We start from the raw sequence: 144179 nt of genomic DNA on the forward strand, positions 1-144179 counted from the left end.
ATTACTTCAGATATAGGTGTGAGATCCCTATCACTGCAGATTTAGGTATGAGATCACCATCACTGCAGATATAGGTGTGAGATCACCATCACTGCAGATATTAATTCAGAGATAGGTGTGAGATCACTATCACTGCAGATATAGGTGTGAGATCACTATCACTGCAGATATAGGTGTGAGATCACTATTGCTGCAGGTATAGGTGTGAGATCACTATCACTGCAGATATAGGTGTGAGATCACCACCAATGCAGATATTGGTGTGAGATCACTATCACTGCAGATATAGGTGTAAGATCACCATCACTGCAGATAAAGGTGTGAGATCTCTATCACTGCAGATAGTGGTGTGAGATCACCATCACTACAGATATTGGTGAGAAATCACTATCACTGCAGATATTGGTGTGAGATCACTGTCACTGCAGATATAGGTGTGAGATCACTATCACTGCAGATATAGGTGTGAGATCACTATCACTGCAGATATAGGTGTGAGATCACTATTGCTGCAGGTATAGGTGTGAGATCACTATCACTGCAGATATAGGTGTGAGATCACCACCAATGCAGATATTGGTGTGAGATCACTATCACTGCAGATATAGGTGTGAGATCACCATCACTGCAGATAAAGGTGTGAGATCTCTATCACTGCAGATAGTGGTGTGAGATCACCATCACTACAGATATTGGTGAGAAATCACTATCACTGCAGATATGGGTGTGAGATCACTATCACTGCAGAGATAGGTGTGAGATCACAATCACTGCAGATATAGGTGTGAGATCTCTATCACTGTAGATATTGGTGTTAGATCACTATCACTGCAGATATAGGTTTGAGATCACTATCACTGCAGATATTACTTCAGATATAGGTATGATATCCCTATCACTGCAGATATAGGTGTGAGATCACCATTACTTCAGATATAGGTGTGAGATCACTGTCACTGCAGATTTAGGTGTGAGATCACCATCACTGCAGATATAGGTGTGAGAGCACTATTACTGCAGATATAGGTGCAAGATCACTATCACTGCAGATATATGTGTGAGATTGCCATCACTGCAGATATTGGTGTGAGATGACTATCACTGCAGATATAAGAGTGAGATCACTCTCACTGCAGATGAATATGTGAGATCTCTATCACTGTATATCACTTTCACTGCAGATATAGATGTGATATCACTATCACTGCAGATATAGGTGTGAGATTACCATTACTTCAGATACAGGTGTGAGATCACCATTACTTCAGAAATAGGCGTGAGATCACTATCACTGCAGATATGTGTGAGATCACAATCACTGCAGATATTGCTTCAGATACAGGTGTGACATCACAATCACTGCAGATATAGGTGAGATCAACATCACTGCAGATATAGGTGTGAGATCACTATTGCTGCAGATATAGGTGTGAGATCTCTATCACTGTAGATATTGGTGTGAGATGACTATCACTGCAGATATAGGTTTGAGATCACTATCACTGCAGATATTAATTCAGAGATAGGTGTGAGATCACTATCACTGCAGATATAGGTGTGAGATCACTATCACTGCATGTATAGGTGTAAGATCACCATCACTGCAGAGATAGGTGAGAGATCACTATCACTGCAGATATAGGTGTAAGATCACCATCGCTGCAGATATACGTGTGAGATCACTATCACTGCTGAGATAGGTGTGAGATCACTATCACAGCAGATATAGGTGTAAGATCACCATCACCGCAGGTATAGGTGTGAGATCTCTATCACTGTAGATATTGGTGTTAGATCACTATCACTGCAGCTATAGGTTTGAGATCACTATCACTGCAGATATTACTTCAGATATAGGTGTGAGATCCCTATCACTGCAGATTTAGGTATGAGATCACCATCACTGCAGATATAGGTGTGAGATCACCATCACTGCAGATATAGGTGTGAGATCATTATCACTGCAAATATAGGTGTGAGATCATCATTACTTGAGCTATAGGTGTGAGATCACTATCACTGCAGATACAGGTGTGAGATCACCATCACTGCAGATATAGGTGTGAGATCACCATCACTTCAGACATTGTTGTGAGATCACAATCACTGCTGATATGGGTGTGAGATCACTATCACGGCAGATATAGGTGTGAGATCTCTATCACTGTAGATATTGGTGTGAGATGACTATCACTGCAGATATAGGTTTGAGATCACTATCACTGCAGATATTAATTCAGAGATAGGTGTGAGATCACTATCACTGCAGATATAGGTGTGAGATCACTATCACTGCATGTATAGGTGTAAGATCACCATCACTGCAGAGATAGGTGAGAGATCACTATCACTGCAGATATAGGTGTAAGATCACCATCGCTGCAGATATACGTGTGAGATCACTATCACTGCGGAGATAGGTGTGAGATCCCTATCACAGGAGATATAGGTGTAAGATCACCATCACTGCAGATATAGGTGTGAGATCTCTATCACTGTACATATTGGTGTTAGATCACTATCACTGCATCTATAGGTTTGAGATCACTATCACTGCAGACATTACTTCAGATATAGGTGTGAGATCCCTATCACTGCAGATTTAGGTATGAGATCACCATCACTGCAGATATAGGTGTGAGATCACCATCACTGCAGAAATTGGTGTGAGATCATTATCACTGCAAATATAGGTGTGAGATCATCATTACTTGAGATATATGTGTGAGATCACTATCACTGCAGATACAGGTGTGAGATCACCATCACTGCAGATATAGGTGTGAGATCACCATCACTGCAGATATAGGTGTGAGATCACTATCACTGCAGATATTGGTGTTAGATCACTATCACTGCAGATATAGGTGTGAGAACACTATCACTGCAGCTATAGGTGTGAGATCTCTTTCACTTCAAATATAGGTGTGAGATCATCATTACTTGAGATATAGGCGTGAGATCACTATCACTGCAGATACAGGTGTGAGATCACCATCACTGCAGATATAGGTGTGAGATCACCATCACTGCAGATATTGTTGTGAGATCACAATCACTGCTGATATAGGTGTGAGATCACTATCATTGCAGATATAGGTGTGAGATCCCTATCACTGCAGATATAGGTGTGAGATCACCATTACTTCAGATATAGGTGTGAGATCACTGTCACTGCAGATTTAGGTGTGAGATCACCATCACTGCAGATATAGGTGTGAGAGCACTATTACTGCAGATATAGGTGCAAGATCACTATCACTGCAGATATATGTGTGAGATTGCCATCACTGCAGATATTGGTGTGAGATGACTATCACTGCAGATATAAGAGTGAGATCACTCTCACTGCAGATAAATATGTGAGATCTCTATCACTGTATATCACTTTCACTGCAGATATAGATGTGATATCACTATCACTGCAGATATAGGTGTGAGATTACCATTACTTCAGATACAGGTGTGAGATCACCATTACTTCAGAAATAGGCGTGAGATCACTATCACTGCAGATATGTGTGAGATCACAATCACTGCAGATATTGCTTCAGATACAGGTGTGACATCACAATCACTGCAGATATAGGTGAGATCAACATCACTGCAGATATAGGTGTGAGATCACTATTGCTGCAGATATAGGTGTGAGATCTCTATCACTGTAGATATTGGTGTTAGATCACTATCACTGCAGATATAGGTTTGAGATCACTATCACTGCAGATATTACTTCAGATATAGGTATGAGATCCCTATAACTGCAGATATAGGTGTGAGATCACCATTACTTCAGATATAGGTGTGAGATCACTGTCACTGCAGATTTAGGTGTGAGATCACCATCACTGCAGATATAGGTGTGAGAGCACTATTACTGCAGATATAGGTGCAAGATCACCATCACTGCAGATATAGGTGTGAGATCACCATCACTGCAGACATAGGTGTGAGATCATTATCACTGCAAATATAGGTGTGAGATCATCATTACTTGAGATATAGGTGTGAGATCACTATCACTGCAGATACAGGTGTGAGATCACCATCACTGCAGATATAGGTGTGAGATCACCATCAGTGCAGATATTGTTGTGAGATCACAATCACTGCTGATATAGGTGTGAGATCACTATCATGGCAGATATAAGTGTGAGATCTCTATCACTGTATATATTGGTGTGAGATGACTATCACTGCAGATATAGGTTTGAGATCACTATCACTGCAGATATTAATTCAGAGATAGGTGTGAAATCACTATCACTGCAGATATAGGTGTGAGATCACTCTCACTGCAGATATAGGTGTGAGATCACTATTGCTGCAGGTATAGGTGTGAGATCACTATCACTGCAGATATAGGTGTGAGATCACCACCAATGCAGATATAGGTGTGAGATCACTATCACTGCAGATATAGGTGTGAGATGACCATCACTGCAGATATAGGTGTGAGATCAGCATCACTGTAGATGTAGGTGTGAGATCACTATCACTGCAGATATAGGCGTGAGATCACCATCACTGCAGATATAGGTATGAGATTATTATTACTGTAGATATAGGTGTGAGATCACCATTACTTCAGATATAGGTGTGAGATCACTATCACTTCATATATAGGTGAGATCACCATCACTGCAGATATGGGTGAGAGATCACTATCACTGCAGAGATAGGTGTGAGCTCACTATCACTGCAGATATAGGTATAAGATCACCATCACTGCAGATATAGGTGTGAGATCACTATCACTGCACGTATAGGTGTAAGATCACCATCACTGCAGAGATAGGTGTGAGATCACTATCACTGCAGATATAGGTGTAAGATCACCATCGCTGCAGATATAAGTGTGATATCACTATCACTGCAGAGATAGGTGTGAGATCACTATCACAGCAGATATAGGAGTAAGATCACCATCACTGCAGATATAGGTGTGAGATCTCTATCACTGTAGATATTGGTGTTAGATCACTATCACTGCAGCTATAGGTTTGAGATCACTATCACTGCAGATATTACTTCAGATATAGGTGTGAGATCCCTATCACTGCAGATTTAGGTATGAGATCACCATCACTGCAGATATAGGTGTGAGATCACCATCACTGCAGATATTAATTCAGAGATAGGTGTGAGATCACTATCACTGCAGATATAGGTGTGAGATCACTATCACTGCAGATATAGGTGTGAGATCACTATTGCTGCAGGTATAGGTGTGAGATCACTATCACTGCAGATATAGGTGTGAGATCACCACCAATGCAGATATTGGTGTGAGATCACTATCACTGCAGATATAGGTGTAAGATCACCATCACTGCAGATAAAGGTGTGAGATCTCTATCACTGCAGATAGTGGTGTGAGATCACCATCACTACAGATATTGGTGAGAAATCACTATCACTGCAGATATTGGTGTGAGATCACTGTCACTGCAGATATAGGTGTGAGATCACTATCACTGCAGATATAGGTGTGAGATCACTATTGCTGCAGGTATAGGTGTGAGATCACTATCACTGCAGATATAGGTGTGAGATCACCACCAATGCAGATATTGGTGTGAGATCACTATCACTGCAGATATAGGTGTGAGATCACCATCACTGCAGATAAAGGTGTGAGATCTCTATCACTGCAGATAGTGGTGTGAGATCACCATCACTACAGATATTGGTGAGAAATCACTATCACTGCAGATATGGGTGTGAGATCACTATCACTGCAGAGATAGGCGTGAGATCACTATCACAGCAGATATAGGTGTGAGATCACTATCACTGCAGATATAGGTTTGAGATCACTATCACTGCAGATATTACTTCAGATATAGGTATGATATCCCTATCACTGCAGATATAGGTGTGAGATCACCATTACTTCAGATATAGGTGTGAGATCACTGTCACTGCAGATTTAGGTGTGAGATCACCATCACTGCAGATATAGGTGTGAGAGCACTATTACTGCAGATATAGGTGCAAGATCACTATCACTGCAGATATATGTGTGAGATTGCCATCACTGCAGATATTGGTGTGAGATGACTATCACTGCAGATATAAGAGTGAGATCACTCTCACTGCAGATGAATATGTGAGATCTCTATCACTGTATATCACTTTCACTGCAGATATAGATGTGATATCACTATCACTGCAGATATAGGTGTGAGATTACCATTACTTCAGATACAGGTGTGAGATCACCATTACTTCAGAAATAGGCGTGAGATCACTATCACTGCAGATATGTGTGAGATCACAATCACTGCAGATATTGCTTCAGATACAGGTGTGACATCACAATCACTGCAGATATAGGTGAGATCAACATCACTGCAGATATAGGTGTGAGATCACTATTGCTGCAGATATAGGTGTGAGATCTCTATCACTGTAGATATTGGTGTTAGATCACTATCACTGCAGATATAGGTTTGAGATCACTATCACTGCAGATATTACATCAGATATAGGTATGAGATCCCTATAACTGCAGATATAGGTGTGAGATCACCATTACTTCAGATATAGGTGTGAGATCACTGTCACTGCAGATTTAGGTGTGAGATCACCATCACTGCAGATATAGGTGTGAGAGCACTATTACTGCAGATATAGGTGCAAGATCACCATCACTGCAGATATAGGTGTGAGATCACCATCACTGCAGACATAGGTGTGAGATCATTATCACTGCAAATATAGGTGTGAGATCATCATTACTTGAGATATAGGTGTGAGATCACTATCACTGTAGATACAGGTGTGAGATCACCATCACTGCAGATATAGGTGTGAGATCACCATCACTGCAGATATTGTTGTGAGATCACAATCACTGCTGATATAGGTGTGAGATCATTATCATGGCAGATATAAGTGTGAGACCTCTATCACTGTATATATTGGTGTGAGATGACTATCACTGCAGATATAGGTTTGAGATCACTATCACTGCAGATATTAATTCAGAGATAGGTGTGAAATCACTATCACTGCAGATATAGGTGTGAGATCACTCTCACTGCAGATATAGGTGTGAGATCACTATTGCTGCAGGTATAGGTGTGAGATCACTATCACTGCAGATATAGGTGTGAGATCACCACCAATGCAGATATAGGTGTGAGATCACTATCACTGCAGATATAGGTGTGAGATGACCATCACTGCAGATATAGGTGTGAGATCAGCATCACTGTAGATGTAGGTGTGAGATCACTATCACTGCAGATATAGGCGTGAGATCACCATCACTGCAGATATAGGTATGAGATTAATATTTTTGTAGATATAGGTGTGAGATCACCATTACTTCAGATATAGGTGTGAGATCACTATCACTTCATATATAGGTGAGATCACCATCACTGCAGATATGGGTGAGAGATCACTATCACTGCAGAGATAGGTGTGAGCTCACTATCACTGCAGATATAGGTATAAGATCACCATCACTGCAGATATAGGTGTGAGATCACTATCACTGCACGTATAGGTGTAAGATCACCATCACTGCAGAGATAGGTGTGAGATCACTATCACTGCAGATATAGGTGTAAGATCACCATCGTTGCAGATATAAGTGTGAGATCACTATCACTGCAGAGATAGGTGTGAGATCACTATCACAGCAGATATAGGAGTAAGATCACCATCACTGCAGATATAGGTGTGATATCTCTATCACTGTAGATATTGGTGTTAGATCACTATCACTGCAGCTATAGGTTTGAGATCACTATCACTGCAGATATTACTTCAGATATAGGTGTGAGATCCCTATAACTGCAGATTTAGGTATGAGATCACCATCACTGCAGATATAGGTGTGAGATCACCATCACTGCAGATATAGGTGTGAGATCATTATCACTGCAAATATAGGTGTGAGATCATCATTACTTGAGATATAGGTGTGAGATCACTATCACTGCAGATACAGGTGTGAGATCACCATCACTGCAGATATAAGTGTGAGATCACCATCACTGCAGATATTGTTGTGAGATCACAATCACTGCTGATATAGGTGTGAGATCACTATCATGGCAGATATAAGTGTGAGATCTCTATCACTGTAGATATTGGTGTGAGATGACTATCACTGCAGATATAGGTTTGAGATCACTATCACTGCAGATATTAATTCAGAGATAGGTGTGAAATCACTATCACTGCAGATATAGGTGTGAGATCACTATCACTGCAGATATAGGTGTGAGATCACTATTGCTGCAGGTATAGGTGTGAGATCACTATCACTGCAGATATAGGTGTGAGATCACCACCAATGCAGATATTGGTGTGAGATCACTATCACTGCAGATATAGGTGTGAGATCACCATCACTGCGGATAAAGGTGTGAGATCTCTATCACTGCAGATATTGGTGTGAGATCACCATGACTACAGATATTGTTGTGAGATCACAATCACTGCAGATATAGGTGTCAGAGCATCATCACTTCAGATATAGGTGTGAGATCACTATCACTGCACATATAGGTGTAAGATCACCATCACTGCAGAGATAGGTGTGAGATCACTATCACTGCAATTATAGGTGTAAGATCACCATCACTGCAGATATAAGTGTGAGATCACCATCACTGCAGATATAGGTGTGAGATCACCATCACTGCAGATATAGGTGTGAGATCATTATCACTGCAAATATAGGTGTGAGATCATCATTACTTGAGCTATGGGTGTGAGATCACTATCACTGCAGATACAGGTGTGAGATCACCATCACTGCAGATATAGGTGTGAGATCACCATCACTGCAGACATTGTTGTGAGATCACAATCACTGCTGATATGGGTGTGAGATCACTATCACGGCAGATATAGGTGTGAGATCTCTATCACTGTAGATATTGGTGTGAGATGACTATCACTGCAGATATAGGTTTGAGATCACTATCACTGCAGATATTAATTCAGAGATAGGTGTGAGATCACTATCACTGCAGATATAGGTGTGAGATCACTATCACTGCATGTATAGGTGTAAGATCACCATCACTGCAGAGATAGGTGAGAGATCACTATCACTGCAGATATAGGTGTAAGATCACCATCGCTGCAGATATACGTGTGAGATCACTATCACTGCTGACATAGGTGTGAGATCACTATCACAGCAGATATAGGTGTAAGATCACCTTCACCGCAGGTATAGGTGTGAGATCTCTATCACTGTAGATATTGGTGTTAGATCACTATCACTGCAGCTATAGGTTTGAGATCACTCTTACTGCAGATATTACTTCAGATATAGGTGTGAGATCCCTATCACTGCAGATTTAGGTATGAGATCACCATCACTGCAGATATAGGTGTGAGATCACCATCACTGCAGATATAGGTGTGAGATCATTATCACTGCAAATATAGGTGTGAGATCATCATTACTTGAGCTATAGGTGTGAGATCACTATCACTGCAGATACAGGTGTGAGATCACCATCACTGCAGATATAGGTGTGAGATCACCATCACTGCAGACATTGTTGAGAGATCACAATCACTGCTAATATGGGTGTGAGATCACTATCACGGCAGATATAGGTGTGAGATCTCTATCACTGTAGATATTGGTGTGAGATGACTATCACTGCAGATATAGGTTTGAGATCACTATCACTGCAGATATTAATTCAGAGATAGGTGTGAGATCACTATCACTGCAGATATAGGTGTGAGATCACTATCACTGCATGTATAGGTGTAAGATCACCATCACTGCAGAGATAGGTGAGAGATCACTATCACTGCAGATATAGGTGTAAGATCACCATCGCTGCAGATATACGTGTGAGATCACTATCACTGCAGAGATAGGTGTGAGATCCCTATCACAGGAGATATAGGTGTAAGATCACCATCACTGCAGATATAGGTGTGAGATCTCTATCACTGTACATATTGGTGTTAGATCACTATCACTGCATCTATAGGTTTGAGATCACTATCACTGCAGACATTACTTCAGATATAGGTGTGAGATCCCTATCACTGCAGATTTAGGTATGAGATCACCATCACTGCAGATATAGGTGTGAGATCACCATCACTGCAGAAATTGGTGTGAGATCATTATCACTGCAAATATAGGTGTGAGATCATCATTACTTGAGATATATGTGTGAGATCACTATCACTGCAGATACAGGTGTGAGATCACCATCACTGCAGATATAGGTGTGAGATCACCATCACTGCAGATATAGGTGTGAGATCACTATCACTGCAGATATTGGTGTTAGATCACTATCACTGTTGATATTGGTGTGAGATCACTGTCACTGCAGATATAGGTTTGAGATCACTATCACTGCAGATATTAATTCAGAGATAGGTTTGAGATCACTATCACTGCAGATATTAATTCAGAGATAGGTGTGAGATCACTATCACTGCAGATATAGGTGTGAGATCACTATCACTGCAGATATAGGTGTGAGATCACTATTGCTGCAGGTATAGGTGTGAGATCACTATCACTGCAGATAAAGGTGTGAGATCACCACCAATGCAGATATTGGTGTGAGATCACTATCACTGCAGATATAGGTGTGAGATCACCATCACTGCAGATAAAGGTGTGAGATCTCTATCACTGCAGATAGTGGTGTGAGATCACCATCACTACAGATATTGGTGAGAAATCACTATCACTGCAGATATGGGTGTGAGATCACTATCACTGCAGAGATAGGCGTGAGATCACTATCACAGCAGATATAGGTTTGAGATCAAAATCACTGCAGATATAGGTGTGAGATCTCTATCACTGCAATTATAGGTGTAAGATCACCATCACTGCAGATATAAGTGTGAGATCACCATCACTACAGATATTGGTGTGAGATCACTATCACTGCAGATATAGGTGTCAGAGCATCATCACTTCAGATATAGGTGTGAGATCACCATCACATCACATATAGGTGTAAGATCACCATCACTGCAGAGATAGGTGTGAGGTAACTATCACTGCAATTATAGGTGTAAGATCACCATCACTGCAGATATAAGTGTGAGATCACTATCACTGCAATTATAGGTGTAAGATCACCATCACTGCAGATATAAGTGTGAGATCACTATCACTGCTGAGATAGGTGTGAGATCACTATCACAGCAGATATAGGTGTAAGATCACCATCACCGCAGATATAGGTGTGAGATCTCTATCACTGTAGATATTGGTGTTAGATCACTATCACTGCAGCTATAGGTTTGAGATCACTATCACTGCAGATATTACTTCAGATATAGGTGTGAGATCCCTATCACTGCAGATTTAGGTATGAGATCACCATCACTGCAGATATAGGTGTGAGATCACCATCACTGCAGATATAGGTGTGAGATCATTATCACTGCAAATATAGGTGTGAGATCATTACTTGAGCTATAGGTGTGAGATCACTATCACTGCAGATACAGGTGTGAGATCACCATCACTGCAGATATAGGTGTGAGATCACCATCACTGCAGACATTGTTGTGAGATCACAATCACTGCTGATATGGGTGTGAGATCACTATCACGGCAGATATAGGTGTGAGATCTCTATCACTGTAGATATTGGTGTGAGATGACTATCACTGCAGATATAGGTTTGAGATCACTATCACTGCAGATATTAATTCAGAGATAGGTGTGAGATCACTATCACTGCAGATATAGGTGTGAGATCACTATCACTGCAGATATAGGTTTAAGATCACCATCACTGCAGAGATAGGTGAGCGATCACTATCACTGCAGATATAGGTTTAAGATCACCATCGCTGCAGATATACGTGTGAGATCACTATCACTGCAGAGATAGGTGTGAGATCCCTATCACAGGAGATATAGGTGTGAGATCACCATCACTGCAGATATAGGTGTGAGATCTCTATCACTGTAGATATTGGTGTTAGATCACTATCACTGCAGCTATAGGTTTGAGATCACTATCACTGCAGACATTACTTCAGATATAGGTGTGAGATCCCTATCACTGCAGATTTAGGTATGAGATCACCATCACTGCAGATATAGGTGTGAGATCACCATCACTTCAGATATTGGTGTGAGATCATTATCACTGCAAATATAGGTGTGAGATCATCATTACTTGAGATATATGTGTGAGATCACTATCACTGCAGATACAGGTGTGAGATCACCATCACTGCAGATATAGGTGTGAGATCACCATCACTGCAGATATAGGTGTGAGATCACTATCACTGCAGATATGTGTAAGATCACAATCACTGCAGATATTGCTTCAGATACAGATGTGACATCACAATCACTGCAGATATAGGAGAGATCAACATCACTGCAGATATAGGTATGAGATCACTATTGCTGCAGATATAGGTGTGAGATCACTATCTCTGCATATATAGGTGTGAGCTCACTATCCCTGCAGATATTAGTGTTAGATCACTATCACTGCAGATATAGGTGTGAGAACACTATCACTGCAGCTATAGGTGTGAGATCTCTTTCACTGCACATATAGGTGTGAGATCATCATTACTTGAGATATAGGCGTGAGATCACTATCACTGCAGATACAGGTGTGAGATCACCATCACTGCAGATATAGGTGTGAGATCACCATCACTGCAGATATTGTTGTGAGATCACAATCACTGCTGATATAGGTGTGAGATCACTATCACAGCAGATATAGGTGTGAGATCTCTATCACTGTTGATATTGGTGTGAGATCACTGTCACTGCAGATATAGGTTTGAGATCACTATCACTGCAGATATTAATTCAGAGATAGGTGTGAGATCACTATCACTGCAGATATAGGTGTGAGATCACTATCACTGCAGATATAGGTGTGAGATCACTATTGCTGCAGGTATAGGTGTGAGATCACTATCACTGCAGATATAGGTGTGAGATCACCACCAATGCAGATATTGGTGTGAGATCACTATCACTGCAGATATAGGTGTGAGATCACCATCACTGCAGATGAAGGTGTGAGATCTCTATCACTGCAGATAGTGGTGTGAGATCACCATCACTACAGATATTGGTGAGAAATCACTATCACTGCAGATATGGGTGTATGATCACTATCACTGCAGAGATAGGCGTGAGATCACTATCACAGCAGATATAGGTGTGAGATCACAATCACTGCAGATATAGGTGTGAGATCTCTATCACTGTAGATATTGGTGTTAGATCACTATCAGTGCAGATATAGGTTTGAGATCACTATCACTGCAGATATTACTTCAGATATAGGTATGATATCCCTATCACTGCAGATATAGGTGTGAGATCACCATTACTTCAGATATAGGTGTGAGATCACTGTCACTGCAGATTTAGGTGTGAGATCACCATCACTGCAGATATAGGTGTGAGAGCACTATTACTGCAGATATAGGTGCAAGATCACTATCACTGCAGATATATGTGTGAGATTGCCATCACTGCAGATATTGGTGTGAGATGACTATCACTGCAGATATAAGAGTGAGATCACTCTCACTGCAGATAAATATGTGAGATCTCTATCACTGTATATCACTTTCACTGCAGATATAGATGTGATATCACTATCACTGCAGATATAGGTGTGAGATTACCATTACTTCAGATACAGGTGTGAGATCACCATTACTTCAGAAATAGGCGTGAGATCACTATCACTGCAGATATGTGTGAGATCACAATCACTGCAGATATTGCTTCAGATACAGGTGTGACATCACAATCACTGCAGATATAGGTGTGAGATCACCATCACTGCAGATATTGTTGTGAGATCACAATCACTGCTGATATAGGTGTGAGATCACTATCACGGCAGATATAGGTGTGAGATCTCTATCACTGTTGATATTGGTGTGAGATCACTGTCACTGCAGATATAGGTTTGAGATCACTATCACTGCAGATATTAATTCAGAGATAGGTGTGAGATCACTATCACTGCAGATATAGGTGTGAGATCACTATCAATGCAGATATAGGTGTGAGATCACTATTGCTGCAGGTATAGGTGTGAGATCACTATCACTGCAGATAAAGGTGTGAGATCACCACCAATGCAGATATTGGTGTGAGATCACTATCACTGCAGATATAGGTGTGAGATCACCATCACTGCAGATAAAGGTGTGAGATCTCTATCACTGCAGATAGTGGTGTGAGATCACCATCACTACAGATATTGGTGAGAAATCACTATCACTGCAGATATGGGTGTGAGATCACTATCACTGCAGAGATAGGCGTGAGATCACTATCACAGCAGATATAGGTTTGAGATCAAAATCACTGCAGATATAGGTGTGAGATCTCTATCACTGCAATTATAGGTGTAAGATCACCATCACTGCAGATATAAGTGTGAGATTACCATCACTACAGATATTGGTGTGAGATCACTATCACTGCAGATATAGGTGTCAGAGCATCATCACTTCAGATATAGGTGTGAGATCACCATCACTGCACATATAGGTGTAAGATCACCATCACTGCAGAGATAGGTGTGAGGTAACTATCACTGCAATTATAGGTGTAAGATCACCATCACTGCAGATATAAGTGTGAGATCACTATCACTGCAATTATAGGTGTAAGATCACCATCACTGCAGATATAAGTGTGAGATCACTATCACTGCTGAGATAGGTGTGAGATCACTATCACAGCAGATATAGGTGTAAGATCACCAACACCGCAGATATAGGTGTGAGATCTCTATCACTGTAGATATTGGTGTTAGATCACTATCACTGCAGCTATAGGTTTGAGATCACTATCACTGCAGATATTACTTCAGATATAGGTGTGAGATCCCTATCACTGCAGATTTAGGTATGAGATCACCATCACTGCAGATATAGGTGTGAGATCACCATCACTGCAGATATAGGTGTGAGATCATTATCACTGCAAATATAGGTGTGAGATCATTACTTGAGCTATAGGTGTGAGATCACTATCACTGCAGATACAGGTGTGAGATCACCATCACTGCAGATATAGGTGTGAGATCACCATCACTGCAGACATTGTTGTGAGATCACAATCACTGCTGATATGGGTGTGAGATCACTATCACGGCAGATATAGGTGTGAGATCTCTATCACTGTAGATATTGGTGTGAGATGACTATCACTGCAGATATAGGTTTGAGATCACTATCACTGCAGATATTAATTCAGAGATAGGTGTGAGATCACTATCACTGCAGATATAGGTGTGAGATCACTATCACTGCATGTATAGGTATAAGATCACCATCACTGCAGAGATAGGTGAGCGATCACTATCACTGCAGATATAGGTGTAAGATCACCATCGCTGCAGATATACGTGTGAGATCACTATCACTGCAGAGATAGGTGTGAGATCCCTATCACAGGAGATATAGGTGTAAGATCACCATCACTGCAGATATAGGTGTGAGATCTCTATCACTGTAGATATTGGTGTTAGATCACTATCACTGCAGCTATAGGTTTGAGATCACTATCACTGCAGACATTACTTCAGATATAGGTGTGAGATCCCTATCACTGCAGATTTAGGTATGAGATCACCATCACTGCAGATATAGGTGTGAGATCACCATCACTGCAGATATTGGTGTGAGATCATTATCACTGCAAATATAGGTGTGAGATCATCATTACTTGAGATATATGTGTGAGATCACTATCACTGCAGATACAGGTGTGAGATCACCATCACTGCAGATATAGGTGTGAGATCACCATCACTGCAGATATAGGTGTGAGATCACTATCACTGCAGATATGTGTAAGATCACAATCACTGCAGATATTGCTTCAGATACAGATGTGACATCACAATCACTGCAGATATAGGAGAGATCAACATCACTGCAGATATAGGTATGAGATCACTATTGCTGCAGATATAGGTGTGAGATCACTATCTCTGCATATATAGGTGTGAGCTCACTATCCCTGCAGATATTAGTGTTAGATCACTATCACTGCAGATATAGGTGTGAGAACACTATCACTGCAGCTATAGGTGTGAGATCTCTTTCACTGCACATATAGGTGTGAGATCATCATTACTTGAGATATAGGCGTGAGATCACTATCACTGCAGATACAGGTGTGAGATCACCATCACTGCAGATATAGGTGTGAGATCACCATCACTGCAGATATTGTTGTGAGATCACAATCACTGCTGATATAGGTGTGAGATCACTATCACAGCAGATATAGGTGTGAGATCTCTATCACTGTTGATATTGGTGTGAGATCACTGTCACTGCAGATATAGGTTTGAGATCACTATCACTGCAGATATTAATTCAGAGATAGGTGTGAGATCACTATCACTGCAGATATAGGTGTGAGATCACTATCACTGCAGATATAGGTGTGAGATCACTATTGCTGCAGGTATAGGTGTGAGATCACTATCACTGCAGATATAGGTGTGAGATCACCACCAATGCAGATATTGGTGTGAGATCACTATCACTGCAGATATAGGTGTGAGATCACCATCACTGCAGATGAAGGTGTGAGATCTCTATCACTGCAGATAGTGGTGTGAGATCACCATCACTACAGATATTGGTGAGAAATCACTATCACTGCAGATATGGGTGTGAGATCACTATCACTGCAGAGATAGGCGTGAGATCACTATCACAGCAGATATAGGTGTGAGATCACAATCACTGCAGATATAGGTGTGAGATCTCTATCACTGTAGATATTGGTGTTAGATCACTATCACTGCAGATATAGGTTTGAGATCACTATCACTGCAGATATTACTTCAGATATAGGTATGATATCCCTATCACTGCAGATATAGGTGTGAGATCACCATTACTTCAGATATAGGTGTGAGATCACTGTCACTGCAGATTTAGGTGTGAGATCACCATCACTGCAGATATAGGTGTGAGAGCACTATTACTGCAGATATAGGTGCAAGATCACTATCACTGCAGATATATGTGTGAGATTGCCATCGCTGCAGATATTGGTGTGAGATGACTATCACTGCAGATATAAGAGTGAGATCACTCTCACTGCAGATAAATATGTGAGATCTCTATCACTGTATATCACTTTCACTGCAGATATAGATGTGATATCACTATCACTGCAGATATAGGTGTGAGATTACCATTACTTCAGATACAGGTGTGAGATCACCATTACTTCAGAAATAGGCGTGAGATCACTATCACTGCAGATATGTGTGAGATCACAATCACTGCAGATATTGCTTCAGATACAGGTGTGACATCACAATCACTGCAGATATAGGTGAGATCAACATCACTGCAGATATAGGTGTGAGATCACTATTGCTGCAGATATAGGTGTGAGATCTCTATCACTGTAGATATTGGTGTTAGATCACTATCACTGCAGATATAGGTTTGAGATCACTATCACTGCAGATATTACTTCAGATATAGGTATGAGATCCCTATAACTGCAGATATAGGTGTGAGATCACCATTACTTCAGATATAGGTGTGAGATCACTGTCACTGCAGATTTAGGTGTGAGATCACCATCACTGCAGATATAGGTGTGAGAGCACTATTACTGCAGATATAGGTGCAAGATCACCATCACTGCAGATATAGGTGTGAGATCACCATCACTGCAGACATAGGTGTGAGATCATTATCACTGCAAATATAGGTGTGAGATCATCATTACTTGAGATATAGGTGTGAGATCACTATCACTGCAGATACAGGTGTGAGATCACCATCACTGCAGATGAAGGTGTGAGATCTCTATCACTGCAGATAGTGGTGTGAGATCACCATCACTACAGATATTGGTGAGAAATCACTATCACTGCAGATATGGGTGTGAGATCACTATCACTGCAGAGATAGGCGTGAGATCACTATCACAGCAGATATAGGTGTGAGATCACAATCACTGCAGATATAGGTGTGAGATCTCTATCACTGTAGATATTGGTGTTAGATCACTATCACTGCAGATATAGGTTTGAGATCACTATCACTGCAGATATTACTTCAGATATAGGTATGATATCCCTATCACTGCAGATATAGGTGTGAGATCACCATTACTTCAGATATAGGTGTGAGATCACTGTCACTGCAGATTTAGGTGTGAGATCACCATCACTGCAGATATAGGTGTGAGAGCACTATTACTGCAGATATAGGTGCAAGATCACTATCACTGCAGATATATGTGTGAGATTGCCATCGCTGCAGATATTGGTGTGAGATGACTATCACTGCAGATATAAGAGTGAGATCACTCTCACTGCAGATAAATATGTGAGATCTCTATCACTGTATATCACTTTCACTGCAGATATAGATGTGATATCACTATCACTGCAGATATAGGTGTGAGATTACCATTACTTCAGATACAGGTGTGAGATCACCATTACTTCAGAAATAGGCGTGAGATCACTATCACTGCAGATATGTGTGAGATCACAATCACTGCAGATATTGCTTCAGATACAGGTGTGACATCACAATCACTGCAGATATAGGTGAGATCAACATCACTGCAGATATAGGTGTGAGATCACTATTGCTGCAGATATAGGTGTGAGATCTCTATCACTGTAGATATTGGTGTTAGATCACTATCACTGCAGATATAGGTTTGAGATCACTATCACTGCAGATATTACTTCAGATATAGGTATGAGATCCCTATAACTGCAGATATAGGTGTGAGATCACCATTACTTCAGATATAGGTGTGAGATCACTGTCACTGCAGATTTAGGTGTGAGATCACCATCACTGCAGATATAGGTGTGAGAGCACTATTACTGCAGATATAGGTGCAAGATCACCATCACTGCAGATATAGGTGTGAGATCACCATCACTGCAGACATAGGTGTGAGATCATTATCACTGCAAATATAGGTGTGAGATCATCATTACTTGAGATATAGGTGTGAGATAACTATCACTGCAGATACAGGTGTGAGATCACCATCACTGCAGATATAGGTGTGAGATCACCATCAGTGCAGATATTGTTGTGAGATCACAATCACTGCTGATATAGGTGTGAGATCACTATCATGGCAGATATAAGTGTGAGATCTCTATCACTGTATATATTGGTGTGAGATGACTATCACTGCAGATATAGGTTTGAGATCACTATCACTGCAGATATTAATTCAGAGATAGGTGTGAAATCACTATCACTGCAGATATAGGTGTGAGATCACTCTCACTGCAGATATAGGTGTGAGATCACTATTGCTGCAGGTATAGGTGTGAGATCACTATCACTGCAGATATAGGTGTGAGATCACCACCAATGCAGATATAGGTGTGAGATCACTATCACTGCAGATATAGGTGTGAGATGACCATCACTGCAGATATAGGTGTGAGATCAGCATCACTGTAGATGTAGGTGTGAGATCACTATCACTGCAGATATAGGCGTGAGATCACCATCACTGCAGATATAGGTATGAGATTATTATTACTGTAGATATAGGTGTGAGATCACCATTACTTCAGATATAGGTGTGAGATCACTATCACTTCATATATAGGTGAGATCACCATCACTGCAGATATGGGTGAGAGATCACTATCACTGCAGAGATAGGTGTGAGCTCACTATCACTGCAGATATAGGTATAAGATCACCATCACTGCAGATATAGGTGTGAGATCACTATCACTGCACGTATAGGTGTAAGATCACCATCACTGCAGAGATAGGTGTGAGATCACTATCACTGCAGATATAGGTGTAAGATCACCATCGCTGCAGATATAAGTGTGAGATCACTATCACTGCAGAGATAGGTGTGAGATCACTATCACAGCAGATATAGGAGTAAGATCACCATCACTGCAGATATAGGTGTGAGATCTCTATCACTGTAGATATTGGTGTTAGATCACTATCACTGCAGCTATAGGTTTGATATCACTATCACTGCATGTATAGGTATAAGATCACCATCACTGCAGAGATAGGTGAGCGATCACTATCACTGCAGATATAGGTGTAAGATCACCATCTCTGCAGATATACGTGTGAGATCACTATCACTGCCGAGATAGGTGTGAGATCCCTATCACAGGAGATATAGGTGTAAGATCACCATCACTGCAGATATAGGTGTGAGATCTCTATCACTGTAGATATTGGTGTTAGATCACTATCACTGCAGCTATAGGTTTGAGATCACTATCACTGCAGACATTACTTCAGATATAGGTGTGAGATCCCTATCACTGCAGATTTAGGTATGAGATCACCATCACTGCAGATATAGGTGTGAGATCACCATCACTGCAGATATTGGTGTGAGATAATTATCACTGCAAATATAGGTGTCAGATCATCATTACTTGAGATATATGTGTGAGATCACTATCACTGCAGATACAGGTGTGAGATCACCATCACTGCAGATATAGGTGTGAGATCACCATCACTGCAGATATAGGTGTGAGATCACTATCACTGCAGATATGTGTGAGATCACAATCACTGCAGATATTGCTTCAGATACAGATGTGACATCACAATCACTGCAGATATAGGTGAGATCAACATCACTGCAGATATAGGTATGAGATCACTATTGCTGCAGATATAGGTGTGAGATCACTATCTCTGCATATATAGGTGTGAGCTCACTATCCCTGCAGATATTGGTGTTAGATTACTATCACTGCAGATATAGGTGTGATAACACTATCACTGCAGCTATAGGTGTGAGATCTCTTTCACTGCACATATAGGTGTGAGATCATCATTACTTGAGATATAGGCGTGAGATCACTATCACTGCAGATACAGGTGTGAGATCACCATCACTGCAGATATAGGTGTGAGATCACCATCACTGCAGATATTGTTGTAAGATCACAATCACTGCTGATATAGGTGTGAGATCACTATCACAGCAGATATAGGTGTGAGATCTCTATCACTGTTGATATTGGTGTGAGATCACTGTCACTGCAGATATAGGTTTGAGATCACTATCACTGCAGATATTAATTCAGAGATAGGTGTGAGATCACTATCACTGCAGATATAGGTGTGAGATCACTATCACTGCAGATATAGGTGTGAGATCACTATTGCTGCAGGTATAGGTGTGAGATCACTATCACTGCAGATATAGGTGTGAGATCACCACCAATGCAGATATTGGTGTGAGATCACTATCACTGCAGATATAGGTGTGAGATCACCATCACTGCAGATGAAGGTGTGAGATCTCTATCACTGCAGATAGTGGTGTGAGATCACCATCACTACAGATATTGGTGAGAAATCACTATCACTGCAGATATGGGTGTGAGATCACTATCACTGCAGAGATAGGCGTGAGATCACTATCACAGCAGATATAGGTGTGAGATCACAATCACTGCAGATATAGGTTTGAGATCACTATCACTGCAGATATTACTTCAGATATAGGTATGATATCCCTATCACTGCAGATATAGGTGTGAGATCACCATTACTTCAGATATAGGTGTGAGATCACTGTCACTGCAGATTTAGGTGTGAGATCACCATCACTGCAGATATAGGTGTGAGAGCACTATTACTGCAGATATAGGTGCAAGATCACTATCACTGCAGATATATGTGTGAGATTGCCATCACTGCAGATATTGGTGTGAGATGACTATCACTGCAGATATAAGAGTGAGATCACTCTCACTGCAGATAAATATGTGAGATCTCTATCACTGTATATCACTTTCACTGCAGATATAGATGTGATATCACTATCACTGCAGATATAGGTGTGAGATTACCATTACTTCAGATACAGGTGTGAGATCACCATTACTTCAGAAATAGGCGTGAGATCACTATCACTGCAGATATGTGTGAGATCACAATCACTGCAGATATTGCTTCAGATACAGGTGTGACATCACAATCACTGCAGATATAGGTGAGATCAACATCACTGCAGATATAGGTGTGAGATCACTATTGCTGCAGATATAGGTGTGAGATCTCTATCACTGTAGATATTGGTGTTAGATCACTATCACTGCAGATATAGGTTTGAGATCACTATCACTGCAGATATTACTTCAGATATAGGTATGAGATCCCTATAACTGCAGATATAGGTGTGAGATCACCATTACTTCAGATATAGGTGTGAGATCACTGTCACTGCAGATTTAGGTGTGAGATCACCATCACTGCAGATATAGGTGTGAGAGCACTATTACTGCAGATATAGGTGCAAGATCACCATCACTGCAGATATAGGTGTGAGATCACCATCACTGCAGACATAGGTGTGAGATCATTATCACTGCAAATATAGGTGTGAGATCATCATTACTTGAGATATAGGTGTGAGATCACTATCACTGCAGATACAGGTGTGAGATCACCATCACTGCAGATATAGGTGTGAGATCACCATCAGTGCAGATATTGTTGTGAGATCACAATCACTGCTGATATAGGTGTGAGATCACTATCATGGCAGATATAAGTGTGAGATCTCTATCACTGTATATATTGGTGTGAGATGACTATCACTGCAGATATAGGTTTGAGATCACTATCACTGCAGATATTAATTCAGAGATAGGTGTGAAATCACTATCACTGCAGATATAGGTGTGAAATCACTCTCACTGCAGATATAGGTGTGAGATCACTATTGCTGCAGGTATAGGTGTGAGATCACTATCACTGCAGATATAGGTGTGAGATCACCACCAATGCAGATATAGGTGTGAGATCACTATCACTGCAGATATAGGTGTGAGATGACCATCACTGCAGATATAGGTGTGAGATCAGCATCACTGTAGATGTAGGTGTGAGATCACTATCACTGCAGATATAGGCGTGAGATCCCCATCACTGCAGATATAGGTATGAGATTATTATTACTGTAGATATAGGTGTGAGATCACCATTACTTCAGATATAGGTGTGAGATCACTATCACTTCATATATAGGTGAGATCACCATCACTGCAGATATGGGTGAGAGATCACTATCACTGCAGAGATAGGTGTGAGCTCACTATCACTGCAGATATAGGTATAAGATCACCATCACTGCAGATATAGGTGTGAGATCACTATCACTGCACGTATAGGTGTAAGATCACCATCACTGCAGAGATAGGTGTGAGATCACTATCACTGCAGATATAGGTGTAAGATCACCATCGCTGCAGATATAAGTGTGAGATCACTATCACTGCAGAGATAGGTGTGAGATCACTATCACAGCAGATATAGGAGTAAGATCACCATCACTGCAGATATAGGTGTGAGATCTCTATCACTGTAGATATTGGTGTTAGATCACTATCACTGCAGCTATAGGTTTGAGATCACTATCACTGCAGATATTACTTCAGATATAGGTGTGAGATCCCTATCACTGCAGATTTAGGTATGAGATCACCATCACTGCAGATATAGGTGTGAGATCACCATCACTGCAGATAATAATTCAGAGATAGGTGTGAGATCACTATCACTGCAGATATAGGTGTGAGATCACTATCACTGCAGATATAGGTGTGAGATCACTATTGCTGCAGGTATAGGTGTGAGATCACTATCACTGCAGATATAGGTGTGAGATCACCACCAATGCAGATATTGGTGTGAGATCACTATCACTGCAGATATAGGTGTAAGATCACCATCACTGCAGATAAAGGTGTGAGATCTCTATCACTGCAGATAGTGGTGTGAGATCACCATCACTACAGATATTGGTGAGAAATCACTATCACTGCAGATATTGGTGTGAGATCACTGTCACTGCAGATATAGGTGTGAGATCACTATCACTGCAGATATAGGTGTGAGATCACTATCACTGCAGATATAGGTGTGAGATCACTATTGCTGCAGGTATAGGTGTGAGATCACTATCACTGCAGATATAGGTGTGAGATCACCACCAATGCAGATATTGGTGTGAGATCACTATCACTGCAGATATAGGTGTGAGATCACCATCACTGCAGATAAAGGTGTGAGATCTCTATCACTGCAGATAGTGGTGTGAGATCACCATCACTACAGATATTGGTGAGAAATCACTATCACTGCAGATATGGGTGTGATATCACTATCACTGCAGAGATAGGTGTGAGATCACAATCACTGCAAATATAGGTGTGAGATCTCTATCACTGTAGATATTGGTGTTAGATCACTATCACTGCAGATATAGGTTTGAGATCACTATCACTGCAGATATTACTTCAGATATAGGTATGATATCCCTATCACTGCAGATATAGGTGTGAGATCACCATTACTTCAGATATAGGTGTGAGATCACTGTCACTGCAGATTTAGGTGTGAGATCACCATCACTGCAGATATAGGTGTGAGAGCACTATTACTGCAGATATAGGTGCAAGATCACTATCACTGCAGATATATGTGTGAGATTGCCATCACTGCAGATATTGGTGTGAGATGACTATCACTGCAGATATAAGAGTGAGATCACTCTCACTGCAGATGAATATGTGAGATCTCTATCACTGTATATCACTTTCACTGCAGATATAGATGTGATATCACTATCACTGCAGATATAGGTGTGAGATTACCATTACTTCAGATACAGGTGTGAGATCACCATTACTTCAGAAATAGGCGTGAGATCACTATCACTGCAGATATGTGTGAGATCACAATCACTGCAGATATTGCTTCAGATACAGGTGTGACATCACAATCACTGCAGATATAGGTGAGATCAACATCACTGCAGATATAGGTGTGAGATCACTATTGCTGCAGATATAGGTGTGAGATCTCTATCACTGTAGATATTTGTGTGAGATGACTATCACTGCAGATATAGGTTTGAGATCACTATCACTGCAGATATTAATTCAGAGATAGGTGTGAGATCACTATCACTGCAGATATAGGTGTGAGATCACTATCACTGCATGTATAGGTGTAAGATCACCATCACTGCAGAGATAGGTGAGAGATCACTATCACTGCAGATATAGGTGTAAGATCACCATCGCTGCAGATATACGTGTGAGATCACTATCACTGCTGAGATAGGTGTGAGATCACTATCACAGCAGATATAGGTGTAAGATCACCATCACCGCAGGTATAGGTGTGAGATCTCTATCACTGTAGATATTGGTGTTAGATCACTATCACTGCAGCTATAGGTTTGAGATCACTATCACTGCAGATATTACTTCAGATATAGGTGTGAGATCCCTATCACTGCAGATTTAGGTATGAGATCACCATCACTGCAGATATAGGTGTGAGATCACCATCACTGCAGATATAGGTGTGAGATCATTATCACTGCAAATATAGGTGTGAGATCATCATTACTTGAGCTATAGGTGTGAGATCACTATCACTGCAGATACAGGTGTGAGATCACCATCACTGCAGATATAGGTGTGAGATCACCATCACTTCAGACATTGTTGTGAGATCACAATCACTGCTGATATGGGTGTGAGATCACTATCACGGCAGATATAGGTGTGAGATCTCTATCACTGTAGATATTGGTGTGAGATGACTATCACTGCAGATATAGGTTTGAGATCACTATCACTGCAGATATTAATTCAGAGATAGGTGTGAGATCACTATCACTGCAGATATAGGTGTGAGATCACTATCACTGCATGTATAGGTGTAAGATCACCATCACTGCAGAGATAGGTGAGAGATCACTATCACTGCAGATATAGGTGTAAGATCACCATCGCTGCAGATATACGTGTGAGATCACTATCACTGCGGAGATAGGTGTGAGATCCCTATCACAGGAGATATAGGTGTAAGATCACCATCACTGCAGATATAGGTGTGAGATCTCTATCACTGTACATATTGGTGTTAGATCACTATCACTGCATCTATAGGTTTGAGATCACTATCACTGCAGACATTACTTCAGATATAGGTGTGAGATCCCTATCACTGCAGATTTAGGTATGAGATCACCATCACTGCAGATATAGGTGTGAGATCACCATCACTGCAGAAATTGGTGTGAGATCATTATCACTGCAAATATAGGTGTGAGATCATCATTACTTGAGATATATGTGTGAGATCACTATCACTGCAGATACAGGTGTGAGATCACCATCACTGCAGATATAGGTGTGAGATCACCATCACTGCAGATATAGGTGTGAGATCACTATCACTGCAGATATTGGTGTTAGATCACTATCACTGCAGATATAGGTGTGAGAACACTATCACTGCAGCTATAGGTGTGAGATCTCTTTCACTTCAAATATAGGTGTGAGATCATCATTACTTGAGATATAGGCGTGAGATCACTATCACTGCAGATACAGGTGTGAGATCACCATCACTGCAGATATAGGTGTGAGATCACCATCACTGCAGATATTGTTGTGAGATCACAATCACTGCTGATATAGGTGTGAGATCACTATCATTGCAGATATAGGTGTGAGATCCCTATCACTGCAGATATAGGTGTGAGATCACCATTACTTCAGATATAGGTGTGAGATCACTGTCACTGCAGATTTAGGTGTGAGATCACCATCACTGCAGATATAGGTGTGAGAGCACTATTACTGCAGATATAGGTGCAAGATCACTATCACTGCAGATATATGTGTGAGATTGCCATCACTGCAGATATTGGTGTGAGATGACTATCACTGCAGATATAAGAGTGAGATCACTCTCACTGCAGATAAATATGTGAGATCTCTATCACTGTATATCACTTTCACTGCAGATATAGATGTGATATCACTATCACTGCAGATATAGGTGTGAGATTACCATTACTTCAGATACAGGTGTGAGATCACCATTACTTCAGAAATAGGCGTGAGATCACTATCACTGCAGATATGTGTGAGATCACAATCACTGCAGATATTGCTTCAGATACAGGTGTGACATCACAATCACTGCAGATATAGGTGAGATCAACATCACTGCAGATATAGGTGTGAGATCACTATTGCTGCAGATATAGGTGTGAGATCTCTATCACTGTAGATATTGGTGTTAGATCACTATCACTGCAGATATAGGTTTGAGATCACTATCACTGCAGATATTACTTCAGATATAGGTATGAGATCCCTATAACTGCAGATATAGGTGTGAGATCACCATTACTTCAGATATAGGTGTGAGATCACTGTCACTGCAGATTTAGGTGTGAGATCACCATCACTGCAGATATAGGTGTGAGAGCACTATTACTGCAGATATAGGTGCAAGATCACCATCACTGCAGATATAGGTGTGAGATCACCATCACTGCAGACATAGGTGTGAGATCATTATCACTGCAAATATAGGTGTGAGATCATCATTACTTGAGATATAGGTGTGAGATCACTATCACTGCAGATACAGGTGTGAGATCACCATCACTGCAGATATAGGTGTGAGATCACCATCAGTGCAGATATTGTTGTGAGATCACAATCACTGCTGATATAGGTGTGAGATCACTATCATGGCAGATATAAGTGTGAGATCTCTATCACTGTATATATTGGTGTGAGATGACTATCACTGCAGATATAGGTTTGAGATCACTATCACTGCAGATATTAATTCAGAGATAGGTGTGAAATCACTATCACTGCAGATATAGGTGTGAGATCACTCTCACTGCAGATATAGGTGTGAGATCACTATTGCTGCAGGTATAGGTGTGAGATCACTATCACTGCAGATATAGGTGTGAGATCACCACCAATGCAGATATAGGTGTGAGATCACTATCACTGCAGATATAGGTGTGAGATGACCATCACTGCAGATATAGGTGTGAGATCAGCATCACTGTAGATGTAGGTGTGAGATCACTATCACTGCAGATATAGGCGTGAGATCACCATCACTGCAGATATAGGTATGAGATTATTATTACTGTAGATATAGGTGTGAGATCACCATTACTTCAGATATAGGTGTGAGATCACTATCACTTCATATATAGGTGAGATCACCATCACTGCAGATATGGGTGAGAGATCACTATCACTGCAGAGATAGGTGTGAGCTCACTATCACTGCAGATATAGGTATAAGATCACCATCACTGCAGATATAGGTGTGAGATCACTATCACTGCACGTATAGGTGTAAGATCACCATCACTGCAGAGATAGGTGTGAGATCACTATCACTGCAGATATAGGTGTAAGATCACCATCGCTGCAGATATAAGTGTGAGATCACTATCACTGCAGAGATAGGTGTGAGATCACTATCACAGCAGATATAGGAGTAAGATCACCATCACTGCAGATATAGGTGTGAGATCTCTATCACTGTAGATATTGGTGTTAGATCACTATCACTGCAGCTATAGGTTTGAGATCACTATCACTGCAGATATTACTTCAGATATAGGTGTGAGATCCCTATCACTGCAGATTTAGGTATGAGATCACCATCACTGCAGATATAGGTGTGAGATCACCATCACTGCAGATATTAATTCAGAGATAGGTGTGAGATCACTATCACTGCAGATATAGGTGTGAGATCACTATCACTGCAGATATAGGTGTGAGATCACTATTGCTGCAGGTATAGGTGTGAGATCACTATCACTGCAGATATAGGTGTGAGATCACCACCAATGCAGATATTGGTGTGAGATCACTATCACTGCAGATATAGGTGTAAGATCACCATCACTGCAGATAAAGGTGTGAGATCTCTATCACTGCAGATAGTGGTGTGAGATCACCATCACTACAGATATTGGTGAGAAATCACTATCACTGCAGATATTGGTGTGAGATCACTGTCACTGCAGATATAGGTGTGAGATCACTATCACTGCAGATATAGGTGTGAGATCACTATTGCTGCAGGTATAGGTGTGAGATCACTATCACTGCAGATATAGGTGTGAGATCACCACCAATGCAGATATTGGTGTGAGATCACTATCACTGCAGATATAGGTGTGAGATCACCATCACTGCAGATAAAGGTATGAGATCTCTATCACTGCAGATAGTGGTGTGAGATCACCATCACTACAGATATTGGTGAGAAATCACTATCACTGCAGATATGGGTGTGAGATCACTATCACTGCAGAGATAGGCGTGAGATCACTATCACAGCAGATATAGGTGTGAGATCACAATCACTGCAGATATAGGTGTGAGATCTCTATCACTGTAGATATTGGTGTTAGATCACTATCACTGCAGATATAGGTTTGAGATCACTATCACTGCAGATATTACTTCAGATATAGGTATGATATCCCTATCACTGCAGATATAGGTGTGAGATCACCATTACTTCAGATATAGGTGTGAGATCACTGTCACTGCAGATTTAGGTGTGAGATCACCATCACTGCAGATATAGGTGTGAGAGCACTATTACTGCAGATATAGGTGCAAGATCACTATCACTGCAGATATATGTGTGAGATTGCCATCACTGCAGATATTGGTGTGAGATGACTATCACTGCAGATATAAGAGTGAGATCACTCTCACTGCAGATGAATATGTGAGATCTCTATCACTGTATATCACTTTCACTGCAGATATAGATGTGATATCACTATCAATGCAGATATAGGTGTGAGATTACCATTACTTCAGATACAGGTGTGAGATCACCATTACTTCAGAAATAGGCGTGAGATCACTATCACTGCAGATATGTGTGAGATCACAATCACTGCAGATATTGCTTCAGATACAGGTGTGACATCACAATCACTGCAGATATAGGTGAGATCAACATCACTGCAGATATAGGTGTGAGATCACTATTGCTGCAGATATAGGTGTGAGATCTCTATCACTGTAGATATTGGTGTTAGATCACTATCACTGCAGATATAGGTTTGAGATCACTATCACTGCAGATATTACATCAGATATAGGTATGAGATCCCTATAACTGCAGATATAGGTGTGAGATCACCATTACTTCAGATATAGGTGTGAGATCACTGTCACTGCAGATTTAGGTGTGAGATCACCATCACTGCAGATATAGGTGTGAGAGCACTATTACTGCAGATATAGGTGCAAGATCACCATCACTGCAGATATAGGTGTGAGATCACCATCACTGCAGACATAGGTGTGAGATCATTATCACTGCAAATATAGGTGTGAGATCATCATTACTTGAGATATAGGTGTGAGATCACTATCACTGTAGATACAGGTGTGAGATCACCATCACTGCAGATATAGGTGTGAGATCACCATCACTGCAGATATTGTTGTGAGATCACAATCACTGCTGATATAGGTGTGAGATCATTATCATGGCAGATATAAGTGTGAGACCTCTATCACTGTATATATTGGTGTGAGATGACTATCACTGCAGATATAGGTTTGAGATCACTATCACTGCAGATATTAATTCAGAGATAGGTGTGAAATCACTATCACTGCAGATATAGGTGTGAGATCACTCTCACTGCAGATATAGGTGTGAGATCACTATTGCTGCAGGTATAGGTGTGAGATCACTATCACTGCAGATATAGGTGTGAGATCACCACCAATGCAGATATAGGTGTGAGATCACTATCACTGCAGATATAGGTGTGAGATGACCATCACTGCAGATATAGGTGTGAGATCAGCATCACTGTAGATGTAGGTGTGAGATCACTATCACTGCAGATATAGGCGTGAGATCACCATCACTGCAGATATAGGTATGAGATTAATATTTTTGTAGATATAGGTGTGAGATCACCATTACTTCAGATATAGGTGTGAGATCACTATCACTTCATATATAGGTGAGATCACCATCACTGCAGATATGGGTGAGAGATCACTATCACTGCAGAGATAGGTGTGAGCTCACTATCACTGCAGATATAGGTATAAGATCACCATCACTGCAGATATAGGTGTGAGATCACTATCACTGCACGTATAGGTGTAAGATCACCATCACTGCAGAGATAGGTGTGAGATCACTATCACTGCAGATATAGGTGTAAGATCACCATCGTTGCAGATATAAGTGTGAGATCACTATCACTGCAGAGATAGGTGTGAGATCACTATCACAGCAGATATAGGAGTAAGATCACCATCACTGCAGATATAGGTGTGATATCTCTATCACTGTAGATATTGGTGTTAGATCACTATCACTGCAGCTATAGGTTTGAGATCACTATCACTGCAGATATTACTTCAGATATAGGTGTGAGATCCCTATAACTGCAGATTTAGGTATGAGATCACCATCACTGCAGATATAGGTGTGAGATCACCATCACTGCAGATATAGGTGTGAGATCATTATCACTGCAAATATAGGTGTGAGATCATCATTACTTGAGATATAGGTGTGAGATCACTATCACTGCAGATACAGGTGTGAGATCACCATCACTGCAGATATAAGTGTGAGATCACCATCACTGCAGATATTGTTGTGAGATCACAATCACTGCTGATATAGGTGTGAGATCACTATCATGGCAGATATAAGTGTGAGATCTCTATCACTGTAGATATTGGTGTGAGATGACTATCACTGCAGATATAGGTTTGAGATCACTATCACTGCAGATATTAATTCAGAGATAGGTGTGAAATCACTATCACTGCAGATATAGGTGTGAGATCACTATCACTGCAGATATAGGTGTGAGATCACTATTGCTGCAGGTATAGGTGTGAGATCACTATCACTGCAGATATAGGTGTGAGATCACCACCAATGCAGATATTGGTGTGAGATCACTATCACTGCAGATATAGGTGTGAGATCACCATCACTGCGGATAAAGGTGTGAGATCTCTATCACTGCAGATATTGGTGTGAGATCACCATGACTACAGATATTGTTGTGAGATCACAATCACTGCAGATATAGGTGTCAGAGCATCATCACTTCAGATATAGGTGTGAGATCACTATCACTGCACATATAGGTGTAAGATCACCATCACTGCAGAGATAGGTGTGAGATCACTATCACTGCAATTATAGGTGTAAGATCACCATCACTGCAGATATAAGTGTGAGATCACCATCACTGCAGATATAGGTGTGAGATCACCATCACTGCAGATATAGGTGTGAGATCATTATCACTGCAAATATAGGTGTGAGATCATCATTACTTGAGCTATGGGTGTGAGATCACTATCACTGCAGATACAGGTGTGAGATCACCATCACTGCAGATATAGGTGTGAGATCACCATCACTGCAGACATTGTTGTGAGATCACAATCACTGCTGATATGGGTGTGAGATCACTATCACGGCAGATATAGGTGTGAGATCTCTATCACTGTAGATATTGGTGTGAGATGACTATCACTGCAGATATAGGTTTGAGATCACTATCACTGCAGATATTAATTCAGAGATAGGTGTGAGATCACTATCACTGCAGATATAGGTGTGAGATCACTATCACTGCATGTATAGGTGTAAGATCACCATCACTGCAGAGATAGGTGAGAGATCACTATCACTGCAGATATAGGTGTAAGATCACCATCGCTGCAGATATACGTGTGAGATCACTATCACTGCTGACATAGGTGTGAGATCACTATCACAGCAGATATAGGTGTAAGATCACCATCACCGCAGGTATAGGTGTGAGATCTCTATCACTGTAGATATTGGTGTTAGATCACTATCACTGCAGCTATAGGTTTGAGATCACTCTTACTGCAGATATTACTTCAGATATAGGTGTGAGATCCCTATCACTGCAGATTTAGGTATGAGATCACCATCACTGCAGATATAGGTGTGAGATCACCATCACTGCAGATATAGGTGTGAGATCATTATCACTGCAAATATAGGTGTGAGATCATCATTACTTGAGCTATAGGTGTGAGATCACTATCACTGCAGATACAGGTGTGAGATCACCATCACTGCAGATATAGGTGTGAGATCACCATCACTGCAGACATTGTTGTGAGATCACAATCACTGCTGATATGGGTGTGAGATCACTATCACGGCAGATATAGGTGTGAGATCTCTATCACTGTAGATATTGGTGTGAGATGACTATCACTGCAGATATAGGTTTGAGATCACTATCACTGCAGATATTAATTCAGAGATAGGTGTGAGATCACTATCACTGCAGATATAGGTGTGAGATCACTATCACTGCATGTATAGGTGTAAGATCACCATCACTGCAGAGATAGGTGAGAGATCACTATCACTGCAGATATAGGTGTAAGATCACCATCGCTGCAGATATACGTGTGAGATCACTATCACTGCAGAGATAGGTGTGAGATCCCTATCACAGGAGATATAGGTGTAAGATCACCATCACTGCAGATATAGGTGTGAGATCTCTATCACTGTACATATTGGTGTTAGATCACTATCACTGCATCTATAGGTTTGAGATCACTATCACTGCAGACATTACTTCAGATATAGGTGTGAGATCCCTATCACTGCAGATTTAGGTATGAGATCACCATCACTGCAGATATAGGTGTGAGATCACCATCACTGCAGAAATTGGTGTGAGATCATTATCACTGCAAATATAGGTGTGAGATCATCATTACTTGAGATATATGTGTAAGATCACTATCACTGCAGATACAGGTGTGAGATCACCATCACTGCAGATATAGGTGTGAGATCACCATCACTGCAGATATAGGTGTGAGATCACTATCACTGCAGATATTGGTGTTAGATCACTATCACTGTTGATATTGGTGTGAGATCACTGTCACTGCAGATATAGGTTTGAGATCACTATCACTGCAGATATTAATTCAGAGATAGGTGTGAGATCACTATCACTGCAGATATAGGTGTGAGGTCACTATCACTGCAGATATAGGTGTGAGATCACTATTGCTGCAGGTATAGGTGTGAGATCACTATCATTGCAGATATAGGTGTGAGATCACCACCAATGCAGATATTGGTGTGAGATCACTATCACTGCAGATATAGGTGTGAGATCACCATCACTGCAGATAAAGGTGTGAGATCTCTATCACTGCAGATAGTGGTGTGAGATCACCATCACTACAGATATTGGTGAGAAATCACTATCACTGCAGATATGGGTGTGAGATCACTATCACTGCAGAGATAGGCGTGAGATCACTATCACAGCAGATATAGGTGTGAGATCACAATCACTGCAGATATAGGTGTGAGATCTCTATCACTGTAGATATTGGTGTTAGATCACTATCACTGCAGATATAGGTTTGAGATCACTATCACTGCAGATATTACTTCAGATATAGGTATGATATCCCTATCACTGCAGATATAGGTGTGAGATCACCATTACTTCAGATATAGGTGTGAGATCACTGTCACTGCAGATTTAGGTGTGAGATCACCATCACTGCAGATATAGGTGTGAGAGCACTATTGCTGCAGATATAGGTGCAAGATCACTATCACTGCAGATATATGTGTGAGATTGCCATCACTGCAGATATTGGTGTGAGATGACTATCACTGCAGATATAAGAGTGAGATCACTCTCACTGCAGATAAATATGTGAGATCTCTATCACTGTATATCACTTTCACTGCAGATATAGATGTGATATCACTATCACTGCAGATATAGGTGTGAGATTACCATTACTTCAGATACAGGTGTGAGATCACCATTACTTCAGAAATAGGCGTGAGATCACTATCACTGCAGATATGTGTGAGATCACAATCACTGCAGATATTGCTTCAGATACAGGTGTGACATCACAATCACTGCAGATATAGGTGTGAGATCACCATCACTGCAGATATTGTTGTGCGATCACAATCACTGCTGATATAGGTGTGAGATCACTATCACGGCAGATATAGGTGTGAGATCTCTATCACTGTTGATATTGGTGTGAGATCACTGTCACTGCAGATATAGGTTTGAGATCACTATCACTGCAGATATTAATTCAGAGATAGGTGTGAGATCACTATCACTGCAGATATAGGTGTGAGATCACTATCACTGCAGATATAGGTGTGAGATCACTATTGCTGCAGGTATAGGTGTGAGATCACTATCACTGCAGATATAGGTGTGAGATCACCACCAATGCAGATATTGGTGTGAGATCACTATCACTGCAGATATAGGTGTGAGATCACCATCACTGCAGATAAAGGTGTGAGATCTCTATCACTGCAGATAGTGGTGTGAGATCACCATCACTACAGATATTAGTGAGAAATCACTATCACTGCAGATATGGGTGTGAGATCACTATCACTGCAGAGATAGGCGTGAGATCACTATCACAGCAGATATAGGTGTGAGATCACAATCACTGCAGATATAGGTGTGAGATCTCTATCACTGTAGATATTGGTGTTAGATCACTATCACTGCAGATATAGGTTTGAGATCACTATCACTGCAGATATTACTTCAGATATAGGTATGATATCCCTATCACTGCAGATATAGGTGTGAGATCACCATTACTTCAGATATAGGTGTGAGATCACTGTCACTGCAGATTTAGGTGTGAGATCACCATCACTGCAGATATAGGTGTGAGAGCACTATTACTGCAGATATAGGTGCAAGATCACTATCACTGCAGATATATGTGTGAGATTGCCATCACTGCAGATATTGGTGTGAGATGACTATCACTGCAGATATAAGAGTGAGATCACTCTCACTGCAGATAAATATGTGAGATCTCTATCACTGTATATCACTTTCACTGCAGATATAGATGTGATATCACTATCACTGCAGATATAGGTGTGAGATTACCATTACTTCAGATACAGGTGTGAGATCACCATTACTTCAGAAATAGGCATGAGATCACTATCACTGCAGATATGTGTGAGATCACAATCACTGCAGATATTGCTTCAGATACAGGTGTGACATCACAATCACTGCAGATATAGGTGAGATCAACATCACTGCAGATATAGGTGTGAGATCACTATTGCTGCAGATATAGGTGTGAGATCTCTATCACTGTAGATATTGGTGTTAGATCACTATCACTGCAGATATAGGTTTGAGATCACTATCACTGCAGATATTACTTCAGATATAGGTATGAGATCCCTATAACTGCAGATATAGGTGTGAGATCACCATTACTTCAGATATAGGTGTGAGATCACTGTCACTGCAGATTTAGGTGTGAGATCACCATCACTGCAGATATAGGTGTGAGAGCACTATTACTGCAGATATAGGTGCAAGATCACCATCACTGCAGATATAGGTGTGAGATCACCATCACTGCAGACATAGGTGTGAGATCATTATCACTGCAAATATAGGTGTGAGATCATCATTACTTGAGATATAGGTGTGAGATCACTATCACTGCAGATACAGGTGTGAGATCACCATCACTGCAGATATAGGTGTGAGATCACCATCACTGCAGATATTGTTGTGAGATCACAATCACTGCTGATATAGGTGTGAGATCATTATCATGGCAGATATAAGTGTGAGATCTCTATCACTGTATATATTGGTGTGAGATGACTATCACTGCAGATATAGGTTTGAGATCACTATCACTGCAGATATTAATTCAGAGATAGGTGTGAGATCACTATCACTGCAGATATAGGTGTGAGATCACTATTGCTGCAGGTATAGGTGTGAGATCACTATCACTGCAGATATAGGTGTGAGATCACCACCAATGCAGATATTGGTGTGAGATCACTATCACTGAAGATATAGGTGTGAGATCACCATCACTGCAGATAAAGGTGTGAGATCTCCATCACTGCAGATAGTGGTGTGAGATCACCATCACTACAGATATTGGTGAGAAATCACTATCACTGCAGATATGGGTGTGAGATCACTATCACTGCAGAGATAGGCGTGAGATCACTATCACAGCAGATATAGGTGTGAGATCACAATCACTGCAGATATAGGTGTGAGATCTCTATCACTGTAGATATTGGTGTTAGATCACTATCACTGCAGATATAGGTTTGAGATCACTATCACTGCAGATATTACTTCAGATATAGGTATGATATCCCTATCACTGCAGATATAGGTGTGAGATCACCATTACTTCAGATATAGGTGTGAGATCACTGTCACTGCAGATTTAGGTGTGAGATCACCATCACTGCAGATATAGGTGTGAGAGCACTATTACTGCAGATATAGGTGCAAGATCACTATCACTGCAGATATATGTGTGAGATTGCCATCACTGCAGATATTGGTGTGAGATGACTATCACTGCAGATATAAGAGTGTGATCACTCTCACTGCAGATAAATATGTGAGATCTCTATCACTGTATATCACTTTCACTGCAGATATAGATGTGATATCACTATCACTGCAGATATAGGTGTGAGATTACCATTACTTCAGATACAGGTGTGAGATCACCATTACTTCAGAAATAGGCGTGAGATCACTATCACTGCAGATATGTGTGAGATCACAATCACTGCAGATATTGCTTCAGATACAGGTGTGACATCACAATCACTGCAGATATAGGAGTGAGATCACCATCACTGCAGATATTGTTGTGAGATCACAATCACTGCTGATATAGGTGTGAGATCACTATCACAGCAGATATAGGTGTGAGATCTCTATCACTGTTGATATTGGTGTGAGATCACTGTCACTGCAGATATAGGTTTGAGATCACTATCACTGCAGATATTAATTCAGAGATAGGTGTGAGATCACTATCACTGCAGATATAGGTGTGAGATCACTATCACTGCAGATATAGGTGTGAGATCACTATTGCTGCAGGTATAGGTGTGAGATCACTATCACTGCAGATATAGGTGTGAGATCACCACCAATGCAGATATTGGTGTGAGATCACTATCACTGCAGATATAGGTGTGAGATCACCATCACTGCAGATAAAGGTGTAAGATCTCTATCACTGCAGATAGTGGTGTGAGATCACCATCACTACAGATATTGGTGAGAAATCACTATCACTGCAGATATGGGTGTGAGATCACTATCACTGCAGAGATAGGCGTGAGATCACTATCACAGCAGATATAGGCGTGAGATCAAAATCACTGCAGATATAGGTGTGAGATCTCTATCACTGCAATTATAGGTGTAAGATCTCCATCACTGCAGATATAAGTGTGAGATCACCATCACTACAGATATTGGTGTGAGATCACTATCACTGCAGATATATGTGTCAGAGCATCATCACTTCAGATATAGGTGTGAGATCACCATCACTGCACATATAGGTGTAAGATCACCATCACTGCAGAGATAGGTGTGAGGTCACTATCACTGCAATTATAGGTGTAAGATCACCATCACTGCAGATATAAGTGTGAGATCACTATCACTGCAATTATAGGTGTAAGATCACCATCACTGCAGATATAAGTGTGAGATCACTATCACTGCTGAGATAGGTGTGAGATCACTATCACAGCAGATATAGGTGTAAGATCACCATCACCGCAGATATAGGTGTGAGATCTCTATCACTGTAGATATTGGTGTTAGATCACTATCACTGCAGCTATAGGTTTGAGATCACTATCACTGCAGATATTACTTCAGATATAGGTGTGAGATCCCTATCACTGCAGATTTAGGTATGAGATCACCATCACTGCAGATATAGGTGTGAGATCACCATCACTGCAGATATAGGTGTGAGATCATTATCACTGCAAATATAGGTGTGAGATCATCATTACTTGAGCTATAGGTGTGAGATCACTATCACTGCAGATACAGGTGTGAGATCACCATCACTGCAGATATAGGTGTGAGATCACCATCACTGCAGACATTGTTGTGAGATCACAATCACTGCTGATATGGGTGTGAGATCACTATCACGGCAGATATAGGTGTGAGATCTCTATCACTGTAGATATTGGTGTGAGATGACTATCACTGCAGATATAGGTTTGAGATCACTATCACTGCAGATATTAATTCAGAGATAGGTGTGAGATCACTATCACTGCAGATATAGGTGTGAGATCACTATCACTGCATGTATAGGTGTAAGATCACCATAACTGCAGAGATAGGTGAGCGATCACTATCACTGCAGATATAGGTGTAAGATCACCATCGCTGCAGATATACGTGTGAGATCACTATCACTGCAGAGATAGGTGTGAGATCCCTATCACAGGAGATATAGGTGTGAGATCCCTATCACAGGAGATATAGGTGTAAGATCACCATCACTGCAGATATAGGTGTGAGATCTCTATCACTGTAGATATTGGTGTTAGATCACTATCACTGCAGCTATAGGTTTGAGATCACTGCAGACATTACTTCAGATATAGGTGTGAGATCCCTATCACTGCAGATTTAGGTATGAGATCACCATCACTGCAGATATAGGTGTGAGATCACCATCACTGCAGATATTGGTGTGAGATCATTATCACTGCAAATATAGGTGTGAGATCATCATTACTTGAGATATATGTGTGAGATCACTATCACTGCAGATACAGGTGTGAGATCACCATCACTGCAGATATAGGTGTGAGATCACCATCACTGAAGATATAGGTGTGAGATCACTATCACTGCAGATATGTGTGAGATCACAATCACTGCAGATATTGCTTCAGATACAGATTTGACATCACAATCACTGCAGATATAGGTGAGATCAACATCACTGCAGATATAGGTATGAGATCACTATTGCTGCAGATATAGGTGTGAGATCACTATCTCTGCATATATAGGTGTGAGCTCACTATCCCTGCAGATATTGGTGTTAGATCACTATCACTGCAGATATAGGTGTGAGAACACTATCACTGCAGCTATAGGTGTGAGATCTCTTTCACTGCAAATATAGGTGTGAGATCATCATTACTTGAGATATAGGCGTGAGATCACTATCACTGCAGATACAGGTGTGAGATCACCATCACTGCAGATATAGGTGTGAGATCACCATCACTGCAGATATTGTTGTGAGATCACAATCACTGCTGATATTGGTGTGAGATCACTATCACAACAGATATAGGTGTGAGATCTCTATCACTGTTGATATTGGTGTGAGATCACTGTCACTGCAGATATAGGTTTGAGATCACTATCACTGCAGATATTAATTCAGAGATAGGTGTGAGATCACTATCACTGCAGATATAGGTGTGAGATCACTATCACTGCAGATATAGGTGTGAGATCACTATTGCTGCAGGTATAGGTGTGAGATCACTATCACTGCAGATATAGGTGTGAGATCACCACCAATGCAGATATTGGTGTGAGATCACTATCACTGCAGATATAGATGTGAGATCACCATCACTGCAGATAAAGGTGTGAGATCTCTATCACTGCAGATAGTGGTGTGAGATCACCATCACTACAGATATTGTTGAGAAATCACTATCACTGCAGATATGGGTGTGAGATCACTATCACTGCAGAGATAGGCGTGAGATCACTATCACAGCAGATATAGGTGTGAGATCACAATCACTGCAGATATAGGTGTGAGATCTCTATCACTGTAGATATTGGTGTTAGATCACTATCACTGCAGATATAGGTTTGAGATCACTATCACTGCAGATATTACTTCAGATATAGGTATGATATCCCTATCACTGCAGATATAGGTGTGAGATCACCATTACTTCAGATATAGGTGTGAGATCACTGTCACTGCAGATTTAGGTGTGAGATCACCATCACTGCAGATATAGGTGTGAGAGCACTATTACTGCAGATATAGGTGCAAGATCACTATCACTGCAGATATATGTGTGAGATTGCCATCACTGCAGATATTGGTGTGAGATGACTATCACTGCAGATATAAGAGTGAGATCACTCTCACTGCAGATAAATATGTGAGATCTCTATCACTGTATATCACTTTCACTGCAGATATAGATGTGATATCACTATCACTGCAGATATAGGTGTGAGATTACCATTACTTCAGATACAGGTGTGAGATCACCATTACTTCAGAAATAGGCGTGAGATCACTATCACTGCAGATATGTGTGAGATCACAATCACTGCAGATATTGCTTCAGATACAGGTGTGACATCACAATCACTGCAGATATAGGTGAGATCAACATCACTGCAGATATAGGTGTGAGATCACTATTGCTGCAGATATAGGTGTGAGATCTCTATCACTGTAGATATTGGTGTTAGATCACTATCACTGCAGATATAGGTTTGAGATCACTATCACTGCAGATATTACTTCAGATATAGGTATGAGATCCCTATAACTGCAGATATAGGTGTGAGATCACCATTACTTCAGATATAGGTGTGAGATCACTGTCACTGCAGATTTAGGTGTGAGATCACCATCACTGCAGATATAGGTGTGAGAGCACTATTACTGCAGATATAGGTGCAAGATCACCATCACTGCAGATATAGGTGTGAGATCACCATCACTGCAGACATAGGTGTGAGATCATTATCACTGCAAATATAGGTGTGAGATCATCATTACTTGAGATATAGGTGTGAGATCACTATCACTGCAGATACAGGTGTGAGATCACCATCAGTGCAGATATTGTTGTGGGATCACAATCACTGCTGATATAGGTGTGAGATCACTATCATGGCAGATATAAGTGTGAGATCTCTATCACTGTATATATTGGTGTGAGATGACTATCACTGCAGATATAGTTTTGAGATCACTATCACTGCAGATATGAATTCAGAGATAGGTGTGAAATCACTATCACTGCAGATATAGGTGTGAGATCACTCTCACTGCAGATATAGGTGTGAGATCACTATTGCTGCAGGTATAGGTGTGAGATCACTATCACTGCAGATATAGGTGTGAGATCACCACCAATGCAGATATAGGTGTGAGATCACTATCACTGCAGATATAGGTGTGAGATGACCATCACTGCAGATATAGGTGTGAGGTCAGCATCACTGTAGATGTAGGTGTGAGATCACTATCACTGCAGATATAGGCGTGAGATCACCATCACTGCAGATATAGGTATGAGATTATTATTACTGTAGATATAGGTGTGAGATCACCATTACTTCAGATATAGGTGTGAGATCACTATCACTTCATATATAGGTGAGATCACCATCACTGCAGATATGGGTGAGAGATCACTATCACTGCAGAGATAGGTGTGAGCTCACTATCACTGCAGATATAGGTATAAGATCACCATCACTGCAGATATAGGTGTGAGATCACTATCACTGCACGTATAGGTGTAAGATCACCATCACTGCAGAGATAGGTGTGAGATCACTATCACTGCAGATATAGGTGTAAGATCACCATCGCTGCAGATATAAGTGTGAGATCACTATCACTGCAGAGATAGGTGTGAGATCACTATCACAGCAGATATAGGAGTAAGATCACCATCACTGCAGATATAGGTGTGAGATCTCTATCACTGTAGATATTGGTGTTAGATCACTATCACTGCAGCTATAGGTTTGAGATCACTATCACTGCAGATATTACTTCAGATATAGGTGTGAGATCCCTATCACTGCAGATTTAGGTATGAGATCACCATCACTGCAGATATAGGTGTGAGATCACCATCACTGCAGATATTAATTCAGAGATAGGTGTGAGATCACTATCACTGCAGATATAGGTGTGAGATCACTATCACTGCAGATATAGGTGTGAGATCACTATTGCTGCAGGTATAGGTGTGAGATCACTATCACTGCAGATATAGGTGTGAGATCACCACCAATGCAGATATTGGTGTGAGATCACTATCACTGCAGATATAGGTGTAAGATCACCATCACTGCAGATAAAGGTGTGAGATCTCTATCACTGCAGATAGTGGTGTGAGATCACCATCACTACAGATATTGGTGAGAAATCACTATCACTGCAGATATTGGTGTGAGATCACTGTCACTGCAGATATAGGTTTGAGATCACAATCATTGCAGATATTAATTCAGAGATAGGTGTGAGATCACTATCACTGCAGATATAGGTGTGAGATCACTATCACTGCATATATAGGTGTGAGATCACTATTGCTGCAGGTATAGGTGTGAGATCACTATCACTGCAGATATAAGTGTGAGATCACCACCAATGCAGATATTGGTGTGAGATCACTATCACTGCAGATATAGGTGTGAGATCACCATCACTGCAGATAAAGGTGTGAGATCTCTATCACTGCAGATAGTGGTGTGAGATCACCATCACTACGGATATTGGTGAGAAATCACTATCACTGCAGATATGGGTGTGAGATCACTATCACTGCAGAGATAGGCTTGAGATCACTATCACAGCAGATATAGGTGTGAGATCACAATCACTGCAGATATAGGTGTGAGATCTCTATCACTGTAGATATTGGTGTTAGATCACTATCACTGCAGATATAGGTTTGAGATCACTATTACTGCAGATATTACTTCAGATATAGGTATGATATCCCTATCACTGCAGATATAGGTGTGAGATCACCATTACTTCAGATATAGGTGTGAGATCACTGTCACTGCAGATTTAGGTGTGAGATCACCATCACTGCAGATATAGGTGTGAGAGCACTATTACTGCAGATATAGGTGCAAGATCACTATCACTGCAGATATATGTGTGAGATTGCCATCACTGCAGATATTGGTGTGAGATGACTATCACTGCAGATATAAGAGTGAGATCACTCTCACTGCAGATAAATATGTGAGATCTCTATCACTGTATATCACTTTCACTGCAGATATAGATGTGATATCACTATCACTGCAGATATAGGTGTGAGATTACCATTACTTCAGATACAGGTGTGAGATCACCATTACTTCAGAAATAGGCGTGAGATCACTATCACTGCAGATATGTGTGAGATCACAATCACTGCAGATATTGCTTCAGATACAGGTGTGACATCACAATCACTGCAGATATAGGTGAGATCAACATCACTGCAGATATAGGTGTGAGATCACTATTGCTGCAGATATAGGTGTGAGATCTCTATCACTGTAGATATTGGTGTTAGATCACTATCACTGCAGATATAAGTGTGAGATCACTATCACTGCAGATATTACTTCAGATATAGGTATGAGATCCCTATAACTGCAGATATAGGTGTGAGATCACCATTACTTCAGATATAGGTGTGAGATCACTGTCACTGCAGATTTAGGTGTGAGATCACCATCACTGCAGATATAGGTGTGAGAGCACTATTACTGCAGATATAGGTGCAAGATCACCATCACTGCAGATATAGGTGTGAGATCACCATCACTGCAGACATAGGTGTGAGATCATTATCACTGCAAATATAGGTGTGAGATCATCATTACTTGAGATATAGGTGTGAGATCACTATCACTGCAGATACAGGTGTGAGATCACCATCACTGCAGATATAGGTGTGAGATCACCATCACTGCAGATATTGTTGTGAGATCACAATCACTGCTGATATAGGTGTGAGATCATTATCATGGCAGATATAAGTGTGAGATCTCTATCACTGTATATATTGGTGTGAGATGACTATCACTGCAGATATAGGTTTGAGATCACTATCACTGCAGATATTAATTCAGAGATAGGTGTGAAATCACTATCACTGCAGATATAGGTGTGAGATCACTCTCACTGCAGATATAGGTGTGAGATCACTATTGCTGCAGGTATAGGTGTGAGATCACTATCACTGCAGATATAGGTGTGAGATCACCACCAATGCAGATATAGGTTTGAGATCACTATCACTGCAGATATAGGTGTGAGATGACCATCACTGCAGATATAGGTGTGAGATCAGCATCACTGTAGATGTAGGTGTGAGATCACTATCACTGCAGATATAGGCGTGAGATCACCATCACTACAGATATAGGTATGAGATTATTATTACTGTAGATATAGGTGTGAGTTCACCATTACTTCAGATATAGGTGTGAGATCACTATCACTTCATATATAGGTGAGATCACCATCACTGCAGATATGGGTGAGAGATCACTATCACTGCAGAGATAGGTGTGAGCTCACTATCACTGCAGATATAGGTATAAGATCACCATCACTGCACATATAGGTGTGAGATCACTATCACTGCACGTATAGGTGTAAGATCACCATCACTGCAGAGATAGGTGTGAGATCACTATCACTGCAGATATAGGTGTAAGATCACCATCGTTGCAGATATAAGTGTGAGATCACTATCACTGCAGAGATAGGTGTAAGATCACTATCACAGCAGATATAGGAGTAAGATCACCATCACTGCAGATATAGGTGTGAGATCTCTATCACTGTAGATATTGGTGTTAGATCACTATCACTGCAGCTATAGGTTTGAGATCACTATCACTGCAGATATTACTTCAGATATAGGTGTGAGATCCCTATAACTGCAGATTTAGGTATGAGATCACCATCACTGCAGATATAGGTGTGAGATCACCATCACTGCAGATATAGGTTTGAGATCATTATCACTGCAAATATAGGTGTGAGATCATCTTTACTTGAGATATAGGTGTGAGATCACTATCACTGCAGATACAGGTGTGAGATCACCATCACTGCAGATATAGGTGTGAGATCACCATCACTGCAGATATTGTTGTGAGATCACAATCACTGCTGATATAGGTGTGAGATCACTATCATGGCAGATATAATTGTGAGATCTCTATCACTGTAGATATTGGTGTGAGATGACTATCACTGCAGATATAGGTTTGAGATCACTATCACTGCAGATAATAATTCAGAGATAGGTGTGAAATCACTATCACTGCAGATATAGGTGTGAGATCACTATCACTGCAGATATAGGTGTGAGATCACTATTGCTGCAGGTATAGGTGTGAGATCACTATCACTGCAGATATAGGTGTGAGATCACCAACAATGCAGATATTGGTGTGAGATCACTATCACTGCAGATATAGGTGTGAGATCACCATCACTGCAGATAAAGGTGTGAGATCTCTATCACTGCAGATATTGGTGTGAGATCACCATGACTACAGATATTGGTGTGACATCACTATCACTGCAGATATAGGTGTCAGAGCATCATCACTTCAGATATAGGTGTGAGATCACTATCACTGCAGATATAGGTGTGAGATTACCATCACTGCAGATATAGGTGTGAGATCAGCATCACTGCAGATGTAGGTGCGAGATCACTATCACTGCAGATATAGGCGTGAGATCACCATCACTGCAGATATAGGTATGAGATTATTATTACTGTAGATATAGGTGTGAGATCACCATTACTTCAGATATAGGTGTGAGATCACTATCACTGCATATATAGGTGAGATCACCATTACTGCAGATATGGGTGAGAGATCACTATCACTGCAGAGATGGGTGTGAGCTCACTATCACTGCAGATATAGGCGTGAGATCACCATCACTGCAGATATAGGTATGAGATTATTATTACTGTAGATATAGGTGTGAGATCACCATTACTTCAGATATAGGTGTGAGATCACTATCACTGCATATATAGGTGAGATCACCATCACTGCAGATATGGATGAGAGATCACTATCACTGCAGAGATGGGTGTGAGCTCAGTATCACTGCAGATATAGGTGTAAGATCACCATCACTGCAGATATAGTTGTGAGATCACTATCACTGCACGTATAGGTGTAAGATCACCATCACTGCAGAGATAGGTGTGAGATCACTATCACTGCAGATATAGGTGTAAGATCACCATCGCTGCAGATATAAGTGTGAGATCACTATCACTGCAGAGATAGGTGTGAGATCACTATCACAGCAGATATAGGAGTAAGATCACCATCACTGCAGATATAGGTGTGAGATCTCTATCACTGTAGATATTGGTGTTAGATCACTATCACTGCAGCTATAGGTTTGAGATCACGATCACTGCAGATATTACTTCAGTTACAGGTGTGAGATCCCTATCACTGCAGATTTAGGTATGAGATCACCATCACTGCAGATATAGGTGTGAGGTCACCATCACTGCAGATATAGGTGTGAGATCATTATCACTGCAAATATAGGTGTGAGATCATCATTACTTGAGATATAGGTGTGAGATCACTATCACTGCAGATACAGGTGTGAGATCACCATCACTGCAGATATAGGTGTGAGATCACCATCACTGCAGATATTGTTGTGAGATCACAATCACTGCTGATATAGGTGTGAGATCACTATCACTGCACGTATAGGTGTAAGATCACCATCACTGCAGATATAGGTGTGAGATCACTATCACTGCAGATATAGGTGTAAGATCACCATCGCTGCAGATATAAGTGTGAGATCACTATCACTGCAGTGATAGGTGTGAGATCACTATCACTGCATGTATAGGTGTAAGATCACCATCACTGCAGAGATAGGTGTGAGATCACTATCACTGCAGATATAGGTGTAAGATCACCATCGCTGCAGATATAAGTGTGAGATCACTATCACTGCAGTGATAGGTGTGAGATCACTATCACAGCAGATATAGGAGTAAGATCACCATCACTGCAGATATAGGTGTGAGATCTCTATCACTGTAGATATTGGTGTTAGATCACTATCACTGCAACTATAGGTTTGAGATCACTATCACTGCAGATAGTACTTCAGTTATAGGTGTAAGATCCCTATCACTGCAGATTTAGGTATGAGATCACCATCACTGCAGATATAGGTGTGAGGTCACCATCACTGCAGATATAGGTGTGAGATCATTATCACTGCAAATATAGGTGTGAGATCATCATTACTTGAGATATAGGTGTGAGATCACTATCACTGCAGATACAGGTGTGAGATCACCATCACTGCAGATATAGGTGTGAGATCACCATCACTGCAGATATAGGTGTGAGATCACTATCACTGCAGATATGTGTGAGATCACAATCACTGCAGATATTGCTTCAGATACAGATGTGACATCACAATCACTGCAGATATAGGTGAGATCAACATCACTGCAGATATAGGTATGAGATCACTATTGCTGCAGATATAGGTGTGAGATCACTATCTCTGCATATATAGGTGTGAGCTCACTATCCCTGCAGATATTGGTGTTAGATCACTATCACTGCAGATATAGGTGTGAGAACACTATCACTGCAGCTATAGGTGTGAGATCTCTTTCACTGCAAATATAGGTGTGAGATCATCATTACTTGAGATATAGGCGTGAGATCACTATCACTGCAGATACAGGTGTGAGATCACCATCACTGCAGATATAGGTGTGAGATCACCATCACTGCAGATATTGTTGTGAGATCACAATCACTGCTGATATTGGTGTGAGATCACTATCACAGCAGATATAGGTGTGAGATCTCTATCACTGTTGATATTGGTGTGAGATCACTGTCACTGCAGATATAGGTTTGAGATCACTATCACTGCAGATATTAATTCAGAGATAGGTGTGAGATCACTATCACTGCAGATATAGGTGTGAGATCACTATCACTGCAGATATAGGTGTGAGATCACTATTGCTGCAGGTATAGGTGTGAGATCACTATCACTGCAGATATAGGTGTGAGATCACCACCAATGCAGATATTGGTGTGAGATCACTATCACTGCAGATATAGGTGTGAGATCACCATCACTGCAGATAAAGGTGTGAGATCTCTATCACTGCAGATAGTGGTGTGAGATCACCATCACTACAGATATTAGTGAGAAATCACTATCACTGCAGATATGGGTGTGAGATCACTATCACTGCAGAGATAGGCGTGAGATCACTATCACAGCAGATATAGGTGTGAGATCACAATCACTGCAGATATAGGTGTGAGATCTCTATCACTGTAGATATTGGTGTTAGATCACTATCACTGCAGATATAGGTTTGAGATCACTATCACTGCAGATATTACTTCAGATATAGGTATGATATCCCTATCACTGCAGATATAGGTGTGAGATCACCATTACTTCAGATATAGGTGTGAGATCACTGTCACTGCAGATTTAGGTGTGAGATCACCATCACTGCAGATATAGGTGTGAGAGCACTATTACTGCAGATATAGGTGCAAGATCACTATCACTGCAGATATATGTGTGAGATTGCCATCACTGCAGATATTGGTGTGAGATGACTATCACTGCAGATATAAGAGTGAGATCACTCTCACTGCAGATAAATATGTGAGATCTCTATCACTGTATATCACTTTCACTGCAGATATAGATGTGATATCACTATCACTGCAGATATAGGTGTGAGATTACCATTACTTCAGATACAGGTGTGAGATCACCATTACTTCAGAAATAGGCGTGAGATCACTATCACTGCAGATATGTGTGAGATCACAATCACTGCAGATATTGCTTCAGATACAGGTGTGACATCACAATCACTGCAGATATAGGTGAGATCAACATCACTGCAGATATAGGTGTGAGATCACTATTGCTGCAGATATAGGTGTGAGATCTCTATCACTGTAGATATTGGTGTTAGATCACTATCACTGCAGATATAGGTTTGAGATCACTATCACTGCAGATATTACTTCAGATATAGGTATGAGATCCCTATAACTGCAGATATAGGTGTGAGATCACCATTACTTCAGATATAGGTGTGAGATCACTGTCACTGCAGATTTAGGTGTGAGATCACCATCACTGCAGATATAGGTGTGAGAGCACTATTACTGCAGATATAGGTGCAAGATCACCATCACTGCAGATATAGGTGTGAGATCACCATCACTGCAGACATAGGTGTGAGATCATTATCACTGCAAATATAGGTGTGAGATCATCATTACTTGAGATATAGGTGTGAGATCACTATCACTGCAGATACAGGTGTGAGATCACCATCAGTGCAGATATTGTTGTGAGATCACAATCACTGCTGATATAGGTGTGAGATCACTATCATGGCAGATATAAGTGTGAGATCTATATCACTGTATATATTGGTGTGAGATGACTATCACTGCAGATATAGTTTTGAGATCACTATCACTGCAGATATGAATTCAGAGATAGGTGTGAAATCACTATCACTGCAGATATAGGTGTGAGATCACTCTCACTGCAGATATGGGTGAGAGATCACTATCACTGCAGAGATAGGTGTGAGCTCACTATCACTGCAGATATAGGTATAAGATCACCATCACTGCAGATATAGGTGTGAGATCACTATCACTGCACGTATAGGTGTAAGATCACCATCACTGCAGAGATAGGTGTGAGATCACTATCACTGCAGATATAGGTGTAAGATCACCATCGCTGCAGATATAAGTGTGAGATCACTATCACTGCAGAGATAGGTGTGAGATCACTATCACAGCAGATATAGGAGTAAGATCACCATCACTGCAGATATAGGTGTGAGATCTCTATCACTGTAGATATTGGTGTTAGATCACTATCACTGCAGCTATAGGTTTGAGATCACCACCAATGCAGATATTGGTGTGAGATCACTATCACTGCAGATAAAGGTGTGAGATCTCTATCACTGCAGATATTGGTGTGAGATCAGCATCACTGCAGATGTAGGTGCGAGATCACTATCACTGCAGATATAGGCATGAGATCACCATCACTGCAGATATAGGTATGAGATTATTATTACTGTAGATATAGGTGTGAGATCACCATTACTTCAGATATAGGTGTGAGATCACTATCACTGCATATATAGGCGAGATCACCATTACTGCAGATATGGGTGAGAGATCACTATCACTGCAGAGATGGGTGTGAGCTCACTATCACTGCAGATATAGGCGTGAGATCACCATCACTGCAGATATAGGTATGAGATTATTATTACTGTAGATATAGGTGTGAGATCACCATTACTTCAGATATAGGTGTGAGATCACTATCACTGCATATATAGGTGAGATCACCATTACTGGAGATATTGGTGAGAGATCACTATCACTGCAGAGATGGGTGTGAGCTCACTATCACTGCAGATATAGGCGTGAGATCACCATCACTGCAGATATAGGTATGAGATTATTATTACTGTAGATATAGGTGTGAGATCACCATTACTTCAGATATAGGTGTGAGATCACTATCACTGCATATATAGGTGAGATCACCATCACTGCAGATATGGATGAGAGATCACTATCACTGCAGAGATGGGTGTGAGCTCAGTATCACTGCAGATATAGGTGTAAGATCACCATCACTGCAGATATAGGTGTGAGATCACTATCACTGCACGTATAGGTGTAAGATCACCATCACTGCAGAGATAGGTGTGAGATCACTATCACTGCAGATATAGGTGTAAGATCACCATCGCTGCAGATATAAGTGTGAGATCACTATCACTGCAGAGATAGGTGTGAGATCACTATCACAGCAGATATAGGAGTAAGATCACCATCACTGCAGATATAGGTGTGAGATCTCTATCACTGTAGATATTGGTGTTAGATCACTATCACTGCAGCTATAGGTTTGAGATCACGATCACTGCAGATATTACTTCAGTTACAGGTGTGAGATCCCTATCACTGCAGATTTAGGTATGAGATCACCATCACTGCAGATATAGGTGTGAGGTCACCATCACTGCAGATATAGGTGTGAGATCATTATCACTGCAAATATAGGTGTGAGATCATCATTACTTGAGATATAGGTGTGAGATCACTATCACTGCAGATACAGGTGTGAGATCACCATCACTGCAGATATAGGTGTGAGATCACCATCACTGCAGATATTGTTGTGAGATCACAATCACTGCTGATATAGGTGTGAGATCACTATCACTGCACGTATAGGTGTAAGATCACCATCACTGCAGAGATAGGTGTGAGATCACTATCACTGCAGATATAGGTGTAAGATCACCATCGCTGCAGATATAAGTGTGAGATCACTATCACTGCAGTGATAGGTGTGAGATCACTATCACTGCATGTATAGGTGTAAGATCACCATCACTGCAGAGATAGGTGTGAGATCACTATCACTGCAGATATAGGTGTAAGATCACCATCGCTGCAGATATAAGTGTGAGATCACTATCACTGCAGTGATAGGTGTGAGATCACTATCACAGCAGATATAGGAGTAAGATCACCATCACTGCAGATATAGGTGTGAGATCTCTATCACTGTAGATATTGGTGTTAGATCACTATCACTGCAACTATAGGTTTGAGATCACTATCACTGCAGATAGTACTTCAGTTATAGGTGTAAGATCCCTATCACTGCAGATTTAGGTATGAGATCACCATCACTGCAGATATAGGTGTGAGGTCACCATCACTGCAGATATAGGTGTGAGATCATTATCACTGCAAATATAGGTGTGAGATCATCATTACTTGAGATATAGGTGTGAGATCACTATCACTGCAGATATAGGTGTGAGATCACCATCACTGCAGATATTGTTGTGAGATCACAATCACTGCTGATATAGGTGTGAGATCATTATCATGGCAGATATAAGTGTGAGACCTCTATCACTGTATATATTGGTGTGAGATGACTATCACTGCAGATATAGGTTTGAGATCACTATCACTGCAGATATTAATTCAGAGATAGGTGTGAAATCACTATCACTGCAGATATAGGTGTGAGATCACTCTCACTGCAGATATAGGTGTGAGATCACTATTGCTGCAGGTATAGGTGTGAGATCACTATCACTGCAGATATAGGTGTGAGATCACCACCAATGCAGATATAGGTGTGAGATCACTATCACTGCAGATATAGGTGTGAGATGACCATCACTGCAGATATAGGTGTGAGATCAGCATCACTGTAGATGTAGGTGTGAGATCACTATCACTGCATATATAGGTGTGAGATCACCATCACTGCAGATATAGGTATGAGATTAATATTTTTGTAGATATAGGTGTGAGATCACCATTACTTCAGATATAGGTGTGAGATCACTATCACTTCATATATAGGTGAGATCACCATCACTGCAGATATGGGTGAGAGATCACTATCACTGCAGAGATAGGTGTGAGCTCACTATCACTGCAGATATAGGTATAAGATCACCATCACTGCAGATATAGGTGTGAGATCACTATCACTGCACGTATAGGTGTAAGATCACCATCACTGCAGAGATAGGTGTGAGATCACTATCACTGCAGATATAGGTGTAAGATCACCATCGTTGCAGATATAAGTGTGAGATCACTATCACTGCAGAGATAGGTGTGAGATCACTATCACAGCAGATATAGGAGTAAGATCACCATCACTGCAGATATAGGTGTGATATCTCTATCACTGTAGATATTGGTGTTAGATCACTATCACTGCAGCTATAGGTTTGAGATCACTATCACTGCAGATATTACTTCAGATATAGGTGTGAGATCCCTATAACTGCAGATTTAGGTATGAGATCACCATCACTGCAGATATAGGTGTGAGATCACCATCACTGCAGATATAGGTGTGAGATCATTATCACTGCAAATATAGGTGTGAGATCATCATTACTTGAGATATAGGTGTGAGATCACTATCACTGCAGATACAGGTGTGAGATCACCATCACTGCAGATATAAGTGTGAGATCACCATCACTGCAGATATTGTTGTGAGATCACAATCACTGCTGATATAGGTGTGAGATCACTATCATGGCAGATATAAGTGTGAGATCTCTATCACTGTAGATATTGGTGTGAGATGACTATCACTGCAGATATAGGTTTGAGATCACTATCACTGCAGATATTAATTCAGAGATAGGTGTGAAATCACTATCACTGCAGATATAGGTGTGAGATCACTATCACTGCAGATATAGGTGTGAGATCACTATTGCTGCAGGTATAGGTGTGAGATCACTATCACTGCAGATATAGGTGTGAGATCACCACCAATGCAGATATTGGTGTGAGATCACTATCACTGCAGATATAGGTGTGAGATCACCATCACTGCGGATAAAGGTGTGAGATCTCTATCACTGCAGATATTGGTGTGAGATCACCATGACTACAGATATTGTTGTGAGATCACAATCACTGCAGATATAGGTGTCAGAGCATCATCACTTCAGATATAGGTGTGAGATCACTATCACTGCACATATAGGTGTAAGATCACCATCACTGCAGAGATAGGTGTGAGATCACTATCACTGCAATTATAGGTGTAAGATCACCATCACTGCAGATATAAGTGTGAGATCACCATCACTGCAGATATAGGTGTGAGATCACCATCACTGCAGATATAGGTGTGAGATCATTATCACTGCAAATATAGGTGTGAGATCATCATTACTTGAGCTATGGGTGTGAGATCACTATCACTGCAGATACAGGTGTGAGATCACCATCACTGCAGATATAGGTGTGAGATCACCATCACTGCAGACATTGTTGTGAGATCACAATCACTGCTGATATGGGTGTGAGATCACTATCACGGCAGATATAGGTGTGAGATCTCTATCACTGTAGATATTGGTGTGAGATGACTATCACTGCAGATATAGGTTTGAGATCACTATCACTGCAGATATTAATTCAGAGATAGGTGTGAGATCACTATCACTGCAGATATAGGTGTGAGATCACTATCACTGCATGTATAGGTGTAAGATCACCATCACTGCAGAGATAGGTGAGAGATCACTATCACTGCAGATATAGGTGTAAGATCACCATCGCTGCAGATATACGTGTGAGATCACTATCACTGCTGACATAGGTGTGAGATCACTATCACAGCAGATATAGGTGTAAGATCACCATCACCGCAGGTATAGGTGTGAGATCTCTATCACTGTAGATATTGGTGTTAGATCACTATCACTGCAGCTATAGGTTTGAGATCACTCTTACTGCAGATATTACTTCAGATATAGGTGTGAGATCCCTATCACTGCAGATTTAGGTATGAGATCACCATCACTGCAGATATAGGTGTGAGATCACCATCACTGCAGATATAGGTGTGAGATCATTATCACTGCAAATATAGGTGTGAGATCATCATTACTTGAGCTATAGGTGTGAGATCACTATCACTGCAGATACAGGTGTGAGATCACCATCACTGCAGATATAGGTGTGAGATCACCATCACTGCAGACATTGTTGTGAGATCACAATCACTGCTAATATGGGTGTGAGATCACTATCACGGCAGATATAGGTGTGAGATCTCTATCACTGTAGATATTGGTGTGAGATGACTATCACTGCAGATATAGGTTTGAGATCACTATCACTGCAGATATTAATTCAGAGATAGGTGTGAGATCACTATCACTGCAGATATAGGTGTGAGATCACTATCACTGCATGTATAGGTGTAAGATCACCATCACTGCAGAGATAGGTGAGAGATCACTATCACTGCAGATATAGGTGTAAGATCACCATCGCTGCAGATATACGTGTGAGATCACTATCACTGCAGAGATAGGTGTGAGATCCCTATCACAGGAGATATAGGTGTAAGATCACCATCACTGCAGATATAGGTGTGAGATCTCTATCACTGTACATATTGGTGTTAGATCACTATCACTGCATCTATAGGTTTGAGATCACTATCACTGCAGACATTACTTCAGATATAGGTGTGAGATCCCTATCACTGCAGATTTAGGTATGAGATCACCATCACTGCAGATATAGGTGTGAGATCACCATCACTGCAGAAATTGGTGTGAGATCATTATCACTGCAAATATAGGTGTGAGATCATCATTACTTGAGATATATGTGTGAGATCACTATCACTGCAGATACAGGTGTGAGATCACCATCACTGCAGATATAGGTGTGAGATCACCATCACTGCAGATATAGGTGTGAGATCACTATCACTGCAGATATTGGTGTTAGATCACTATCACTGTTGATATTGGTGTGAGATCACTGTCACTGCAGATATAGGTTTGAGATCACTATCACTGCAGATATTAATTCAGAGATAGGTTTGAGATCACTATCACTGCAGATATTAATTCAGAGATAGGTGTGAGATCACTATCACTGCAGATATAGGTGTGAGATCACTATCACTGCAGATATAGGTGTGAGATCACTATTGCTGCAGGTATAGGTGTGAGATCACTATCACTGCAGATAAAGGTGTGAGATCACCACCAATGCAGATATTGGTGTGAGATCACTATCACTGCAGATATAGGTGTGAGATCACCATCACTGCAGATAAAGGTGTGAGATCTCTATCACTGCAGATAGTGGTGTGAGATCACCATCACTACAGATATTGGTGAGAAATCACTATCACTGCAGATATGGGTGTGAGATCACTATCACTGCAGAGATAGGCGTGAGATCACTATCACAGCAGATATAGGTTTGAGATCAAAATCACTGCAGATATAGGTGTGAGATCTCTATCACTGCAATTATAGGTGTAAGATCACCATCACTGCAGATATAAGTGTGAGATCACCATCACTACAGATATTGGTGTGAGATCACTATCACTGCAGATATAGGTGTCAGAGCATCATCACTTCAGATATAGGTGTGAGATCACCATCACATCACATATAGGTGTAAGATCACCATCACTGCAGAGATAGGTGTGAGGTAACTATCACTGCAATTATAGGTGTAAGATCACCATCACTGCAGATATAAGTGTGAGATCACTATCACTGCAATTATAGGTGTAAGATCACCATCACTGCAGATATAAGTGTGAGATCACTATCACTGCTGAGATAGGTGTGAGATCACTATCACAGCAGATATAGGTGTAAGATCACCATCACCGCAGATATAGGTGTGAGATCTCTATCACTGTAGATATTGGTGTTAGATCACTATCACTGCAGCTATAGGTTTGAGATCACTATTACTGCAGATATTACTTCAGATATAGGTGTGAGATCCCTATCACTGCAGATTTAGGTATGAGATCACCATCACTGCAGATATAGGTGTGAGATCACCATCACTGCAGATATAGGTGTGAGATCATTATCACTGCAAATATAGGTGTGAGATCATTACTTGAGCTATAGGTGTGAGATCACTATCACTGCAGATACAGGTGTGAGATCACCATCACTGCAGATATAGGTGTGAGATCACCATCACTGCAGACATTGTTGTGAGATCACAATCACTGCTGATATGGGTGTGAGATCACTATCACGGCAGATATAGGTGTGAGATCTCTATCACTGTAGATATTGGTGTGAGATGACTATCACTGCAGATATAGGTTTGAGATCACTATCACTGCAGATATTAATTCAGAGATAGGTGTGAGATCACTATCACTGCAGATATAGGTGTGAGATCACTATCACTGCATGTATAGGTATAAGATCACCATCACTGCAGAGATAGGTGAGCGATCACTATCACTGCAGATATAGGTTTAAGATCACCATCGCTGCAGATATACGTGTGAGATCACTATCACTGCAGAGATAGGTGTGAGATCCCTATCACAGGAGATATAGGTGTGAGATCACCATCACTGCAGATATAGGTGTGAGATCTCTATCACTGTAGATATTGGTGTTAGATCACTATCACTGCAGCTATAGGTTTGAGATCACTATCACTGCAGACATTACTTCAGATATAGGTGTGAGATCCCTATCACTGCAGATTTAGGTATGAGATCACCATCACTGCAGATATAGGTGTGAGATCACCATCACTTCAGATATTGGTGTGAGATCATTATCACTGCAAATATAGGTGTGAGATCATCATTACTTGAGATATATGTGTGAGATCACTATCACTGCAGATACAGGTGTGAGATCACCATCACTGCAGATATAGGTGTGAGATCACCATCACTGCAGATATAGGTGTGAGATCACTATCACTGCAGATATGTGTAAGATCCCAATCACTGCAGATATTGATTCAGATACAGATGTGACATCACAATCACTGCAGATATAGGAGAGATCAACATCACTGCAGATATAGGTATGAGATCACTATTGCTGCAGATATAGGTGTGAGATCACTATCTCTGCATATATAGGTGTGAGCTCACTATCCCTGCAGATATTAGTGTTAGATCACTATCACTGCAGATATAGGTGTGAGAACACTATCACTGCAGCTATAGGTGTGAGATCTCTTTCACTGCACATATAGGTGTGAGATCATCATTACTTGAGATATAGGCGTGAGATCACTATCACTGCAGATACAGGTGTGAGATCACCATCACTGCAGATATAGGTGTGAGATCACCATCACTGCAGATATTGTTGTGAGATCACAATCACTGCTGATATAGGTGTGAGATCACTATCACAGCAGATATAGGTGTGAGATCTCTATCACTGTTGATATTGGTGTGAGATCACTGTCACTGCAGATATAGGTTTGAGATCACTATCACTGCAGATATTAATTCAGAGATAGGTGTGAGATCACTATCACTGCAGATATAGGTGTGAGATCACTATCACTGCAGATATAGGTGTGAGATCACTATTGCTGCAGGTATAGGTGTGAGATCACTATCACTGCAGATATAGGTGTGAGATCACCACCAATGCAGATATTGGTGTGAGATCACTATCACTGCAGATATAGGTGTGAGATCACCATCACTGCAGATGAAGGTGTGAGATCTCTATCACTGCAGATAGTGGTGTGAGATCACCATCACTACAGATATTGGTGAGAAATCACTATCACTGCAGATATGGGTGTATGATCACTATCACTGCAGAGATAGGCGTGAGATCACTATCACAGCAGATATAGGTGTGAGATCACAATCACTGCAGATATAGGTGTGAGATCTCTATCACTGTAGATATTGGTGTTAGATCACTATCAGTGCAGATATAGGTTTGAGATCACTATCACTGCAGATATTACTTCAGATATAGGTATGATATCCCTATCACTGCAGATATAGGTGTGAGATCACCATTACTTCAGATATAGGTGTGAGATCACTGTCACTGCAGATTTAGGTGTGAGATCACCATCACTGCAGATATAGGTGTGAGAGCACTATTACTGCAGATATAGGTGCAAGATCACTATCACTGCAGATATATGTGTGAGATTGCCATCACTGCAGATATTGGTGTGAGATGACTATCACTGCAGATATAAGAGTGAGATCACTCTCACTGCAGATAAATATGTGAGATCTCTATCACTGTATATCACTTTCACTGCAGATATAGATGTGATATCACTATCACTGCAGATATAGGTGTGAGATTACCATTACTTCAGATACAGGTGTGAGATCACCATTACTTCAGAAATAGGCGTGAGATCACTATCACTGCAGATATGTGTGAGATCACAATCACTGCAGATATTGCTTCAGATACAGGTGTGACATCACAATCACTGCAGATATAGGTGTGAGATCACCATCACTGCAGATATTGTTGTGAGATCACAATCACTGCTGATATAGGTGTGAGATCACTATCACGGCAGATATAGGTGTGAGATCTCTATCACTGTTGATATTGGTGTGAGATCACTGTCACTGCAGATATAGGTTTGAGATCACTATCACTGCAGATATTAATTCAGAGATAGGTGTGAGATCACTATCACTGCAGATATAGGTGTGAGATCACTATCAATGCAGATATAGGTGTGAGATCACTATTGCTGCAGGTATAGGTGTGAGATCACTATCACTGCAGATAAAGGTGTGAGATCACCACCAATGCAGATATTGGTGTGAGATCACTATCACTGCAGATATAGGTGTGAGATCACCATCACTGCAGATAAAGGTGTGAGATCTCTATCACTGCAGATATAGGTGTAAGATCACCAACACCGCAGATATAGGTGTGAGATCTCTATCACTGTAGATATTGGTGTTAGATCACTATCACTGCAGCTATAGGTTTGAGATCACTATCACTGCAGATATTACTTCAGATATAGGTGTGAGATCCCTATCACTGCAGATTTAGGTATGAGATCACCATCACTGCAGATATAGGTGTGAGATCACCATCACTGCAGATATAGGTGTGAGATCATTATCACTGCAAATATAGGTGTGAGATCATTACTTGAGCTATAGGTGTGAGATCACTATCACTGCAGATACAGGTGTGAGATCACCATCACTGCAGATATAGGTGTGAGATCACCATCACTGCAGACATTGTTGTGAGATCACAATCACTGCTGATATGGGTGTGAGATCACTATCACGGCAGATATAGGTGTGAGATCTCTATCACTGTAGATATTGGTGTGAGATGACTATCACTGCAGATATAGGTTTGAGATCACTATCACTGCAGATATTAATTCAGAGATAGGTGTGAGATCACTATCACTGCAGATATAGGTGTGAGATCACTATCACTGCATGTATAGGTATAAGATCACCATCACTGCAGAGATAGGTGAGCGATCACTATCACTGCAGATATAGGTGTAAGATCACCATCGCTGCAGATATACGTGTGAGATCACTATCACTGCAGAGATAGGTGTGAGATCCCTATCACAGGAGATATAGGTGTAAGATCACCATCACTGCAGATATAGGTGTGAGATCTCTATCACTGTAGATATTGGTGTTAGATCACTATCACTGCAGCTATAGGTTTGAGATCACTATCACTGCAGACATTACTTCAGATATAGGTGTGAGATCCCTATCACTGCAGATTTAGGTATGAGATCACCATCACTGCAGATATAGGTGTGAGATCACCATCACTGCAGATATTGGTGTGAGATCATTATCACTGCAAATATAGGTGTGAGATCATCATTACTTGAGATATATGTGTGAGATCACTATCACTGCAGATACAGGTGTGAGATCACCATCACTGCAGATATAGGTGTGAGATCACCATCACTGCAGATATAGGTGTGAGATCACTATCACTGCAGATATGTGTAAGATCACAATCACTGCAGATATTGCTTCAGATACAGATGTGACATCACAATCACTGCAGATATAGGAGAGATCAACATCACTGCAGATATAGGTATGAGATCACTATTGCTGCAGATATAGGTGTGAGATCACTATCTCTGCATATATAGGTGTGAGCTCACTATCCCTGCAGATATTAGTGTTAGATCACTATCACTGCAGATATAGGTGTGAGAACACTATCACTGCAGCTATAGGTGTGAGATCTCTTTCACTGCACATATAGGTGTGAGATCATCATTACTTGAGATATAGGCGTGAGATCACTATCACTGCAGATACAGGTGTGAGATCACCATCACTGCAGATATAGGTGTGAGATCACCATCACTGCAGATATTGTTGTGAGATCACAATCACTGCTGATATAGGTGTGAGATCACTATCACAGCAGATATAGGTGTGAGATCTCTATCACTGTTGATATTGGTGTGAGATCACTGTCACTGCAGATATAGGTTTGAGATCACTATCACTGCAGATATTAATTCAGAGATAGGTGTGAGATCACTATCACTGCAGATATAGGTGTGAGATCACTATCACTGCAGATATAGGTGTGAGATCACTATTGCTGCAGGTATAGGTGTGAGATCACTATCACTGCAGATATAGGTGTGAGATCACCACCAATGCAGATATTGGTGTGAGATCACTATCACTGCAGATATAGGTGTGAGATCACCATCACTGCAGATGAAGGTGTGAGATCTCTATCACTGCAGATAGTGGTGTGAGATCACCATCACTACAGATATTGGTGAGAAATCACTATCACTGCAGATATGGGTGTGAGATCACTATCACTGCAGAGATAGGCGTGAGATCACTATCACAGCAGATATAGGTGTGAGATCACAATCACTGCAGATATAGGTGTGAGATCTCTATCACTGTAGATATTGGTGTTAGATCACTATCACTGCAGATATAGGTTTGAGATCACTATCACTGCAGATATTACTTCAGATATAGGTATGATATCCCTATCACTGCAGATATAGGTGTGAGATCACCATTACTTCAGATATAGGTGTGAGATCACTGTCACTGCAGATTTAGGTGTGAGATCACCATCACTGCAGATATAGGTGTGAGAGCACTATTACTGCAGATATAGGTGCAAGATCACTATCACTGCAGATATATGTGTGAGATTGCCATCGCTGCAGATATTGGTGTGAGATGACTATCACTGCAGATATAAGAGTGAGATCACTCTCACTGCAGATAAATATGTGAGATCTCTATCACTGTATATCACTTTCACTGCAGATATAGATGTGATATCACTATCACTGCAGATATAGGTGTGAGATTACCATTACTTCAGATACAGGTGTGAGATCACCATTACTTCAGAAATAGGCGTGAGATCACTATCACTGCAGATATGTGTGAGATCACAATCACTGCAGATATTGCTTCAGATACAGGTGTGACATCACAATCACTGCAGATATAGGTGAGATCAACATCACTGCAGATATAGGTGTGAGATCACTATTGCTGCAGATATAGGTGTGAGATCTCTATCACTGTAGATATTGGTGTTAGATCACTATCACTGCAGATATAGGTTTGAGATCACTATCACTGCAGATATTACTTCAGATATAGGTATGAGATCCCTATAACTGCAGATATAGGTGTGAGATCACCATTACTTCAGATATAGGTGTGAGATCACTGTCACTGCAGATTTAGGTGTGAGATCACCATCACTGCAGATATAGGTGTGAGAGCACTATTACTGCAGATATAGGTGCAAGATCACCATCACTGCAGATATAGGTGTGAGATCACCATCACTGCAGACATAGGTGTGAGATCATTATCACTGCAAATATAGGTGTGAGATCATCATTACTTGAGATATAGGTGTGAGATCACTATCACTGCAGATACAGGTGTGAGATCACCATCACTGCAGATGAAGGTGTGAGATCTCTATCACTGCAGATAGTGGTGTGAGATCACCATCACTACAGATATTGGTGAGAAATCACTATCACTGCAGATATGGGTGTGAGATCACTATCACTGCAGAGATAGGCGTGAGATCACTATCACAGCAGATATAGGTGTGAGATCACAATCACTGCAGATATAGGTGTGAGATCTCTATCACTGTAGATATTGGTGTTAGATCACTATCACTGCAGATATAGGTTTGAGATCACTATCACTGCAGATATTACTTCAGATATAGGTATGATATCCCTATCACTGCAGATATAGGTGTGAGATCACCATTACTTCAGATATAGGTGTGAGATCACTGTCACTGCAGATTTAGGTGTGAGATCACCATCACTGCAGATATAGGTGTGAGAGCACTATTACTGCAGATATAGGTGCAAGATCACTATCACTGCAGATATATGTGTGAGATTGCCATCGCTGCAGATATTGGTGTGAGATGACTATCACTGCAGATATAAGAGTGAGATCACTCTCACTGCAGATAAATATGTGAGATCTCTATCACTGTATATCACTTTCACTGCAGATATAGATGTGATATCACTATCACTGCAGATATAGGTGTGAGATTACCATTACTTCAGATACAGGTGTGAGATCACCATTACTTCAGAAATAGGCGTGAGATCACTATCACTGCAGATATGTGTGAGATCACAATCACTGCAGATATTGCTTCAGATACAGGTGTGACATCACAATCACTGCAGATATAGGTGAGATCAACATCACTGCAGATATAGGTGTGAGATCACTATTGCTGCAGATATAGGTGTGAGATCTCTATCACTGTAGATATTGGTGTTAGATCACTATCACTGCAGATATAGGTTTGAGATCACTATCACTGCAGATATTACTTCAGATATAGGTATGAGATCCCTATAACTGCAGATATAGGTGTGAGATCACCATTACTTCAGATATAGGTGTGAGATCACTGTCACTGCAGATTTAGGTGTGAGATCACCATCACTGCAGATATAGGTGTGAGAGCACTATTACTGCAGATATAGGTGCAAGATCACCATCACTGCAGATATAGGTGTGAGATCACCATCACTGCAGACATAGGTGTGAGATCATTATCACTGCAAATATAGGTGTGAGATCATCATTACTTGAGATATAGGTGTGAGATAACTATCACTGCAGATACAGGTGTGAGATCACCATCACTGCAGATATAGGTGTGAGATCACCATCAGTGCAGATATTGTTGTGAGATCACAATCACTGCTGATATAGGTGTGAGATCACTATCATGGCAGATATAAGTGTGAGATCTCTATCACTGTATATATTGGTGTGAGATGACTATCACTGCAGATATAGGTTTGAGATCACTATCACTGCAGATATTAATTCAGAGATAGGTGTGAAATCACTATCACTGCAGATATAGGTGTGAGATCACTCTCACTGCAGATATAGGTGTGAGATCACTATTGCTGCAGGTATAGGTGTGAGATCACTATCACTGCAGATATAGGTGTGAGATCACCACCAATGCAGATATAGGTGTGAGATCACTATCACTGCAGATATAGGTGTGAGATGACCATCACTGCAGATATAGGTGTGAGATCAGCATCACTGTAGATGTAGGTGTGAGATCACTATCACTGCAGATATAGGCGTGAGATCACCATCACTGCAGATATAGGTATGAGATTATTATTACTGTAGATATAGGTGTGAGATCACCATTACTTCAGATATAGGTGTGAGATCACTATCACTTCATATATAGGTGAGATCACCATCACTGCAGATATGGGTGAGAGATCACTATCACTGCAGAGATAGGTGTGAGCTCACTATCACTGCAGATATAGGTATAAGATCACCATCACTGCAGATATAGGTGTGAGATCACTATCACTGCACGTATAGGTGTAAGATCACCATCACTGCAGAGATAGGTGTGAGATCACTATCACTGCAGATATAGGTGTAAGATCACCATCGCTGCAGATATAAGTGTGAGATCACTATCACTGCAGAGATAGGTGTGAGATCACTATCACAGCAGATATAGGAGTAAGATCACCATCACTGCAGATATAGGTGTGAGATCTCTATCACTGTAGATATTGGTGTTAGATCACTATCACTGCAGCTATAGGTTTGATATCACTATCACTGCATGTATAGGTATAAGATCACCATCACTGCAGAGATAGGTGAGCGATCACTATCACTGCAGATATAGGTGTAAGATCACCATCTCTGCAGATATACGTGTGAGATCACTATCACTGCCGAGATAGGTGTGAGATCCCTATCACAGGAGATATAGGTGTAAGATCACCATCACTGCAGATATAGGTGTGAGATCTCTATCACTGTAGATATTGGTGTTAGATCACTATCACTGCAGCTATAGGTTTGAGATCACTATCACTGCAGACATTACTTCAGATATAGGTGTGAGATCCCTATCACTGCAGATTTAGGTATGAGATCACCATCACTGCAGATATAGGTGTGAGATCACCATCACTGCAGATATTGGTGTGAGATAATTATCACTGCAAATATAGGTGTCAGATCATCATTACTTGAGATATATGTGTGAGATCACTATCACTGCAGATACAGGTGTGAGATCACCATCACTGCAGATATAGGTGTGAGATCACCATCACTGCAGATATAGGTGTGAGATCACTATCACTGCAGATATGTGTGAGATCACAATCACTGCAGATATTGCTTCAGATACAGATGTGACATCACAATCACTGCAGATATAGGTGAGATCAACATCACTGCAGATATAGGTATGAGATCACTATTGCTGCAGATATAGGTGTGAGATCACTATCTCTGCATATATAGGTGTGAGCTCACTATCCCTGCAGATATTGGTGTTAGATTACTATCACTGCAGATATAGGTGTGAGAACACTATCACTGCAGCTATAGGTGTGAGATCTCTTTCACTGCACATATAGGTGTGAGATCATCATTACTTGAGATATAGGCGTGAGATCACTATCACTGCAGATACAGGTGTGAGATCACCATCACTGCAGATATAGGTGTGAGATCACCATCACTGCAGATATTGTTGTAAGATCACAATCACTGCTGATATAGGTGTGAGATCACTATCACAGCAGATATAGGTGTGAGATCTCTATCACTGTTGATATTGGTGTGAGATCACTGTCACTGCAGATATAGGTTTGAGATCACTATCACTGCAGATATTAATTCAGAGATAGGTGTGAGATCACTATCACTGCAGATATAGGTGTGAGATCACTATCACTGCAGATATAGGTGTGAGATCACTATTGCTGCAGGTATAGGTGTGAGATCACTATCACTGCAGATATAGGTGTGAGATCACCACCAATGCAGATATTGGTGTGAGATCACTATCACTGCAGATATAGGTGTGAGATCACCATCACTGCAGATGAAGGTGTGAGATCTCTATCACTGCAGATAGTGGTGTGAGATCACCATCACTACAGATATTGGTGAGAAATCACTATCACTGCAGATATGGGTGTGAGATCACTATCACTGCAGAGATAGGCGTGAGATCACTATCACAGCAGATATAGGTGTGAGATCACAATCACTGCAGATATAGGTTTGAGATCACTATCACTGCAGATATTACTTCAGATATAGGTATGATATCCCTATCACTGCAGATATAGGTGTGAGATCACCATTACTTCAGATATAGGTGTGAGATCACTGTCACTGCAGATTTAGGTGTGAGATCACCATCACTGCAGATATAGGTGTGAGAGCACTATTACTGCAGATATAGGTGCAAGATCACTATCACTGCAGATATATGTGTGAGATTGCCATCACTGCAGATATTGGTGTGAGATGACTATCACTGCAGATATAGGAGTGAGATCACTCTCACTGCAGATAAATATGTGAGATCTCTATCACTGTATATCACTTTCACTGCAGATATAGATGTGATATCACTATCACTGCAGATATAGGTGTGAGATTACCATTACTTCAGATACAGGTGTGAGATCACCATTACTTCAGAAATAGGCGTGAGATCACTATCACTGCAGATATGTGTGAGATCACAATCACTGCAGATATTGCTTCAGATACAGGTGTGACATCACAATCACTGCAGATATAGGTGAGATCAACATCACTGCAGATATAGGTGTGAGATCACTATTGCTGCAGATATAGGTGTGAGATCTCTATCACTGTAGATATTGGTGTTAGATCACTATCACTGCAGATATAGGTTTGAGATCACTATCACTGCAGATATTACTTCAGATATAGGTATGAGATCCCTATAACTGCAGATATAGGTGTGAGATCACCATTACTTCAGATATAGGTGTGAGATCACTGTCACTGCAGATTTAGGTGTGAGATCACCATCACTGCAGATATAGGTGTGAGAGCACTATTACTGCAGATATAGGTGCAAGATCACCATCACTGCAGATATAGGTGTGAGATCACCATCACTGCAGACATAGGTGTGAGATCATTATCACTGCAAATATAGGTGTGAGATCATCATTACTTGAGATATAGGTGTGAGATCACTATCACTGCAGATACAGGTGTGAGATCACCATCACTGCAGATATAGGTGTGAGATCACCATCAGTGCAGATATTGTTGTGAGATCACAATCACTGCTGATATAGGTGTGAGATCACTATCATGGCAGATATAAGTGTGAGATCTCTATCACTGTATATATTGGTGTGAGATGACTATCACTGCAGATATAGGTTTGAGATCACTATCACTGCAGATATTAATTCAGAGATAGGTGTGAAATCACTATCACTGCAGATATAGGTGTGAAATCACTCTCACTGCAGATATAGGTGTGAGATCACTATTGCTGCAGGTATAGGTGTGAGATCACTATCACTGCAGATATAGGTGTGAGATCACCACCAATGCAGATATAGGTGTGAGATCACTATCACTGCAGATATAGGTGTGAGATGACCATCACTGCAGATATAGGTGTGAGATCAGCATCACTGTAGATGTAGGTGTGAGATCACTATCACTGCAGATATAGGCGTGAGATCACCATCACTGCAGATATAGGTATGAGATTATTATTACTGTAGATATAGGTGTGAGATCACCATTACTTCAGATATAGGTGTGAGATCACTATCACTTCATATATAGGTGAGATCACCATCACTGCAGATATGGGTGAGAGATCACTATCACTGCAGAGATAGGTGTGAGCTCACTATCACTGCAGATATAGGTATAAGATCACCATCACTGCAGATATAGGTGTGAGATCACTATCACTGCACGTATAGGTGTAAGATCACCATCACTGCAGAGATAGGTGTGAGATCACTATCACTGCAGATATAGGTGTAAGATCACCATCGCTGCAGATATAAGTGTGAGATCACTATCACTGCAGAGATAGGTGTGAGATCACTATCACAGCAGATATAGGAGTAAGATCACCATCACTGCAGATATAGGTGTGAGATCTCTATCACTGTAGATATTGGTGTTAGATCACTATCACTGCAGCTATAGGTTTGAGATCACTATCACTGCAGATATTACTTCAGATATAGGTGTGAGATCCCTATCACTGCAGATTTAGGTATGAGATCACCATCACTGCAGATATAGGTGTGAGATCACCATCACTGCAGATAATAATTCAGAGATAGGTGTGAGATCACTATCACTGCAGATATAGGTGTGAGATCACTATCACTGCAGATATAGGTGTGAGATCACTATTGCTGCAGGTATAGGTGTGAGATCACTATCACTGCAGATATAGGTGTGAGATCACCACCAATGCAGATATTGGTGTGAGATCACTATCACTGCAGATATAGGTGTAAGATCACCATCACTGCAGATAAAGGTGTGAGATCTCTATCACTGCAGATAGTGGTGTGAGATCACCATCACTACAGATATTGGTGAGAAATCACTATCACTGCAGATATTGGTGTGAGATCACTGTCACTGCAGATATAGGTGTGAGATCACTATCACTGCAGATATAGGTGTGAGATCACTATCACTGCAGATATAGGTGTGAGATCACTATTGCTGCAGGTATAGGTGTGAGATCACTATCACTGCAGATATAGGTGTGAGATCACCACCAATGCAGATATTGGTGTGAGATCACTATCACTGCAGATATAGGTGTGAGATCACCATCACTGCAGATAAAGGTGTGAGATCTCTATCACTGCAGATAGTGGTGTGAGATCACCATCACTACAGATATTGGTGAGAAATCACTATCACTGCAGATATGGGTGTGAGATCACTATCACTGCAGAGATAGGTGTGAGATCACAATCACTGCAAATATAGGTGTGAGATCTCTATCACTGTAGATATTGGTGTTAGATCACTATCACTGCAGATATAGGTTTGAGATCACTATCACTGCAGATATTACTTCAGATATAGGTATGATATCCCTATCACTGCAGATATAGGTGTGAGATCACCATTACTTCAGATATAGGTGTGAGATCACTGTCACTGCAGATTTAGGTGTGAGATCACCATCACTGCAGATATAGGTGTGAGAGCACTATTACTGCAGATATAGGTGCAAGATCACTATCACTGCAGATATATGTGTGAGATTGCCATCACTGCAGATATTGGTGTGAGATGACTATCACTGCAGATATAAGAGTGAGATCACTCTCACTGCAGATGGATATGTGAGATCTCTATCACTGTATATCACTTTCACTGCAGATATAGATGTGATATCACTATCACTGCAGATATAGGTGTGAGATTACCATTACTTCAGATACAGGTGTGAGATCACCATTACTTCAGAAATAGGCGTGAGATCACTATCACTGCAGATATGTGTGAGATCACAATCACTGCAGATATTGCTTCAGATACAGGTGTGACATCACAATCACTGCAGATATAGGTGAGATCAACATCACTGCAGATATAGGTGTGAGATCACTATTGCTGCAGATATAGGTGTGAGATCTCTATCACTGTAGATATTTGTGTGAGATGACTATCACTGCAGATATAGGTTTGAGATCACTATCACTGCAGATATTAATTCAGAGATAGGTGTGAGATCACTATCACTGCAGATATAGGTGTGAGATCACTATCACTGCATGTATAGGTGTAAGATCACCATCACTGCAGAGATAGGTGAGAGATCACTATCACTGCAGATATAGGTGTAAGATCACCATCGCTGCAGATATACGTGTGAGATCACTATCACTGCTGAGATAGGTGTGAGATCACTATCACAGCAGATATAGGTGTAAGATCACCATCACCGCAGGTATAGGTGTGAGATCTCTATCACTGTAGATATTGGTGTTAGATCACTATCACTGCAGCTATAGGTTTGAGATCACTATCACTGCAGATATTACTTCAGATATAGGTGTGAGATCCCTATCACTGCAGATTTAGGTATGAGATCACCATCACTGCAGATATAGGTGTGAGATCACCATCACTGCAGATATAGGTGTGAGATCATTATCACTGCAAATATAGGTGTGAGATCATCATTACTTGAGCTATAGGTGTGAGATCACTATCACTGCAGATACAGGTGTGAGATCACCATCACTGCAGATATAGGTGTGAGATCACCATCACTTCAGACATTGTTGTGAGATCACAATCACTGCTGATATGGGTGTGAGATCACTATCACGGCAGATATAGGTGTGAGATCTCTATCACTGTAGATATTGGTGTGAGATGACTATCACTGCAGATATAGGTTTGAGATCACTATCACTGCAGATATTAATTCAGAGATAGGTGTGAGATCACTATCACTGCAGATATAGGTGTGAGATCACTATCACTGCATGTATAGGTGTAAGATCACCATCACTGCAGAGATAGGTGAGAGATCACTATCACTGCAGATATAGGTGTAAGATCACCATCGCTGCAGATATACGTGTGAGATCACTATCACTGCGGAGATAGGTGTGAGATCCCTATCACAGGAGATATAGGTGTAAGATCACCATCACTGCAGATATAGGTGTGAGATCTCTATCACTGTACATATTGGTGTTAGATCACTATCACTGCATCTATAGGTTTGAGATCACTATCACTGCAGACATTACTTCAGATATAGGTGTGAGATCCCTATCACTGCAGATTTAGGTATGAGATCACCATCACTGCAGATATAGGTGTGAGATCACCATCACTGCAGAAATTGGTGTGAGATCATTATCACTGCAAATATAGGTGTGAGATCATCATTACTTGAGATATATGTGTGAGATCACTATCACTGCAGATACAGGTGTGAGATCACCATCACTGCAGATATAGGTGTGAGATCACCATCACTGCAGATATAGGTGTGAGATCACTATCACTGCAGATATTGGTGTTAGATCACTATCACTGCAGATATAGGTGTGAGAACACTATCACTGCAGCTATAGGTGTGAGATCTCTTTCACTTCAAATATAGGTGTGAGATCATCATTACTTGAGATATAGGCGTGAGATCACTATCACTGCAGATACAGGTGTGAGATCACCATCACTGCAGATATAGGTGTGAGATCACCATCACTGCAGATATTGTTGTGAGATCACAATCACTGCTGATATAGGTGTGAGATCACTATCATTGCAGATATAGGTGTGAGATCCCTATCACTGCAGATATAGGTGTGAGATCACCATTACTTCAGATATAGGTGTGAGATCACTGTCACTGCAGATTTAGGTGTGAGATCACCATCACTGCAGATATAGGTGTGAGAGCACTATTACTGCAGATATAGGTGCAAGATCACTATCACTGCAGATATATGTGTGAGATTGCCATCACTGCAGATATTGGTGTGAGATGACTATCACTGCAGATATAAGAGTGAGATCACTCTCACTGCAGATAAATATGTGAGATCTCTATCACTGTATATCACTTTCACTGCAGATATAGATGTGATATCACTATCACTGCAGATATAGGTGTGAGATTACCATTACTTCAGATACAGGTGTGAGATCACCATTACTTCAGAAATAGGCGTGAGATCACTATCACTGCAGATATGTGTGAGATCACAATCACTGCAGATATTGCTTCAGATACAGGTGTGACATCACAATCACTGCAGATATAGGTGTGAGATCACCATCACTGCAGATATTGTTGTGAGATCACAATCACTGCTGATATAGGTGTGAGATCACTATCACGGCAGATATAGGTGTGAGATCTCTATCACTGTTGATATTGGTGTGAGATCACTGTCACTGCAGATATAGGTTTGAGATCACTATCACTGCAGATATTAATTCAGAGATAGGTGTGAGATCACTATCACTGCAGATATAGGTGTGAGATCACTATCACTGCAGATATAGGTGTGAGATCACTATTGCTGCAGGTATAGGTGTGAGATCACTATCACTGCAGATATAGGTGTGAGATCACCACCAATGCAGATATTGGTGTGAGATCACTATCACTGCAGATATAGGTGTGAGATCACCATCACTGCAGATAAAGGTGTGAGATCTCTATCACTGCAGATAGTGGTGTGAGATCACCATCACTACAGATATTGGTGAGAAATCACTATCACTGCAGATATGGGTGTGAGATCACTATCACTGCAGAGATAGGCGTGAGATCACTATCACAGCAATTATAGGCGTGAGATCAAAATCACTGCAGATATAGGTGTGAGATCTCTATCACTGCAATTATAGGTGTAAGATCACCATCACTGCAGATATAAGTGTGAGATCACCATCACTACAGATATTGGTGTGAGATCACTATCACTGCAGATATAGGTGTCAGAGCATCATCACTTCAGATATAGGTGTGATATCACCATCACTGCACATATAGGTGTAAGATCACCATCACTGCAGAGATAGGTGTGAGGTCACTATCACTGCAATTATAGGTGTAAGATCACCATCACTGCAGATATAAGTGTGAGATCACTATCACTGCAGATATAGGTGTAAGATCACCATCGCTGCAGATATAAGTGTGAGATCACTATCACTGCAGTGATAGGTGTGAGATCACTATCACAGCAGATATAGGAGTAAGATCACCATCACTGCAGCTATAGGTTTGAGATCACTATCACTGCAGACATTACTTCAGATATAGGTGTGAGATCCCTATCACTGCAGATTTAGGTATGAGATCACCATCACTGCAGATATAGGTGTGAGATCACCATCACTGCAGAAATTGGTGTGAGATCATTATCACTGCAAATATAGGTGTGAGATCATCATTACTTGAGATATATGTGTGAGATCACTATCACTGCAGATACAGGTGTGAGATCACCATCACTGCAGATATAGGTGTGAGATCACCATCACTGCAGATATAGGTGTGAGATCACTATCACTGCAGATATGTGTGAGATCACAATCACTGCAGATATTGCTTCAGATACAGATGTGACATCACAATCACTGCAGATATAGGTGAGATCAACATCACTGCAGATATAGGTATGAGATCACTATTGCTGCAGATATAGGTGTGAGATCACTATCTCTGCATATATAGGTGTGAGCTCACTATCCCTGCAGATATTGGTGTTAGATCACTATCACTGCAGATATAGGTGTGAGAACACTATCACTGCAGCTATAGGTGTGAGATCTCTTTCACTGCAAATATAGGTGTGAGATCATCATTACTTGAGATATAGGCGTGAGATCACTATCACTGCAGATACAGGTGTGAGATCACCATCACTGCAGATATAGGTGTGAGATCACCATCACTGCAGATATTGTTGTGAGATCACAATCACTGCTGATATAGGTGTGAGATCACTATCATGGCAGATATAGGTGTGAGATCTCTATCACTGTTGATATTGGTGTGAGATCACTGTCACTGCAGATATAGGTTTGAGATCACTATCACTGCAGATATTAATTCAGAGATAGGTGTGAGATCACTATCACTGCAGATATAGGTGTGAGATCACTATTGCTGCAGGTATAGGTGTGAGATCACTATCACTGCAGATATAGGTGTGAGATCACCACCAATGCAGATATTGGTGTGAGATCACTATCACTGAAGATATAGGTGTGAGATCACCATCACTGCAGATAAAGGTGTGAGATCTCCATCACTGCAGATAGTGGTGTGAGATCACCATCACTACAGATATTGGTGAGAAATCACTATCACTGCAGATATGGGTGTGAGATCACTATCACTGCAGAGATAGGCGTGAGATCACTATCACAGCAGATATAGGTGTGAGATCACAATCACTGCAGATATAGGTGTGAGATCTCTATCACTGTAGATATTGGTGTTAGATCACTATCACTGCAGATATAGGTTTGAGATCACTATCACTGCAGATATTACTTCAGATATAGGTATGATATCCCTATCACTGCAGATATAGGTGTGAGATCACCATTACTTCAGATATAGGTGTGAGATCACTGTCACTGCAGATTTAGGTGTGAGATCACCATCACTGCAGATATAGGTGTGAGAGCACTATTACTGCAGATATAGGTGCAAGATCACTATCACTGCAGATATATGTGTGAGATTGCCATCACTGCAGATATTGGTGTGAGATGACTATCACTGCAGATATAAGAGTGTGATCACTCTCACTGCAGATAAATATGTGAGATCTCTATCACTGTATATCACTTTCACTGCAGATATAGATGTGATATCACTATCACTGCAGATATAGGTGTGAGATTACCATTACTTCAGATACAGGTGTGAGATCACCATTACTTCAGAAATAGGCGTGAGATCACTATCACTGCAGATATGTGTGAGATCACAATCACTGCAGATATTGCTTCAGATACAGGTGTGACATCACAATCACTGCAGATATAGGAGTGAGATCACCATCACTGCAGATATTGTTGTGAGATCACAATCACTGCTGATATAGGTGTGAGATCACTATCACAGCAGATATAGGTGTGAGATCTCTATCACTGTTGATATTGGTGTGAGATCACTGTCACTGCAGATATAGGTTTGAGATCACTATCACTGCAGATATTAATTCAGAGATAGGTGTGAGATCACTATCACTGCAGATATAGGTGTGAGATCACTATCACTGCAGATATAGGTGTGAGATCACTATTGCTGCAGGTATAGGTGTGAGATCACTATCACTGCAGATATAGGTGTGAGATCACCACCAATGCAGATATTGGTGTGAGATCACTATCACTGCAGATATAGGTGTGAGATCACCATCACTGCAGATAAAGGTGTAAGATCTCTATCACTGCAGATAGTGGTGTGAGATCACCATCACTACAGATATTGGTGAGAAATCACTATCACTGCAGATATGGGTGTGAGATCACTATCACTGCAGAGATAGGCGTGAGATCACTATCACAGCAGATATAGGCGTGAGATCAAAATCACTGCAGATATAGGTGTGAGATCTCTATCACTGCAATTATAGGTGTAAGATCTCCATCACTGCAGATATAAGTGTGAGATCACCATCACTACAGATATTGGTGTGAGATCACTATCACTGCAGATATATGTGTCAGAGCATCATCACTTCAGATATAGGTGTGAGATCACCATCACTGCACATATAGGTGTAAGATCACCATCACTGCAGAGATAGGTGTGAGGTCACTATCACTGCAATTATAGGTGTAAGATCACCATCACTGCAGATATAAGTGTGAGATCACTATCACTGCAATTATAGGTGTAAGATCACCATCACTGCAGATATAAGTGTGAGATCACTATCACTGCTGAGATAGGTGTGAGATCACTATCACAGCAGATATAGGTGTAAGATCACCATCACCGCAGATATAGGTGTGAGATCTCTATCACTGTAGATATTGGTGTTAGATCACTATCACTGCAGCTATAGGTTTGAGATCACTATCACTGCAGATATTACTTCAGATATAGGTGTGAGATCCCTATCACTGCAGATTTAGGTATGAGATCACCATCACTGCAGATATAGGTGTGAGATCACCATCACTGCAGATATAGGTGTGAGATCATTATCACTGCAAATATAGGTGTGAGATCATCATTACTTGAGCTATAGGTGTGAGATCACTATCACTGCAGATACAGGTGTGAGATCACCATCACTGCAGATATAGGTGTGAGATCACCATCACTGCAGACATTGTTGTGAGATCACAATCACTGCTGATATGGGTGTGAGATCACTATCACGGCAGATATAGGTGTGAGATCTCTATCACTGTAGATATTGGTGTGAGATGACTATCACTGCAGATATAGGTTTGAGATCACTATCACTGCAGATATTAATTCAGAGATAGGTGTGAGATCACTATCACTGCAGATATAGGTGTGAGATCACTATCACTGCATGTATAGGTGTAAGATCACCATAACTGCAGAGATAGGTGAGCGATCGCTATCACTGCAGATATAGGTGTAAGATCACCATCGCTGCAGATATACGTGTGAGATCACTATCACTGCAGAGATAGGTGTGAGATCCCTATCACAGGAGATATAGGTGTGAGATCCCTATCACAGGAGATATAGGTGTAAGATCACCATCACTGCAGATATAGGTGTGAGATCTCTATCACTGTAGATATTGGTGTTAGATCACTATCACTGCAGCTATAGGTTTGAGATCACTGCAGACATTACTTCAGATATAGGTGTGAGATCCCTATCACTGCAGATTTAGGTATGAGATCACCATCACTGCAGATATAGGTGTGAGATCACCATCACTGCAGATATTGGTGTGAGATCATTATCACTGCAAATATAGGTGTGAGATCATCATTACTTGAGATATATGTGTGAGATCACTATCACTGCAGATACAGGTGTGAGATCACCATCACTGCAGATATAGGTGTGAGATCACCATCACTGCAGATATAGGTGTGAGATCACTATCACTGCAGATATGTGTGAGATCACAATCACTGCAGATATTGCTTCAGATACAGATTTGACATCACAATCACTGCAGATATAGGTGAGATCAACATCACTGCAGATATAGGTATGAGATCACTATTGCTGCAGATATAGGTGTGAGATCACTATCTCTGCATATATAGGTGTGAGCTCACTATCCCTGCAGATATTGGTGTTAGATCACTATCACTGCAGATATAGGTGTGAGAACACTATCACTGCAGCTATAGGTGTGAGATCTCTTTCACTGCAAATATAGGTGTGAGATCATCATTACTTGAGATATAGGCGTGAGATCACTATCACTGCAGATACAGGTGTGAGATCACCATCACTGCAGATATAGGTGTGAGATCACCATCACTGCAGATATTGTTGTGAGATCACAATCACTGCTGATATTGGTGTGAGATCACTATCACAACAGATATAGGTGTGAGATCTCTATCACTGTTGATATTGGTGTGAGATCACTGTCACTGCAGATATAGGTTTGAGATCACTATCACTGCAGATATTAATTCAGAGATAGGTGTGAGATCACTATCACTGCAGATATAGGTGTGAGATCACTATCACTGCAGATATAGGTGTGAGATCACTATTGCTGCAGGTATAGGTGTGAGATCACTATCACTGCAGATATAGGTGTGAGATCACCACCAATGCAGATATTGGTGTGAGATCACTATCACTGCAGATATAGATGTGAGATCACCATCACTGCAGATAAAGGTGTGAGATCTCTATCACTGCAGATAGTGGTGTGAGATCACCATCACTACAGATATTGTTGAGAAATCACTATCACTGCAGATATGGGTGTGAGATCACTATCACTGCAGAGATAGGCGTGAGATCACTATCACAGCAGATATAGGTGTGAGATCACAATCACTGCAGATATAGGTGTGAGATCTCTATCACTGTAGATATTGGTGTTAGATCACTATCACTGCAGATATAGGTTTGAGATCACTATCACTGCAGATATTACTTCAGATATAGGTATGATATCCCTATCACTGCAGATATAGGTGTGAGATCACCATTACTTCAGATATAGGTGTGAGATCACTGTCACTGCAGATTTAGGTGTGAGATCACCATCACTGCAGATATAGGTGTGAGAGCACTATTACTGCAGATATAGGTGCAAGATCACTATCACTGCAGATATATGTGTGAGATTGCCATCACTGCAGATATTGGTGTGAGATGACTATCACTGCAGATATAAGAGTGAGATCACTCTCACTGCAGATAAATATGTGAGATCTCTATCACTGTATATCACTTTCACTGCAGATATAGATGTGATATCACTATCACTGCAGATATAGGTGTGAGATTACCATTACTTCAGATACAGGTGTGAGATCACCATTACTTCAGAAATAGGCGTGAGATCACTATCACTGCAGATATGTGTGAGATCACAATCACTGCAGATATTGCTTCAGATACAGGTGTGACATCACAATCACTGCAGATATAGGTGAGATCAACATCACTGTAGATATTGGTGTTAGATCACTATCACTGCAGATATAGGTTTGAGATCACTATCACTGCAGATATTACTTCAGATATAGGTATGAGATCCCTATAACTGCAGATATAGGTGTGAGATCACCATTACTTCAGATATAGGTGTGAGATCACTGTCACTGCAGATTTAGGTGTGAGATCACCATCACTGCAGATATAGGTGTGAGAGCACTATTACTGCAGATATAGGTGCAAGATCACCATCACTGCAGATATAGGTGTGAGATCACCATCACTGCAGACATAGGTGTGAGATCATTATCACTGCAAATATAGGTGTGAGATCATCATTACTTGAGATATAGGTGTGAGATCACTATCACTGCAGATACAGGTGTGAGATCACCATCAGTGCAGATATTGTTGTGGGATCACAATCACTGCTGATATAGGTGTGAGATCACTATCATGGCAGATATAAGTGTGAGATCTCTATCACTGTATATATTGGTGTGAGATGACTATCACTGCAGATATAGTTTTGAGATCACTATCACTGCAGATATGAATTCAGAGATAGGTGTGAAATCACTATCACTGCAGATATAGGTGTGAGATCACTCTCACTGCAGATATAGGTGTGAAATCACTATTGCTGCAGGTATAGGTGTGAGATCACTATCACTGCAGATATAGGTGTGAGATCACCACCAATGCAGATATAGGTGTGAGATCACTATCACTGCAGATATAGGTGTGAGATGACCATCACTGCAGATATAGGTGTGAGGTCAGCATCACTGTAGATGTAGGTGTGAGATCACTATCACTGCAGATATAGGCGTGAGATCACCATCACTGCAGATATAGGTATGAGATTATTATTACTGTAGATATAGGTGTGAGATCACCATTACTTCAGATATAGGTGTGAGATCACTATCACTTCATATATAGGTGAGATCACCATCACTGCAGATATGGGTGAGAGATCACTATCACTGCAGAGATAGGTGTGAGCTCACTATCACTGCAGATATAGGTATAAGATCACCATCACTGCAGATATAGGTGTGAGATCACTATCACTGCACGTATAGGTGTAAGATCACCATCACTGCAGAGATAGGTGTGAGATCACTATCACTGCAGATATAGGTGTAAGATCACCATCGCTGCAGATATAAGTGTGAGATCACTATCACTGCAGAGATAGGTGTGAGATCACTATCACAGCAGATATAGGAGTAAGATCACCATCACTGCAGATATAGGTGTGAGATCTCTATCACTGTAGATATTGGTGTTAGATCACTATCACTGCAGCTATAGGTTTGAGATCACTATCACTGCAGATATTACTTCAGATATAGGTGTGAGATCCCTATCACTGCAGATTTAGGTATGAGATCACCATCACTGCAGATATAGGTGTGAGATCACCATCACTGCAGATATTAATTCAGAGATAGGTGTGAGATCACTATCACTGCAGATATAGGTGTGAGATCACTATCACTGCAGATATAGGTGTGAGATCACTATTGCTGCAGGTATAGGTGTGAGATCACTATCACTGCAGATATAGGTGTGAGATCACCACCAATGCAGATATTGGTGTGAGATCACTATCACTGCAGATATAGGTGTAAGATCACCATCACTGCAGATAAAGGTGTGAGATCTCTATCACTGCAGATAGTGGTGTGAGATCACCATCACTACAGATATTGGTGAGAAATCACTATCACTGCAGATATTGGTGTGAGATCACTGTCACTGCAGATATAGGTTTGAGATCACAATCATTGCAGATATTAATTCAGAGATAGGTGTGAGATCACTATCACTGCAGATATAGGTGTGAGATCACTATCACTGCATATATAGGTGTGAGATCACTATTGCTGCAGGTATAGGTGTGAGATCACTATCACTGCAGATATAAGTGTGAGATCACCACCAATGCAGATATTGGTGTGAGATCACTATCACTGCAGATATAGGTGTGAGATCACCATCACTGCAGATAAAGGTGTGAGATCTCTATCACTGCAGATAGTGGTGTGAGATCACCATCACTACGGATATTGGTGAGAAATCACTATCACTGCAGATATGGGTGTGAGATCACTATCACTGCAGAGATAGGCTTGAGATCACTATCACAGCAGATATAGGTGTGAGATCACAATCACTGCAGATATAGGTGTGAGATCTCTATCACTGTAGATATTGGTGTTAGATCACTACCACTGCAGATATAGGTTTGAGATCACTATCACTGCAGATATTACTTCAGATATAGGTATGATATCCCTATCACTGCAGATATAGGTGTGAGATCACCATTACTTCAGATATAGGTGTGAGATCACTGTCACTGCAGATTTAGGTGTGAGATCACCATCACTGCAGATATAGGTGTGAGAGCACTATTACTGCAGATATAGGTGCAAGATCACTATCACTGCAGATATATGTGTGAGATTGCCATCACTGCAGATATTGGTGTGAGATGACTATCACTGCAGATATAAGAGTGAGATCACTCTCACTGCAGATAAATATGTGAGATCTCTATCACTGTATATCACTTTCACTGCAGATATAGATGTGATATCACTATCACTGCAGATATAGGTGTGAGATTACCATTACTTCAGATACAGGTGTGAGATCACCATTACTTCAGAAATAGGCGTGAGATCACTATCACTGCAGATATGTGTGAGATCACAATCACTGCAGATATTGCTTCAGATACAGGTGTGACATCACAATCACTGCAGATATAGGTGAGATCAACATCACTGCAGATATAGGTGTGAGATCACTATTGCTGCAGATATAGGTGTGAGATCTCTATCACTGTAGATATTGGTGTTAGATCACTATCACTGCAGATATAAGTGTGAGATCACTATCACTGCAGATATTACTTCAGATATAGGTATGAGATCCCTATAACTGCAGATATAGGTGTGAGATCACCATTACTTCAGATATAGGTGTGAGATCACTGTCACTGCAGATTTAGGTGTGAGATCACCATCACTGCAGATATAGGTGTGAGAGCACTATTACTGCAGATATAGGTGCAAGATCACCATCACTGCAGATATAGGTGTGAGATCACCATCACTGCAGACATAGGTGTGAGATCATTATCACTGCAAATATAGGTGTGAGATCATCATTACTTGAGATATAGGTGTGAGATCACTATCACTGCAGATACAGGTGTGAGATCACCATCACTGCAGATATAGGTGTGAGATCACCATCACTGCAGATATTGTTGTGAGATCACAATCACTGCTGATATAGGTGTGAGATCATTATCATGGCAGATATAAGTGTGAGATCTCTATCACTGTATATATTGGTGTGAGATGACTATCACTGCAGATATAGGTTTGAGATCACTATCACTGCAGATATTAATTCAGAGATAGGTGTGAAATCACTATCACTGCAGATATAGGTGTGAGATCACTCTCACTGCAGATATAGGTGTGAGATCACTATTGCTGCAGGTATAGGTGTGAGATCACTATCACTGCAGATATAGGTGTGAGATCACCACCAATGCAGATATAGGTTTGAGATCACTATCACTGCAGATATAGGTGTGAGATGACCATCACTGCAGATATAGGTGTGAGATCAGCATCACTGTAGATGTAGGTGTGAGATCACTATCACTGCAGATATAGGCGTGAGATCACCATCACTACAGATATAGGTATGAGATTATTATTACTGTAGATATAGGTGTGAGTTCACCATTACTTCAGATATAGGTGTGAGATCACTATCACTTCATATATAGGTGAGATCACCATCACTGCAGATATGGGTGAGAGATCACTATCACTGCAGAGATAGGTGTGAGCTCACTATCACTGCAGATATAGGTATAAGATCACCATCACTGCAGATATAGGTGTGAGATCACTATCACTGCACGTATAGGTGTAAGATCACCATCACTGCAGAGATAGGTGTGAGATCACTATCACTGCAGATATAGGTGTAAGATCACCATCGTTGCAGATATAAGTGTGAGATCACTATCACTGCAGAGATAGGTGTAAGATCACTATCACAGCAGATATAGGAGTAAGATCACCATCACTGCAGATATAGGTGTGAGATCTCTATCACTGTAGATATTGGTGTTAGATCACTATCACTGCAGCTATAGGTTTGAGATCACTATCACTGCAGATATTACTTCAGATATAGGTGTGAGATCCCTATAACTGCAGATTTAGGTATGAGATCACCATCACTGCAGATATAGGTGTGAGATCACCATCACTGCAGATATAGGTTTGAGATCATTATCACTGCAAATATAGGTGTGAGATCATCTTTACTTGAGATATAGGTGTGAGATCACTATCACTGCAGATACAGGTGTGAGATCACCATCACTGCAGATATAGGTGTGAGATCACCATCACTGCAGATATTGTTGTGAGATCACAATCACTGCTGATATAGGTGTGAGATCACTATCATGGCAGATATAATTGTGAGATCTCTATCACTGTAGATATTGGTGTGAGATGACTATCACTGCAGATATAGGTTTGAGATCACTATCACTGCAGATAATAATTCAGAGATAGGTGTGAAATCACTATCACTGCAGATATAGGTGTGAGATCACTATCACTGCAGATATAGGTGTGAGATCACTATTGCTGCAGGTATAGGTGTGAGATCACTATCACTGCAGATATAGGTGTGAGATCACCAACAATGCAGATATTGGTGTGAGATCACTATCACTGCAGATATAGGTGTGAGATCACCATCACTGCAGATAAAGGTGTGAGATCTCTATCACTGCAGATATTGGTGTGAGATCACCATGACTACAGATATTGGTGTGACATCACTATCACTGCAGATATAGGTGTCAGAGCATCATCACTTCAGATATAGGTGTGAGATCACTATCACTGCAGATATAGGTGTGAGATTACCATCACTGCAGATATAGGTGTGAGATCAGCATCACTGCAGATGTAGGTGCGAGATCACTATCACTGCAGATATAGGCGTGAGATCACCATCACTGCAGATATAGGTATGAGATTATTTTTACTGTAGATATAGGTGTGAGATCACCATTACTTCAGATATAGGTGTGAGATCACTATCACTGCATATATAGGTGAGATCACCATTACTGCAGATATGGGTGAGAGATCACTATCACTGCAGAGATGGGTGTGAGCTCACTATCACTGCAGATATAGGCGTGAGATCACCATCACTGCAGATATAGGTATGAGATTATTATTACTGTAGATATAGGTGTGAGATCACCATTACTTCAGATATAGGTGTGAGATCACTATCACTGCATATATAGGTGAGATCACCATCACCGCAGATATGGATGAGAGATCACTATCACTGCAGAGATGGGTGTGAGCTCAGTATCACTGCAGATATAGGTGTAAGATCACCATCACTGCAGATATAGTTGTGAGATCACTATCACTGCACGTATAGGTGTAAGATCACCATCACTGCAGAGATAGGTGTGAGATCACTATCACTGCAGATATAGGTGTAAGATCACCATCGCTGCAGATATAAGTGTGAGATCACTATCACTGCAGAGATAGGTGTGAGATCACTATCACAGCAGATATAGGAGTAAGATCACCATCACTGCAGATATAGGTGTGAGATCTCTATCACTGTAGATATTGGTGTTAGATCACTATCACTGCAGCTATAGGTTTGAGATCACGATCACTGCAGATATTACTTCAGTTACAGGTGTGAGATCCCTATCACTGCAGATTTAGGTATGAGATCACCATCACTGCAGATATAGGTGTGAGGTCACCATCACTGCAGATATAGGTGTGAGATCATTATCACTGCAAATATAGGTGTGAGATCATCATTACTTGAGATATAGGTGTGAGATCACTATCACTGCAGATACAGGTGTGAGATCACCATCACTGCAGATATAGGTGTGAGATCACCATCACTGCAGATATTGTTGTGAGATCACAATCACTGCTGATATAGGTGTGAGATCACTATCACTGCACGTATAGGTGTAAGATCACCATCACTGCAGATATAGGTGTGAGATCACTATCACTGCAGATATAGGTGTAAGATCACCATCGCTGCAGATATAAGTGTGAGATCACTATCACTGCAGTGATAGGTGTGAGATCACTATCACTGCATGTATAGGTGTAAGATCACCATCACTGCAGAGATAGGTGTGAGATCACTATCACTGCAGATATAGGTGTAAGATCACCATCGCTGCAGATATAAGTGTGAGATCACTATCACTGCAGTGATAGGTGTGAGATCACTATCACAGCAGATATAGGAGTAAGATCACCATCACTGCAGATATAGGAGTGAGATCTCTATCACTGTAGATATTGGTGTTAGATCACTATCACTGCAACTATAGGTTTGAGATCACTATCACTGCAGATAGTACTTCAGTTATAGGTGTAAGATCCCTATCACTGCAGATTTAGGTATGAGATCACCATCACTGCAGATATAGGTGTGAGGTCACCATCACTGCAGATATAGGTGTGAGATCATTATCACTGCAAATATAGGTGTGAGATCATCATTACTTGAGATATAGGTGTGAGATCACTATCACTGCAGATACAGGTGTGAGATCACCATCACTGCAGATATAGGTGTGAGATCACCATCACTGCAGATATAGGTGTGAGATCACTATCACTGCAGATATGTGTGAGATCACAATCACTGCAGATATTGCTTCAGATACAGATGTGACATCACAATCACTGCAGATATAGGTGAGATCAACATCACTGCAGATATAGGTATGAGATCACTATTGCTGCAGATATAGGTGTGAGATCACTATCTCTGCATATATAGGTGTGAGCTCACTATCCCTGCAGATATTGGTGTTAGATCACTATCACTGCAGATATAGGTGTGAGAACACTATCACTGCAGCTATAGGTGTGAGATCTCTTTCACTGCAAATATAGGTGTGAGATCATCATTACTTGAGATATAGGCGTGAGATCACTATCACTGCAGATACAGGTGTGAGATCACCATCACTGCAGATATAGGTGTGAGATCACCATCACTGCAGATATTGTTGTGAGATCACAATCACTGCTGATATTGGTGTGAGATCACTATCACAGCAGATATAGGTGTGAGATCTCTATCACTGTTGATATTGGTGTGAGATCACTGTCACTGCAGATATAGGTTTGAGATCACTATCACTGCAGATATTAATTCAGAGATAGGTGTGAGATCACTATCACTGCAGATATAGGTGTGAGATCACTATCACTGCAGATATAGGTGTGAGATCACTATTGCTGCAGGTATAGGTGTGAGATCACTATCACTGCAGATATAGGTGTGAGATCACCACCAATGCAGATATTGGTGTGAGATCACTATCACTGCAGATATAGGTGTGAGATCACCATCACTGCAGATAAAGGTGTGAGATCTCTATCACTGCAGATAGTGGTGTGAGATCACCATCACTACAGATATTAGTGAGAAATCACTATCACTGCAGATATGGGTGTGAGATCACTATCACTGCAGAGATAGGCGTGAGATCACTATCACAGCAGATATAGGTGTGAGATCACAATCACTGCAGATATAGGTGTGAGATCTCTATCACTGTAGATATTGGTGTTAGATCACTATCACTGCAGATATAGGTTTGAGATCACTATCACTGCAGATATTACTTCAGATATAGGTATGATATCCCTATCACTGCAGATATAGGTGTGAGATCACCATTACTTCAGATATAGGTGTGAGATCACTGTCACTGCAGATTTAGGTGTGAGATCACCATCACTGCAGATATAGGTGTGAGAGCACTATTACTGCAGATATAGGTGCAAGATCACTATCACTGCAGATATATGTGTGAGATTGCCATCACTGCAGATATTGGTGTGAGATGACTATCACTGCAGATATAAGAGTGAGATCACTCTCACTGCAGATAAATATGTGAGATCTCTATCACTGTATATCACTTTCACTGCAGATATAGATGTGATATCACTATCACTGCAGATATAGGTGTGAGATTACCATTACTTCAGATACAGGTGTGAGATCACCATTACTTCAGAAATAGGCGTGAGATCACTATCACTGCAGATATGTGTGAGATCACAATCACTGCAGATATTGCTTCAGATACAGGTGTGACATCACAATCACTGCAGATATAGGTGAGATCAACATCACTGCAGATATAGGTGTGAGATCACTATTGCTGCAGATATAGGTGTGAGATCTCTATCACTGTAGATATTGGTGTTAGATCACTATCACTGCAGATATAGGTTTGAGATCACTATCACTGCAGATATTACTTCAGATATAGGTATGAGATCCCTATAACTGCAGATATAGGTGTGAGATCACCATTACTTCAGATATAGGTGTGAGATCACTGTCACTGCAGATTTAGGTGTGAGATCACCATCACTGCAGATATAGGTGTGAGAGCACTATTACTGTAGATATAGGTGCAAGATCACCATCACTGCAGATATAGGTGTGAGATCACCATCACTGCAGACATAGGTGTGAGATCATTATCACTGCAAATATAGGTGTGAGATCATCATTACTTGAGATATAGGTGTGAGATCACTATCACTGCAGATACAGGTGTGAGATCACCATCAGTGCAGATATTGTTGTGAGATCACAATCACTGCTGATATAGGTGTGAGATCACTATCATGGCAGATATAAGTGTGAGATCTATATCACTGTATATATTGGTGTGAGATGACTATCACTGCAGATATAGTTTTGAGATCACTATCACTGCAGATATGAATTCAGAGATAGGTGTGAAATCACTATCACTGCAGATATAGGTGTGAGATCACTCTCACTGCAGATATAGGTGTGAGATCACTATTGCTGCAGGTATAGGTGTGAGATCACTATCACTGCAGATATAGGTGTGAGATCACCACCAATGCAGATATAGGTGTGAGATCACTATCACTGCAGATATAGGTGTGAGATGACCATCACTGCAGATATAGGTGTGAGATCAGCATCACTGTAGATGTAGGTGTGAGATCACTATCACTGCAGATATAGGCGTGAGATCACCATCACTGCAGATATAGGTATGAGATTATTATTACTGTAGATATAGGTGTGAGATCACCATTACTTCAGATATAGGTGTGAGATCACTATCACTTCATATATAGGTGAGATCACCATCACTGCAGATATGGGTGAGAGATCACTATCACTGCAGAGATAGGTGTGAGCTCACTATCACTGCAGATATAGGTATAAGATCACCATCACTGCAGATATAGGTGTGAGATCACTATCACTGCACGTATAGGTGTAAGATCACCATCACTGCAGAGATAGGTGTGAGATCACTATCACTGCAGATATAGGTGTAAGATCACCATCGCTGCAGATATAAGTGTGAGATCACTATCACTGCAGAGATAGGTGTGAGATCACTATCACAGCAGATATAGGAGTAAGACCACCATCACTGCAGATATAGGTGTGAGATCTCTATCACTGTAGATATTGGTGTTAGATCACTATCACTGCAGCTATAGGTTTGAGATCACCACCAATGCAGATATTGGTGTGAGATCACTATCACTGCAGATAAAGGTGTGAGATCTCTATCACTGCAGATATTGGTGTGAGATCAGCATCACTGCAGATGTAGGTGCGAGATCACTATCACTGCAGATATAGGCATGAGATCACCATCACTGCAGATATAGGTATGAGATTATTATTACTGTAGATATAGGTGTGAGATCACCATTACTTCAGATATAGGTGTGAGATCACTATCACTGCATATATAGGCGAGATCACCATTACTGCAGATATGGGTGAGAGATCACTATCACTGCAGAGATGGGTGTGAGCTCACTATCACTGCAGATATAGGCGTGAGATCACCATCACTGCAGATATAGGTATGAGATTATTATTACTGTAGATATAGGTGTGAGATCACCATTACTTCAGATATAGGTGTGAGATCACTATCACTGCATATATAGGTGAGATCACCATTACTGGAGATATTGGTGAGAGATCACTATCACTGCAGAGATGGGTGTGAGCTCACTATCACTGCAGATATAGGCGTGAGATCACCATCACTGCAGATATAGGTATGAGATTATTATTACTGTAGATATAGGTGTGAGATCACCATTACTTCAGATATAGGTGTGAGATCACTATCACTGCATATATAGGTGAGATCACCATCACTGCAGATATGGATGAGAGATCACTATCACTGCAGAGATGGGTGTGAGCTCAGTATCACTGCAGATATAGGTGTAAGATCACCATCACTGCAGATATAGGTGTGAGATCACTATCACTGCACGTATAGGTGTAAGATCACCATCACTGCAGAGATAGGTGTGAGATCACTATCACTGCAGATATAGGTGTAAGATCACCATCGCTGCAGATATAAGTGTGAGATCACTATCACTGCAGAGATAGGTGTGAGATCACTATCACAGCAGATATAGGAGTAAGATCACCATCACTGCAGATATAGGTGTGAGATCTCTATCACTGTAGATATTGGTGTTAGATCACTATCACTGCAGCTATAGGTTTGAGATCACGATCACTGCAGATATTACTTCAGTTACAGGTGTGAGATCCCTATCACTGCAGATTTAGGTATGAGATCACCATCACTGCAGATATAGGTGTGAGGTCACCATCACTGCAGATATAGGTGTGAGATCATTATCACTGCAAATATAGGTGTGAGATCATCATTACTTGAGATATAGGTGTGAGATCACTATCACTGCAGATACAGGTGTGAGATCACCATCACTGCAGATATAGGTGTGAGATCACCATCACTGCAGATATTGTTGTGAGATCACAATCACTGCTGATATAGGTGTGAGATCACTATCACTGCACGTATAGGTGTAAGATCACCATCACTGCAGAGATAGGTGTGAGATCACTATCACTGCAGATATAGGTGTAAGATCACCATCGCTGCAGATATAAGTGTGAGATCACTATCACTGCAGTGATAGGTGTGAGATCACTATCACTGCATGTATAGGTGTAAGATCACCATCACTGCAGAGATAGGTGTGAGATCACTATCACTGCAGATATAGGTGTAAGATCACCATCGCTGCAGATATAAGTGTGAGATCACTATCACTGCAGTGATAGGTGTGAGATCACTATCACAGCAGATATAGGAGTAAGATCACCATCACTGCAGATATAGGTGTGAGATCTCTATCACTGTAGATATTGGTGTTAGATCACTATCACTGCAACTATAGGTTTGAGATCACTATCACTGCAGATAGTACTTCAGTTATAGGTGTAAGATCCCTATCACTGCAGATTTAGGTATGAGATCACCATCACTGCAGATATAGGTGTGAGGTCACCATCACTGCAGATATAGGTGTGAGATCATTATCACTGCAAATATAGGTGTGAGATCATCATTACTTGAGATATAGGTGTGAGATCACTATCACTGCAGATACAGGTGTGAGATCACCATCACTGCAGATATAGGTGTGAGATCACCATCACTGCAGATATAGGTGTGAGATCACTATCACTGCAGATATGTGTGAGATCACAATCACTGCAGATATTGCTTCAGATACAGATGTGACATCACAATCACTGCAGATATAGGTGAGATCAACATCACTGCAGATATAGGTATGAGATCACTATTGCTGCAGATATAGGTGTGAGATCACTATCTCTGCATATATAGGTGTGAGCTCACTATCCCTGCAGATATTGGTGTTAGATCACTATCACTGCAGATATAGGTGTGAGAACACTATCACTGCAGCTATAGGTGTGAGATCTCTTTCACTGCAAATATAGGTGTGAGATCATCATTACTTGAGATATAGGCGTGAGATCACTATCACTGCAGATACAGGTGTGAGATCACCATCACTGCAGATATAGGTGTGAGATCACCATCACTGCAGATATTGTTGTGAGATCACAATCACTGCTGATATTGGTGTGAGATCACTATCACAGCAGATATAGGTGTGAGATCTCTATCACTGTTGATATTGGTGTGAGATCACTGTCACTGCAGATATAGGTTTGAGATCACTATCACTGCAGATATTAATTCAGAGATAGCTGTGAGATCACTATCACTGCAGATATAGGTGTGAGATCACTATCACTGCAGATATAGGTGTGAGATCACTATTGCTGCAGGTATAGGTGTGAGATCACTATCACTGCAGATATAGGTGTGAGATCACCACCAATGCAGATATTGGTGTGAGATCACTATCACTGCAGATATAGGTGTGAGATCACCATCACTGCAGATAAAGGTGTGAGATCTCTATCACTGCAGATAGTGGTGTGAGATCACCATCACTACAGATATTGGTGAGAAATCACTATCACTGCAGATATGGGTGTGAGATCACTATCACTGCAGAGATAGGCGTGAGATCACTATCACAGCAGATATAGGTGTGAGATCACAATCACTGCAGATATAGGTGTGAGATCTCTATCACTGTAGATATTGGTGTTAGATCACTATCACTGCAGATATAGGTTTGAGATCACTATCACTGCAGATATTACTTCAGATATAGGTATGATATCCCTATCACTGCAGATATAGGTGTGAGATCACCATTACTTCAGATATAGGTGTGAGATCACTGTCACTGCAGATTTAGGTGTGAGATCACCATCACTGCAGATATAGGTGTGAGAGCACTATTACTGCAGATATAGGTGCAAGATCACTATCACTGCAGATATATGTGTGAGATTGCCATCACTGCAGATATTGGTGTGAGATGACTATCACTGCAGATATAAGAGTGAGATCACTCTCACTGCAGATAAATATGTGAGATCTCTATCACTGTATATCACTTTCACTGCAGATATAGATGTGATATCACTATCACTGCAGATATAGGTGTGAGATTACCATTACTTCAGATACAGGTGTGAGATCACCATTACTTCAGAAATAGGCGTGAGATCACTATCACTGCAGATATGTGTGAGATCACAATCACTGCAGATATTGCTTCAGATACAGGTGTGACATCACAATCACTGCAGATATAGGTGAGATCAACATCACTGCAGATATAGGTGTGAGATCACTATTGCTGCAGATATAGGTGTGAGATCTCTATCACTGTAGATATTGGTGTTAGATCACTATCACTGCAGATATAGGTTTGAGATCACTATCACTGCAGATATTACTTCAGATATAGGTATGAGATCCCTATAACTGCAGATATAGGTGTGAGATCACCATTACTTCAGATATAGGTGTGAGATCACTGTCACTGCAGATTTAGGTGTGAGATCACCATCACTGCAGATATAGGTGTGAGAGCACTATTACTGCAGATATAGGTGCAAGATCACCATCACTGCAGATATAGGTGTGAGATCACCATCACTGCAGACATAGGTGTGAGATCATTATCACTGCAAATATAGGTGTGAGATCATCATTACTTGAGATATAGGTGTGAGATCACTATCACTGCAGATACAGGTGTGAGATCACCATCAGTGCAGATATTGTTGTGAGATCACAATCACTGCTGATATAGGTGTGAGATCACTATCATGGCAGATATAAGTGTGAGATCTATATCACTGTATATATTGGTGTGAGATGACTATCACTGCAGATATAGTTTTGAGATCACTATCACTGCAGATATGAATTCAGAGATAGGTGTGAAATCACTATCACTGCAGATATAGGTGTGAGATCACTCTCACTGCAGATATAGGTGTGAGATCACTATTGCTGCAGGTATAGGTGTGAGATCACTATCACTGCAGATATAGGTGTGAGATCACCACCAATGCAGATATAGGTGTGAGATCACTATCACTGCAGATATAGGTGTGAGATGACCATCACTGCAGATATAGGTGTGAGATCAGCATCACTGTAGATGTAGGTGTGAGATCACTATCACTGCAGATATAGGCGTGAGATCACCATCACTGCAGATATAGGTATGAGATTATTATTACTGTAGATATAGGTGTGAGATCACCATTACTTCAGATATAGGTGTGAGATCACTATCACTTCATATATAGGTGAGATCACCATCACTGCAGATATGGGTGAGAGATCACTATCACTGCAGAGATAGGTGTGAGCTCACTATCACTGCAGATATAGGTATAAGATCACCATCACTGCAGATATAGGTGTGAGATCACTATCACTGCACGTATAGGTGTAAGATCACCATCACTGCAGAGATAGGTGTGAGATCACTATCACTGCAGATATAGGTGTAAGATCACCATCGCTGCAGATATAAGTGTGAGATCACTATCACTGCAGAGATAGGTGTGAGATCACTATCACAGCAGATATAGGAGTAAGATCACCATCACTGCAGATATAGGTGTGAGATCTCTATCACTGTAGATATTGGTGTTAGATCACTATCACTGCAGCTATAGGTTTGAGATCACTATCACTGCAGATATTACTTCAGATATAGGTGTGAGATCCCTATCACTGCAGATTTAGGTATGAGATCACCATCACTGCAGATATAGGTGTGAGATCACCATCACTGCAGATATTAATTCAGAGATAGGTGTGAGATCACTATCACTGCAGATATAGGTGTGAGATCACTATCACTGCAGATATAGGTGTGAGATCACTATTGCTGCAGGTATAGGTGTGAGATTACTATCACTGCAGATATAGGTGTGAGATCACCACCAATGCAGATATTGGTGTGAGATCACTATCACTGCAGATATAGGTGTAAGATCACCATCACTGCAGATAAAGGTGTGAGATCTCTATCACTGCAGATAGTGGTGTGAGATCACCATCACTACAGATATTGGTGAGAAATCACTATCACTGCAGATATTGGTGTGAGATCACTGTCACTGCAGATATAGGTTTGAGATCACAATCACTGCAGATATTAATTCAGAGATAGGTGTGAGATCACTATCACTGCAGATATAGGTGTGAGATCACTATCACTACATATATAGGTGTGAGATCACTATTGCTGCAGGTATAGGTGTGAGATCACTATCACTGCAGATATAAGTGTGAGATCACCACCAATGCAGATATTGGTGTGAGATCACTATCACTGCAGATATAGGTGTGAGATCACCATCACTGCAGATACAGGTGTGAGATCTCTATCACTGCAGATAGTGGTGTGAGATCACCATCACTACAGATATTGGTGAGAAATCACTATCACTGCAGATATGGGTGTGAGATCACTATCACTGCAGAGATAGGCTTGAGATCACTATCACAGCAGATATAGGTGTGAGATCACAATCACTGCAGATATAGGTGTGAGATCTCTATCACTGTAGATATTGGTGTTAGATCACTATCACTGCAGATATAGGTTTGAGATCACTATCACTGCAGATATTACTTCAGATATAGATATGATATCCCTATCACTGCAGATATAGGTGTGAGATCACCATTACTTCAGATATAGGTGTGAGATCACTGTCACTGCAGATTTAGGTGTGAGATCACCATCACTGCAGATATAGGTGTGAGAGCACTATTACTGCAGATATAGGTGCAAGATCACTATCACTGCAGATATATGTGTGAGATTGCCATCACTGCAGATATTGGTGTGAGATGACTATCACTGCAGATATAAGAGTGAGATCACTCTCACTGCAGATAAATATGTGAGATCTCTATCACTGTATATCACTTTCACTGCAGATATAGATGTGATATCACTATCACTGCAGATATAGGTGTGAGATTAACATTACTTCAGATACAGGTGTGAGATCACCATTACTTCAGAAATAGGCGTGAGATCACTATCACTGCAGATATGTGTGAGATCACAATCACTGCAGATATTGCTTCAGATACAGGTGTGACATCACAATCACTGCAGATATAGGTGAGATCAACATCACTGCAGATATAGGTGTGAGATCACTATTGCTGCAGATATAGGTGTGAGATCTCTATCACTGTAGATATTGGTGTTAGATCACTATCACTGCAGATATAGGTGTGAGATCACCACCAATGCAGATATTGGTGTGAGATCACTATCACTGCAGATATAGGTGTGAGATCACCATCACTGCAGATAAAGGTGTGAGATCTCTATCACTGCAGATATTGGTGTGAGATCACCATGACTACAGATATTGGTGTGACATCACTATCACTGCAGATATAGGTGTCAGAGCATCATCACTTCAGATATAGGTGTGAGATCACTATCACTGCAGATATAGGCGTGAGATTACCATCACTGCAGATATAGGTGTGAGATCAGCATCACTGCAGATGTAGGTGCGAGATCACTATCACTGCAGATATAGGCGTGAGATCACCATCACTGCAGATATAGGTATGAGATTATTATTACTGTAGATATAGGTGTGAGATCACCATTACTTCAGATATAGGTGTGAGATCACTATCACTGCATATATAGGTGAGATCACCATTACTGCAGATATGGGTGAGAGATCACTATCACTGCAGAGATGGGTGTGAGCTCACTATCACTGCAGATATAGGCGTGAGATCACCATCACTGCAGATATAGGTATGAGATTATTATTACTGTAGATATAGGTGTGAGATCACCATTACTTCAGATATAGGTGTGAGATCACTATCACTGCATATATAGGTGAGATCACCATCACTGCAGATATGGATGAGAGATCACTATCACTGCAGAGATGGGTGTGAGCTCAGTATCACTGCAGATATAGGTGTAAGATCACCATCACTGCAGATATAGGTGTGAGATCACTATCACTGCACGTATAGGTGTAAGATCACCATCACTGCAGAGATAGGTGTGAGATCACTATCACTGCAGATATAGGTGTAAGATCACCATCGCTGCAGATATAAGTGTGAGATCACTATCACTGCAGAGATAGGTGTGAGATCACTATCACAGCAGATATAGGAGTAAGATCACCATCACTGCAGATATAGGTGTGAGATCTCTATCACTGTAGATATTGGTGTTAGATCACTATCACTGCAGCTATAGGTTTGAGATCACGATCACTGCAGATATTACTTCAGTTACAGGTGTGAGATCCCTATCACTGCAGATTTAGGTATGAGATCACCATCACTGCAGATATAGGTGTGAGGTCACCATCACTGCAGATATAGGTGTGAGATCATTATCACTGCAAATATAGGTGTGAGATCATCATTACTTGAGATATAGGTGTGAGATCACTATCACTGCAGATACAGGTGTGAGATCACCATCACTGCAGATATAGGTGTGAGATCACCATCACTGCAGATATTGTTGTGAGATCACAATCACTGCTGATATAGGTGTGAGATCACTATCACTGCACGTATAGGTGTAAGATCACCATCACTGCAGAGATAGGTGTGAGATCACTATCACTGCAGATATAGGTGTAAGATCACCATCACTGCAGATATAAGTGTGAGATCACTATCACTGCAGTGATAGGTGTGAGATCACTATCACTGCATGTATAGGTGTAAGATCACCATCACTGCAGAGATAGGTGTGAGATCACTATCACTGCAGATATAGGTGTAAGATCACCATCGCTGCAGATATAAGTGTGAGATCACTATCACTGCAGTGATAGGTGTGAGATCACTATCACAGCAGATATAGGAGTAAGATCACCATCACTGCAGATATAGGTGTGAGATCTCTATCACTGTAGATATTGGTGTTAGATCACTATCACTGCAACTATAGGTTTGAGATCACTATCACTGCAGATAGTACTTCAGTTATAGGTGTAAGATCCCTATCACTGCAGATTTAGGTATGAGATCACCATCACTGCAGATATAGGTGTGAGGTCACCATCACTGCAGATATAGGTGTGAGATCATTATCACTGCAAATATAGGTGTGAGATCATCATTACTTGAGATATAGGTGTGAGATCACTATCACTGCAGATACAGGTGTGAGATCACCATCACTGCAGATATAGGTGTGAGATCACCATCACTGCAGATATAGGTGTGAGATCACTATCACTGCAGATATGTGTGAGATCACAATCACTGCAGATATTGCTTCAGATACAGATGTGACATCACAATCACTGCAGATATAGGTGAGATCAACATCACTGCAGATATAGGTATGAGATCACTATTGCTGCAGATATAGGTGTGAGATCACTATCTCTGCATATATAGGTGTGAGCTCACTATCCCTGCAGATATTGGTGTTAGATCACTATCACTGCAGATATAGGTGTGAGAACACTATCACTGCAGCTATAGGTGTGAGATCTCTTTCACTGCAAATATAGGTGTGAGATCATCATTACTTGAGATATAGGCGTGAGATCACTATCACTGCAGATACAGGTGTGAGATCACCATCACTGCAGATATAGGTGTGAGATCACCATCACTGCAGATATTGTTGTGAGATCACAATCACTGCTGATATTGGTGTGAGATCACTATCTCTGCATATATAGGTGTGAGCTCACTATCCCTGCAGATATTGGTGTTAGATCACTATCACTGCAGATATAGGTGTGAGAACACTATCACTGCAGCTATAGGTGTGAGATCTCTTTCACTGCAAATATAGGTGTGAGATCATCATTACTTGAGATATAGGCGTGAGATCACTATCACTGCAGATACAGGTGTGAGATCACTATCACTGCAGATATAGGCGTGAGATCACCATCACTGCAGATATAGGTATGAGATTATTATTACTGTAGATATAGGTGTGAGATCACCATTACTTCAGATATAGGTGTGAGATCACTATCACTTCATATATAGGTGAGATCACCATCACTGCAGATATGGGTGAGAGATCACTATCACTGCAGAGATAGGTGTGAGCTCACTATCACTGCAGATATAGGTATAAGATCACCATCACTGCAGATATAGGTGTGAGATCACTATCACTGCACGTATAGGTGTAAGATCACCATCACTGCAGAGATAGGTGTGAGATCACTATCACTGCAGATATAGGTGTAAGATCACCATCGCTGCAGATATAAGTGTGAGATCACTATCACTGCAGAGATAGGTGTGAGATCACTATCACAGCAGATATAGGAGTAAGATCACCATCACTGCAGATATAGGTGTGAGATCTCTATCACTGTAGATATTGGTGTTAGATCACTATCACTGCAGCTATAGGTTTGAGATCACTATCACTGCAGATATTACTTCAGATATAGGTGTGAGATCCCTATCACTGCAGATTTAGGTATGAGATCACCATCACTGCAGATATAGGTGTGAGATCACCATCACTGCAGATATTAATTCAGAGATAGGTGTGAGATCACTATCACTGCAGATATAGGTGTGAGATCACTATCACTGCAGATATAGGTGTGAGATCACTATTGCTGCAGGTATAGGTGTGAGATCACTATCACTGCAGATATAGGTGTGAGATCACCACCAATGCAGATATTGGTGTGAGATCACTATCACTGCAGATATAGGTGTAAGATCACCATCACTGCAGATAAAGGTGTGAGATCTCTATCACTGCAGATAGTGGTGTGAGATCACCATCACTACAGATATTGGTGAGAAATCACTATCACTGCAGATATTGGTGTGAGATCACTGTCACTGCAGATATAGGTTTGAGATCACAATCACTGCAGATATTAATTCAGAGATAGGTGTGAGATCACTATCACTGCAGATATAGGTGTGAGATCACTATCACTGCATATATAGGTGTGAGATCACTATTGCTGCAGGTATAGGTGTGAGATCACTATCACTGCAGATATAAGTGTGAGATCACCACCAATGCAGATATTGGTGTGAGATCACTATCACTGCAGATATAGGTGTGAGATCACCATCACTGCAGATAAAGGTGTGAGATCTCTATCACTGCAGATAGTGGTGTGAGATCACCATCACTACAGATATTGGTGAGAAATCACTATCACTGCAGATATGGGTGTGAGATCACTATCACTGCAGAGATAGGCTTGAGATCACTATCACAGCAGATATAGGTGTGAGATCACAATCACTGCAGATATAGGTGTGAGATCTCTATCACTGTAGATATTGGTGTTAGATCACTATCACTGCAGATATAGGTTTGAGATCACTATCACTGCAGATATTACTTCAGATATAGGTATGATATCCCTATCACTGCAGATATAGGTGTGAGATCACCATTACTTCAGATATAGGTGTGAGATCACTGTCACTGCAGATTTAGGTGTGAGATCACCATCACTGCAGATATAGGTGTGAGAGCACTATTACTGCAGATATAGGTGCAAGATCACTATCACTGCAGATATATGTGTGAGATTGCCATCACTGCAGATATTGGTGTGAGATGACTATCACTGCAGATATAAGAGTGAGATCACTCTCACTGCAGATAAATATGTGAGATCTCTATCACTGTATATCACTTTCACTGCAGATATAGATGTGATATCACTATCACTGCAGATATAGGTGTGAGATTACCATTACTTCAGATACAGGTGTGAGATCACCATTACTTCAGAAATAGGCGTGAGATCACTATCACTGCAGATATGTGTGAGATCACAATCACTGCAGATATTGCTTCAGATACAGGTGTGACATCACAATCACTGCAGATATAGGTGAGATCAACATCACTGCAGATATAGGTGTGAGATCACTATTGCTGCAGATATAGGTGTGAGATCTCTATCACTGTAGATATTGGTGTTAGATCACTATCACTGCAGATATAGGTGTGAGATCACCACCAATGCAGATATTGGTGTGAGATCACTATCACTGCAGATATAGGTGTGAGATCACCATCACTGCAGATAAAGGTGTGAGATCTCTATCACTGCAGATATTGGTGTGAGATCACCATGACTACAGATATTGGTGTGACATCACTATCACTGCAGATATAGGTGTCAGAGCATCATCACTTCAGATATAGGTGTGAGATCACTATCACTGCAGATATAGGTGTGAGATTACCATCACTGCAGATATAGGTGTGAGATCAGCATCACTGCAGATGTAGGTGCGAGATCACTATCACTGCAGATATAGGCGTGAGATCACCATCACTGCAGATATAGGTATGAGATTATTATTACTGTAGATATAGGTGTGAGATCACCATTACTTCAGATATAGGTGTGAGATCACTATCACTGCATATATAGGTGAGATCACCATTACTGCAGATATGGGTGAGAGATCACTATCACTGCAGAGATGGGTGTGAGCTCACTATCACTGCAGATATAGGCGTGAGATCACCATCACTGCAGATATAGGTATGAGATTATTATTACTGTAGATATAGGTGTGAGATCACCATTACTTCAGATATAGGTGTGAGATCACTATCACTGCATATATAGGTGAGATCACCATCACTGCAGATATGGATGAGAGATCACTATCACTGCAGAGATGGGTGTGAGCTCAGTATCACTGCAGATATAGGTGTAAGATCACCATCACTGCAGATATAGGTGTGAGATCACTATCACTGCACGTATAGGTGTAAGATCACCATCACTGCAGAGATAGGTGTGAGATCACTATCACTGCAGATATAGGTGTAAGATCACCATCGCTGCAGATATAAGTGTGAGATCACTATCACTGCAGAGATAGGTGTGAGATCACTATCACAGCAGATATAGGAGTAAGATCACCATCACTGCAGATATAGGTGTGAGATCTCTATCACTGTAGATATTGGTGTTAGATCACTATCACTGCAGCTATAGGTTTGAGATCACGATCACTGCAGATATTACTTCAGTTACAGGTGTGAGATCCCTATCACTGCAGATTTAGGTATGAGATCACCATCACTGCAGATATAGGTGTGAGGTCACCATCACTGCAGATATAGGTGTGAGATCATTATCACTGCAAATATAGGTGTGAGATCATCATTACTTGAGATATAGGTGTGAGATCACTATCACTGCAGATACAGGTGTGAGATCACCATCACTGCAGATATAGGTGTGAGATCACCATCACTGCAGATATTGTTGTGAGATCACAATCACTGCTGATATATGTGTGAGATCACTATCACTGCACGTATAGGTGTAAGATCACCATCACTGCAGAGATAGGTGTGAGATCACTATCACTGCAGATATAGGTGTAAGATCACCATCACTGCAGATATAAGTGTGAGATCACTATCACTGCAGTGATAGGTGTGAGATCACTATCACTGCATGTATAGGTGTAAGATCACCATCACTGCAGAGATAGGTGTGAGATCACTATCACTGCAGATATAGGTGTAAGATCACCATCGCTGCAGATATAAGTGTGAGATCACTATCACTGCAGTGATAGGTGTGAGATCACTATCACAGCAGATATAGGAGTAAGATCACCATCACTGCAGATATAGGTGTGAGATCTCTATCACTGTAGATATTGGTGTTAGATCACTATCACTGCAACTATAGGTTTGAGATCACTATCACTGCAGATAGTACTTCAGTTATAGGTGTAAGATCCCTATCACTGCAGATTTAGGTATGAGATCACCATCACTGCAGATATAGGTGTGAGGTCACCATCACTGCAGATATAGGTGTGAGATCATTATCACTGCAAATATAGGTGTGAGATCATCATTACTTGAGATATAGGTGTGAGATCACTATCACTGCAGATACAGGTGTGAGATCACCATCACTGCAGATATAGGTGTGAGATCACCATCACTGCAGATATAGGTGTGAGATCACTATCACTGCAGATATGTGTGAGATCACAATCACTGCAGATATTGCTTCAGATACAGATGTGACATCACAATCACTGCAGATATAGGTGAGATCAACATCACTGCAGATATAGGTATGAGATCACTATTGCTGCAGATATAGGTGTGAGATCACTATCTCTGCATATATAGGTGTGAGCTCACTATCCCTGCAGATATTGGTGTTAGATCACTATCACTGCAGATATAGGTGTGAGAACACTATCACTGCAGCTATAGGTGTGAGATCACTATTGCTGCAGATATAGGTGTGAGATCTCTATCACTGTAGATATTGGTGTTAGATCACTATCACTGCAGATATAGGTGTGAGATCACCACCAATGCAGATATTGGTGTGAGATCACTATCACTGCAGATATAGGTGTGAGATCACCATCACTGCAGATAAAGGTGTGAGATCTCTATCACTGCAGATATTGGTGTGAGATCACCATGACTACAGATATTGGTGTGACATCACTATCACTGCAGATATAGGTGTCAGAGCATCATCACTTCAGATATAGGTGTGAGATCACTATCACTGCAGATATAGGTGTGAGATTACCATCACTGCAGATATAGGTGTGAGATCAGCATCACTGCAGATGTAGGTGCGAGATCACTATCACTGCAGATATAGGCGTGAGATCACCATCACTGCAGATATAGGTATGAGATTATTATTACTGTAGATATAGGTGTGAGATCACCATTACTTCAGATATAGGTGTGAGATCACTATCACTGCATATATAGGTGAGATCACCATTACTGCAGATATGGGTGAGAGATCACTATCACTGCAGAGATGGGTGTGAGCTCACTATCACTGCAGATATAGGCGTGAGATCACCATCACTGCAGATATAGGTATGAGATTATTATTACTGTAGATATAGGTGTGAGATCACCATTACTTCAGATATAGGTGTGAGATAACTATCACTGCATATATAGGTGAGATCACCATCACTGCAGATATGGATGAGAGATCACTATCACTGCAGAGATGGGTGTGAGCTCAGTATCACTGCAGATATAGGTGTAAGATCACCATCACTGCAGATATAGGTGTGAGATCACTATCACTGCACGTATAGGTGTAAGATCACCATCACTGCAGAGATAGGTGTGAGATCACTATCACTGCAGATATAGGTGTAAGATCACCATCGCTGCAGATATAAGTGTGAGATCACTATCACTGCAGAGATAGGTGTGAGATCACTATCACAGCAGATATAGGAGTAAGATCACCATCACTGCAGATATAGGTGTGAGATCTCTATCACTGTAGATATTGGTGTTAGATCACTATCACTGCAGCTATAGGTTTGAGATCACGATCACTGCAGATATTACTTCAGTTACAGGTGTGAGATCCCTATCACTGCAGATTTAGGTATGAGATCACCATCACTGCAGATATAGGTGTGAGGTCACCATCACTGCAGATATAGGTGTGAGATCATTATCACTGCAAATATAGGTGTGAGATCATCATTACTTGAGATATAGGTGTGAGATCACTATCACTGCAGATACAGGTGTGAGATCACCATCACTGCAGATATAGGTGTGAGATCACCATCACTGCAGATATTGTTGTGAGATCACAATCACTGCTGATATATGTGTGAGATCACTATCACTGCACGTATAGGTGTAAGATCACCATCACTGCAGAGATAGGTGTGAGATCACTATCACTGCAGATATAGGTGTAAGATCACCATCACTGCAGATATAAGTGTGAGATCACTATCACTGCAGTGATAGGTGTGAGATCACTATCACTGCATGTATAGGTGTAAGATCACCATCACTGCAGAGATAGGTGTGAGATCACTATCACTGCAGATATAGGTGTAAGATCACCATCGCTGCAGATATAAGTGTGAGATCACTATCACTGCAGTGATAGGTGTGAGATCACTATCACAGCAGATATAGGAGTAAGATCACCATCACTGCAGATATAGGTGTGAGATCTCTATCACTGTAGATATTGGTGTTAGATCACTATCACTGCAACTATAGGTTTGAGATCACTATCACTGCAGATAGTACTTCAGTTATAGGTGTAAGATCCCTATCACTGCAGATTTAGGTATGAGATCACCATCACTGCAGATATAGGTGTGAGGTCACCATCACTGCAGATATAGGTGTGAGATCATTATCACTGCAAATATAGGTGTGAGATCATCATTACTTGAGATATAGGTGTGAGATCACTATCACTGCAGATACAGGTGTGAGATCACCATCACTGCAGATATAGGTGTGAGATCACCATCACTGCAGATATAGGTGTGAGATCACTATCACTGCAGATATGTGTGAGATCACAATCACTGCAGATATTGCTTCAGATACAGATGTGACATCACAATCACTGCAGATATAGGTGAGATCAACATCACTGCAGATATAGGTATGAGATCACTATTGCTGCAGATATAGGTGTGAGATCACTATCTCTGCATATATAGGTGTGAGCTCACTATCCCTGCAGATATTGGTGTTAGATCACTATCACTGCAGATATAGGTGTGAGAACACTATCACTGCAGCTATTGGTGTGAGATCTCTTTCACTGCAAATATAGGTGTGAGATCATCATTACTTGAGATATAGGCGTGAGATCACTATCACTGCAGATACAGGTGTGAGATCACCATCACTGCAGATATAGGTGTGAGATCACCATCTCTGCAGATATTGTTGTGAGATCACAATCACTGCTGATATTGGTGTGAGATCACAATCACTGCTGATATTGGTGTGAGATCACTATCACAGCAGATGTAGGTGTGAGATCTCTATCACTGTTGATATTGGTGTGAGATCACTGTCACTGCAGATATAGGTTTGAGATCACTATCACTGCAGATATTAATTCAGAGATAGGTGTGAGATCACTATCACTGCAGATATAGGTGTGAGATCACTATCACTGCAGATATAGGTGTGAGGTCACCATCACTGCAGATATAGGTGTGAGATCATTATCACTGCAAATATAGGTGTGAGATCATCATTACTTGAGATATAGGTGTGAGATCACTATCACTGCAGATACAGGTGTGAGATCACCATCACTGCAGATATAGGTGTGAGATCACCATCAGTGCAGATATTGTTGTGAGATCACAATCACTGCTGATATAGGTGTGAGATCACTATCACTGCAGAGATAGGCGTGAGATCACTATCACAGCAGATATAGGTGTGAGATCACAATCATGGCAGATATAAGTGTGAGATCTCTATCACTGTATATATTGGTGTGAGATGACTATCACTGCAGATATAGGTTTGAGATCACTATCACTGCAGATATTAATTCAGAGATAGGTGTGAAATCACTATCACTGCAGATATAGGTGTGAGATCACTCTCACTGCAGATATAGGTGTGAGATCACTATTGCTGCAGGTATAGGTGTGAGATCACTATCACTGCAGATATAGGTGTGAGATCACCACCAATGCAGATATAGGTGTGAGATCACTATCACTGCAGATATAGGTGTGAGATGACCATCACTGCAGATATAGGTGTGAGATCAGCATCACTGTAGATGTAGGTGTGAGATCACTATCACTGCAGATATAGGCGTGAGATCACCATCACTGCAGATATAGGTATGAGATTATTATTACTGTAGATATAGGTGTGAGATCACCATTACTTCAGATATAGGTGTGAGATCACTATCACTGCATATATAGGTGAGATCACCATCACTGCAGATATGGATGAGAGATCACTATCACTGCAGAGATGGGTGTGAGCTCAGTATCACTGCAGATATAGGTGTAAGATCACCATCACTGCAGATATAGGTGTGAGATCACTATCACTGCACGTATAGGTGTAAGATCACCATCACTGCAGAGATAGGTGTGAGATCACTATCACTGCAGATATAGGTGTAAGATCACCATCGCTGCAGATATAAGTGTGAGATCACTATCACTGCAGAGATAGGTGTGAGATCACTATCACAGCAGATATAGGAGTAAGATCACCATCACTGCAGATATAGGTGTGAGATCTCTATCACTGTAGATATTGGTGTTAGATCACTATCACTGCAGCTATAGGTTTGAGATCACGATCACTGCAGATATTACTTCAGTTACAGGTGTGAGATCCCTATCACTGCAGATTTAGGTATGAGATCACCATCACTGCAGATATAGGTGTGAGGTCACCATCACTGCAGATATAGGTGTGAGATCATTATCACTGCAAATATAGGTGTGAGATCATCATTACTTGAGATATAGGTGTGAGATCACTATCACTGCAGATACAGGTGTGAGATCACCATCACTGCAGATATAGGTGTGAGATCACCATCACTGCAGATATTGTTGTGAGATCACAATCACTGCTGATATAGGTGTGAGATCACTATCACTGCACGAATAGGTGTAAGATCACCATCACTGCAGAGATAGGTGTGAGATCACTATCACTGCAGATATAGGTGTAAGATCACCATCACTGCAGATATAAGTGTGAGATCACTATCACTGCAGTGATAGGTGTGAGATCACTATCACTGCACGTATAGGTGTAAGATCACCATCACTGCAGAGATAGGTGTGAGATCACTATCACTGCAGATATAGGTGTAAGATCACCATCGCTGCAGATATAAGTGTGAGATCACTATCACTGCAGTGATAGGTGTGAGATCACTATCACAGCAGATATAGGAGTAAGATCACCATCACTGCAGATATAGGTGTGAGATCTCTATCACTGTAGATATTGGTGTTAGATCACTATCACTGCAACTATAGGTTTGAGATCACTATCACTGCAGATAGTACTTCAGTTATAGGTGTAAGATCCCTATCACTGCAGATTTAGGTATGAGATCACCATCACTGCAGATATAGGTGTGAGGTCACCATCACTGCAGATATAGGTGTGAGATCATTATCACTGCAAATATAGGTGTGAGATCATCATTACTTGAGATATAGGTGTGAGATCACTATCACTGCAGATACAGGTGTGAGATCACCATCGCTGCAGATATAGGTGTGAGATCACCATCACTGCAGATATTGTTGTGAGATCACAATCACTGCTGATATAGGTGTGAGATCACTATCATGGCAGATATAAGTGTGAGATCTCTATCACTGTAGATATTGGTGTGAGATGACTATCACTGCAGATATAGGTTTGAGATCACTATCACTGCAGATATTAATTCAGAGATAGGTGTGAAATCACTATCACTGCAGATATAGGTGTGAGATCAATATCACTGCAGATATAGGTGTGAGATCACTATTGCTGCAGGTATAGGTGTGAGGTCACTATCACTGCAGAGATGGGTGTGAGATCACTATCACTGCACGTATAGGTGTAAGATCACCATCACTGCAGAGATAGGTGTGAGATCACTATCACTGCAGAGATGGGTGTGAGATCAATATCACTGCACGTATAGGTGTAAGATCACCATCACTGCAGAGATAGGTGTGAGATCACTATCACTGCAGATATAGGTGTAAGATCACCATCGCTGCAGATATAAGTGTGAGATCACCATCACTGCAGATATAGGTGTGAGATCTCTATCACTGTAGATATTGGTGTTAGATCACTATCACTGCAGCTATAGGTTTGAGATCACTATCACTGCAGATATTACTTCAGTTACAGGTGTGAGATCCCTATCACTGCAGATTTAGGTATGAGATCACCATCACTGCAGATATAGGTGTGAGGTCACCATCACTGCAGATATAGGTGTGAGATCATTATCACTGCAAATATAGGTGTAAGATCATCATTACTTGAGATATAGGTGTGAGATCACTATCACTGCAGATACAGGTGTGAGATCACCATCACTGCAGATATAGGTGTGAGATCATTATCACTGCAGATATTGTTGTGAGATCACAATCACTGCTGATATAGGTGTGAGATCACTATCACTGCACGTATAGGTGTAAGATCACCATCACTGCAGAGATAGGTGTGAGATCACTATGACTGCAGATATAGGTGTAAGATCACCATCGCTGCAGATATAAGTGTGAGATCACTATCACTGCAGTGATAGGTGTGAGATCACTATCACTGCAAGTATAGGTGTAAGATCACCATCACTGCAGAGATAGGTGTGAGATCACTATCACTGCAGATATAGGTGTAAGATCACCATCACTGCAGATATAAGTGTGAGATCACTATCACTGCAGTGATAGGTGTGAGATCACTATCACAGCAGATATAGGAGTAAGATCACCATCACTGCAGATATAGGTGTGAGATCTCTATCACTGTAGATATTGGTGTTAGATCACTATCACTGCAGCTATAGGTTTGAGATCACTATCACTGCAGATATTACTTCAGTTATAGGTGTAAGATCCCTATCACTGCAGATTTAGGTATGAGATCACCATCACTGCAGATATAGGTGTGAGGTCACCATCACTGCAGATATAGGTGTGAGATCATTATCACTGCAAATATAGGTGTGAGATCATCATTACTTGAGATATAGGTGTGAGATCACTATCACTGCAGATACAGGTGTGAGATCACCATCACTGCAGATATAGGTGTGAGATCACCATCACTGCAGATATTGTTGTGAGATCACAATCACTGCTGATATAGGTGTGAGATCACTATCACTGTAGATATTGGTGTGAGATGACTATCACTGCAGATATAGGTTTGAGATCACTATCACTGCAGATATTAATTCAGAGATAGGTGTGAAATCACTATCACTGCAGATATAGGTGTGAGATCAATATCACTGCAGATATAGGTGTGAGATCACTATTGCTGCAGGTATAGGTGTGAGGTCACTATCACTGCAGATATAGGTGTGAGATCACCACCAATGCAGATATTGGTGTGAGATCACTATCACTGCAGATGTAGGTGTGAGATCACTATCACTGCAGATATAGGCGTGAGATCACCATCACTGCAGATATAGGTATGAGATTATTATTACTGTAGATATAGGTGTGAGATCACCATTACTTCAGATATAGGTGTGAGATCACTATCACTTCATATATAGGTGAGATCACCATCACTGCAGATATGGGTGAGAGATCACTATCACTGCAGAGATAGGTGTGAGCTCACTATCACTGCAGATATAGGTATAAGATCACCATCACTGCAGATATAGGTGTGAGATCACTATCACTGCACGTATAGGTGCAGATCACCATCACTGCAGAGATAGGTGTGAGATCACTATCACTGCAGATATAGGTGTAAGATCACCATCGCTGCAGATATAAGTGTGAGATCACTATCACTGCAGAGATAGGTGTGAGATCACTATCACAGCAGATATAGGAGTAAGATCACCATCACTGCAGATATAGGTGTGAGATCTCTATCACTGTAGATATTGGTGTTAGATCACTATCACTGCAGCTATAGGTTTGAGATCACGATCACTGCAGATATTACTTCAGTTACAGGTGTGAGATCCCTATCACTGCAGATTTAGGTATGAGATCACCATCACTGCAGATATAGGTGTGAGGTCACCATCACTGCAGATATAGGTGTGAGATCATTATCACTGCAAATATAGGTGTGAGATCATCATTACTTGAGATATAGGTGTGAGATCACTATCACTGCAGATACAGGTGTGAGATCACCATCACTGCAGATATAGGTGTGAGATCACCATCACTGCAGATATTGTTGTGAGATCACAATCACTGCTGATATAGGTGTGAGATCACTATCACTGCACGTATAGGTGTAAGATCACCATCACTGCAGAGATAGGTGTGAGATCACTATCACTGCAGATATAGGTGTAAGATCACCATCACTGCAGATATAAGTGTGAGATCACTATCACTGCAGTGATAGGTGTGAGATCACTATCACTGCATGTATAGGTGTAAGATCACCATCACTGCAGAGATAGGTGTGAGATCACTATCACTGCAGATATAGGTGTAAGATCACCATCGCTGCAGATATAAGTGTGAGATCACTATCACTGCAGTGATAGGTGTGAGATCACTATCACAGCAGATATAGGAGTAAGATCACCATCACTGCAGATATAGGTGTGAGATCTCTATCACTGTAGATATTGGTGTTAGATCACTATCACTGCAACTATAGGTTTGAGATCACTATCACTGCAGATAGTACTTCAGTTATAGGTGTAAGATCCCTATCACTGCAGATTTAGGTATGAGATCACCATCACTGCAGATATAGGTGTGAGGTCACCATCACTGCAGATATAGGTGTGAGATCATTATCACTGCAAATATAGGTGTGAGATCATCATTACTTGAGATATAGGTGTGAGATCACTATCACTGCAGATACAGGTGTGAGATCACCATCACTGCAGATATAGGTGTGAGATCACCATCACTGCAGATATAGGTGTGAGATCACTATCACTGCAGATATGTGTGAGATCACAATCACTGCAGATATTGCTTCAGATACAGATGTGACATCACAATCACTGCAGATATAGGTGAGATCAACATCACTGCAGATATAGGTATGAGATCACTATTGCTGCAGATATAGGTGTGAGATCACTATCTCTGCATATATAGGTGTGAGCTCACTATCCCTGCAGATATTGGTGTTAGATCACTATCACTGCAGATATAGGTGTGAGAACACTATCACTGCAGCTATAGGTGTGAGATCTCTTTCACTGCAAATATAGGTGTGAGATCATCATTACTTGAGATATAGGCGTGAGATCACTATCACTGCAGATACAGGTGTGAGATCACCATCACTGCAGATATAGGTGTGAGATCACCATCACTGCAGATATTGTTGTGAGATCACAATCACTGCTGATATTGGTGTGAGATCACTATCACAGCAGATGTAGGTGTGAGATCTCTATCACTGTTGATATTGGTGTGAGATCACTGTCACTGCAGATATAGGTTTGAGATCACTATCACTGCAGATATTAATTCAGAGATAGGTGTGAGATCACTATCACTGCAGATATAGGTGTGAGATCACTATCACTGCAGATATAGGTGTGAGATCACTATTGCTGCAGGTATAGGTGTGAGATCACTATCACTGCAGATATAGGTGTGAGATCACCACCAATGCAGATATTGGTGTGAGATCACTATCACTGCAGATATAGGTGTGAGATCACCATCACTGCAGATAAAGGTGTGAGATCTCTATCACTGCAGATAGTGGTGTGAGATCACCATCACTTCAGATATTGGTGAGAAATCACTATCACTGCAGATATGGGTGTGAGATCACTATCACTGCAGAGATAGGCGTGAGATCACTATCACAGCAGATATAGGTGTGGGATCACAATCACTGCAGATATAGGTGTGAGATCTCTATCACTGTAGATATTGGTGTTAGATCACTATCACTGCAGATATAGGTTTGAGATCACTATCACTGCAGATATTACTTCAGATATAGGTATGATATCCCTATCACTGCAGATATAGGTGTGAGATCACCATTACTTCAGATATAGGTGTGAGATCACTGTCACTGCAGATTTAGGTGTGAGATCACCATCACTGCAGATATAGGTGTGAGAGCACTATTACTGCAGATATAGGTGCAAGATCACTATCACTGCAGATATATGTGTGAGATTGCCATCACTGCAGATATTGGTGTGAGATGACTATCACTGCAGATATAAGAGTGAGATCACTCTCACTGCAGATAAATATGTGAGATCTCTATCACTGTATATCACTTTCACTGCAGATATAGATGTGATATCACTATCACTGCAGATATAGGTGTGAGATTACCATTACTTCAGATACAGGTGTGAGATCACCATTACTTCAGAAATAGGCGTGAGATCACTATCACTGCAGATATGTGTGAGATCACAATCACTGCAGATATTGCTTCAGATACAGGTGTGACATCACAATCACTGCAGATATAGGTGAGATCAACATCACTGCAGATATAGGTGTGAGATCACTATTGCTGCAGATATAGGTGTGAGATCTCTATCACTGTAGATATTGGTGTTAGATCACTATCACTGCAGATATAGGTTTGAGATCACTATCACTGCAGATATTACTTCAGATATAGGTATGAGATCCCTATAACTGCAGATATAGGTGTGAGATCACCATTACTTCAGATATAGGTGTGAGATCACTGTCACTGCAGATTTAGGTGTGAGATCACCATCACTGCAGATATAGGTGTGAGAGCACTATTACTGCAGATATAGGTGCAAGATCACCATCACTGCAGATATAGGTGTGAGATCACCATCACTGCAGACATAGGTGTGAGATCATTATCACTGCAAATATAGGTGTGAGATCATCATTACTTGAGATATAGGTGTGAGATCACTATCACTGCAGATACAGGTGTGAGATCACCATCAGTGCAGATATTGTTGTGAGATCACAATCACTGCTGATATAGGTGTGAGATCACTATCATGGCAGATATAAGTGTGAGATCTATATCACTGTATATATTGGTGTGAGATGACTATCACTGCAGATATAGTTTTGAGATCACTATCACTGCAGATATGAATTCAGAGATAGGTGTGAAATCACTATCACTGCAGATATAGGTGTGAGGTCACTCTCACTGCAGATATAGGTGTGAGATCACTATTGCTGCAGGTATAGGTGTGAGATCACTATCACTGCAGATATAGGTGTGAGATCACCACCAATGCAGATATAGGTGTGAGATCACTATCACTGCAGATATAGGTGTGAGATGACCATCACTGCAGATATAGGTGTGAGATCAGCATCACTGTAGATGTAGGTGTGAGATCACTATCACTGCAGATATAGGCGTGAGATCACCATCACTGCAGATATAGGTATGAGATTATTATTACTGTAGATATAGGTGTGAGATCACCATTACTTCAGATATAGGTGTGAGATCACTATCACTTCATATATAGGTGAGATCACCATCACTGCAGATATGGGTGAGAGATCACTATCACTGCAGAGATAGGTGTGAGCTCACTATCACTGCAGATATAGGTATAAGATCACCATCACTGCAGATATAGGTGTGAGATCACTATCACTGCACGTATAGGTGTAAGATCACCATCACTGCAGAGATAGGTGTGAGATCACTATCACTGCAGATATAGGTGTAAGATCACCATCGCTGCAGATATAAGTGTGAGATCACTATCACTGCAGAGATAGGTGTGAGATCACTATCACAGCAGATATAGGAGTAAGATCACCATCACTGCAGATATAGGTGTGAGATCTCTATCACTGTAGATATTGGTGTTAGATCACTATCACTGCAGCTATAGGTTTGAGATCACTATCACTGCAGATATTACTTCAGATATAGGTGTGAGATCCCTATCACTGCAGATTTAGGTATGAGATCACCATCACTGCAGATATAGGTGTGAGATCACCATCACTGCAGATATTAATTCAGAGATAGGTGTGAGATCACTATCACTGCAGATATAGGTGTGAGATCACTATCACTGCAGATATAGGTGTGAGATCACTATTGCTGCAGGTATAGGTGTGAGATCACTATCACTGCAGATATAGGTGTGAGATCACCACCAATGCAGATATTGGTGTGAGATCACTATCACTGCAGATATAGGTGTAAGATCACCATCACTGCAGATAAAGGTGTGAGATCTCTATCACTGCAGATAGTGGTGTGAGATCACCATCACTACAGATATTGGTGAGAAATCACTATCACTGCAGATATTGGTGTGAGATCACTGTCACTGCAGATATAGGTTTGAGATCACAATCACTGCAGATATAAGTGTGAGATCACTATCACTGCTGAGATAGGTGTGAGATCACTATCACAGCAGATATAGGTGTAAGATCACCATCACCGCAGATATAGGTGTGAGATCTCTATCACTGCTGATATAGGTGTGAGATCATTATCATGGCAGATATAAGTGTGAGATCTCTATCACTGTATATATTGGTGTGAGATGACTATCACTGCAGATATAGGTTTGAGATCACTATCACTGCAGATATTAATTCAGAGATAGGTGTGAAATCACTATCACTGCAGATATAGGTGTGAGATCACTCTCACTGCAGATATAGGTGTGAGATCACTATTGCTGCAGGTATAGGTGTGAGATCACTATCACTGCAGATATAGGTGTGAGATCACCACCAATGCAGATATAGGTGTGAGATCACTATCACTGCAGATATAGGTGTGAGATGACAATCACTGCAGATATAGGTGTGAGATCAGCATCACTGTAGATGTAGGTGTGAGATCACTATCACTGCAGATATAGGCGTGAGATCACCATCACTACAGATATAGGTATGAGATTATTATTACTGTAGATATAGGTGTGAGTTCACCATTACTTCAGATATAGGTGTGAGATCACTATCACTTCATATATAGGTGAGATCACCATCACTGCAGATATGGGTGAGAGATCACTATCACTGCAGAGATAGGTGTGAGCTCACTATCACTGCAGATATAGGTATAAGATCACCATCACTGCAGATATAGGTGTGAGATCACTATCACTGCACGTATAGGTGTAAGATCACCATCACTGCAGAGATAGGTGTGAGATCACTATCACTGCAGATATAGGTGTAAGATCACCATTGTTGCAGATATAAGTGTGAGATCACTATCACTGCAGAGATAGGTGTGAGATCACTATCACAGCAGATATAGGAGTAAGATCACCATCACTGCAGATATAGGTGTGAGATCTCTATCACTGTAGATATTGGTGTTAGATCACTATCACTGCAGCTATAGGTTTGAGATCACTATCACTGCAGATATTACTTCAGATATAGGTGTGAGATCCCTATAACTGCAGATTTAGGTATGAGATCACCATCACTGCAGATATAGGTGTGAGATCACCATCACTGCAGATATAGGTTTGAGATCATTATCACTGCAAATATAGGTGTGAGATCATCTTTACTTGAGATATAGGTGTGAGATCACTATCACTGCAGATACAGGTGTGAGATCACCATCACTGCAGATATAGGTGTGAGATCACCATCACTGCAGATATTGTTGTGAGATCACAATCACTGCTGATATAGGTGTGAGATCACTATCATGGCAGATATAAGTGTGAGATCTCTATCACTGTAGATATTGGTGTGAGATGACTATCACTGCAGATATAGGTTTGAGATCACTATCACTGCAGATATTAATTCAGAGATAGGTGTGAAATCACTATCACTGCAGATATAGGTGTGAGATCACTATCACTGCAGATATAGGTGTGAGATCACTATTGCTGCAGGTATAGGTGTGAGATCACTATCACTGCAGATATAGGTGTGAGATCACCACCAATGCAGATATTGGTGTGAGATCACTATCACTGCAGATATAGGTGTGAGATCACCATCACTGCAGATAAAGGTGTGAGATCTCTATCACTGCAGATATTGGTGTGAGATCACCATAACTACAGATATTGGTGTGACATCACTATCACTGCAGATATAGGTGTCAGAGCATCATCACTTCAGATATAGGTGTGAGATCACTATCACTGCAGATATAGGTGTGAGATTACCATCACTGCAGATATAGGTGTGAGATCAGCATCACTGCAGATGTAGGTGCGAGATCACTATCACTGCAGATATAGGCGTGAGATCACCATCACTGCAGATATAGGTATGAGATTATTATTACTGTAGATATAGGTGTGAGATCACCATTACTTCAGATATAGGTGTGAGATCACTATCACTGCATATATAGGTGAGATCACCATTACTGCAGATATGGGTGAGAGATCACTATCACTGCAGAGATGGGTGTGAGCTCACTATCACTGCAGATATAGGCGTGAGATCACCATCACTGCAGATATAGGTATGAGATTATTATTACTGTAGATATAGGTGTGAGATCACCATTACTTCAGATATAGGTGTGAGATCACTATCACTGCATATATAGGTGAGATCACCATCACTGCAGATATGGATGAGAGATCACTATCACTGCAGAGATGGGTGTGAGCTCAGTATCACTGCAGATATAGGTGTAAGATCACCATCACTGCAGATATAGGTGTGAGATCACTATCACTGCACGTATAGGTGTAAGATCACCATCACTGCAGAGATAGGTGTGAGATCACTATCACTGCAGATATAGGTGTAAGATCACCATCGCTGCAGATATAAGTGTGAGATCACTATCACTGCAGAGATAGGTGTGAGATCACTATCACAGCAGATATAGGAGTAAGATCACCATCACTGCAGATATAGGTGTGAGATCTCTATCACTGTAGATATTGGTGTTAGATCACTATCACTGCAGCTATAGGTTTGAGATCACGATCACTGCAGATATTACTTCAGTTACAGGTGTGAGATCCCTATCACTGCAGATTTAGGTATGAGATCACCATCACTGCAGATATAGGTGTGAGGTCACCATCACTGCAGATATAGGTGTGAGATCATTATCACTGCAAATATAGGTGTGAGATCATCATTACTTGAGATATAGGTGTGAGATCACTATCACTGCAGATACAGGTGTGAGATCACCATCACTGCAGATATAGGTGTGAGATCACCATCACTGCAGATATTGTTGTGAGATCACAATCACTGCTGATATAGGTGTGAGATCACTATCACTGCACGTATAGGTGTAAGATCACCATCACTGCAGAGATAGGTGTGAGATCACTATCACTGCAGATATAGGTGTAAGATCACCATCACTGCAGATATAAGTGTGAGATCACTATCACTGCAGTGATAGGTGTGAGATCACTATCACTGCACGTATAGGTGTAAGATCACCATCACTGCAGAGATAGGTGTGAGATCACTATCACTGCAGATATAGGTGTAAGATCACCATCGCTGCAGATATAAGTGTGAGATCACTATCACTGCAGTGATAGGTGTGAGATCACTATCACAGCAGATATAGGAGTAAGATCACCATCACTGCAGATATAGGTGTGAGATCTCTATCACTGTAGATATTGGTGTTAGATCACTATCACTGCAACTATAGGTTTGAGATCACTATCACTGCAGATAGTACTTCAGTTATAGGTGTAAGATCCCTATCACTGCAGATTTAGGTATGAGATCACCATCACTGCAGATATAGGTGTGAGGTCACCATCACTGCAGATATAGGTGTGAGATCATTATCACTGCAAATATAGGTGTGAGATCATCATTACTTGAGATATAGGTGTGAGATCACTATCACTGCAGATACAGGTGTGAGATCACCATCGCTGCAGATATAGGTGTGAGATCACCATCACTGCAGATATTGTTGTGAGATCACAATCACTGCTGATATAGGTGTGAGATCACTATCATGGCAGATATAAGTGTGAGATCTCTATCACTGTAGATATTGGTGTGAGATGACTATCACTGCAGATATAGGTTTGAGATCACTATCACTGCAGATATTAATTCAGAGATAGGTGTGAAATCACTATCACTGCAGATATAGGTGTGAGATCAATATCACTGCAGATATAGGTGTGAGATCACTATTGCTGCAGGTATAGGTGTGAGGTCACTATCACTGCAGAGATGGGTGTGAGATCACTATCACTGCACGTATAGGTGTAAGATCACCATCACTGCAGAGATAGGTGTGAGATCACTATCACTGCAGAGATGGGTGTGAGATCAATATCACTGCACGTATAGGTGTAAGATCACCATCACTGCAGAGATAGGTGTGAGATCACTATCACTGCAGATATAGGTGTAAGATCACCATCGCTGCAGATATAAGTGTGAGATCACCATCACTGCAGATATAGGTGTGAGATCTCTATCACTGTAGATATTGGTGTTAGATCACTATCACTGCAGCTATAGGTTTGAGATCACTATCACTGCAGATATTACTTCAGTTACAGGTGTGAGATCCCTATCACTGCAGATTTAGGTATGAGATCACCATCACTGCAGATATAGGTGTGAGGTCACCATCACTGCAGATATAGGTGTGAGATCATTATCACTGCAAATATAGGTGTGAGATCATCATTACTTGAGATATAGGTGTGAGATCACTATCACTGCAGATACAGGTGTGAGATCACCATCACTGCAGATATAGGTGTGAGATCACCATCACTGCAGATATTGTTGTGAGATCACAATCACTGCTGATATAGGTGTGAGATCACTATCACTGTAGATATTGGTGTGAGATGACTATCACTGCAGATATAGGTTTGAGATCACTATCACTGCAGATATTAATTCAGAGATAGGTGTGAAATCACTATCACTGCAGATATAGGTGTGAGATCAATATCACTGCAGATATAGGTGTGAGATCACTATTGCTGCAGGTATAGGTGTGAGGTCACTATCACTGCAGATATAGGTGTGAGATCACCACCAATGCAGATATTGGTGTGAGATCACTATCACTGCAGATAAAGGTGTGAGATCTCTATCACTGCAGATATTGGTGTGAGAATAGCATCACTGTAGATGTAGGTGTGAGATCACTATCACTGCAGATATAGGCGTGAGATCACCATCACTGCAGATATAGGTATGAGATTATTATTACTGTAGATATAGGTGTGAGATCACCATTACTTCAGATATAGGTGTGAGATCACTATCACTTCATATATAGGTGAGATCACCATCACTGCAGATATGGGTGAGAGATCACTATCACTGCAGAGATAGGTGTGAGCTCACTATCACTGCAGATATAGGTATAAGATCACCATCACTGCAGATATAGGTGTGAGATCACTATCACTGCACGTATAGGTGCAGATCACCATCACTGCAGAGATAGGTGTGAGATCACTATCACTGCAGATATAGGTGTAAGATCACCATCGTTGCAGATATAAGTGTGAGATCACTATCATTGCAGAGATAGGTGTGAGATCACTATCACAGCAGATATAGGAGTAAGATCACCATCACTGCAGATATAGGTGTGAGATCTCTATCACTGTAGATATTGGTGTTAGATCACTATCACTGCAGCTATAGGTTTGAGATCACTATCACTGCAGATATTACTTCAGATATAGGTGTGAGATCCCTATAACTGCAGATTTAGGTATGAGATCACCATCACTGCAGATATAGGTGTGAGATCACCATCACTGCAGATATAGGTGTGAGATCATTATCACTGCAAATATAGGTGTGAGATCATCATTACTTGAGATATAGGTGTGAGATCACTATCACTGCAGATACAGGTGTGAGATCACCATCACTGCAGATATAGGTGTGAGATCACCACCACTGCAGATATTGTTGTGAGATCACAATCACTGCTGATATAGGTGTGAGATCACTATCATGGCAGATATAAGTGTGAGATCTCTATCACTGTAGATATTGGTGTGAGATGACTATCACTGCAGATATAGGTTTGAGATCACTATCACTGCAGATATTAATTCAGAGATAGGTGTGAAATCACTATCACTGCAGATATAGGTGTGAGATCACTATCACTGCAGATATAGCTGTGAGATCACTATTGCTGCAGGTATAGGTGTGAGATCACTATCACTGCAGATATAGGTGTGAGATCACCACCAATGCAGATATTGGTGTGAGATCACTATCACTGCAGATATAGGTATGAGATCACCATCACTGCAGATAAAGGTGTGAGATCTCTATCACTGCAGATATTGGTGTGAGATCACCATGACTACAGATATTGGTGTGACATCACTATCACTGCAGATATAGGTGTCAGAGCATCATCACTTCAGATATAGGTGTGAGATCACTATCACTGCAGATATAGGTGTGAGATGACCATCACTGCAGATATAGGTGTGAGATCAGCATCACTGCAGATGTAGGTGCGAGATCACTATCACTGCAGATATAGGCGTGAGATCACCATCACTGCAGATATAGGTATGAGATTATTATTACTGTAGATATAGGTATAAGATCACCATCACTGCAGATATAGGTGTGAGATCACTATCACTGCACGTATAGGTGCAGATCACCATCACTGCAGAGATAGGTGTGAGATCACTATCACTGCAGATATAGGTGTAAGATCACCATCGTTGCAGATATAAGTGTGAGATCACTATCATTGCAGAGATAGGTGTGAGATTACTATCACAGCAGATATAGGAGTAAGATCACCATCACTGCAGATATAGGTGTGAGATCTCTATCACTGTAGATATTGGTGTTAGATCACTATCACTGCAGCTATAGGTTTGAGATCACTATCACTGCAGATATTACTTCAGATATAGGTGTGAGATCCCTATAACTGCAGATTTAGGTATGAGATCACCATCACTGCAGATATAGGTGTGAGATCACCATCACTGCAGATATAGGTGTGAGATCATTATCACTGCAAATATAGGTGTGAGATCATCATTACTTGAGATATAGGTGTGAGATCACTATCACTGCAGATACAGGTGTGAGATCACCATCACTGCAGATATAGGTGTGAGATTACCACCACTGCAGATATTGTTGTGAGATCACAATCACTGCTGATATAGGTGTGAGATCACTATCATGGCAGATATAAGTGTGAGATCTCTATCACTGTAGATATTGGTGTGAGATGACTATCACTGCAGATATAGGTTTGAGATCACTATCACTGCAGATATTAATTCAGAGATAGGTGTGAAATCACTATCACTGCAGATATAGGTGTGAGATCACTATCACTGCAGATATAGCTGTGAGATCACTATTGCTGCAGGTATAGGTGTGAGATCACTATCACTGCAGATATAGGTGTGAGATCACCACCAATGCAGATATTGGTGTGAGATCACTATCACTGCAGATATAGGATGAGATCACCATCACTGCAGATAAAGGTGTGAGATCTCTATCACTGCAGATATTGGTGTGAGATCACCATGACTACAGATATTGGTGTGACATCACTATCACTGCAGATATAGGTGTCAGAGCATCATCACTTCAGATATAGGTGTGAGATCACTATCACTGCAGATATAGGTGTGAGATGACCATCACTGCAGATATAGGTGTGAGATCAGCATCACTGCAGATGTAGGTGCGAGATCACTATCACTGCAGATATAGGCGTGAGATCACCATCACTGCAGATATAGGTATGAGATTATTATTACTGTAGATATAGGTGTGAGATCACCATTACTTCAGATATAGGTGTGAGATTACTATCACTGCATATATAGGTGAGATCACCATTACTGCAGATATGGGTGAGAGATCACTATCACTGCAGAGATGGGTGTGAGCTCACTATCACTGCAGATATAGGCGTGAGATCACCATCACTGCAGATATAGGTATGAGATTATTATTACTGTAGATATAGGTGTGAGATCACCATTACTTCAGATATAGGTGTGAGATCACTATCACTGCATATATAGGTGAGATCACCATCACTGCAGATATGGGTGAGAGATCACTATCACTGCAGAGATGGGTGTGAGCTCAGTATCACTGCAGATATAGGTGTAAGATCACTATCACTGCAGATATAGGTGTAAGATCACCATCGTTGCAGATATAAGTGTGAGATCACTATCATTGCAGAGATAGGTGTGAGATCACTATCACAGCAGATATAGGAGTAAGATCACCATCACTGCAGATATAGGTGTGAGATCTCTATCACTGTAGATATTGGTGTTAGATCACTATCACTGCAGCTATAGGTTTGAGATCACTATCACTGCAGATATTACTTCAGATATAGGTGTGAGATCCCTATAACTGCAGATTTAGGTATGAGATCACCATCACTGCAGATATAGGTGTGAGATCACCATCACTGCAGATATAGGTGTGAGATCATTATCACTGCAAATATAGGTGTGAGATCATCATTACTTGAGATATAGGTGTGAGATCACTATCACTGCAGATACAGGTGTGAGATCACCATCACTGCAGATATAGGTGTGAGATCACCACCACTGCAGATATTGTTGTGAGATCACAATCACTGCTGATATAGGTGTGAGATCACTATCATGGCAGATATAAGTGTGAGATCTCTATCACTGTAGATATTGGTGTGAGATGACTATCACTGCAGATATAGGTTTGAGATCACTATCACTGCAGATATTAATTCAGAGATAGGTGTGAAATCACTATCACTGCAGATATAGGTGTGAGATCACTATCACTGCAGATATAGCTGTGAGATCACTATTGCTGCAGGTATAGGTGTGAGATCACTATCACTGCAGATATAGGTGTGAGATCACCACCAATGCAGATATTGGTGTGAGATCACTATCACTGCAGATATAGGTATGAGATCACCATCACTGCAGATAAAGGTGTGAGATCTCTATCACTGCAGATATTGGTGTGAGATCACCATGACTACAGATATTGGTGTGACATCACTATCACTGCAGATATAGGTGTCAGAGCATCATCACTTCAGATATAGGTGTGAGATCACTATCACTGCAGATATAGGTGTGAGATGACCATCACTGCAGATATAGGTGTGAGATCAGCATCACTGCAGATGTAGGTGCGAGATCACTATCACTGCAGATATAGGCGTGAGATCACCATCACTGCAGATATAGGTATGAGATTATTATTACTGTAGATATAGGTGTGAGATCACCATTACTTCAGATATAGGTGTGAGATCACTATCACTGCATATATAGGTGAGATCACCATTACTGCAGATATGGGTGAGAGATCACTATCACTGCAGAGATGGGTGTGAGCTCACTATCACTGCAGATATAGGCGTGAGATCACCATCACTGAAGATATAGGTATGAGATTATTATTACTGTAGATATAGGTGTGAGATCACCATTACTTCAGATATAGGTGTGAGATCACTATCACTGCATATATAGGTGAGATCACCATCACTGCAGATATGGGTGAGAGATCACTATCACTGCAGAGATGGGTGTGAGCTCAGTATCACTGCAGATATAGGTGTAAGATCACCATCACTGCAGATATAGGTGTGAGATCACTATCACTGCACGTATAGGTGTAAGATCACCATCACTGCAGAGATAGGTGTGAGATCACTATCACTGCAGATATAGGTGTAAGATCACCATCGCTGCAGATATAAGTGTGAGATCACTATCACTGCAGAGATAGGTGTGAGATCACTATCACAGCAGATATAGGAGTAAGATCACCATCACTGCAGATATAGGTGTGAGATCTCTATCACTGTAGATATTGGTGTTAGATCACTATCACTGCAGCTATAGGTTTGAGATCACTATCACTGCAGATATTACTTCAGTTACAGGTGTGAGATCCCTATCACTGCAGATTTAGGTATGAGATCACCATCACTGCAGATATAGGTGTGAGGTCACCATCACTGCAGATATAGGTGTGAGATCATTATCACTGCAAATATAGGTGTGAGATCATCATTACTTGAGATATAGGTGTGAGATCACTATCACTGCAGATACAGGTGTGAGATCACCATCACTGCAGATATAGGTGTGAGATCACCATCACTGCAGATATTGTTGTGAGATCACAATCACTGCTGATATAGGTGTGAGATCACTATCACTGCACGTATAGGTGTAAGATCACCATCACTGCAGAGATAGGTGTGAGATCACTATCACTGCAGATATAGGTGTAAGATCACCATCGCTGCAGATATAAGTGTGAGATCACTATCACTGCAGTGATAGGTGTGAGATCACTATCACTGCACGTATAGGTGTAAGATCACCATCACTGCAGAGATAGGTGTGAGATCACTATCACTGCAGATATAGGTGTAAGATCACCATCGCTGCAGATATAAGTGTGAGATCACTATCACTGCAGCTATAGGTTTGAGATCACTATCACTGCAGATATTACTTCAGTTATAGGTGTAAGATCCCTATCACTGCAGATTTAGGTATGAGATCACCATCACTGCAGATATAGGTGTGAGGTCACCATCACTGCAGATATAGGTGTGAGATCATTATCACTGCAAATATAGGTGTGAGATCATCATTACTTGAGATATAGGTGTGAGATCACTATCACTGCAGATACAGGTGTGAGATCACCATCGCTGCAGATATAGGTGTGAGATCACCATCACTGCAGATATTGTTGTGAGATCACAATCACTGCTGATATAGGTGTGAGATCACTATCATGGCAGATATAAGTGTGAGATCTCTATCACTGTAGATATTGGTGTGAGATGACTATCACTGCAGATATAGGTTTGAGATCACTATCACTGCAGATATTAATTCAGAGATAGGTGTGAAATCACTATCACTGCAGATATAGGTGTGAGATCAATATCACTGCAGATATAGGTGTGAGATCACTATTGCTGCAGGTATAGGTGTGAGGTCACTATCACTGCAGAGATGGGTGTGAGATCACTATCACTGCACGTATAGGTGTAAGATCACCATCACTGCAGAGATAGGTGTGAGATCACTATCACTGCAGAGATGGGTGTGAGATCACTATCACTGCACGTATAGGTGTAAGATCACCATCACTGCAGAGATAGGTGTGAGATCACTATCACTGCAGATATAGGTGTAAGATCACCATCGCTGCAGATATAAGTGTGAGATCACCATCACTGCAGATATAGGTGTGAGATCTCTATCACTGTAGATATTGGTGTTAGATCACTATCACTGCAGCTATAGGTTGAGATCACTATCACTGCAGATATTACTTCAGTTACAGGTGTGAGATCCCTATCACTGCAGATTTAGGTATGAGATCACCATCACTGCAGATATAGGTGTGAGGTCCCCATCACTGCAGATATAGGTGTGAGATCATTATCACTGCAAATATAGGTGTGAGATCATCATTACTTGAGATATAGGTGTGAGATCACTATCACTGCAGATACAGGTGTGAGATCACCATCACTGCAGATATAGGTGTGAGATCACCATCACTGCAGATATTGTTGTGAGATCACAATCACTGCTGATATAGGTGTGAGATCACTATCACTGCACGTATAGGTGTAAGATCACCATCACTGCAGAGATAGGTGTGAGATCACTATCACTGCAGATATAGGTGTAAGATCACCATCGCTGCAGATATAATTGTGAGATCACTATCACTGCAGTGATAGGTGTGAGATCACTATCACTGCAAGTATAGGTGTAAGATCACCATCACTGCAGAGATAGGTGTGAGATCACTATCACTGCAGATATAGGTGTAAGATCACCATCACTGCAGATATAAGTGTGAGATCACTATCACTGCAGTGATAGGTGTGAGATCACTATCACAGCAGATATAGGAGTAAGATCACCATCACTGCAGATATAGGTGTGAGATCTCTATCACTGTAGATATTGGTGTTAGATCACTATCACTGCAGCTATAGGTTTGAGATCACTATCACTGCAGATATTACTTCAGTTATAGGTGTGAGATCCCTATCACTGCAGATTTAGGTATGAGATCACCATCACTGCAGATATAGGTGTGAGGTCACCATCACTGCAGATATAGGTGTGAGATCATTATCACTGCAAATATAGGTGTGAGATCATCATTACTTGAGATATAGGTGTGAGATCACTATCACTGCAGATACAGGTGTGAGATCACCATCACTGCAGATATAGGTGTGAGATCACCATCACTGCAGATATTGTTGTGAGATCACAATCACTGCTGATATAGGTGTGAGATCACTATCATGGCAGATATAAGTGTGAGATCTCTATCACTGTAGATATTGGTGTGAGATGACTATCACTGCAGATATAGGTTTGAGATCACTATCACTGCAGATATTAATTCAGAGATAGGTGTGAAATCACTATCACTGCAGATATAGGTGTGAGATCAATATCACTGCAGATATAGGTGTGAGATCACTATTGCTGCAGGTATAGGTGTGAGGTCACTATCACTGCAGATATAGGTGTGAGATCACCACCAATGCAGATATTGGTGTGAGATCACTATCACTGCAGATAAAGGTGTGAGATCTCTATCACTGCAGATATTGGTGTGAGATCAGCATCACTGCAGATGTAGGTGCGAGATCACTATCACTGCAGATATAGGCGTGAGATCACCATCACTGCAGATATAGGTATGAGATTATTATTACTGTAGATATAGGTGTGAGATCACCATTACTTCAGATATAGGTGTGAGATCACTATCACTGCATATATAGGCGAGATCACCATTACTGCAGATATGGGTGAGAGATCACTATCACTGCAGAGATGGGTGTGAGCTCACTATCACTGCAGATATAGGCGTGAGATTACCATCACTGCAGATATAGGTATGAGATTATTATTACTGTAGATATAGGTGTGAGATCACCATTACTTCAGATATAGGTGTGAGATTACTATCACTGCATATATAGGTGAGATCACCATCACTGCAGATATGGGTGAGAGATCACTATCACTGCAGATATAGGTGTGAGATCACTATCACTGCACGTATAGGTATAAGATCACTATCACTGCAGAGATAGGTGTGAGATCACTATCACTGCAGATATAGGTGTAAGATCACCATCACTGCAGATATAGGTGTGAGATCTCTATCACTGTAGATATTGGTGTTAGATCACTATCACTGCAGCTATAGGTTTGAGATCACTATCACTGCAGATATTACTTCAGTTACAGGTGTGAGATCCCTATCACTGCAGATTTAGGTATGAGATCACCATCACTGCAGATATAGGTGTGAGGTCACCATCACTGCAGATATAGGTGTGAGATCATTATCACTGCAAATATAGGTGTGAGATCATCATTACTTGAGATATAGGTGTGAGATCACTATCACTGCAGATACAGGTGTGAGATCACCATCACTGCAGATATAGGTGTGAGATCACCATCACTGCAGATATTGTTGTGAGATCACAATCACTGCTGATATAGGTGTGAGATCACTATCACTGCACGTATAGGTGTAAGATCACCATCACTGCAGAGATAGGTGTGTGAGATCACTATCACTGCAGACATAGGTGTAAGATCACCATCACTGCAGATATAAGTGTGAGATCACTATCACTGCAGTGATAGGTGTGAGATCACTATCACTGCAAGTATAGGTGTAAGATCACCATCACTGCAGAGATAGGTGTGAGATCACTATCACTGCAGATATAGGTGTAAGATCACCATCACTGCAGATATAGGTGTGAGATCTCTATCACTGTAGATATTGGTGTTAGATCACTATCACTGCAGCTATAGGTTTGAGATCACTATCACTGCAGATATTACTTCAGTTATAGGTGTGAGATCCCTATCACTGCAGATTTAGGTATGAGATCACCATCACTGCAGATATAGGTGTGAGGTCACCATCACTGCAGATATAGGTGTGAGATCATTATCACTGCAAATATAGGTGTGAGATCATCATTACTTGAGATATAGGTGTGAGATCACTATCACTGCAGATACAGGTGTGAGATCACCATCACTGCAGATATAGGTGTGAGATCACCATCACTGCAGATATTGTTGTGAGATCACAATCACTGCTGATATAGGTGTGAGATCACTATCATGGCAGATATAAGTGTGAGATCTCTATCACTGTAGATATTGGTGTGAGATGACTATCACTGCAGATATAGGTTTGAGATCACTATCACTGCAGATATTAATTCAGAGATAGGTGTGAAATCACTATCACTGCAGATATAGGTGTGAGATCAATATCACTGCAGATATAGGTGTGAGATCACTATTGCTGCAGGTATAGGTGTGAGGTCACTATCACTGCAGATATAGGTGTGAGATCACCACCAATGCAGATATTGGTGTGAGATCACTATCACTGCAGATAAAGGTGTGAGATCTCTATCACTGCAGATATTGGTGTGAGATCAGCATCACTGCAGATGTAGGTGCGAGATCACTATCACTGCAGATATAGGCGTGAGATCACCATCACTGCAGATATAGGTATGAGATTATTATTACTGTAGATATAGGTGTGAGATCACCATTACTTCAGATATAGGTGTGAGATCACTATCACTGCATATATAGGCGAGATCACCATTACTGCAGATATGGGTGAGAGATCACTATCACTGCAGAGATGGGTGTGAGCTCACTATCACTGCAGATATAGGCGTGAGATTACCATCACTGCAGATATAGGTATGAGATTATTATTACTGTAGATATAGGTGTGAGATCACCATTACTTCAGATATAGGTGTGAGATTACTATCACTGCATATATAGGTGAGATCACCATCACTGCAGATATGGGTGAGAGATCACTATCACTGCAGATATAGGTGTGAGATCACTATCACTGCACGTATAGGTATAAGATCACTATCACTGCAGAGATAGGTGTGAGATCACTATCACTGCAGATATAGGTGTAAGATCACCATCACTGCAGATATAGGTGTGAGATCTCTATCACTGTAGATATTGGTGTTAGATCACTATCACTGCAGCTATAGGTTTGAGATCACTATCACTGCAGATATTACTTCAGTTACAGGTGTGAGATCCCTATCACTGCAGATTTAGGTATGAGATCACCATCACTGCAGATATAGGTGTGAGGTCACCATCACTGCAGATATAGGTGTGAGATCATTATCACTGCAAATATAGGTGTGAGATCATCATTACTTGAGATATAGGTGTGAGATCACTATCACTGCAGATACAGGTGTGAGATCACCATCACTGCAGATATAGGTGTGAGATCACCATCACTGCAGATATTGTTGTGAGATCACAATCACTGCTGATATAGGTGTGAGATCACTATCACTGCACGTATAGGTGTAAGATCACCATCACTGCAGAGATAGGTGTGAGATCACTATCACTGCAGACATAGGTGTAAGATCACCATCACTGCAAATATAAGTGTGAGATCACTATCACTGCAGTGATAGGTGTGAGATCACTATCACTGCAAGTATAGGTGTAAGATCACCATCACTGCAGAGATAGGTGTGAGATCACTATCACTGCAGATATAGGTGTAAGATCACCATCACTGCAGATATAAGTGTGAGATCACTATCACTGCAGTGATAGGTGTGAGATCACTATCACAGCAGATATAGGAGTAAGATCACCATCACTGCAGATATAGGTGTGAGATCTCTATCACTGTAGATATTGGTGTTAGATCACTATCACTGCAGCTATAGGTTTGAGATCACTATCACTGCAGATATTACTTCAGTTATAGGTGTGAGATCCCTATCACTGCAGATTTAGGTATGAGATCACCATCACTGCAGATATAGGTGTGAGGTCACCATCACTGCAGATATAGGTGTGAGATCATTATCACTGCAAATATAGGTGTGAGATCATCATTACTTGAGATATAGGTGTGAGATCACTATCACTGCAGATACAGGTGTGAGATCACAATCACTGCTGATATAGGTGTGAGATCACTATCATGGCAGATATAAGTGTGAGATCTCTATCACTGTAGATATTGGTGTGAGATGACTATCACTGCAGATATAGGTTTGAGATCACTATCACTGCAGATATTAATTCAGAGATAGGTGTGAAATCACTATCACTGCAGATATAGGTGTGAGATCAATATCACTGCAGATATAGGTGTGAGATCACTATTGCTGCAGGTATAGGTGTGAGGTCACTATCACTGCAGATATAGGTGTGAGATCACCACCAATGCAGATATTGGTGTGAGATCACTATCACTGCAGATAAAGGTGTGAGATCTCTATCACTGCAGATATTGGTGTGAGATCAGCATCACTGCAGATGTAGGTGCGAGATCACTATCACTGCAGATATAGGCGTGAGATCACCATCACTGCAGATATAGGTATGAGATTATTATTACTGTAGATATAGGTGTGAGATCACCATTACTTCAGATATAGGTGTGAGATCACTATCACTGCATATATAGGCGAGATCACCATTACTGCAGATATGGGTGAGAGATCACTATCACTGCAGAGATGGGTGTGAGCTCACTATCACTGCAGATATAGGCGTGAGATCACCATCACTGCAGATATAGGTATGAGATTATTATTACTGTAGATATAGGTGTGAGATCACCATTACTTCAGATATAGGTGTGAGATCACTATCACTGCATATATAGGTGAGATCACCATCACTGCAGATATGGGTGAGAGATCACTATCACTGCAGATATAGGTGTGAGATCACTATCACTGCACGTATAGGTGTAAGATCACCATCACTGCAGAGATAGGTGTGAGATCACTATCACTGCAGATATAGGTGTAAGATCACCATCGCTGCAGATATAAGTGTGAGATCACTATCACTGCAGAGATAGGTGTGAGATCACTATCACAGCAGATATAGGAGTAAGATCACCATCACTGCAGATATAGGTGTGAGATCTCTATCACTGTAGATATTGGTGTTAGATCACTATCACTGCAGCTATAGGTTTGAGATCACTATCACTGCAGATATTACTTCAGTTACAGGTGTGAGATCCCTATCACTGCAGATTTAGGTATGAGATCACCATCACTGCAGATATAGGTGTGAGGTCACCATCACTGCAGATATAGGTGTGAGATCATTATCACTGCAAATATAGGTGTGAGATCATCATTACTTGAGATATAGGTGTGAGATCACTATCACTGCAGATACAGGTGTGAGATCACCATCACTGCAGATATAGGTGTGAGATCACCATCACTGCAGATATTGTTGTGAGATCACAATCACTGCTGATATAGGTGTGAGATCACTATCACTGCACGTATAGGTGTAAGATCACCATCACTGCAGAGATAGGTGTGAGATCACTATCACTGCAGACATAGGTGTAAGATCACCATCGCTGCAGATATAAGTGTGAGATCACTATCACTGCAGTGATAGGTGTGAGATCACTATCACTGCACGTATAGGTGTAAGATCACCATCACTGCAGAGATAGGTGTGAGATCACTATCACTGCAGATATAGGTGTAAGATCACCATCGCTGCAGATATAAGTGTGAGATCACTATCACTGCAGTGATAGGTGTGAGATCACTATCACAGCAGATATAGGAGTAAGATCACCATCACTGCAGATATAGGTGTGAGATCTCTATCACTGTAGATATTGGTGTTAGATCACTATCACTGCAGCTATAGGTTTGAGATCACTATCACTGCAGATATTACTTCAGTTACAGGTGTGAGATCCCTATCACTGCAGATTTAGGTATGAGATCACCATCACTGCAGATATAGGTGTGAGGTCACCATCACTGCAGATATAGGTGTGAGATCATTATCACTGCAAATATAGGTGTGAGATCATCATTACTTGAGATATAGGTGTGAGATCACTATCACTGCAGATACAGGTGTGAGATCATCATCACTGCAGATATAGGTGTGAGATCACCATCACTGCAGATATTGTTGTGAGATCACAATCACTGCTGATATAGGTGTGAGATCACTATCACTGCACGTATAGGTGTAAGATCACCATCACTGCAGAGATAGTTGTGAGATCACTATCACTGCAGATATAGGTGTAAGATCACCATCGCTGCAGATATAAGTGTGAGATCACTATCACTGCAGTGATAGGTGTGAGATCACTATCACTGCACATATAGGTGTAAGATCACCATCACTGCAGAGATAGGTGTGAGATCACTATCACTGCAGATATAGGTGTAAGATCACCATCGCTGCAGATATAAGTGTGAGATCACTATCACTGCAGTGATAGGTGTGAGATCACTATCACAGCAGATATAGGAGTAAGATCACCATCACTGCAGATATAGGTGTGAGATCTCTATCACTGTAGATATTGGTGTTAGATCACTATCACTGCAGCTATAGGTTTGAGATCACTATCACTGCAGATATTACTTCAGTTATAGGTGTAAGATCCCTATCACTGCAGATTTAGGTATGAGATCACCATCACTGCAGATATAGGTGTGAGGTCACCATCACTGCAGATATAGGTGTGAGATCATTATCACTGCAAATATAGGTGTGAGATCATCATTACTTGAGATATAGGTGTGAGATCACTATCACTGCAGATACAGGTGTGAGATCACCATCGCTGCAGATATAGGTGTGAGATCACCATCACTGCAGATATTGTTGTGAGATCACAATCACTGCTGATATAGGTGTGAGATCACTATCATGGCAGATATAAGTGTGAGATCTCTATCACTGTAGATATTGGTGTGAGATGTCTATCACTGCAGATATAGGTTTGAGATCACTATCACTGCAGATATTAATTCAGAGATAGGTGTGAAATCACTATCACTGCAGATATAGGTGTGAGATCAATATCACTGCAGATATAGGTGTGAGATCACTATTGCTGCAGGTATAGGTGTGAGGTCACTATCACTGCAGAGATGGGTGTGAGATCACTATCACTGCACGTATAGGTGTAAGATCACCATCACTGCAGAGATAGGTGTGAGATCACTATCACTGCAGAGATGGGTGTGAGATCACCATCACTGCACGTATAGGTGTAAGATCACCATCACTGCAGAGATAGGTGTGAGATCACTATCACTGCAGATATAGGTGTAAGATCACCATCGCTGCAGATATAAGTGTGAGATCACCATCACTGCAGATATAGGTGTGAGATCTCTATCACTGTAGATATTGGTGTTAGATCACTATCACTGCAGCTATAGGTTTGAGATCACTATCACTGCAGATATTACTTCAGTTACAGGTGTGAGATCCCTATCACTGCAGATTTAGGTATGAGATCACCATCACTGCAGATATAGGTGTGAGGTCACCATCACTGCAGATATAGGTGTGAGATCATTATCACTGCAAATATAGGTGTGAGATCATCATTACTTGAGATATAGGTGTGAGATCACTATCACTTCAGATACAGGTGTGAGATCACCATCACTGCAGATATAGGTGTGAGATCACCATCACTGCAGATATTGTTGTGAGATCACAATCACTGCTGATATAGGTGTGAGATCACTATCACTGCACGTATAGGTGTAAGATCACCATCACTGCAGAGATAGGTGTGAGATCACTATCACTGCAGATATAGGTGTAAGATCACCATCGCTGCAGATATAAGTGTGAGATCACTATCACTGCAGTGATAGGTGTGAGATCACTATCACTGCAAGTATAGGTGTAAGATCACCATCACTGCAGAGATAGGTGTGAGATCACTATCACTGCAGATATAGGTGTAAGATCACCATCACTGTAGATATAAGTGTGAGATCACTATCACTGCAGTGATAGGTGTGAGATCACTATCACAGCAGATATAGGAGTAAGATCACCATCACTGCAGATATAGGTGTGAGATCTCTATCACTGTAGATATTGGTGTTAGATCACTATCACTGCAGCTATAGGTTTGAGATCACTATCACTGCAGATATTACTTCAGTTATAGGTGTAAGATCCCTATCACTGCAGATTTAGGTATGAGATCACCATCACTGCAGATATAGGTGTGAGTACACCATCACTGCAGATATAGGTGTGAGATCATTATCACTGCAAATATAGGTGTGAGATCATCATTACTTGAGATATAGGTGTGAGATCACTATCACTGCAGATACAGGTGTGAGATCACCATCACTGCAGATATAGGTGTGAGATCACCATCACTGCAGATATTGTTGTGAGATCACAATCACTGCTGATATAGGTGTGAGATCACTATCACTGCACGTATAGGTGTAAGATCACCATCACTGCAGAGATAGGTGTGAGATCACTATCACTGCAGATATAGGTGTAAGATCACCATCGCTGCAGATATAAGTGTGAGATCACTATCACTGCAGTGATAGGTGTGAGATCACTATCACAGCAGATATAGGAGTAAGATCACCATCACTGCAGATATAGGTATGAGATCTCTATCACTGTAGATATTGGTGTTAGATCACTATCACTGCAGCTATAGGTTTGAGATCACTATCACTGCAGATATTACTTCAGTTACAGGTGTGAGATCCCTATCAGTGCAGATTTAGGTATGAGATCACCATCACTGCAGATGTAGGTGTGAGGTCACCATCACTGCAGATATTGTTGTGAGATCACAATCACTGCTGATATAGGTGTGAGATCACTATCATGGCAGATATAAGTGTGAGATCTCTATCACTGTAGATATTGGTGTGAGATGACTATCACTGCAGATATAGGTTTGAGATCACTATCACTGCAGATATTAATTCAGAGATAGGTGTGAAATCACTATCACTGCAGATATAGGTGTGAGATCAATATCACTGCAGATATAGGTGTGAGATCACTATTGCTGCAGGTATGTATAGGTGTGAGGTCACTATCACTGCAGATATAGGTGTGAGATCACCACCAATGCAGATATTGGTGTGAGATCACTATCACTGCAGATAAAGGTGTGAGATCTCTATCACTGCAGATATTGGTGTGAGATCAGCATCACTGCAGATGTAGGTGCGAGATCACTATCACTGCAGATATAGACGTGAGATCACCATCACTGCAGATATAGGTATGAGATTATTATTACTGTAGATATAGGTGTGAGATCACCATTACTTCAGATATAGGTGTGAGATCACTATCACTGCATATATAGGCGAGATCACCATTACTGCAGATATGGGTGAGAGATCACTATCACTGCAGAGATGGGTGTGAGCTCACTATCACTGCAGATATAGGTGTGAGATCACCATCACTGCAGATATAGGTATGAGATTATTATTACTGTAGATATAGGTGTGAGATCACCATTACTTCAGATATAGGTGTGAGATCACTATCACTGCATATATAGGTGAGATCACCATCACTGCAGATATGGGTGAGAGATCACTATCACTGCAGATATAGGTGTGAGATCACTATCACTGCACGTATAGGTGTAAGATCACCATCACTGCAGAGATAGGTGTGAGATCACTATCACTGCAGATATAGGTGTAAGATCACCATCGCTGCAGATATAAGTGTGAGATCACTATCACTGCAGAGATAGGTGTGAGATCACTATCACAGCAGATATAGGAGTAAGATCACCATCACTGCAGATATAGGTGTGAGATCTCTATCACTGTAGATATTGGTGTTAGATCACTATCACTGCAGCTATAGGTTTGAGATCACTATCACTGCAAATATTACTTCAGTTACAGGTGTGAGATCCCTATCACTGCAGATTTAGGTATGAGATCACCATCACTGCAGATATAGGTGTGAGGTCACCATCAATGCAGATATAGGTGTGAGATCATTATCACTGCAAATATAGGTGTGAGATCATCATTACTTGAGATATAGGTGTGAGATCACTATCACTGCAGATACAGGTGTGAGATCACCATCACTGCAGATATAGGTGTGAGATCACCATCACTGCAGATATTGTTGTGAGATCACAATCACTGCTGATATAGGTGTGAGATCACTATCACTGCACGTATAGGTGTAAGATCACCATCACTGCAGAGATAGGTGTGAGATCACTATCACTGCAGATATAGGTGTAAGATCACCATCGCTGCAGATATAAGTGTGAGATCACTATCACTGCAGTGATAGGTGTGAGATCACTATCACTGCACGTATAGGTGTAAGATCACCATCACTGCAGAGATAGGTGTGAGATCACTATCACTGCAGATATAGGTGTAAGATCACCATCGCTGCAGATATAAGTGTGAGATCACTATCACTGCAGTGATAGGTGTGAGATCACTATCACAGCAGATATAGGAGTAAGATCACCATCACTGCAGATATAGGTGTGAGATCTCTATCACTGTAGATATTGGTGTTAGATCACTATCACTGCAGCTATAGGTTTGAGATTCACTGCAGATATTACTTCAGTTACAGGTGTGAGATCCCTATCACTGCAGATTTAGGTATGAGATCACCATCACTGCAGATATAGGTGTGAGGTCACCATCACTGCAGATATAGGTGTGAGATCATTATCACTGCAAATATAGGTGTGAGATCATCATTACTTGAGATATAGGTGTGAGATCACTATCACTGCAGATACAGGTGTGAGATCATCATCACTGCAGATATAGGTGTGAGATCACCATCACTGCAGATATTGTTGTGAGATCACAATCACTGCTGATATAGGTGTGAGATCACTATCACTGCACGTATAGGTGTAAGATCACCATCACTGCAGAGATAGGTGTGAGATCACTATCACTGCAGATATAGGTGTAAGATCACCATCGCTGCAGATATAAGTGTGAGATCACTATCACTGCAGTGATAGGTGTGAGATCACTATCACTGCACGTATAGGTGTAAGATCACCATCACTGCAGAGATAGGTGTGAGATCACTATCACTGCAGATATAGGTGTAAGATCACCATCGCTGCAGATATAAGTGTGAGATCACTATCACTGCAGTGATAGGTGTGAGATCACTATCACAGCAGATAAAGGAGTAAGATCACCATCACTGCAGATATAGGTGTGAGATCTCTATCACTGTAGATATTGGTGTTAGATCACTATCACTGCAGCTATAGGTTTGAGATCACTATCACTGCAGATATTACTTCAGTTATAGGTGTGAGATCCCTATCACTGCAGATTTAGGTATGAGATCACCATCACTGCAGATATAGGTGTGAGGTCACCATCACTGCAGATATAGGTGTGAGATCATGATCACTGCAAATATAGGTGTGAGATCATCATTACTTGAGATATAGGTGTGAGATCACTATCACTGCAGATACAGGTGTGAGATCACCATCACTGCAGATATAGGTGTGAGATCACCATCACTGCAGATATTGTTGTGAGATCACAATCACTGCTGATATAGGTGTGAAATCACTATCATGGCAGATATAAGTGTGAGATCTCTATCACTGTAGATATTGGTGTGAGATGACTATCACTGCAGATATAGGTTTGAGATCACTATCACTGCAGATATTAATTCAGAGATAGGTGTGAAATCACTATCACTGCAGATATAGGTGTGAGATCAATATCACTGCAGATATAGGTGTGAGATCACTATTGCTGCAGGTATAGGTGTGAGGTCACTATCACTGCAGATATAGGTGTGAGATCACCACCAATGCAGATATTGGTGTGAGATCACTATCACTGCAGATAAAGGTGTGAGATCTCTATCACTGCAGATATTGGTGTGAGATCACCATCACTACAGATATTGGTGTGAGATCACTATCACTGCAGATATAGGTGTCAGAGCATCATCACTTCAGATATAGGTGTAAGATCACCATCACTGCAGAGATAGGTGTGAGATCACTATCACTGCAATTATAGGTGTAAGATCACCATCACTGCAGATATAAGTGTGAGATCACTATCACTGCAATTATAGGTGTAAGATCACCATCACTGCAGATATAAGTGTGAGATCACTATCACTGCTGAGATAGGTGTGAGATCACTATCACAGCAGATATAGGTGTAAGATCACCATCACCGCAGATACAGGTGTGAGATCTCTATCACTGTAGATATTGGTGTTAGATCACTATCACTGCAGCTATAGGTTTGAGATCACTATCACTGCAGATATTACTTCAGATATAGGTGTGAGATCCCTATCACTGCAGATTTAGGTATGAGATCACCATCACTGCAGATATAGGTGTGAGATCACCATCACTGCAGATATAGGTGTGAGATCATTATCACTGCATATATAGGTGAGATCACCATTACTGCAGATATGGGTGAGAGATCACTATCACTGCAGAGATGGGTGTGAGCTCACTATCACTGCAGATATAGGCGTGAGATCACCATCACTGCAGATATAGGTATGAGATTATTATTACTGTAGATATAGGTGTGGGATCACCATTACTTCAGATATAGGTGTGAGATCACTATCACTGCATATATAGGTGAGATCACCATCACTGCAGATATGGGTGAGAGATCACTATCACTGCAGAGATGGGTGTGAGCTCAGTATCACTGCAGATATAGGTGTAAGATCACCATCACTGCAGATATAGGTGTGAGATCACTATCACTGCACGTATCGGTGTAAGATCACCATCACTGCAGAGATAGGTGTGAGATCACTATCACTGCAGATATAGGTGTAAGATCACCATCGCTGCAGATATAAGTGTGAGATCACTATCACTGCAGAGATAGGTGTGAGATCACTATCACAGCAGATATAGGAGTAAGATCACCATCACTGCAGATATAGGTGTGAGATCTCTATCACTGTAGATATTTGTGTTAGATCACTGTCACTGCAGCTATAGGTTTGAGATCACTATCACTGCAGATATTACTTCAGTTACAGGTGTGAGATCCCTATCACTGCAGATTTAGGTATGAGATCACCATCACTGCTGATATAGGTGTGAGATCACTATCACTGCACGTATAGGTGTAAGATCACCATCACTGCAGAGATAGGTGTGAGATCACTATCACTGCAGATATAGGTGTAAGATCTCCATCGCTGCAGATATAAGTGTGAGATCACTATCACTGCAGTGATAGGTGTGAGATCACTATCACTGCACGTATAGGTGTAAGATCACCATCACTGCAGAGATAGGTGTGAGATCACTATCACTGCAGATATAGGTGTAAGATCACCATCGCTGCAGATATAAGTGTGAGATCACTATCACTGCAGTGATAGGTGTGAGATCACTATCACAGCAGATATAGGAGTAAGATCACCATCACTGCAGATATAGGTGTGAGATCTCTATCACTGTAGATATTGGTGTTAGATCACTATCACTGCAGCTATAGGTTTGAGATCACTATCACTGCAGATATTACTTCAGTTATAGGTGTGAGATCCCTATCACTGCAGATTTAGGTATGAGATCACCATCACTGCAGATATAGGTGTGAGGTCACCATCACTGCAGATATAGGTGTGAGATCATTATCACTGCAAATATAGGTGTGAGATCATCATTACTTGAGATATAGGTGTGAGATCACTATCACTGCAGATACAGGTGTGAGATCACCATCACTGCAGATATAGGTGTGAGATCACCATCACTGCAGATATTGTTGTGAGATCACAATCACTGCTGATATAGGTGTGAAATCACTATCATGGCAGATATAAGTGTGAGATCTCTATCACTGTAGATATTGGTGTGAGATGACTATCACTGCAGATATAGGTTTGAGATCACTATCACTGCAGATATTAATTCAGAGATAGGTGTGAAATCACTATCACTGCAGATATAGGTGTGAGATCAATATCACTGCAGATATAGGTGTGAGATCACTATTGCTGCAGGTATAGGTGTGAGGTCACTATCACTGCAGATATAGGTGTGAGATCACCACCAATGCAGATATTGGTGTGAGATCACTATCACTGCAGATAAAGGTGTGAGATCTCTATCACTGCAGATATTGGTGTGAGATCACCATCACTACAGATATTGGTGTGAGATCACTATCACTGCAGATATAGGTGTCAGAGCATCATCACTTCAGATATAGGTGTAAGATCACCATCACTGCAGAGATAGGTGTGAGATCACTATCACTGCAATTATAGGTGTAAGATCACCATCACTGCAGATATAAGTGTGAGATCACTATCACTGCAATTATAGGTGTAAGATCACCATCACTGCAGATATAAGTGTGAGATCACTATCACTGCTGAGATAGGTGTGAGATCACTATCACAGCAGATATAGGTGTAAGATCACCATCACCGCAGATACAGGTGTGAGATCTCTATCACTGTAGATATTGGTGTTAGATCACTATCACTGCAGCTATAGGTTTGAGATCACTATCACTGCAGATATTACTTCAGATATAGGTGTGAGATCCCTATCACTGCAGATTTAGGTATGAGATCACCATCACTGCAGATATAGGTGTGAGATCACCATCACTGCAGATATAGGTGTGAGATCATTATCACTGCATATATAGGTGAGATCACCATTACTGCAGATATGGGTGAGAGATCACTATCACTGCAGAGATGGGTGTGAGCTCACTATCACTGCAGATATAGGCGTGAGATCACCATCACTGCAGATATAGGTATGAGATTATTATTACTGTAGATATAGGTGTGAGATCACCATTACTTCAGATATAGGTGTGAGATCACTATCACTGCATATATAGGTGAGATCACCATCACTGCAGATATGGGTGAGAGATCACTATCACTGCAGAGATGGGTGTGAGCTCAGTATCACTGCAGATATAGGTGTAAGATCACCATCACTGCAGATATAGGTGTGAGATCACTATCACTGCACGTATCTGTGTAAGATCACCATCACTGCAGAGATAGGTGTGAGATCACTATCACTGCAGATATAGGTGTAAGATCACCATCGCTGCAGATATAAGTGTGAGATCACTATCACTGCAGAGATAGGTGTGAGATCACTATCACAGCAGATATAGGAGTAAGATCACCATCACTGCAGATATAGGTGTGAGATCTCTATCACTGTAGATATTGGTGTTAGATCACTGTCACTGCAGCTATAGGTTTGAGATCACTATCACTGCAGATATTACTTCAGTTACAGGTGTGAGATCCCTATCACTGCAGATTTAGGTATGAGATCACCATCACTGCAGATATAGGTGTGAGGTCACCATCACTGCAGATATAGGTGTGAGATCATTATCACTGCAAATATAGGTGTGATATCATCATTACTTGAGATATAGGTGTGAGATCACGATCACTGCAGATACAGGTGTGAGATCACCATCACTGCAGATATAGGTGTGAGATCACCATCACTGCAGATATTGTTGTGAGATCACAATCACTGCTGATATAGGTGTGAGATCACTATCACTGCACGTATAGGTGTAAGATCACCATCACTGCAGAGATAGGTGTGAGATCACTATCACTGCAGATATAGGTGTAAGATCACCATCGCTGCAGATATAAGTGTGAGATCACTATCACTGCAGTGATAGGTGTGAGATCACTATCACTGCACGTATAGGTGTAAGATCACCATCACTGCAGAGATAGGTGTGAGATCACTATCACTGCAGATATAGGTGTAAGATCACCATCACTGCAGATATAAGTGTGAGATCACTATCACTGCAGTGATAGGTGTGAGATCACTATCACAGCAGATATAGGAGTAAGATCACCATCACTGCAGATATAGGTGTGAGATCTCTATCACTGTAGATATTGGTGTTAGATCACTATCACTGCAGCTATAGGTTTGAGATCACTATCACTGCAGATATTACTTCAGTTATAGGTGTAAGATCCCTATCACTGCAGATTTAGGTATGAGATCACCATCACTGCAGATATAGGTGTGAGGTCACCATCACTGCAGATATAGGTGTGAGATCATTATCACTGCAAATATAGGTGTGAGATCATCATTACTTGAGATATAGGTGTGAGATCACTATCACTGCAGATACAGGTGTGAGATCACCATCACTGCAGATATAGGTGTGAGATCACCATCACTGCAGATATTGTTGTGAGATCACAATCACTGCTGATATAGGTGTGAGATCACTATCATGGCAGATATAAGTGTGAGATCTCTATCACTGTAGATATTGGTGTGAGATGACTATCACTGCAGATATAGGTTTGAGATCACTATCACTGCAGATATTAATTCAGAGATAGGTGTGAAATCACTATCACTGCAGATATAGGTGTGAGATCAATATCACTGCAGATATAGGTGTGAGATCACTATTGCTGCAGGTATAGGTGTGAGGTCACTATCACTGCAGATATAGGTGTGAGATCACCACCAATGCAGATATTGGTGTGAGATCACTATCACTGCAGATAAAGGTGTGAGATCTCTATCACTGCAGATATTGGTGTGAGATCAGCATCACTGCAGATGTAGGTGCGAGATCACTATCACTGCAGATATAGGCGTGAGATCACCATCACTGCAGATATAGGTATGAGATTATTATTACTGTAGATATAGGTGTGAGATCACCATTACTTCAGATATAGGTGTGAGATCACTATCACTGCATATATAGGTGAGATCACCATTACTGCAGATATGGGTGAGAGATCACTATCACTGCAGAGATGGGTGTGAGCTCACTATCACTGCAGATATAGGCGTGAGATCAGCATCACTGCAGATGTAGGTGCGAGATCACTATCACTGCAGATATAGGCGTGAGATCACCATCACTGCAGATATAGGTATGAGATTATTATTACTGTAGATATAGGTGTGAGATCACCATTACTTCAGATATAGGTGTGAGATCACTATCACTGCATATATAGGTGAGATCACCATCACTGCAGATATGGGTGAGAGATCACTATCACTGCAGATGTAGGTGTGAGATCACTATCACTGCACGTATAGGTGTAAGATCACCATCACTGCAGAGATAGGTGTGAGATCACTATCACTGCAGATATAGGTGTAAGATCACCATCGCTGCAGATATAAGTGTGAGATCACTATCACTGCAGAGATAGGTGTGAGATCACTATCACAGCAGATATAGGAGTAAGATCACCATCACTGCAGATATAGGTGTGAGATCTCTATCACTGTAGATATTGGTGTTAGATCACTATCACTGCAGCTATAGGTTTGAGATCACTATCACTGCAGATATTACTTCAGTTACAGGTGTGAGATCCCTATCACTGCAGATTTAGGTATGAGATCACCATCACTGCAGATATAGGTGTGAGGTCACCATCACTGCAGATATAGGTGTGAGATCATTATCACTGCAAATATAGGTGTGAGATCATCATTACTTGAGATATAGGTGTGAGATCACCATCACTGCAGATACAGGTGTGAGATCACCATCACTGCAGATATAGGTGTGAGATCACCATCACTGCAGATATTGTTGTGAGATCACAATCACTGCTGATATAGGTGTGAGATCACTATCACTGCATGTATAGGTGTAAGATCACCATCACTGCAGAGATAGGTGTGAGATCACTATCACTGCAGCTATAGGTTTGAGATCACTATCACTGCAGATATTACTTCAGTTACAGGTGTGAGATCCCTATCACTGCAGATTTAGGTATGAGATCACCATCACTGCAGATATAGGTGTGAGGTCACCATCACTGCAGATATAGGTGTGAGATCATTATCACTGCAAATATAGGTGTGAGATCATCATTACTTGAGATATAGGTGTGAGATCACTATCACTGCAGATACAGGTGTGAGATCATCATCACTGCAGATATAGGTGTGAGATCACCATCACTGCAGATATTGTTGTGAGATCACAATCACTGCTGATATAGGTGTGAGATCACTATCACTGCACGTATAGGTGTAAGATCACCATCACTGCAGAGATAGGTGTGAGATCACTATCACTGCAGATATAGGTGTAAGATCACCATCGCTGCAGATATAAGTGTGAGATCACTATCACTGCAGAGATAGGTGTGAGATCACTATCACAGCAGATATAGGAGTAAGATCACCATCACTGCAGATATAGGTGTGAGATCTCTATCACTGTAGATATTGGTGTTAGATCACTATCACTGCAGCTATAGGTTTGAGATCACTATCACTGCAGATATTACTTCAGTTACAGGTGTGAGATCCCTATCACTGCAGATTTAGGTATGAGATCACCATCACTGCAGATATAGGTGTGAGGTCACCATCACTGCAGATATAGGTGTGAGATCATTATCACTGCAAATATAGGTGTGAGATCATCATTACTTGAGATATAGGTGTGAGATCACTATCACTGCAGATACAGGTGTGAGATCACCATCACTGCAGATGTAGGTGTGAGATCACCATCACTGCAGATATTGTTGTGAGATCACAATCACTGCTGATATAGGTGTGAGATCACTATCACTGCACGTATAGGTGTAAGATCACCATCACTGCAGAGATAGGTGTGAGATCACTATCACTGCAGATATAGGTGTAAGATCACCATCGCAGCAGATATAAGTGTGAGATCACTATCACTGCAGTGATAGGTGTGAGATCACTATCACAGCAGATATAGGAGTAAGATCACCATCACTGCAGATATAGGTGTGAGATCTCTATCACTGTAGATATTGGTGTTAGATCACTATCACTGCAGCTATAGGTTTGAGATCACTTTCACTGCAGATATTACTTCAGTTACAGGTGTGAGATCCCTATCACTGCAGATTTAGGTATGAGATCACCATCACTGCAGATATAGGTGTGAGGTCACCATCACTGCAGATATAGGTGTGAGATCATTATCACTGCAAATATAGGTGTGAGATCATCATTACTTGAGATATAGGTGTGAGATCACTATCACTGCAGATACAGGTGTGAGATCACCATCACTGCAGATATAGGTGTGAGATCACCATCACTGCAGATATTGTTGTGAGATCACAATCACTGCTGATATAGGTGTGAGATCACTATCATGGCAGATATAAGTGTGAGATCTCTATCACTGTAGATATTGGTGTGAGATGTCTATCACTGCAGATATAGGTTTGAGATCACTATCACTGCAGATATTAAT

Source organism: Triturus cristatus, chromosome 1_1 (genome assembly GCF_964204655.1).
Source record: "Triturus cristatus chromosome 1_1, aTriCri1.1, whole genome shotgun sequence".
Taxonomy (NCBI): domain Eukaryota; kingdom Metazoa; phylum Chordata; class Amphibia; order Caudata; family Salamandridae; genus Triturus; species Triturus cristatus.